We start from the raw sequence: 112289 nt of genomic DNA on the forward strand, positions 1-112289 counted from the left end.
CTCACAGATATCACTGTCCAACAGTTTTATTCAGCATGGAATCAGGGAGGAACAGGAGACTGGGAGAGAGTGAGAGTACGTGACAGGGAGGAAGAGGAGAGAGGGAGAGAGTGAGAGTGCATGACAGGGAGGAAGAAGAGAGAGTGAGAGAGTGTATGACAGGGAGGAAGAGGAGAGAGTGAGAGTGTATGACAGGGAGGAAGAGGAGAGAGTGAGAGTGTATGACAGGGAGGAAGAGGAGAGAGTGAGAGTGTATGACAGGGAGGAAGAGGAGAGAGGGGGGGTGCATGACAGGGAGGAAGAGGAGAGTGGGAGAGAGTGAGAGTATGTGACAGGGAGGAAGAGGACAGAGTGAGAGTGCATGACAGGGAGGAAGAGGAGAGTAGGAGAGAGTGAGAGTGTGACAAGGAGGAAGAGGACAATGGGAGAGAGTGAGAGTATGTGACAGGGAGGAAGAGGAGCGAGTGAGACAGTGAGAGTGCATGACAGGGAGGAAGAGGAGAGAGTGAGAGAGTGAGAGTACATGACAGGGAGGAAGAGGAGAGAGGGAGAGAGTGAGAGTACATGACAGGGAGGAAGAGGAAACAGTGAGAGTGCATGACATGGAGGGAAAGAAAGAGCAGAGCAGTGCTCAAATGCCTTGCCATCTGATTGGCTGGCTGTGAGATTATTGTTCATCTCCTTATACCAGTAAGACAGGGGCTGTGAGAGGCAGTTGGTTTCTAAATAGAATTGATTCTGCCAGCCAGCGAGGGAAGCAGGCATCTGAGTCCCACCCCTGCACTAGCAGTCTTCACCCCTCCAATCAAACCCCTGAGCCAAAGTTAATCTGTACGCTAATGGGCATGAGCTCTTTCTCACTTAGGCAGAGAAAAACATCGCTGCTCTGTCCTCTGGCTGAAGATCTGGAACAACATGGCGTTTGAAGAGAGGGAGTCTGACACAACAATCAGTATCTTTGTAAATTTTTGTGCTGCTGTTCCGGCTTGTTTACAGTTGACTTAAGGACAGAGCAACTTTGGTTCTGAGTTTTAGTTAAACAAGCTCTCCCGAGAATGCATAACAATGGATAATCTAGACACAGTTCATCTACAGAGCAAGAAATTCACAAGAGTACACAATGCAATGCAGGGGAATAACATTAAAGATTTTTATTCATAACTTCAAATCATGGCAAGCGCTGCAACAGAGAGAGAGAAAAAGGTTTTTTTTTACTAAGTATCAATCATTCCGAAAGATAAAAAAAGAAGATTGATAAAAGAAAGAGAGCGAGTTTTTACAGGAAAGTAAACCACTGCGGGAAGGAGCCTAAGGAGAGGTCAGCGATCACCGCTTCCAGTGAGCCTGGCGAGGGAGGGAGGGAGGGAGGGAGTTCCGCTAGCCTGCTGCACACTGCAGACCTCAGGAGCTGCAGTGATTCCACAGAGCTGATCATGCTGGTGCTTGAAAGTGCCTTTGGTTTTTGGTTTTCAGACACCTTAAAATAATCTTCCAATTTTAAGCCACAATCTCATGGTCAGATTTGACAAAATAAGGACATCCATTAACTAAGGCAGCTGGATGGGAATGAAAACTAGTCCCAAGACTAACTTTAAGGACCACATTTGCTTGAGAATGGAAATCATTGCTGGCTTTAAGGGCCCCTCCTTCAAGTGACAGCTCCATCCCCCGACCCCCACCCCCCTCCCCCTCACTCTCACCCACTTCCCTTACATGCACATTCAACTGTCAACCAAAAGCAAGCAGCCAAGGTCACCATGCACATTTCAGGATGCATTGCTCATTCAAGCAGGCTAGCATTTCAGTATTGTCCTGAAAACCCATTTTCTCAACTGAAATCGATCAACAAAGGGGCTCTTCTTCACTCTGAAAAACAATATATATACAGTTGACCTCTTGCTGAGACTGCCTCCCTCTGTGACTCTGTACACACCTGGACACCCCCCTCTTGGGCCAGGACAATGGGAAAGAAGAAGGATTCTGGACAGTTTGTTGTGGATGAAACCCACAGAAAAAGACTACAGAACAATTCAGACCACTGTTTTTCCTTCCCTGAGCGGAAAGAGTATCTGTGAAGAGGAAAGCAAGATTGGATTCTCTGTACTCGATTGGCTTTCTGCTCACAAACAACTGATGCAGGGTCAGCATGGACACCACTAATCATAACCCCAGTGATTTGTGTGAAAGGTGGGTACTGATCCAGGATCAGTGCCTGGGACTGTAGCCCATATGTAAGTGTGTTTGTGACTGACAGTTTAATGAGGGAGAAAGTATGCACATTCGACCTGCCTTGGGCAGAGAGGGAATAAGACCCTCGACCATGTGACTTGTTATCTGGCCAACCAAGCATCTGAAAACTGCTTTCAAAGTAAGCCGGGACAACAGGAATGGCAAACATTGAGGCACCAATGAAAATGAGAGAGAATAGAATCTACTATTCCCTACTCACAGTTACACAGACAAAAAAGGCATTTTTAAACAAAACAAAACAAAAAAAAAAATACAGGGCAATTACTATAAAATGGTATGCTATGTTTTGTGTGATGAGGCCTGTGGGTGTTGGGTCCCTGAGCCTCCGGGAGTCTGGCACCTCTTTTAGAGTGAGAGGGTTTGGTACTCAAACTGTGTGAGGGGCAAGTGGGGACCTGCTGGAGAGCACCTCCCTGTGTGGCTCTCAGAGGAGGACGGGGCATTTTAATTAAAGACTCCAGCACTGACAAAGGCTAATGCAAGTTAAACACGACACTCGCTTTTCTCTCATATCTGTGGATATAATGCACATATTCCTAGGCACATATGCCTATATAAACGCACTCACTCAGTGTCAGGCCAATTTTTCTAGGCCATGTAACAATAATAATGCAGAAGGAGACAGCAGGAGGCTGGTAACAGCACATGCCACTGCTTTGCAAAAAAATAGGGTAGAGTGTATGGCTGCTCTCTCCCACCCTCAGCCTGCTCAGGGCTCTTAGATGTGCAAAGTCTTTTATCAGAAACACAAGTCCCCCCACACACACAGGCAAGAAATCTGGAGCAGCTTGCAGCATCTCTGCCACGCAGAAGTGCCCAATGTCACTGAATATGGGGGGGGGGTGTGGCACAGAGCCTCCAAAAAACCTCAGCGTAGAGCCATGAAACTAATAAGCATTTGCCTTTACATTTTATCAAGAGCGAATGAGCGAGACAGAGAGGAGAGAGAGCGAGAGAAGGAGAGAGAGGGAGAGAGGAGAGAGAGAGCAAGAGAGAGAGAGAGAGACAAAGAAGGAGAGAGAAAGCAAGAGAGAGAGAGAAATGGGGAGGGGAAGAGAAAACAAAGACAGCTTGAGACAGAGCTCTCTTTAGCCGTGTGATTCATGGGTTCCTGTCGTCGGTGGATCTCATAATCACAGCTAATTGCCTGTCAGCAGAGGTGCCGCTCAGCCGTCCGTCTGTTATGTAATAGCTCAGAGGCTCCCTGTTCCCCGGGCTCTGGAGAGCAAAGTCGGAGCAGCGCTTGTGTGTGACAGGATTTGAGCCGGTGTATCCGACTCCTCAGGTCCTGCAGCAAGGTAATTTACATGGACAGGACACAGACAGATACAATTCATAAGCAAACGCTGATATAGGCACCGACAGTCCCCTAAACTGCCCTGAAACACTGTCAACAACATTCTCCTTCAGGCCTGACTGGCAATAAACACTGCCACCCGCACAACTCTGCTACCCAAAACATTTACCACAAACAGCACCACCCTCAACTCCAGCAGGACTGAAAGGATATAGTTAGTTACCTGGAACAGCATTCAAAACTAAAGCAAATGAAGGAAACCGCTGGAGCTGAAAATCTATGGAGATGTTTTCTAAGAATGAGACCGCAATTTTCTCGAAAAACAAATGAAACAATTGAGACCTGGCTAACGTGGCATGAACAATTAGAAGTGTGGGACACGAGAAAGGGGAAAGACAGGGATGAAGGCACAGCGATTGAGGTGCACCTGAGTTAGACTGACTCTCTTGGCAAGGCCCGCCCAAGGCCAGTGACCACACTTTCCACTTCTCCTGCCTAAAAAAATATTTCTTTTATATGCGTTACAAAATCTATGTACCTAAACTCGACATCACGTGGAGATCTGCTGTCATGTGACCAACTGGCCAGGGTCTGGGCCACACAGGAGAGTCAGAGAGCAATCTGCACATGACAGCAGTGCCCTGATAATGCCCAGCAGAATGTGATATGCAGATTATGCTGACTGTTTGTTTTCAACATGAATGCAGCGCTTGTATCTGAAAGAAAAGGTCAGCCAGGTTGGTCAATGTGCTTGTTATAGTGTTGTTTATCAGTGTAATGATCCATGCTATATTTGCATTTGGCATATCCAAGGCAGAATATTGAAATAAAATCAACAGAGAATCCAAAATTGCTTTCCTGGTCATGATTGTAGTCTTTACCATCTCCCCCTCTCAAGGAGAAATGAGTCCTACAGCCCTTTTGAGGCATCCTCAGGTCTCTGTCCACCCTCTCTGTCTTATGCACAACATGGTATGCTCTGATGTTCCAGGGTCCTGATTGGCTCGTAGCATGTCACCAAAGAACATGTGACCTGCAGCTGTGCACTATGCTAATTCACCATAACCACACAACAGACAGCATTATTTTTAAAGGGAACACAGATATTGTATTGTTATTCAGACTTTGTGGTCTGAGGGCTGTACAATGTTTGGAAACTGTTAAAATTGATATTCAAAGAAAGATAGGATCAGATTAGTTCATCAGAGGTTACTTTTGTTCATTTGAGTCTACAGTTTCCTTACAAAGCAATTGTCCCGTATAGTCATTAGTGCTCCTTACAGACATAATCATTACGGGCAAGGAGTAAGGATTTAAATCAAGGCCAAGACTTCCTAGAATTTGTGTAGGTGGAACTTCCTGAGTTTCATGGTTTTACAGTCAAAGAAAGTGACTTTTAAACTCCTCAGGCCATCCTCATAATTTAACCAAAGCAACAATTTATCCAAAAGGACACAGTGGATAAAATCTGACTCATTGTGTGTTTTCCTGTTTTAATAACAAATTTGCTATGCTATATGTTCAAGGACCACTGATGTTGCAATTTGGCTTCCTCTAAAACATAAATGTCAATCTTCTGTTCCCACTGTAATGAATGAGACTGAGGTCTGCAAGGAAAACCAGTGAGAGAGAGGGAGACAGAGCTCTCAGCAAAGAACTGAGAGAAAGAGAAAAAAAGTAGGCAAAAAGGATCAAGAAACTGTGATACGGCAGCAGAGGGTTACGAAAGCGTAACTCAGTAACATTTCGTAAGGAAAAAAACAACAGAAAGTAATTCAGAAAGGAATAGAAATCCTTGCAGAAAAGGACATGGCAGTGAAAATAACAAACAATATCACAGTATTCTCTTTTAAAAAATTCAGATTTTTTTTTCCATTGTTTTTTTTTTTTCCATTAGACCATATCACACAGTGATAACAAAGAGATGAGAAACCTACGGCCACATTAGCTTCGTGCAAACCACGGACACAGCCACGCCGCACAGTCAAGGAGATCAAAGCATGACGACGCATACAAAAATATAGAAAATCTGAGACACAATTCACCTCCTCTCCGCTGCATCACTGAAATCTAGTATTTCTGTTTTTTTGTCTATTTTCCAAGTTTTTTTAACCAAACCTTACACTTCTAGCACTGAAGGGTTACTTCAAGAACATTTTGCTCGTTTAAGACAGCCATGAGAGTTCTTCTTCAGAGAAATTCAGGACAAAAAAAAAAAAAACATCTTCCCACAACCCCCCAGGTACATGTTCTCATGATCAGAATCATAATAATTATCATAGTAACATCATGTTGAATGATAGAAAACTAGTACAAGAAAAGCACACCCTTATTTCATTAGTCTGTGAGAAATATTTTTTAAAAGACATAATCTTGTCAGTTTAAGAACATTCCAGCATATGCTTTATAATTTGTAGTGACAGGTTAATAGATTGGCATACTCAGCAAGCCATGCCGTTTGAGGAGCTGTAGTCTTTCACGCAAGGAGGGATTTAGGATGCCATGTTTGGATTTTCATTGAGGACAATTTGGTCAGTGGGGGGAGGATGGATGGATGGATAGGGGGGGTGTTAATGGGGGAGGGTGGGAGTTTCATAACAGTGGGAATAACAAACTGTGCTCAAGACCACATCAGCCCGCATGTTCATTTCAGCACTTGCAATACATGCAAAAGACATTTTCAGCTTTTTAAAATCATTTTTGTTCATCAGTTTTTGTCCCTGTGTACTCTTTAAGCCTTTGACCAAACCCACAGGCAACCGGTTTGTGCCAAACACAGAGGCTGCAGTCCATCCCTCCCACTTCTGACAACGATTGTTTGGACGCCGCGACACAAAAATATATATCGATACATTTCAAACCAAGCAGGGAGGAGGGAGGGGCAGAGCAAGGGGTGGGAGAGTAAGGGAAGCAAACACAGAGTTAGAGGAAATAGAATGGCCAGAGAGCAAAGGAACATGCCAAAGAAGTTTCAATAGGGAACAGAGACCATTGGCAGAGAGGTGGGTGGGTTTGGGGGGGGATGAGGGGGTGATGCAGGGCACACTAAAAATCAAATGAAAATAAACCCCCGGGGGAGGAGAAGTCATTGCCCCCGCTCCCTCCGTCCCTCGTCCTCCTCCTCCTCGACTTCATCCTCCTCCTCTTCTTCATCATCCAGGGACACCACCCCGGAGGAGGCCACGTCGGAGACCTTCCTGCGGGCGGCGTACGCGGGCGGGACGTCCCGGCAGACGCTCTCGTAGTCCTTGCAGGGCAGGTCGTCGTCCTCGGCCGGGGACAGGAAGGACTCGGAGCAGGAGATGGAGAAGGAGGAGTCGTCACCGGGCCGGCCCCGCCCCAGGCTGCGGAAGGCGCAGTCCCCGCCCCCGGCCCTCTGCAGCCGGGCCAGGAGCTCCTCCCCGCCCTGCAGCGCGCCCAGGATCTTGGCGGCCAGGTCGGCGGGCGTGGCGGGCGGGCAGCCCAGGTCGCGCAGCAGCGGGTGGTCCTCCAGGCTGCACAGGCTGGAGCACAGGGTGTCGGGCGAGCCGCCCGCGGGCGAGGGCTCGGCGCTGCTGTCCCCCTCGCAGGGCGCCCGCGTCACCAGCCGCTGGCACACGTGGCTGTGCAGGAGGTCCCGCAGGTAGTGGGGGTACACCATCGTGTCTGAGGGAGGAACAGCACAGGTGGGACTGTGAGGGCTCCATCGGTGGAAGAGGATACAGGACACACCATTCAGCGTCATGGGCCACACGACCCCGATAGTCACGCTCACAACCCAATGAAATAAACAAGCAGCCATGTGCCACTGAGAACGGCCAAGAACCATGACTGCGCTTCTGAGGGCGCTCAGCAGTACTGACTGCGTATGTTTTATCATCATTTGTTATCACCGGACAGCAGCGCGGTCCAGTCAGGTAAGCTGACAGGCTGTTTCCAGGTAGCCGGAGAGGCGGTCCGCACCCTCTCTTCTGCCGCACAGGAATCAAATTAAACTTTCAGGAGGGATGAATGGCGGAATATCGAATTGCGCTGGGGAACAAAAAATGTTTTCAGAGGAGGAAAGTAGGGCAGTGGGACAATGGACGCTCCGTGCCATCCAACCGCTTTGGGGGGGGGGGGGGGGTAGTTTGGACAATGAGGAGCTCTGTGCCAAACGATGCAGTGATGGGGAGGGAGGGCGTGAGCAGAGCGTGCCACTGTTTAATGCCACCATACACCAGCTCCTCCGTAACTCTTTACTGTGTGGAAAATTGGCACAGCTCTTGTCCTAAACTGACCAACTAAGAGCGAGTGAGAAACAAAGAGAGATAGAGAGAGAGAGAATGAGAAAGAAAGAAAGGGGGAGAGTTTGAGTTTGAATGCAGGAGACAGATAATAAATAAATGAATACAATCCAATTAGCAGGTTGTGGGGGCCAGTCCTAATTTATAAAACTAATGATTAATATAGGATTCCAATCACACACACACACACACACACACACACACACCAGAACAGAGTCAAATAATTTTAAATGCATTAACCCTTCAGGCAACAGCAAAAGTCTGTCAGGAGTTAGATTTCTATTTTGAAAGAACCTTCATCCATTTTCACCAGGAAATGACATCATTGATCAGTGCTTGTGTGATGAACATGTGTAGTTGGGTTGTATACAGTATGTTTGTATTGTGTTTGCGTGGGCCCATGTCTACATGTGTTGAGGTGTGTGTGTGTGTGCATTGCAGGTGCTCACCTGTGCTTTGGGTGGTGTGGGGGGGCTCGTTCGCCGGGGGGAAGTCTTCATCGTAGGAGTCATCATTTGAGTCGTCTCCATCCACAGATGACCACGCTCGGAGCTTGGCCTCCGCGATGGCAAACTGCTCGGCCACACCTGAAGAACACACATCATTAAAGCACGGCATAGAGAGAGATCTCACATACACAAGCACAAGCATACGCACACCACACACACGCACAAACATACACACTCAAACACACACACATGCACACACACGCACACACAAAAACGAGCTAACTCACACACACACACACACACACAGATGCTTGCATTCACATCACCCACAGAATGGTTTGCTAGTCTAATCCCTGAGGCCAGGAGTCAACAGGCATTAGAGCTCACACAGTCCCCACAGTTAGAATAGGCCTGAGCCCTGAGGCCCTGCCTGTAGCAGTGTTTAACAGAGCGTCTGCTGGCATTCACTCTGGAGCGCTGTGTGCAGGGCAACCCCGCGCTGAGAGGCCCTGCTGTGTGCAGGGCAGCCCCGCTCTGAGAGGCCCTGCTGTGTGCAGGGCAGCCCCGCGCTGAGAGGCCCTGCTGTGTGCAGGGCAGCCCCAGGCTGAGAGGCCCTGCTGTGTGCAGGGCAGCCCCGCGCTGAGAGGCCCTGCTGTGTGCAGGGCAGCCCCGCGCTGAGAGGCCCTGCTGTGTGCAGGGCAACCCCGCTCTGAGAGGCCCTGCTGTGTGCAGGGCAGCCCCGCGCTGAGAGGCCCTGCTGTGTGCAGGGCAACCCCGCTCTGAGAGGCCCTGCTGTGTGCAGGGCAGGCCCGCTCTGAGAGGCCCTGCTGTGTGCAAGGCAGCCCCACGCTGAGAGGCCCTGCTGTGTGCAGGGCAGCCCCGCGCTGAGAGGCCCTGTTGACCGCCACGCTGCACTCCCCTGGCCTCTTGGTTCATGGACGCGGGAGGACCTTGGAACAGCCGCACCAGCCTCCGACTCCGTCCCGTTCCGCCGCACCCTCAGGAGCCGGAGGTGACTCAGCGCTCACCCCACGCTCGGTGACCGTGGCGGATGTGACGACGCAGGACAGACGGCTGCTAATGCACCCAGGGCGTCACCTCCACTCACCTTCATCTCTCTCTCTCTCTCTCTCTCTCTGTCTGTCTCTCTCTCTCGCTCATGCTCCAGTTCATCAATGCCTACGTCAATTTTTACTCATGCATTAATTTATTGATTCATGTAGCAATCTGCTCATTCTCTCCATTCATCCTTACTCATCCGTCATCTCCAGCTGAGCCCTGGGATCCTTTCCTTTACAAGTAACCAAACGTGTGTACGTCAGCATTTAATCTGAGGCCAGGGCTGTGCGGTCCTCCAGAACAGGGCACCTACCCAGCCCTGCAGGCAAACTGCTATCAGCCAGACTTGCAGAGGGAAGAGGGAGCTCTTAAACCGACTCTGCATACCGTTCGGGGCCAAGAGTTCAAGAGGACACCAACGGCTGGGCTGTCAGGACGCCTGTTTCCGGCACATTCTCACTTGTGTAGCCCTGCAAGAGCCTGGAACAGGGGTCGCTGGGTCTGCCCTGGTTGCATGCCTAGTTACACTCATATCCCCCACAGCTGAGGCACTGACCCACCGCACAGCGGTAGGGTTCAGCAGTGTGTGTAACTGACTGTGTGGTGTACAGTGTGGACGAGGAAATCAGGGGCTCCTTTCACAAGAGGCGTGACGTACAAGCTGAGATCTGCGAGCGGCGACAGATTGCTCCCGCTCATTTGGAGTGCTTCACACAGAAGCTGCGATTGCGATTGCCACAAATTCAGGTCGCAAGGCGCATTCATGGAGACAATCGGCAAATCAGCAATTGTTCTCGTCCGCCTGCCTCGTTTTAGTCGTGCATTGTACTCCTGCTTTTGTGCACGGCATTGTAGCGCTCCTCATCTCTACATGGGCTGGACACGGGGGCCAGAAGACAAGGGGTCACAGGGGTATCTGAGGGGTGCACTTAAAGTTTCCAGAAGTAAACTTAGACAATGGTTTTAAAATGCTTGAAGCACAGCTACAACATTAGGATCCAAAGATTACAGGTAGCTTGTAAATGGTATCACTTGAAGTGAGACTTGTAGAGCCAGGCTCCTGTTAGTGTTTGACCCAAGATCTCTATCACGAAAGTTGGATAAACGTAACACTTAATGCTGTGGAGATCTATATCTTTTGAGCAGCTCCGTAGTTATCTAAATTGCAGTCACGATCATGGAAGGTTTTTTTTTGGAGCGTGCCTCCATCCCCGCATAATCAAAGGAAATGCCATCCTTGCAAGTAAATAAATGGATTTGCAGGAGGCCTGTAGTCGTGGAACTTTCATTTGGGGTTTGCGAGCGATACATTTTCCTGAAACGCGTTTTTGACAAGATGATGCGATCTGCAAGTGAAAATCCTCACAAATCGCTGGGCCCGGCTTTGTAATTAGACGGTTGCAGACTCAAATCTGAAATGGACATTGCTTTTGCCCCCTTGAGCAAAGAAAATAATTATCCAGACCAGCATGAGGTAAGTAGATAAAATATGACTCAACACAATAACGGACTCTATCACTCCTGAACAGACCCAAACGGACCTGACTGTAATGGACACAAAGACTTCCAGACCTGGACTCAAAACAGACTGGAACTGTTCGATAGTTGAGTGCACAGATAAATAGTGTAACCTGGAAAATGTTTTCACTTTAAACTTTCATCTTTTTAAGCTAATTATTTGGCTTCACATTGTACACATGTATGATCATCTTGATCTAAAAATATGATCAAATGAATACAATGTGTGGCAGCCTTTAATGGTTAGGGAAAGGGGCTTGTAACCAAAAGGTTGCAGGTTTGATTCCCAGGTAAGGCACTGCTGTTGTACCCTTGCTTCAGTATAATATATCCGGCTGTATATAAATGGATACGAGAAGTTACTCAGCAAAATCTGTGTAAGTCGCTGTGGATAAGAGCATCTGCTGAATGCACATAATGTGATGTAATGCAATATAATACGATTGGTTCTCCCAAGCATAAAACAAGGAAAGGTTGGCCCCGACCGTGTCCACAACGGCAGCTTCAAATGCTGGACCCAAACCCCCTTGGCTCTCAGGTATTTGGGTTCCGCTAGACCAGTAAAGGACTCTTTATTCCAGGACTGTGTATTTTCTGGATTTTACTGCTTTTGTATTTTGGAAGGCACACAGGTGTAAATGTACACAGATTAGACAACTAATTTGACTAATTAAGCCAGGAGCATTTGCTGTCACCAAAGCTGTGTGCACACATTTGAGGGTGTGAGTCTGACGCCCCTGTTTTGTGCAGCAGCACTGTCCCGTGTAGGGCATCTCTGATGTGCATTGGGGGGCCCATTTCCTCAAGGCCCATGTCCAGCATGTCGTGAGCAAGCGGAGGGATGGCGAAGCGTGCGGGAGGGGGGCCAGTGTGGAAGAATAACACTGTCAGCAAGATGTGCAGTGAAACTGAACAAACTGACCTCGTGTAACCCTCGGGAGGAAGAACGAAAGTGTGCAGAAACAGCACCGTCATGCCACTGAGGGGGAAAGCCCACGCCGCTAATTAACCTTGGGAGCCTGCAATGCAGGGTCCAGAGAGAGAGAGCTCGAAATGACAGCCAGTTCACTGAGTCAGAGAAAGGCATAGGAGAGCGGGCGCCTGGGGCAAAATCAGCCTGCCTAGAACACTCTGCCTCCCACAGCGAGGACGAGATGGCGGGCTAGCTCCACCGCCACCGGTTTACGCAGCGAAGCTAAAGGCCTGATCCACACATTCGGCCAGTCAGAGGAGGGAGGGGGCGGGGCCTGAATCACACATGCAGGGCTGAGAGTGATAAGCTTTAGCCTTGCAACAGATGCAAGGAGGAGGGGTTACTAGCCTGTTTAATCTGAAAGGAGGCGGGGCAAGGAGTGTGAGTGACAGGGGCAAAACTGTGTAAGAAAGCAGTAGCGCTATTAACATTGGGGGGGGGGGCACAGGAAATACTGTGGATGATTCAGGGGCATGGGAGGGGCTGGGTGAGGGTGGGTGGAAGGAGGAGGGGACAGGGGAGAGTTGGGGGGGGGGGGGGGTGGTGACACACCTGCTGCGAAGCGAGCCTCCTGCTCCCCCTCGCTGAGGTCAGAGTACGAGTTGAAGTCGGACTCGAGGGCAGCGGGCGAGTCGGTGGGCTTGCACCACCCCTTCCACTCGATCAGGTGCGCCACTCGCCCCTGCGCCATGGCTGTCGGCTTGGTCACATGGTCCTTCACAACCTGGGAGATACCTGTGGGGTGACAGGCATGTACATTACAACAAATAAAGCCACAGTGTGAGCATGAGTGCAAGTGTGTGTGTGTGTGTGTGTGAGAGAGAGAGAGAGAGAGAGAGAGAGAGAGGTGGGGGGGAGACAGTGAGAGTGAAAGAGAGGAGAGAAGAGAAGAGTGAGGTAGGGTGAGACAGGGAGAGGGAGGGGGGAAAGACTGAGAGAGAGAGTGTATCTGTATATTTACCATGTAATGATGACCTTGCCAGTGCTGCAATCTCTTGAATGGTGAGCGCTCTTCTTGATTTTGGCAGCATCTCGACAGTGTCTTCAACATTTACCTGTAAAGGACGCACAGGCAGTCAGGCCCTCTGGCTAGGCTAAGAACAACGTTAGCATGCCACTGTTACCCTATGGCAGGAAGGAAAAGAGGGGAATGCAAGTAATGTCCAGACAGTTTTACAGGCCTGTACGGAAAGTAGAAAAAATTAACAGAGGAACCAAAAACCCTAATGATATTTTGTTATTGTTCAATACACAGAAAGGCATCAGAATTGCACAATTACTGCTGTAAAGACATACACACACTCAACAGGCTTTATCCACAGGTCCTGGGGTCTCTAGTGCACCCTGTGGCAGAAAAGGCCTTAGCAAAAGTGTGAGTAGTAGGTACTGTAATCTCAATAAAGAGCTTCACTGCACCCTGGAGACTCACACAGGGATTGTCTAACCTTCACAGCACCACCCTGACCCTGCACTATACCTCAGGCTAAAGCAGACAGCGTCTGCCTATGCATGATGCTACATAAATCCCCACAATACTACGGCGAGACTATATGACTTATGATATAAATAAAACTGCCCCTGGTACTGATCTAACCGCACGGATGGAGTCAGCAGAATGGAAGGGAGGCAGGCACTCTCAGTCTCTCTCGCCTCCTCCTTTCTTATGTTTTGCTGTTTTTCATGTTTTTTTTATTTTCTTTTTCTGGTTTTTAGAATGTAAATGAATATGCCGTACATTTCATAAAAACGAGGGGATGTGCTACAAACACAGAGCCCAACACACGTGCTTGCCAAAAAAAAAAAAAAAAAACCGAAAAGCCTTGATTCTAGTTTGGGTATGGTACAGTCATTTGCCAATGAGCAGTGGACTAAAGAAAGACCACCATCTCTGTTCTGAAAACTCACACCGGTGTGACCTACAGCTATTGTATCAAGTCGATGTAAGCTTTTGTTCGGGATTTCTTTTAATAGACTTCAACCACGTGGTGTATGGATCTTGTTTATAATTATTGCCACTGATTAGACACTAAGCCAGGATGTTTATCGTTTATTCATGAGAGTGAAGCATTGAGCAGGCACCGTGACACAGTTTGAGGTATGCGCTAAATACCAAAAGTATAAATAACCAAGGCCCCGAGAGTGCTGATATTTCTGCGTGATTATGTCTGTCATCGATCACAAGGGAATTCTCGGAATATAAAATGCCCACGAGTCAAATGAAACACTCACTATAGCTACCATCCGTTCCTCTACTGCCCCACTGAACAGAAGGCGCATGGAATGGTGAACGGTTTACTATGCGCGCTAACAGTGTCACATTCAATGCCAAGTTGTTCTGTGTTTGACCTTAGAGTGCATAGACGAAGTGGAAAAAAAATCTCCCGAGATAGGGTAATTCACACGGTCTAGTGAATCTCTTGAATACAGAAGGTATTCACGTTACCACTGTTCGGTTCGTACACCAAGCTCGTCTGCGGCGTTTACTACCGGTTATTCGCTGCCTCTACGCCAAACATACTCTGTCCCACCCTCCCAGGTAAAAAAAAGAAACTCAATAAATATCTCAAATGAAAAAATAAAACCACCAACACCAGTCCTTCACAAAAATAGCAACACGTGACTCATAATGCAGAATATGAATTTACTTCACTATGAAGGCACAGGATAATAAATCAATCCAAACTCGATATTCTGTAAACGTGACAAAACTATCGAAAAATCCCGCGGTTCAAAGGTAATTCTATAAAGAATTGATATATGTTTTTCGCTTGGTCTACCGTGGCTACAAAACAATAACGGAGCGGCGCGCGGATGCAGCAAACAGACCGCGCGAAGCTGGAAGAAAACATACCCTACAGGTTTCAGGTCCTGGACAGCTCCCGTATTTCCGTCAACATAATCCGCAATCAAAAGTGAATACAGCCGCCACAAACTAGTTTGCGAACAATAATGGAATTACGACGCACATCATCACAGCGTAAGAATAAAATGATAATAAGCAAATACATCTGATATTACAGAAACGTGATACCACAATGCCTTCTTCCGTGACAACGCCCCTCGCTCTATCAAAGAAGAGCAGCCTTTCCACATCAGGAAAGGGACATAGCGAATTCCACTTCACAAACATGCCACGTCGATGCTCGCGCTTTTGTAGATCCTTTCCTTGGCTGTGCGGCGAAACGGATCTCGGTGTCCCAACTTTCCACTAAAGGTGCATTTCTATAGCAACCGGTCACCATGGAACGATTTCTCTCAGGATACGCTGCGTGATTTGCGGATGACGTCACATGCACCACTTTCGATACTTACAGCTGCTTGCTGCATCCTTCTTTTGCCTCTTCCTGCCTCCCACTTCTTCGCCGAACATTGAACTTCGGTAGATCCTATGAGCTTTGAGCGGTGAGGACGCATAGGCAGTATTACATTGCAATGCTTGTTGACCAGGCGAAGGCGGTAAGTCGACACGCGTACTCTTGTGATTCTATGGAAAGTATTATGAAAGCTAGTCAATCAACGTGCACGCGTCGGCTGCAATTCTTAAAAGAGACCCCTTATGGTAATCATAATCAAACATATGGCCCAGGTTGGTAGACAAGCTCCAGATATAGGATTGCTGCACAAGATTCTCATTGGGGTAGTGCGTATAGCCTCGGTGCCACGAGGAAATCCCGCGGTAAACAATTAGAGCTGCTTATTTTATTTTATTTTTTCCCCAATTTAAAAATTACGTTTCTGCCAGTAGATAAAAAAAAATCATCATTCAGCAATTTAAAATGCACGTGAAAACCCACATGTAAACAAATATATGTTAAATAGATTGACGATACTGAGCCTAAATGAGCAACAGTGTTATCGTGTTGTGTTATTAGCCGTAGAGTCACTTGGTAATCAAGACCGGTGAATTATCCTTCGTCTAGTAATCATACAGACCAAACATCTTTTTCATCAAATAACAACGTTGGTGTTTTCACTACCATTAGGTTCTATTGTGTATGCACGTATGCTATTAAACTGCTCTCAAAGCATCCCCATATGTGAAATGCACGATTGGAACGTCATTGCGTTCGAAACATATACAATGTTTTGGATGCAGTTCTAAACGGAGAATTGAAATCCTGTACGCGATCTGCACGGTAATGCAACCTTCAAGACACACAACTTCGCAAAAGCGAGGTGCCCTAGCGATGCGAGGGCGCGCACGCAATACAGAAATAAAATTCATAATAGCACGAAGCCGTTCGAATCTACCATCTATACTGGAGCGATTTAATTCCATTTAGTTGAAGGCAAGAAGCATTACATTCAATGGCATCGAGATTCCGTTCGAAATCCGCATTAAAAATTAATTGCTAATTACTTTGAATGACTTGCGAATAATTAGAAAACTAACTGGTGAACATTTAATAAAAGCAGAATGAATAACCCAATGCGAAATTACTCCTTAACGACTCGTATAGCTTGGTTAATTAGGTAATTATTAAACCAGGAAAGGTTGAGAAAATAATTTTCTGCTTCACATACTGAATTACAGAGTTTCAGGAGAACTCTATTGAGAGATTCTGTCAGCTTTGATTATTTGGTAACTCTTACCATACATCATATCGCGTTTAACACAGGACACGCTCGAGACAGGCCGGGAACACTCTGTTCATTTCCAACAAATGTACACACATACACATATATATATCATGTATACATGGTTTTTGGGTGGATAATCTAATCTATAGTCTATATACTCTATTCTCCTTCTAATTCTGGGTGACAGGAAGGTGTATAATTAGGCAGGGAGTCAAATGGAAATACAGAAAAATAATAAATACACACCTGCATTAAGAAATACATCTGTTAATATTTGCCATAGTGTTCATGATTTGGTTGAAAAATCGTTATGCCATGACAAACAGATAACAAGGTGAACTGCAAGCTGGACCTTAACTCTGTGCCCAGGGGAATGAATTATGGAAACTTGGAAAAGTGGGTCAGACTGAAAGATCAGCACCTCACATAGGTTCCAGCTTTCTAGCACAGCACGGTGTAAAAGTCTCCGTGCCAAGCAGGTCCGAGTGTTCCCCAAGAGCGTGAGATCTGAAAAGGAACTCTCTGCGCTCCAGTCCACGCGCAACGCACGGTCGACAGGCACTGTGATAGGGAAAGACAGAAACGGCATCTCGCTTTCCTCCTCACAATTCATCAAACCACCAAGGACACACAAATACTTTTTAATATGTTTAAGAGCGCTCAGCAAGCCTTTCATGGTAGCCCAACTCCACTATTATCTTTCAGGACTCAACGATACAGCCTCAACAACTTACAATTCATTTGTTTCACATCATAGAATTGCGAGCGTCAGTTTTTTACGTCTCATTTACTCCATCAAATCAAAGTGATCAATTTTCCTCTTCAAGATACACCATGCTCCGTTAGATATTGTTGAATGGTTGCATTTTGGAAGGAGGCTGGGTCCACATGAAGGGGTACCATGGTAGGGTGTTTCATTCGTGCGGGTGCAGGTGGCCTGTGCAGTCATGCTGTGCCATGCGGACAAAGTGCAGTGACCATTTTACGGTTGGTCAAGCTTTGAGCTGGTGCGCGAAAGGCGCGGGCGTTAGATGGTTAGATGCACATCTTGCGGATACTGAGTTAGCGAGGCTCGCGCCTTCCACATGCTACCTTGGTCAACGCTCAGCAGCTCTCCACAAGAATTCAAAGTGGCTAATTTTATAAAAGTGCGTGCCAATAAGAACACACCTGAAGAAATAAAATGTATATACTGACGAATAAATGCCATTCAGCGCTTTTGGCAGTCCCCACGCTCAAATGTGAGAACTCCAGAGACTGGGCTAGTATGAAGCTTCACCGACCACAACGAATGACATCACCTCCAAGCTCGCATTCGAACCTATTTCGATATGATAACAGAATTGTGCGAGCTGTTCCTCTGCCGTAAGTTTTGCCGCGTGGCAGGCAAGTGTTACAGATGCGAGTACGGATGGGCCGAATTATCTGTCAACCCGAATTTCCTATCCTTCGTTTCGTGTGCCACCATCGGAGTCTAAGCCCAACATAAAAATGACAGCCTTTTCTACCAGCACATGTCAAAATAGCTTAAAAGTTATCTTCAGTCAGCAATGTAGTTTCGCCTCACACAGTAGTTTGGTGTGATAGAATGTAACAACCCCCTTAGTAACTGGGTGATGAAAAGTGTCAATTAGAGGATCATTCAGGCAGAAGGGTCATAATCGTGTATCTTTCTCAGCTGAGGTGGCTTTGGATCCTGAGAACATTTTCACAGATTCGAGTAGAATAAGTTGAATACAGTGGATGCTGTCGTAAAATTATATGGCGCAACACTGAACAGCATGCGTTACGTGTTTCGCACGTTCCACAAGCAAGAGCTTAAACCAACGAACGTGAGACATTATTCTGTACATAGACGTAGTGTAAGCGACATAAGTACACGCTCCGTCCTCTGTAGCCTTAATACGTATAGAGACTTGAAGCCGCGTTGTTAAAATGAATTAGAAATATATCAGATGTAGAAATAAAAAATATGAATCCATTTAAGAAATTGTTTCAAAATTCCATTTATATAATACAGAACTGCATAAGCTTATCTGAACTTGGCCACACAGTAGGCTACACGAGTTCGCTGCAAGAGGGTCGTAAGACTTCAGAATAACAAAAAATAAAACCGCAACGAAACGCTTTTATTATATCTTCCCATTCTACTCTATTCCAAATGATGCTGTCATTTAACTTGTTTCAGTTACACTGAAGTTTACTTCCATTGGTACACATGGTTAATTCATCTCATGTCATTTTAGAAGAGTGTACAATTAATTAAATACAAATACAAGTTGGCTTTGCACCATTTGGCCTACAGCGCCTATGACCTGTTTTTGAATCTGATCCTTACTATTCTACTGGGTCTAAAATAGTAGCCTCTTGTTTTACCCTTATCACTCGCCAGCATAAAGACTCCATTAACGGCCGAGTTCAAATTGCGCACTCTCTGATAAGTCTTTATATGCGGTCTAAGGGGACATTTAGGATCAAATGCCCTTTTATTTCCTTTGAAAAGTTTGTATTGCTTAGTGTCCTGATGGGTCCTGGCTCCTAGTGGTGATCAGAAGACCTGTGCTTTACGGATGGGCATTTCAACCAGAGATAAAGTCTGTCAGTGTACACCTTATCAAATTGGATGGGCATTTCCCATCACTTGTACCTATGTTGATATGATACGGTTCAACAAATAAAAATAAAGAAAGGTTTAAATGACCGAATTTTGTCGTGCAGACGATCTCGTGCCACAACTCATCCGCTGAAATCCCCTTCACATAATTACCTGTCGCTATGACAGCACATCGACATGTTGCTGCAATTGTCGGATTTTAAATGAGCAAATCAATAAACGCACAAATAAAATAAAATAAAAAACACTATTCTGTGCCACGAGGGAGTACATTCAACATTCTATACGTGAATATATTTGTTCTGTCAATTAATCTGTTTAGCACTATTCTGATGAGCTAATGGAGGTGCCGTAGGCTAACTAATGTTTGTCACAAGACGTTAAATAACGCTTTGCCGCATTCACGTTAATCTTATTGGACGCAGACAAATGACTGCGCGCAACAATGGGTATAGTCGAATTACTAAACGTAGCATTACCTCGATTGACGGGCCAGAAAGATTTACTTTCGCTTATGAAATATTTTCATATGTTGCAAGATCAACAAGTTTACACCGAAGGACACTTGTTACTTGTACTAGCAGTCAGGATCTAGACTAGTATTTTTTGAGTAGGCCTCTCTCTCTCACACACACACACGCACGCACGCACACACACACGCACACACACCATTATAAAGCGGATTCAGATTTTTCAGATAGTAGGAAAAGGGTAAATTGTAACACCAATAGTTTGACCAACCAATGCTCAACTGAGGTATCGAACACCGAATATCGTATATTCTGTAAAACCAACTCCCTCTCTTGACCTTAAACAAAGCGCAACAAAGCGTTTGACACTTTACCTTAAGGTTCGAATCGAATCGTTAATACTTCATTCAAGCAATAGCCTATAGCTAACCACATCATGCTTCTTATTATATGTCAACATTAAATTGCAGTGATTTACGAGATGTCTTCATTTTGTGTATCCTTACAGTACGTGCGCGTCTGTCTCTATTTGTTTGTTTGCATAAACGGCATTTGACTTTTGCTTGGGTGCACTGCTCCGCAGGTCTGTCCTCTAGTTGTCATAGTAACAGCATCGAAACGTTACAGCGCATCCCCATTTCCCCCTGACCGTCTGAGAAGACTAATGAAGAATAACGGTAATTGGGTCAAGACAGCACACAGTGATGTCATGGTGACGGGAAGGTAGAAAGGGGAAGGAGAGTGTGTTGTTTTCGCCAATGACCATAATGAGCTCCTGGGATGAAAAGCGAAAAATAAAGGAAATGGCATCTTTCGTCACCAGTTGAATACCATTATTCTTTGGGGAGATGCTGCGAATATGTTGAGAGTAGGTGGCGCTTGATTTTAAGTAATTGCTTCTAATTAGGCACAATCAATCCGTACTGTCGCTGGATAATTGTACCTGTTGCAATACTAGGCCATTCTTAATCGCAAAGAATGTAGAGGACAGGACCAGCAAATGGAAAAAAACAAAAACAAAACATGTTTCAACTGTTTGTTTTTCTGTTTGAGCCAAATGTCCTTCAGTTGAGGGCAATGCACCCATCAGCTAAGGTAAAAGGAGTGTGTTAAACGCTCACACATTTCTCCACCCTAGATTTAAGCAATGGGATATATTTTAATGGTCGTTGACAAATAAAATCAAGATATGCTATTATTTACTTCCTTCTAATCAGCACTAAAAATATTAATGCCTACCATAAAAAAGCAGGGACATAACTCGATATACGTAACAACAGTAGCAACATCTGGTGTAGCATAATGTTTCAACTTTAAGATCACCTTCCATACGTCGTATTTTGGGAACGTGTTTATTTCTAAAGGGCGAGCAAAACAGTGCTATGGAACCTTCATTCAAGGCTGTCATTCGTTGCTTGTGTTCTGAACAGTCTTGATGACAAATACATCATAAATAATTAGGGAGCGGCAGAAAAAGGTTAGCGATAAAGGTGATAAAAAATAAATCTGATGTATTTGTCGAGGCTACAGAAAAGCGAGATGGTCGTATTTCATGTTTGCTCATGGGTACAAGTTTGCGATCTCGAGAGCGCGATGAATGTGGCGGAGCGTGTGATTTGTCGCTCATTCAAGGCCCCCCGTCAAATTAATCACCCCTAAGAGGGAGGGAAAAGATGTGTCAAGAGGAAATACGGCGAGTAAATAAAAAGGTCATCATAGCTATATTAATGGACAGATCATTGGCAGAAAAATAATATGAACAACAATCGTAAGATTAAAAAATTGGTGTTTCAACAAAAGAAGCCTACTCGTTTGCCTTAAACGTCAGAGCTCTCGTTTTGTCTTTTCATTCAGAAATATGTAACGGTTAAAAACATATATTTATTAGAATTTTCTTTCTTCATTTTAGAAATGGACGAATTAAACAACAGGCTATATTTTCAGAGGAGTATACTGTATACATTGCATACTCGAGATACAGTAATTCTGTCTTACCTTACAGCTAAAATTGGTCATTGCAGTCAAAATCATTGCGCCTGAAAACCGACTGGTCACAAATATGATCCCGACCGTGCCAAACACCGCAGCCTGATAACTGAGACCGCAATTCACCTTTGCCTCGCTAGGCACCACGAAGATCAAGAATTAACACTCTCGTACTGACAGTCCAAACAGTCCAAACACGCCGATGCTCCAGCGGTTGTTTCCCGCTGACTGCGTCAACAACACTAAAGGTTTGTTTAAATTCTACCCTGCTTAAGCCACCGCAAACATTGGCGCACGGCGCGAGCCTCCAGATTCATAAGCTCCATCAGAAGGGTAAATTGCCCACACTCTGAAGGAAAGCAGCTCTCAGTAATACATCAAAGAGCCAAGCCAGATTAATAAAACGCAAATTGCCTTAAACGGTACCCGTGCTTTGAGGTTTGAGCGGTACCCGTGCTTTGAGAATGTAACTCAGCAAAATCAGTCTTACCAAGCTGGGTTTTCGAGCCGATACAGCCCATTATCGTGATGTAATTGTTGTCTTTTAGTTGGAAAAATAACCTGTTTCCCTTCTGGAAATGTATCTCTGCGTACCTCATCGACTTGTAGTCCCTTTCTCTCTTCCTCTTTCGCTAAAGGATTCCCGGTGAGTCCTGCAAGGAGATCGACGTGCTTGCTCTGAGGGCGGAGAAAAGTCCAGCCACTTGGTTCTTGTGCTTTGCCTGAATTTATTAATCTATTTTTCTATATTGTAATAACTTACACTTTTAGTGGTTTTATTTCCATCCCAGTAGTGATTTGTGCCTCTCTAGTCTGTTAAACTGAGCACCCCCACGCTTAAGACTACGTCACCCGAGGAAAAATCGATGCGTCTGTTTCAGCACTACTGCCAGTGGACAGCGATTGCCAAGACGGGATCAGCAGCAGCATTGGCCTCGCACGGGGAGGTTTCCTTCAGCAGCCGCCAGTGAAGTTCACACACACCAGCACGGGATCTAATCTCTGACAGCCCCGCGTTCTGCGTGTGCTCTACTATCGCTGGTCCTTGAGAGGCAGACGAGCCAGGAGCATCGGTCCAAAAACCATGTGAAAACTGGCTATATAAATCAGGTTTAGTTTTTTTTTTTCAATATTGGGAGCGGAATCGATCCTGATTGGATAAAATCACCCAATCGACCGGCCTTCTACAGCAGCGAAAGAGGAGAGAAGAGGAGAGAAAGAGGCGGGTTGTGTGGGAAAAATACATTCGCTGCAGCTAATGTCAATTTAAATAAGAGCCTCCGTTCTCAGGCGACACAGGTTTTTTCCCCCTATTGATTTAAAAACATAACAAGAATTACAGGTCTCCCGCGATTTATGCGCAGTTTCAGTGACTTATATATATATACACACACACACACACACACACACACACAATGTTATATGTAATAATTTAATTTTTAATTATTACATACATATACACATTATTATTATTATTATTATTGCTAATAATCATAATAATAATAATTTTCAATTATTACAATATCGTAGCCTTATACCAACCTACTTAGCTTTATACTAGACTGTGCTGGTGAAACCAATGGTGGAAAAAAGTTGTGCAACAGTGATATTATAAATTCGTTTAGAATAATGTAATAGGCCAATAATCACTGTATTTTCTGAAATAGGCCTATTCATGCACCGTCCTGTCCCTCTAATACCTGAATGCCCCATACAGACCTGAGATTGCTTTAAGTAGCCTAGCAATGAAAAACGAGGTCTTCCAGAAGGTCTTATTGAAAAGACCTATTTATAACCTATTTATTGGGCGCTTGTGTATAAACTAGCGTCGCCAACTTCAGGCCTAGCCTATATCGAATGGACATAAAGATGCTAATAACTCATTATTGCCGAAAATGTCAGATTTATCCTAACTGCAAGTTTGTTAGCCCGCTTTCAGCCTAGTTTATGAAGATAATAAAACATTAGCACATTAGCCATATCTCCAGAGATAACATGAGCACCCATTATACCAAACTGAACAATAGCAGGTTATATCTATATATTAACTTCGCATAAATAAAAAGCGTAAAACAGAGTACACTTGAGCCCTCCTGGGTTATCAGTTTACAGTTAAGCTTACTTAATACTGATATATTGCTATGTAGCCTACGTCCGCAGATGAAACAGAGATTTAAGTTACATTAGAAAGAGAGATGGTCTTTAATGTAAAAATAAAGAAGGGGGTTAGATGAAAACAGAAATTTATTATGTTGAAGCACGGCTACTGAGGAAGCTCTGCTGAAAAAGTTAAATAGATTTATTGTTCAAGGCAGCGTCGGAAGGCTCTGCATTACGGAAAGTGTAGTTTCGTGTAATGTGCGTATCAGATGGAGTCCTACATGCACAGTACCATGGGCAGGCAGAGGACGTTAAAGACATCTAACTGACCCCGTTACGTTAATTAAAATGACGGACGAGTGCCTTGTCTAATCGGCGCGCTTAGGTATTGCCCTTCAAGTTACTGAGACAAAAAAAAAACAAACAAACAAAAAAAAAATCTCAGGGTTCTGACTGACCTTTAGCACGATACCAATTGCACATCACGATGCGTAGAGTTGGAAAGTGCTACAGGAAAGACTGAAAGACAGGTCCCTCCGACCTTCCATCATTGTGGATGGAAAAGAAGAGCCCAGTGCAATAGTTAGAAGGGAAGAACGACACTCGATTTAGCTCACCGTCTCAGTTTCATAAGTTCAGTCACTGACGATAGACTAGGCCTACTGAAGATCCTTTACATCCAGTCTTGCCTACACATAACGTGCTTGAACAGAATATCGTTGTGTTGTCGCGACACCTATTGGTCAGATACCCGACTGCAATTTTTCCAAATTGTGAGACATTCCGTTTCGCTGAATAAGAGAAACATTTTTAAATCCTTTATTACTAAGCTTCATAAGCCACACCGGCGGTATATAATACGATATAATAATAGAATCAATTCCTAAAACAACTCAGAAACAACTCGAATGGCCTTAATTTCAAACAGACTCTGAAAGAGAGGATACGAATAATCAATGTTTAAACAGTGTGGTAGCGTTAACGTAATCATAGCATTAGGCTGCGTGTAAAAACTCAAATCGTAAAAAGGCGGCCGCCTCCTATTGTCAATTACGATGCGGACTGTGAGAATGGGAGATCAAACAGAGTAGCGGTTAGCATGCGAGCATGGAGTACATAAATAAATAAATAAAACTTTTTCTACCAGCAGGCTCTACAGGAATAGACATTACGTGCGAGCTCGAGATAGAAGCCTTGGTCCATCTTGGGGTTTGAGGCGGAAGAAAGGACAATACATTAAAGCTTACGCGTGCCATTGGGTTTTCGATAGGCTACCGTGTAATGCTGGATTGAATCCCGTGATTCCCATTCGTACTTTCTGTCCTTCCTCTGCAAACATGGTGTCACACCCCGCGCTGTTTCCTCTTCCACGAGGAGATGTGCGGAGCTGCAATGAGTATGAATGGCCAACAAACACAAAGAACAAAGGTGGTCAGACCGGGTCCAATGTTGTGTTTCTGTTTGCCCATTACTTTCCCCTTGGAGCACAGCAGGCTCCACGATGGTGAAGGGACCCAAGGTGGCAATAATGAGGAGACAAAGTGTGATATATAATGTCTCAGGTCTGCAGAAGTTGGCTGTGATTTCTCCAGCCTGTATCCTTGTGCTGATGGTGTGATGAAACTATGCTCTTACCTTGTATGCTCTGTAAACTGAAGTCTCTGGAGGTATCTGATATGAGCCTGGTTGATGAATGCCATGGCTTGCTGCACTAATATAACCTCATGAATAGAATGGCTTGGGACAGCATCCAGGGGTAAAGGCAGCTAAGAGGGGTGCAATCATTAGAATCTCTTCAGCCAGAAGATCTCTCCTTCTCAGGAAACAACACCATGTGCAGTGCGTACCTCCGCCAAAGGGTGAGCCGCACACACATACGTCACAGAGAGCGAGCACACAGGGCACCCAGCCCCTTCCTCAAACACAGACACACCTGCTGTAACACTGTCACTACAGAAAAGGTGCAAGGAAATTCACTTAGTCCAGTCAACAGAGAGATCTCCTGGGTTTATTAAAAAAACATGTTTCAACAAAATGATTTATAAAACTTATTATAATGTTTATTACTAAATTTCCTATTTAACAGCTTTTAATCTGAAATTTTTAAAACAGAAGTGTTCAGAGTTCAGTGCCTTGCGAGATCCACGGGTGCCAGTGGAAGAACGTGTCCCACTCCGTGCTCCGCTGTGTCTCAGTGCAGCGAGGCAGCCAGCAGGGCACTCAGGAGAACAGCAGCCAGGTGAGCGGAGGGCGTGGCGGGGGCGGAGCTCTTTGGGGTGGTCGCGGTGGGCGTGGGCTGGGAGGGCTGCTGGAACAGGCAGTGGCTCTGGTCCTGCCCGATGCAGGCCGCGTAGGCCAGCGCGTAGGGGATGTAGCTCTGCTCCTGAATCCCGTGGAACAGGTGAGACATGGGGCCTCGCGCCATGACGGCCACGTCCTCCCCTCCGTGCGTCTCCTTCGCCAGCGGGGTGGCCGCCTGCTGCACGTAGTCCTTAGAGCCTGAGAGAGAGAGGCGGGGGGGGGGGGGAGAGGGAGAGTGAGAGAGAGAGAGAGAGAGAGAGAGAGAGGGGGGGAGAGAGAGAGAGGGGGGGAGAGCAGAGGGAGGGAGAGAGAGGGGGGGAGAGCAGAGGGAGAGAGAGAGGGGGGAGAGAAAGAGGGAGAGAGAGAGGGGGGGGAGAGGGAGAGTGAGAGAGAGAGAGAGAGAGAGAGAGAGGGGGGGAGACAGAGAGAGAGGGGGGAGAGAAAGAGGGAGAGAGATGGGAGAGTAGAGGGAGAGAGAGAGAGGGGGGGAGAGCAGAGGGAGAGAGAGAGGGGGGAGAGAAAGAGGGAGAGAGAGAGGGGGGAGAGAGAGCGAGAGGGGAGAGTAGAGGGAGAGAGAGAGGGGGAGAGCAGAGGGAGGAGGCAAGAAGGAGAGGAAGAGGGGAAGGGGGTGGGTACAGGAAGAGACAGCAGAGGGAAGGAGATGAACAGGAGAATAATAGAGAAGAGAGAGATCAACAGAAGTGAAAGAGGAAAAGAAGGAGAGATGAGGCAGGGGTCACAGATGGGAGTTATACAATTCATGCCTGTTTCCTATTCATTTAATTGAAAGAAGAGAAATAGATTTGGAGGGTGAGGCCTGTGTGGTTCAACAGCCGGGAATTATGGGTATGTGTGACCCATGAAAGAGGGTCAGTATTTATGTTAAACATGGGTGTGGTCCACGTGCACATGCAGTATATTCCAATTGGGAGGAGTCCCAGGGTCATATGGGGTGGGGAGGGTGGGGTTATCAATACAGAAGAGGCCTTTCAGTTTCACCTGTGTTAACCTTGCTGATGTTGGGTCGCGTGTTGTTGACAATTTTGTGTCCTGGTCCATTTCCATACATCAGTGTTGTGTAGGGCATGTTGTCGGTCCCAAACAGCGGAGATTTTCCTGTGGAAGAAAAAGACAGTTTCTCAGGAAAGGCAGCGCTCACCATTTTTTAAAATCAGACTTTTGTCCTTGCATAAACACTAACACAGGCACATGCACATGCGCATCATGGTCTGCATTTAATTTTATTTGTAAAATTTTATTTCTGTATTTCTGTATTTTTGTCTTTTCAATTCTTTGTAATTGCTTTGATGCTGAATGTAAAGCACTTTGAACTACATTTTATGTATGAAAGGTGCTATATAAATAAAGCTTATTATTATTATTATTATTATCATATCAACAAAATGATGTTCATGTGCAAACACGCGCACACACACACACACACACACACATGTGCACACGCACTCACACACACTATCCGGTATCCTCAGGCACAGATTTAGACACACATTGGTGAATAAACTCCCAGGCATGCCTTCATCATGTGTAAGGCCACCGCACAAGTGAGCAGAACAGCCGAGCAGCGACAGTGCATCAGTGCAGCGCGTGAGCGTGAGGTGAGTGTTTGTGCCCCCCTGAGGAGGGCAGTGCTCCCCGTAAGGGGACTGAATAAATCCTGGCACTCGTGCCCAGCGAGGAGCCAGCGGGGGGCGCCGGAGAAGAGCCCTCTGAGCTGTTTGTTTTTAAAACGACGGCGGGGGCAGCGGAAATGTCAAGCTGCTGTTGACATATCACAAACAGAGCTCCAGGACCCAGGCGAGCACTCACGCCCTGATTAGGTCTCAGCTGTCACAGAGCGGAGTGCGGCCGTGGGAGGGATGGGGGGGGGGTGGATGGGGGGGGGGGGGGGGGGGGGGGGGGGGGGGTCGGGAGAGGGGGGTGGGAGGCACATGCAGGAGAACCAGGACATGTGCCAGGAGCTCTGAGAGTGTGCAGGTGGACAGGGTTCGGTGTTCTTATTGCGGATGTGAATGGGGGCCGTGATAGAGAATGATGATGATGATGATTACGGAGAGAGAAATCAGTTTTCCCACGCACGGCCGAAGGTCGCTGCCTACCCAGGATGCTGTTCCCTCGGAAGGGGTAGCCGTTGAAGGAGAGGGAGTGGGAGTGGTCGGCGGTGACCAGAGTGAGCGTGTCGTCCTCGCGCGTCAGTTCCAGCGCGCGCGCCACGGCGGTGTCCAGCGCTACCGCCTCCTGCAGCGCCATGGACGCCCGGCTGGCGTGGTGCCCCTGATCGATTCGCCCGCCTGGGCCGCGGCGGGGGGAGAGGAGACACTCGTGTCAGCCGACCGCACAGTTCCTGGCAAGCAACAGTCCCCGGATACACCGTTCCCATGGTGCACAGCCTAGCACAGTCAGTGAGCATGCCGACTGCACAGGCTGCAGCTGATCATGATCTGTGGACATGCTTATCATCATGGTTTGCAGCCAATTACAGTCCATTGAAACTTTGACAGACCATCGTTTCCATCCAAATGCAATCCATCTCTGTTAATTAAAGCGCTGAAACGAGCTTCCTGCTGCACTAAGGACTGCATAAATTAGGCATTAGGTTGAAATTAGATCTGCAGGGATGCTGCACTTCAGGAGCTGGGCATTGTGTCACCATATGTTGTGGGCTATTTAAAGTCTATGTATTTTATTAAGCCATTGTGAAGTTTCAACAGTGAAGCCCCAGTGCACATGTTACAGATTGAGGCCACAGGCCTGACAGTGACGTAGGATCTCCTCATACAACTGACCTGCACCCAGTCGTTTATTATGCCATACAGAAAAAGGAACATTCTGTACTGTTTCTCAATTATTTGTCTGACTGGGGGGGGGGATCTGTGAGCACGGGGTGTGGTTGTGGATTTGACCGATTGGCTGAGTGTTTGATCGACACAGTGGCTGGCTGTGCCCATGGTTACCTTCCACCAGCAGGAAGAATCCCTTGGGGTTTTTCTGCAGAATTTGGATGGCTTTTTCTGTGGTCTCGGTGATGGAGGGGTCCATTGCAGGGTCCCTCTCCACCTCAAAGCGCATGTCGCCAGGTTCGAACAAGGCTGCGTGCACGGGTAGCAACAATCAGGACAACATAAATGCATAAACGTGTGCATGCATGACTGTGTGTGTGCATGTGTGTGTGCATGTGTGTGTGTATGCATATACACATGCATGTATATGTGTGTGCATTTATGTATCTGTGAGATGAGTATTTACGCAACGTCTTTGTAAGGTCAAGAAAGTCACACAGATGGAGGAAAGAAAGTGATTTTATCACTTGGAGGCAGAGGGAATATGAATGGTTGTCATTAGGGAATATGAACGGGCTGAAAACCATTCCGGATTGTATGCGGTGGTGGGAATGCCACTCACCCATGAGGTAATCTGTGGTTGCAGGGTCAACAGCGTCGAAGTCAGTGCGGTTCCAAACGTACCGCGCAACCTGAACAGAAAAGGCCAGGGTGAGCATTCAGACATCAGGCTGGGCTGGCCTGAGAGGGAGCGGGTCCGTCTCTCTTTACCTTCCCCTCTTTCATCTTCAGCCACTCCGAGACCAGGTTCCGCCCGTCGGTCCTTTGGCCCACCGCGGTAAGGTCCTTTGGGTATTCAGGGTCCCTCGTGCCCTTGGGCGTCATGTACTTCCTCCCCCCTCCAATGATCACCTACAGAAACACATGTGGGCACATCAGAGCTTTTCAACAGACCACACTTTCCAGATAATTTACATACGAATACACAAAAACATACATATCGCACAAACGGACACACACACGGGCACAAACAGACTTACTCACAAACACACGCACACACACACACACACACACAGACAGACACACACGCATACAAACACACACACATAACATAATAATATAATATATAAATATAAGTTAAAAACTTAATTGCAGAGAATAACAGGATTAGCATCATTATGACAGAATATTGTGATGGGCTGATGACGGGTTTTACAGGTATATGAGATGGAAGTTTTAAAGGTATCTGGGAGGTTTTAAAGTTATCTAAGAGGGTTTAAAGTTATCGGAGATGGCGGTTTAAAGGTATCTGAGAGGTTTTGAAGGCATCTGAGAGGTTTTGAAGGTATCAGAGGCGATGATTCGAGCGGAGGCGCTCACGTCGATGTCCGTGTTGTTGAGCAGCTGAGAGGCGATGTCGGTGCAGCCCTCCCGCTTGGCGGCCGCGGGCATGTCCGCGTCAGAGTACCACTTCCGGCTGGCGCTGTGGGCGTAGGACGCCGCCGGAGTGGCGTGCTGCACCCGGGTCGTCGTGACGATGCCCACCGACTTCCCTGTTGGACGTGCACACCAGAGGGCAGATTACGAGGCTACAGAAAAGAAATCACAAACCCCATCTTCCTGGCCAGGGCTAATAACGCTCATTTTTACAATTAGCGTATGTAGTGATATTATAGACCGTAGATATGGTGCGAGACCTTTGCAGCCCAGCAGGCTCGGCAGCTCAGAGCCAGCGATGTGAATTAGGCTAAATAAAGACAATGATTATCTGCTCGGAGCGATTTAGAACAGGTGCACAAAGGCACAGCATGTCTCAAGCTGCATGTTCCATTACCCGTCTGCACAGCGAGGCTTGTGAGAACAGAGATGGTGAGGTCTCCCCTCTCCCCACCCCCCCGTCCCCACCCCCCGTTAATGCGCTCTCCCACATCCACGCGTCCCACACTGCTCCCCCCCACCTTTCCCAGAGCCGGCGAGCGCCCCCAGCATGCCCGCTCCTTCGAGCCCCGTCCCCCGGTACGTAAGCGAGTTTGCGTTTCGCAGGACTGTAGTTTCCTCCGGTGGGAACAGCAGCAGGTGAGCGTGGCTGATGTGTAACTCCGCACCATCATGTCCGGGGTGCAAGGCCACAGGAGACGCCTGGTTAGAGCAGCTGATAACATGGGGAGGCGATAGCCTCGAGCTAATGTTTGCCTGATCTCCACGGAATAACAGGATGGCAGGGCGCAGCACCAGCGAGCCAGCTGTGGGTGTGTCAGGCGGCGCCAGTGACTTCCTGTTTGGTTGCTATTTGCATCCAGTAACCGGACGCCCCTTTCCCACGCCCTGCTCTCCAAACTGCACCCTCCTCCTCTTCTCACCTGCATCTTTGGCCCACTTGAGGATGGAGGTGACCTCGTTGCCCTTCTGCGTACGACACACCCCGTTGCGCGCGGCCGCGTTCACCCCAACTGTGTTCAGGTTGGACTTGACGCCACACAGGTACGCTGTGGCTGTGGCTGCGCTGTCTGGAATCTGGAAGTCTACACAGTACACCTGCAGGAGGGAGCATGGCAGATTACAGGGGTCTACAGGAGAAATGCAGCCATAGCCACTAACTATGCCTGTTAGTCCTGAGCTACAGATTAAACAGTGCAGCTACAGCTGGTCTAATGAAAAAGGCTGTTTTGTTTACTGCTGTGGGTAAACAGACACACACACACACACACACACACACACTTATCATCTTCTCTGCCTGAAACTCAGCCCTTTTTAAAGTCTTCAAGCCTGTGACTCACTCGCAAGAACATGGAAAAACAGGGAGAGAGGGAACTAATGGGGGGAACAAAGAAAGATAAAGGGGGACGGGATATAGTTGTTGCTCTTTTCTTCCATCCTCATTCTTTCATCTGTGCTTAGCAGACCCCCCTGGGGGGAGGATAAACACACTTAGAGATACCCCTCTAAAGCAGTAGTGCGTAGCAAGGCTGAAGTACATCTCTGTCTTAGTGTGATGGATACATTACCAGCCATTTCAAGCCATCACAGTTGAGTCTACGCTAAAGCTTGTTTGCATGTATGTGCTCCATTCACAATACCCACATGAGGTCAGTGAAAATGAAGGGTAGGTGTGTGTGGGATTGTCTATGTGCATGTGCATGTATATTTATGTGCATGTGTGTATGCGTGTGCATGTATGTGTGTGCGTGTGTGTGTGCGCTTGCGCCTATGTGTGTGTGTGTGTGCATGTGTGCATGTCTGTGTGTGTGTGTGCATGTGTGCATGTCTGTGTGTGTGTGTGTGCATGTGTGTGTGCGTGTGTGTGTGTGCATGTTTGTGCGTGCGTGTGTGTGTGCGCATGTTCATGTGTGTGTGTGTTACCTTGACCAGGCCCACATGGGGGAATGTATCCATGGTCATGACCGTCTCCTCTCCTGTCCGGTTTTGCAGTTGACCCTTGAGGATGCGGGCTGCATGCTGTTGTGTAACGTGTTTTAAGCCGGTCGCCACGGCAGCCCAGCGTGTTGCTCTGGAGACGCCTCTTTCACGCGGCACCACTCTCTCAGACCAGGCTGAGCTGGGTTGGATCAGGCTGTGTCACAGACCGTTCTCGTGGGGACCGCACGCGCTCACGCTCACTCCACAGGTTCCGCAGTGGCTTTGTGCTCAGAGCACATAAAAGCTCAAGCTGATCAGCAAGCCATTAGGACAGTATCTACAGTAAATGACATTTCCATGTGTCCCACTGTCTCTCACCAACCTTTTCATTTTCATCAAATACACATAAAACACACACACACACACACTCCAAATCAAGGTGAAAAAATATGCATGTGCTGCAAAATGTCTCATTAATAAGTATGTCTTTGAGGCCCCAGAGGTATATCATTGGACATGACGCGTGGTTATAAAACATCATGAAAGAGGCCAAATGTCTCTGGGAAGAGTACTTACTGACAGCCGTGTGAATCCCACAGAAAAACATGAACGCTGAAAAGGCTAACGCAGCAGGATGCAAATGCGCTGTTACATAAACACTGGGGTCGTAACATGTTCTCTATTCACTGAAAGAGAAGGACACATGCACACAGGCACTATGCAGGAGCACACGGTTATCGATGCCTCTCTAAATGATCCATGAGAGTTCATTAGGCAGATATAAGAGACATGTGGAACACCACGTGCCGAGGCTTTCAAAGGTTTCTTGGGTTCCCAGAATCATCTTTTATCAGAACTCAAGTTTCACTTTTCGACGGAACTGTCCTCTAGCTTTTAGTCTGTCAAGTTTGAAAAATGAAAAATGTTCTTGTGCAATTTATTTTAGTCTATAAGACAGTGCTTTAGCTGTAAAGTAATGTCCGCGGTGGGAAAATGCGATGAACCACTCTGGCAGACACTGGAATCCTGCGAAAGACCCCAGAGGGATTCGGTTTGGGCTGGTCGCGATTTCAGGAGCCTCCGTTTAGCAGAAAGGGGATCAGACTGCAGGAAGGTGCAGCTTGTGCATGGGCGGACACGGCTTTGCTTCTTCCAGATATTATGAAATACTGCTGCAAACAATGCGAAACTGTCACTGTTGAGTATTGTTCTAGGCATCATTTTAACTTCTGCAGCAAGGACACGGACTGTCAAAACTGAACTTCAGTTTCAGGGTGCGTGCTGATCTCAAGAGTCAAGTGAGTTTACAGCTTGGGAATAATTCAAGGGAATGGCAGTGACATGCTCAAAGCATGGCTTTTATTATTGTCATTATTATGATGATCCTCTTTGCCCATAAAATGTTCTAAAGCAAAGAAGCCGCCATTTTTACAGTAGTAGCTGGGTTTTTAAAATGGCAAAACCAACCCATTAATGCAGCTGGGGCTAGGTTCCCCAATACGGCTAACACAAACATGAACCAATTCCTGATTTAGCAACAATGTCCTTCATAGAAAAGAGATGATGCTCTGCTTTAGCCCAGCCTTCACTTTACCTTAAAATGGCATGTTCATAGTAAGCAAGTCAAACTTATGCGCTCCCATAACAAACAAAGCAGTAAATGTGCGCTTTTGTTACTGATCCAGTGGCACTGTGTGTGTGCATGTGTGTGCAGAGACATATTTAACAATAAGAGGTGTGAATAATAGAAAAGGTCAGAAAGCAGGTCACAAAGCAGAAAGCTTCAAGTAGTGAAGCGGAAGTAAAAGTTTCCTGCTGTCAGGATAAGTCCAAAGTTGACAGAGCAGAGTGAAGGGTGTCTGTTGGTGAGCCCAGTGACTGCAGACCAGCTCAGGTGTACAGGGCCCCTCAACATCGGAATGGGTTACCATGGTGACTGACGGCTCTCTTACCTGGGGCTGCAGCATGACACACGCCAACCAGCAGGCATAACCACACGGCAGATAGACGCAGAGTGTCCATGGCGATGCTTGAAAGCTGGGATAGGGACAGAGGAATATAACCCTCCAGTCAGGTCACCACACCGCACCACCTGCCAATCAGCTACTTGTGGAGGCATCGTAAAAAGAAACCGATAACGACGTCGGCCATATCTCATCATGTGGGAGACAACTGCTTATGCTATAGACTTCACACACATTATTTATTATGTGCAATCATTATTTACCTGCCCGTTTCCCTTATCCAAGCCAACAAATTATTGATAGCTATGTTTATCATTTCAGGGCCTTGTGAAAGGCCACATTTGCAAACCGCTAAGGAAATGAACTGGCTACCTTCTATTTACAAACCTAGTCCCAGCCAAGCCCTCTCCATCACAATACACATTTAACAACAGGTTACACATAGCAGGCTGCAGATGACCTGTGTGCTGGGGAGCACAGTGTTATGTATGGAGGTGTATGGTGTTGTGAGCAAAGTTGTACAGTTTTGTGTGTGAAGGTGTACAGTATTTTTGTTTATTATAGCAGGGGGTGGGCAGGGTAAAATACAAATTTAAAAAGGGAAGAAATAAGGAATATCCTTTAAAAATGCAGAAATAAAAACACAAGGGAAAACAATTGGCCTCATTCACAAAATATGTGTACGATGACATTTGATCATAAACTGTGTAAGAACGTTTCCAAGAACATTTTGGAATTCATAATCTTTTTCTTATCTGTATTTGTTCATGGCTGTTTCCTTATGCTAATCACATGAACAAATTTTTAAGAACAAAAGTAAGAATAATTTAAGAAAAGTTTTGTGGATGAGGCCCAATAACACCACCATACTTCTCCTGCTCCCACAATCCCACCATCCTAAAACACCCCAAGGGAGCCTGTATTCACCAAGAATACGCCATAACTCAATGGTGACATCTGGACAAAAAACACAAAAGCATGGCTACCAGTAATCTTCACGATACATTTTTTAAGAGGGGTCATATATACCCTACAAACAAAATTCTACTGAATCATCTGGTGGCACTGCTTCCTGGAAGCAAGGATTATATTAGACCAGACAGCGTCAGAATCAACAACAAAGTTTGACCTTGGAATATCCCTTCCGCAGCGTGTGGCCAAGGCCAAATACATCTACGCCTACTGCCTTAAGCAAGTCCTATTTCCTGGTTTGGTTATAATGCTTAACCCTCCTGTTATGTTGCGGGTCAAATTGACCCTTTTTAAAGTTTGAAAATCTAGGAAAAATACTTAAAATTATTTTTTCAGTATGAAACTTCTTCTACTGGCCTTAATTAGTGTAATCAACATTTTAAATGAAAATGGTTCATTTCATGTATTTGCAAACCCCCCCCTGTATGGGGATTGACCCGGGAACATTTTTGCTGTACCTAAAAAATGAACAGAACAGGAGGGTTAAGGCAGTAGACGTGGATTGTTGAGTTGCATTGTGTCACAGGTTTGTGGGTGGTGTGCCTAGTGTGTGCCAAGTTGTGTCGTACTGTATGTTAAAATGCAAACTGTGTTGATTTGTCTTATCTGCTGAAGTCTTTTTCCACTCCAAAGTGTGCCAAGCATTTATAACTCTTGTGAAGAAATGCTACATAGTATGAGAGTCAGGTTTCCTTTTGACTTATGTCCACCTCTCCACAAAAACTTTTTATAACTTGTGTTCACCTTCATAATCCCTTCAGCAAGGTTTAGGCTTCAGACAAATCTACTTTATTCTCATTTCTGAAACTAAAGAGATTAGGAAGTCTTCATATTAGATCAGGAGCTGCTGCCTTTCTCATTTCATGATAAAACCTTTTTTAATATTGTGGTGACCAGACATAACTGGACACAGAATTTCAAATATTCTCTGGCTTTATGTGATTTTTAAAAACCTTCAAAGAAACTAATAGTTTTTTCTTCAATTCCAGCATCCAATTTCTCTCGTTTATGTTATTCCATATGGTAACAAAATCTGATCACACAAAATCATAAGCTCTTGCCTGTTTTACACACCAGAGTGGAACAGATCCAGTACACTGTTCCTTCAGTGGCTTTCACAGGGGGAGTAAAGGTGTCACTAGCCCGCTGGGTCAGAACCTACGGTAAACAAAAAAGGGGGAGGCGGTCCTCTGCGGATAAGTAAACAATTTACCTAGCAAAATTAAGTGGGTGCGAATTAAAAAAAAAAATCAGTACAAGATAAAAAGCTGGAGGCATTCCATGGAAAAAACGCTTCTGGCTTCTTTTAAATTTTCTCTTTGTGCTTTATTCAGTAAAAAAGAGAGCAGTGCAATAGGCTCTAGCCGAAACGCCTGGTGTTTTATTGTACTGCTCGGTTTACGAGGAATAAAGCATAAAGAGAAAATTTAAAAGAAGAGAAAAGTATTTCTTTCCTTGGAGTGCCTCCACCAGAACCTACAGTACCAAAGCCCAGTTCCACAGTGACCTGGCCTGTCCTGAGTAATAAGAACAGCTCTCACTTCTCCTTAGTGCAGCCCGGTTCCCGGGGGGACAGAAGGATATGGTGGGAGAGAGAGCATGAAAGAGAGATGAAGGGAGGAAGAGAAGGCAGTGGTCTTGGAAGGGAAAACACATACACATTGCAGCTATACATAAACAAACCAAAGCACTGTAAACAACAACAAACATTACAATGACATCAGTATAAATATGAAGAAAAAGGCTGGTCTTTAGTGATTTAAGTTGTACACTTAAGCAGAATAGCTTCTCCAATGAGAGTCAGCAGATAGGAAAATTCAGGGATCTAAATCGAACCAATGGATGACTAATAAATTAGTAAAGTAATAAAGTTTAAAGAGCAGCTCAAGGGTGCTGGCTGTGTACAGCGTGTACTCATCACATTGCTATCAACACTGCAAAGGGCTCTAATCTGCTATTGTGTAACACACACTCGCTCCCACCCCCACAGAAGCACATGCATACTCAAACTCCCACACGCTCCCTCACACACACTTAGACACTCATAAGCGTGCACTCACCCTTTCGCACCGGCACACATAAGTAGTAGGCGACAGACGTGTGATATGCCGAAGCACAGGCAGAAAACACGCTCCACGCAAAACACACGCATGCTAATAATTTCACCGCAAATTCTCCCACGTCACTCCTCCACTGGGGTCACTCCACTGGCTACCGGTCACTGCCAGGATCAGGTTCAAAGTCCTGACCCTCGCCTACACTGCAGCCAACAGTATGGCCCCGGTGTACTTACAGGACATGACTCAATTCTACATGCCAGCTCGACCACTATGCTCTGCAGAAGCAGGGCGCCTTGCACCCACTGCCATCCGGGTAAAGGGTTCTCGCTTGTCCCTACTGAAATCCTTTACAATACTGGTACACTGGTACACATTCACCAATGCTTAAACTAATGCACAAATGATGATGAACGAAGACACAGACTAATGCTTAACACATAAAGAACTAATGAAGTGCCTACCTGAGAAACCAACTGAGTCATACATGAACAATTCAAAATGTTTTGACTACCAGCTAACATACGGTGTTAATTACTACTATTAATTAATGATTAAATAATAGCCTCTTGTAGTCCTAATCAAATGAAGTTTGTGGTGTAAACTAAAAAGTTTAAACCAAAATCTTTCTAACTGGTGACAGAGGTAAACATTTGGCATTACCTTATGTTAATTGCATTGTCCCATATCATGAAAAAGTAAGTAGACGTTAATACAGTATTTCCAAATAACAGGATGGCTGAGTTCAGTAATCGTAATGAGGACGCAGAGGGTGAATGGGGATGGACATTTTGGCCTTTATGCACCTTTAATGAGAGGGCTCAACTGTATGGTGTGTTACCCTCTACATGACACTGCAACGTACAGTTGGTAGCTGGGTGAGTGCCCTCCAATATGCTAAATGGGTTTGCTGGGGGCACCTAGCCCCACTCATGCTGTTCATAGGTGCCATCATACTAGGGCTGCACGTAGTAGTGGCAGTACCCATTCTTTACCCTGTTGCAGGGGGGGCCACTATCAACTGAAACCCGTGCCCTTATGCAGAGTTGGGTCATTTAATCAGATGGAGATCAGTCCAGGGTGTCAATTTGGTAGCTTTTGGCAACTGCCATACTTGAGCAAACAGCTCAAAAAAAAAAACGAGCGATCAGCCTTCCACCCCCAGTTTGTGAATACTACGAAACCCCCCTCCCCCCAAGCCTTGATCCATATCCGCAATTTGCCCATTTGATTATGTCTACAGAAGACTGTTAATTAAAGCATTAATTCATAGTTGTAATCAACACCACATGTTAACAGGGAATCAATACGTAACAAACCATTTTAAACATTAGTGTATTTTTTCATTCATCATGATTTATGCATTAATTCATCATGATTTACACATAAATTCAAGTGTTAGTAAATGCTTGTGCTGATTTGTGTCCAGTACTTCCTTACTTCCAGCGTTACTTCGAAAGAGATACGTGAACTGTGCACATTACATCTGAAAAGGAAACCCAGCTGATATTTCAAAATGGCCACCCTGTCAATACATTTTAGAACCACCCCTGCTTCATGCAATCGTGTGTTAGTAAATATGAATCTCATTATGGGAGGATGTGTATATCTGCGTGTAAGGGTCTACATGCACTGTACATGTGTGCACATCCGTGTGTGCATGCATCTGCATGTTTGTGTTTGTATGCGTGTTTGTGCATTTTCATGTGTGTCTGTGCATTTGAGTGTGTGCGCGCATGTGTGTGATGGCTTGTGGTGGTACTGCAGAGGGAGCATTCCCCCTCAGTGAAGTGTAGGGCACACCATCCATATCGCTCAGTGCAGGGTGTAGCCTGGGGGTTTGAGTGGGTGCAGAGAGAGAGGGAGGAATCATTTCAGAGTTTCATTTCAGTAATAGGAAAGATGAGGAAATGAAGAATGAAAATGGGACAGGAATGGGAGTGGAGGAGATGAAGTAAAGAGGAAAAAAAGAGTATGGGGCAAGTGTGCATTGTCTGTGTGTGCATGCTTGTGTGTGTGTGTGTATGTGTGTGTGTGTGGGCACATGCTGGGTATCTACCAATATTGCACAATGAAAATTATTATATGGGAGTCTATGGGGGATTGTTAAATTGCTCGATAGTCATTTGGTGTGTGGTGATCAAGGGCACAATGTAAAACTGTAATCTACTGCTCTTGCAATTACCCATAGCACATTATTGCTACTAATTTGCTGCATTGCTTACTGCACAGTAAACTTTTCACTGGCCATTGGTAGAGAAATGCTTTGCTGTAACACTTGCAGTAATGTTATTTTTGATGAGCATATGGTGCAAGTGCTCCCCCTAGTGGAGAAGAGGAGCAACCATTAAGATTAAAGAGAGAGCGAGAGACAGAGAGCTCTTGAATGGTGAGCGCTCTTCTTGATTTTGGCAGCATCTCGACAGTGTCTTCAACATTTACCTGTAAAGGACGCACAGGCAGTCAGGCCCTCTGGCTAGGCTAAGAACAACGTTAGCATGCCACAGTTACCCTATGGCAGGAAGGATTAGAGAGGAATGCAGGTAGTGTCTAGATAGTTTGAGAGAGAGAGCAGAGGGAGAGAGAGAGAGGAAAGAGAGAGAGGGGAGAGCAGAGGAAAAGGCAAGAAGGAGAGTAAGTGGGGAAGGGGGTGGGTACAAGAAGAGACAGCAGAGAGAACAAAAGAGATGAACAGGAGAATAATAGAGGAAGAGAGAGGATGAGAGCGATCAACAGAAGTGAAAGAGGGAAAGAAGGAGAGAGAGAGGGAGAGAGAGAGAGATTATCAAATTTAAAATTGTGCTTTCATACTGAACCATGATCAAGACCAAAGTGAGATGCATTAAGTGCTGAAATGCATTTGAATCAGCAAGCAACTTCTCAGGCTTCAGTAGAAGACCTGAGATTGTTAACATATTAAATGCTAACAGCATTTTTCCACCAGGGGGCAAAAAGTTCCAGCACTAACCATGTTACCTGCTGAGGGGTACATATTACAAAAAGTTATCCCAAATCCATTTCTATTTATTATTGTTTTCATATTTATTAATTTTTTGTTTTTATTACAATTGTTAGGTTGAGTCCAGAACTAAAATATCGAGTCCAAAACAAAACACACGTCAATTTAATGCTAATGAAAGTGCCAAATATGTCAAGACCAAAATGCAATAACTGGCAATAACTGTAGTCATGGTGAAAGAACAATTCATAATTACTTAGATAATCTGATTTTATATCTGCAATTCTTTAAAGCTTCCAATAAAACAGAAATCACCCACGGGCCAGCTCCCAGAAGACTCCATGATTAGTGGCATTTCATCATATTTAATGCACAGCTGAAAAGGATTTATAGGACTAAGATAAAGTGTAATTATAGCTAGCTGTGATGTGTAATTACATCAGAGATTAACGGGGTATTTTACAGGCTGGATCAGCAGGCCCACAGCCTCCTGTGTTGCGATGAAGCGACAGCGATGTGAGCGATAAGATGAGCTAACGCGTGGAGAGAGAGAGAGTTACGGCGTAAGATGACACTGAAGTTATAAAAACGGGACTTCCAGCAGTATTGTTGTGCCTCGTGTACAGATTTACGATGGCAGGAGTCAGCAGAAGGGATGAAAGCGCGTTCATTTTACTGTGACAGCAGAAAACAGGACCCGCTTTCGTTAGCGTGCTCCGCAGAGGGGTGCGGCAGGGCGGGACGTCTGGCGGGCTGGGGCGCCTCTGTGATGGGGATGCTGTGCACCAGCGGGGGGGTGATGTTCCTGCACCCATGGGCCCTGCCCCTCAGGGCTGACGATGCCGTCCGTGTGCCAGGAACCGTGTGCACTGCGGGCCAAGCCTGCTGCCGCCGTGGCATGCTGGTCCCGAGCGGATGTTACAAAGCCAACAGGCTTCCCTGGAAGGGAGGGCGGGCCGGGAAGAGGGGAGAGAGAAGGCAGCGGATAGCGGATTCACAGATGCCAGATCTTAGGCATGCAAGTATCACTAAATTTTGAGCTGCACAACCCCGTTGCCACACACACAAATACACTCGCAATCCACCCTTTTTGGGAGCGTTGCCATGCTGACCCTCAGGGTAAAGGGGACCGGTATAGGAAATGGATGACCTGTTCGGCACATCAACTACAACATAGCCAATCAAGAGTAAAATGCTGATGTAGGACCGAATGCTCCGATTCAAGGCTCCATTTCAGCACTCCGCAAATGAGGCCAGAATCATGTTTATCCCGCAAATGAAAAGCCCCCGAAACTCAGCTAGCAGGTGGGAGACTTGCATGGCTGCCTTCTCCGCTCTCTCAACCAAACCCCATCGTTTCATGATGAGTCACATGAAAACCTCCCCTTGCCTGTATGACAGGCCATGCCCAGCTGCACAGGGAACCTCAAGCAGGGCGGAATGCCGAAAGCCACACCTGGCCCCACCCCACTCAGGAAGATGGGCGTGTCTGCAGATTTCCATGCCCAACTCAGCTTCACCAGCCTCCAGTTCTTGGGAGAACAGTCTGCCATTACATTTCCTGAGAAATAAGCATGTGACTGAACCAGTGTTACAACTTATATGAATTTCCTTCAGATGGATCTAGTAGTACTGATCTATGTGAACATAAAATCCAGGGTAAGTGCTTGGTTGTATCAACACTCTGACATGTAGCTTGGAAGACCCATTAACCTGGGTGTGTGCCTGGTACATGTGACTAAAGTAAAAAAATTCCCCTGGATTCCATTGCAAAACTGCAGTAAAATAATCATAAAAAAATACTGAAGGAAAATATCTGACCTAAAAAAACTCTTAATCTTATTTTGAGCAAAGTCTGCAGCCTTCATCAGAACTGAGGCATAATCAGGCCACTGAAGTTTATTCAGAAAGCTGCTCTCATCCGTGTCTCAGCGCTAATTAAACTGATTCAGAACTCTGGTGCTTGCGCACCATGCACCGAGTCACCGTTTCCCCACAGCCTGCAGCACACAGCTCCCATCACACCTCTTCTTTTCCTCCCACAGGTCCAGCACTCATCTGAAGCAGTCTCACTGAAGCGCCAGGCACGTCAAAAGTCTGGCAGGATTCTGAAGAGACCTTTTTTGAATGGCTGGAAGATGTCATTTGCAAGGGTATTCTTGTTTTTCAATGACCCGACTCAACTTCAAAGAACTTAAAACGGCCACTGATAATGCATACAACAGGCCATTTTCCCCAGGAAAAAAAAAAATGAAGCAATGCAATAGAGATCATGAGTGACTTTTTAAGCCTGCAAATCTCATTTACAGGCTTAACTTACAGTAATATTGTCAGTGTTCTATTGTATATCCAGAACAAAGGCAATGCTACTGTCCAAAAACCTGTTTCATGTCTGAGGTAACATGTTTCAATACCTCAGACATTCAGGCTAAATTTATTTGTGTGAAGTACACTCTGTGCCATTGTTAATGCCAAGTCATGGTAGTACACCACTAATGCCAAAACAAGTAACATCAGCCACCAGTGTATAAAGCAACCACATTGGCACACTAATAAAATTTGCTGGAACGCAATCAAATGCACTCAGCAGGCCAGCCATTACAAAAAGCTTTAATGCTTGTATTAGTCAATGTTAAGACCAAATTATTTCAGTATTCCGTTTAGAATTCAGGTCAGCTCCAAGGCAGTATCAATTACAGCGTTTTACTGCAGCTACAGAACAGCAACCATCAAGGAAATGCAAACATCATTGAGAAAGGCTAGATCATATTGAGGATGGTTTAATTCCAGTGGAAGTTAAACTTCAAACAAGGAGGTTCCACAAACAAGAGCAACTTTTTGAAAATTACAGGGTCTTCTGGCTTCCTTAGACATAACACAGGACCATAGGGGAAGGGCTTTAAAAACACAGGGGCAGTTGCAACATCCAACTTGAATCATGAATTACATTATGGAGATGCTTGCTTGATTAGGTCAGAATTGCATTTAAGGACATATTTGAGCTTGACACAGTCAGTTAGACATCCCAGCTGCGCACCAATCAGAAGGAATAATTTTTCGCGTGCAAGTAAAGCAGCAGGTGTCATTTAAAAACATTACGGGTGATTATGGGTTCAAGTGCCATAGTCACCGACTAAAAAGCAAACTGACTTTAGGTAATATTCAGCGTAAATGCCCTGTTAATGTTCTTAATATCAACACAGCTTCAGCAGCATCTGGACTATTAACAGCAGCCAGCATAGCCAGCTGTGCACAATTCTTTGAACTCTCATCCCCATCACACATTTTCATTCATCAAATTTTAAAAAGACTGAATGGAAGCTTAAAAAAAAAAAAAAAAATCTGGCTGAGGTTTGTCTATTTATGTATGTTTATCGGAGTGTTACAAGATGGCAGGCCATAAGCAGCGAAACACCAGCGAAAAGGAATCTCCCTCTTCTGGAGGAATTTCTCAGCCCGAGGGGTCAGGACGGTATGAGGAGCAGAGTAAGCCACTGCAGCGTCACGGAGCGCCCGTTCACCTCAGACCACACGGTTACTCACTCACAGGAAGGAGCACCGTCACCCTTCACACCGTCAGTGCTCTGAAACGCCAGCGAGTAACACCCCGAACGCGACAGGGTCGAACCCTCCCTCCCAGAGGAAATGAGGCTCCCCTACAGCACACAGCAAGCAACTTCTCTTTATTTGCAATGTTCTTTATTTTATCTTTTCCAGTTCCGATGTGAAAAGAGGCATTAATTTTTTAATTAAATACTTAATAAAGAAAGCAAAAAAGTATTTACAAATTTCAATTAAATTGTAATCAATGAATTCAGGTGATAATTACAAGCACCTTCTTTCTAGCCAAGGAGGAAAAAAATATAAATACAGGAAAACTCAGCCACTTTTTTGTTGGAAAGAAAAAAAAAAAATTACATGGCATTACATTAGCATTTTTATTTTTGAAAAATAAGAAAAAAAAAAAAAAACCTTAATATATATTTACAGAACTCTCCTGAAATGTTTTTTCTGCTTACGGAAGCAGAAAAGCCTTTAGGATCTGTACTGTTTGTTTTTTTTTTGTTTATTTTTTTTTTTTGCCTTTTTACTTTTAAAGTTGAATTTTCTATATACTTTCAAGTTTTAATAATGATTTTATCTTTTAAAATCCACTACAGGCTTGCCGGAGGGCCTTGCCAGGCCCCCCACAGATTAAGTGTAGGAGAAAAGTCAAACGGACACGCAGGACAGGGGTGGGCGTGGCCTAGAGGGAGCAGCGTGACCCCAGCAGCAAGGTCAATGTCCATTCTGCCCTCGGCCACACCCCCTTGTTCCTGCAGACAACAGGAAGTCCCCCCCTACCCCAAAAAGCTTGTAGTCCATTTGTCTCCGTTCTGAAATGTCCCGAAAAGACAACTCCAGCTTGTCCACTTTGTATTTTTCCTTTATATTAAAAAAACACTCCAATCGTCCTACACCTAAGAAAAAGAAAATACTACCCACCTACGTAAGAGCGGCATGTATATCATACACATATGACACATGATACGCATCATGTTTCATAAACGCAATATGATATATTCAAATATAAGAGCAGCCTTAGTTTATCTGTTCTGGATTTTATTTGACGTCGAATTGTGTAGTGACGCTTTAAAACTAGATAAAACCAAAATGCTGAAGGAACTGCACTCCCACAGTTTATATCTTTATCATTCTTTTTTTTCAATTATTTTAATTTTATTTCATTTTGTTAAAGACATTTGCCAGAAGAAAAAAAATAAAAAATAAAAAAATAAACGATGGCATGTCCGATCTGTAGAATCGCTCCAACCAAGAGATTTGCGGAAGGACTGCGCCAATTCTGACGCACCCCCAGCCTGACAAACAGTCCAACCCTCCTCTCTCCAGGCGCACGCCTGCCCTCCCTTGCTCCAGAGGGCGCTGGCGAGCCTAACTGTTATCGGACTCGTCCTCCGCCTCGCGGAGCCAGGTGAAGAAGGCGGTGACGGACTTGAGGGCCACGCCCTTGCCCTGCTGCTCGGCGGGGTCCTTGCTGGACTCCCACTTGTAGAAGGCCTCCTCCTTGATCACGTCCTCGTCGTAGAGCGTGTCGAAGAACATCCGCAGGAGATCTGTCAGAGAGCACATTAGCCCGTTAGCGCCGCTGCACACGCAACCAAACTGCAGCTGAGAAAGAGCTCGGACCGCCTCCCCCCCCCCCCCCCCCTCCCCAGCGCCCCTGTCCCTCCGCACTTACTGGCCGGCTGCTCCATCTTAACCATGAGGGCCTGGAGGGCGTACAGGGCCTGCAGCTCCTTCTGCTCGTCCGTCAGGTACTTCTGCAGCAGCTTGGCTCTCAGCGTGATCTGCTCTGCATCCACTTTGCATGGGTTCTCATCTGCACGAGGGACAGGAGGATTATACCTTACAGCTACCGCAGACAAAGACATTGCTCATATGCAGGCAAGAACTCACCTAAACCAACTAATCAGTGCCTCCGTAATTACTTTAGTTATATATCGTTCCACTCTAGAAGATTCATGCAGCATTAGGATGCTGGAGTTCAGTTAAGCAAATTTAACTTCAAAGCTTTCATACTGAGAGGTAAAGGGAGTTCTCTGATTGGCTGTTTGGTGTGTACTGAATCCCTCAGTGTCACTCTATTGGGCATTGGAGGCAGCATACTCACAGATAATGGCGGAGACACACACGGAGGTCATCACTGCCCGTACGAACATGTTGGAAGAAGTCTGCTGCTCGTCCAGGTTTGCCTACAAGTGGGAAAAGGGCACAGGTCAAAGGTCAGCAGCCGAAACGCTAACGCTGCAGATTACTGGAGCAGTCATAGGAATAGCCAAAGGTCAAGTTGCGCAAGTGTCAGTATGGAGCAGAGAAAAAGGACAGAGGGAGGGGAAGTGTGTCGGGGGGGGGGGGGGGGGGGTCAGTGACTGAAGAGGCGGCTTTGGAGGAAGGGGAAGTGAAAGTCAGAGGGGGCATGGGGAAGAAGGTTGAGTGGCAGCCAGTAGGAGACGCTCTCCTACCTCCACCCAATCGTAGATCCTCTGGTTGTCGGCCTTTTCCTGGATCAGCTTGTCCATGTGTCTGCACAGTTCCTCAGAAGACAGCTCCTGCTTGCTGGTCTTCTCAGAATCATCTCCCAGTGTGAACTCCACTTTCTGCATGGCATACACCTCCAGTCAGTTCTCCACACGCTTCAAACCCAGTAAACCCATTCCCCACACCACTGCCTCACCTCAAGCTAGTCTGAAACCATTTTAGCAAGCATTTCCCATCTAGTGCCACTTTCATATCTTACAATGTACACAGCCTTTTCAACCACAATACATAGAGTACTTCAGTCAAGCTTTTCCCCAATCCACTCCCTCTCCCACAGCTCATTTCTCCAGTCCCCCGTGCACGTGCTCACATTCTCAGTCACAAACTTGTTAACGTCCTCGTCCTCGGGCAGGAAGTCCTTCCAGCTGAGGCCGGCCTCTCTCCACAGCACCCCGGCCTTCTTATGGCTCTGTGGGACGGGAGTGTGGGGTTAGTCTCCGCGGCGACCCTGGGCGCTTGTGACCGCGCTGCGGGGGCCTGAGGGGCACCGTGGGGGGCCGGGTGGCCGTACTCACCATTCCCTTGCACAGTAAGGTCAGGATTTCCGCCAGCAGGACGCCGGCCTTGCCCAGCGGGACCAGTGGTTTGGACACCTCCCTAAAGAAGAGGGGGGGGGTTAGGGTTATCAGTCTCATCCTCCGCCAGTCGCCCTCAAACGGCTGGGTCTCACGTGTGCGGAGCTGGGCGGTACACTCACTTGAAGAGCTCTCCCATGGGGATGCCTCCTTCGTGGAGCATGGGACTGATGATCTCAGCCAGGTACAGCCAGATGTGGGGGATGTCTATCGCCATGTCCTCCGCCACCTCCAGGATCTCCTGCAGCCTGTGAGCACATGAAAATATTCACAAAAGCAGCCAAAGACGACCACACAACAGAGCACGCGTTCGGTGTGCACAGTGCTTCCAGGTTTGAAAATGGTGAACCCACCCAAAGCCATTTTCCCCTGCACAGTAACATTTTAAAAAGTAGCCCAATAGTGCGGGAATCCGCCCAATCTGGCAACACTGCGCACCAGACACCAAAAACAGACGGCCCGTTTAGTCAGCCGCGGAGCCGCTCTGGCGGCTTTTCGGAGGGGATCTACGGGCAGAGCACGCGGGCACTCACCCCTTGTAGTACTGCTCGGTGGGCAGGGTGCCCGCCTTCACCAGCTGGTGCAGGAGGATGCCCATGTGCTCGCGGGCGATGGTGCTGCGCTCCAGCGTCGACTCGATGCCGTTCCGCACGAACACGAAGAGCAGCTGCGCCGAGTTCATCTCCTGCACGCACTGCAGCGCCTCCTGTGGGTGGGAGGAACAGCCGCGTTAGCAGCCTGCAGCCAGGGCGACGCCCAGGCGGAACTTGGGGACGTTCGTCCGAAACCGTGGCGCTAATGAACACCCGCTAACTTGTTGCTAGTAGCATAAGTGACCGTGGTCCATCTGACCAAAGGGCATTCTGAAAAAGCCCGGCTGTGCTGACCTTCATGTCGTTGATGTGCAGGTACTCCTCGATGATGGCGGTGGACTTCTTGTCCAGCTCTTCCTCGCTCATGGCGGGCTTGGCCTGGGTGGGTGGGGGAGTGGGCGTGGCCTCGCGCTTCACTAAGGGAGAAAACAGGCAGGTTGTCATGGAGATATTTACAGACAGCATTGCTTAAACAGCGTGGAGCTCTAACATATGGAATCCCACAACACCTATTGCTCATGGCCTACACAATGCAGCATGACAAGCAGCCATTTTATGGTCTCCCTGCCCAGTCCCAACAGTGTCTCCAATCCCCACGCTCCCCTCCTCCTGGCGCCCTGGCTGAAACGCTCACCGCTCTCCTTGCTCCGGGCGCGGTCGCGCTCGCGCTCGCGGCTGCCGCGGTCGCGCTCGTCGGTCATGCTGGACACGCGGCGCACGGGGTCGGCCGAGCCGCGGCGGTCCCTCTCGCGGCTGCGCTCCTCCGTCTCCCGGCTGTAGCTCCGCTTGGTGACGGGGGGCCGGTTGCGGTCGCCCCGCTCCATCGCGCGCTCGTCCCGCCGCTCGAAGCGGTCGCTGCCCCGGTCCAGGCGCTCGGGGCGCTCGAAGCGGTCGCTGCGCTCGCGGCTGGAGCTGCTCCTGTGGGGCGAGGGGGGGGGGGGGGGGTCAGACCGTGCGAAAGGCAGGGACACGCAGCTCTGCTACAGGTACACAGTGACAGGGACGGAGGGGCCCGTCAGACTGACCTCTGCGGGACCCTCCGGTCGCTGTCGGCAGAGGGGGGGGCGGAAGCAGAGGACGCTGACTGCTGCAGGGCGGAGAAGCGGTTCAGGGTGCTGGTGGCAGGACGTCCCGACTCAGGGGCTGAGAATGGAAAAGACACTGGGCTTAATTTAGCAGATCTTACTGAAGCGTACAGTAGCAGCCTGGTAAGCACGGCAACCAACATGAGAAACTCCACAGTGCCACCCAGTGGAAGAGAGACAAATAACACAGAACTGCAGTTCAGTGTGTAATATAGGAGTGAAGAGCAAACAGACGCTGAAGGAAACCTACCTGGTTCTCCACTGGGCTTGGAGCCCGAACCTCCGCTGCTGCCTTTGCCCCAGCTGCCCCACGTGCCCTTGCCCCCGGGGGCAAGGAGCTGATTGTTGAAGTCCAGCGCACCAGGCTAGAGAGGGGGAGAGAGGTGAAAACAGCGGTAAGAGACCACGCACAAGCAGACACATCCACCATTTTTCCTGACTGGCATCTGCAACACTGCAAAGCAGTCGTCCTGTAAATCTCAGCTCCGCCTCCCGCACCCCACGCCGCTCACCTTGGTGATCTTGCTCAGCCGGCTGGTGTCGATGGGGCGGTTTTTCGTGGAGATGGGGACGGTGTTCCAGCCCTCGTCCTGGGGGACGCTGATGCGGCTCCCGGCGGGGTGGGGGGGCCCGCCGCTGCGGCCCCCGGCCCCGCTGCTGCCGCTGCCGCCGCTGCCCCGCGTGTCCTTCTTGGACAGGAGCTGCTGCTGCACCTTGATCTGCTCCCGGTGCTCCTCCAGCTCCGCCTCTTTGTGGATCTGGTCGATTGTCTTGGGCCCCTGGTCTCCCCTCCTGGGGACCCAGGTGTTCTGAAAGGGGAAGAGGGCCATTAGACACGTCTGCAGGGCTCTTTGGGAAGACAGGTATGGTTCTATCCGGCTATACAGGACCGATCCGTTTCAGGATTTTTATGCCAACTTCTGAACTGAATTATTTCATTAGCTCAATCATATCTTGATCTGCAATTTGTATAAGCACCAGCTACAGCAGTAGACAGCAATTGTATCCTAAGAAAAGATTTTACTATGCTCAAGTACAGGAATTATAGAGTGGTCAGAAAACAGAAACTAAGATAACTGGTTGGAACAAAAACAAGGACTGGAGCTGCACCACTTGATTAACCAGTCAATCCCCTTGTTTTATTAAATAAACAAAGAAAAAAACCCCAGTACGCCACTGTGACAGTTCTGACCCCTCCCACAGCCTTGCTGGAGAAACGAAACTGAAACGGCAGGAGTTTCCAGTAACTCCTGGGTGTCTGTTGGAGCCGGGGGAGGACGGGGGGGGGAGGGAAACGCAGGCAGCGCTCCGCCTCCGAGACTCCGCCTCGAAACAGCGCCCCGGAGCAGAAGCTGTTCATGGGTCTGAAAAGCCTCATCTTAACCGCCTACGGTTTGCTTTTCCAGCTGAGCTGCCCCTCTGATCTGCAGATCGCAGCCCGAACACTGACACTAGACTTTCTCAGATGAGTTTGGTTTGAAAATGGGTCGAATAAACCGATCCAGGATTGACTGTCACAGACACAAATATCCAGGGACTGAAAACATCCTGAAGATGTTTCCATGCCAACATCTACTGAACACCTGCTAACAAAACCAGCTTCCAAACAAAGAGTGTACACCTGGACTGTAACTTGGTAACAAAGGTCACCTTTACTCTCCAGTACTAAATGGAGACCTATGAAAGTTTTACAGAAAACGCACAATGAATAAAATAACACACACACATATTGCACTGAGAGGGAGAGGCAAGCTTTAGCATGTCCTTAAAGTTAGCAGGTTACCTCAGAGTTAAGGGTCACTCCTCTAGTCATCTTTGTGTGGCGAGTCATTGTGCTGTGCGTGCTGGCAGGGACATTGGACTATCGAAGGGGCTCCCAAGTGTTTGCTTACCCTTTTCTATTCAGGTGAGCCCACAAGGCTACAGCACTGTCAAGGCCGGGCTGTTGATAAAGCAGGCCAAAGTAGTCCACTCTCAAGGACAAGATAGAGCGAGCGCGTTTGAAGTACTTAATCCAACTTTTTCTGTTAAAGCTTAACTGGAAAATACATAACATTTGAAATGACCCAAATACCTCCCCCACGGACATTTCAGGGCTCCCACTCACTGCAGAAGTCTGAGAGTGATGATTTAAGGGTAATTGTATAGCCTCGTTACCAAGCATTTTTTGGTGCGATAGGGGAACTTTTGGGAGGTAGACGTACATTGGGGCACACAGCCACACTACTTAAAGACATACATGATTAACCAGTGAGATTCATAAGCCGGAGTCAAACTTCAGAAAAATGGGATATTTGATCACTTGCTATGTTTCAACGTAGCGCGTCGTTGCAGGTGAAATATGAAGTTCGACCAGTTCAGAACCAGGAAATGAAAACGTTGCAACGTCACAGCTTCAGGGGTGACAGCGTAGGTCAGCAGGGAGGGCCCTTACCCGTCGGAGGTCCAGCACGTCCTGGAGCATGAAACGGATTCGAGACGAGGTCTTCCTCTCCTTGATTATCTTCTCCATCTGGTGGAAGTACTGGTCCATGCGAGGCTGTGAGAGGTGGGAAGAGTTTGAGTTGCGTTTGTGAACGCGACGCGCTCGTGCGCGAGTCTGTGCACGTGAGCGGGCGTGCGCACGCGAGGAAGAGCGCGAGCGTGGCGGCGACGGCGCGATGCGGCCGCTGCAGTACCTTGGCTTTCTCAAAGTCCAAGTCCTTCCCGATGGTGGACAGCAGGCGGCAGAGGCACTCCAGCGACTCCTCGTCGTGGTTCTTCAGCAGTTTGACGATGCAGTCGTGCATGATGGCCTCCGTCAGCATCTTCAGCTTGAAGAGCTCGCCGATGAACTTGATGTTGCCCAGAGACCGCCGCCGGGCCTTGTCCTTGGAATCGTCCAGCTCCTCCTTGAGGCGCTGCTTCTCCTCCTCCTGGAGCCCAGGCCAGAGGACACGTTAGTTGGGCTCAAGGCAGCTCTTAAAACCAATCATGACTAATAAATGGGGAGAATCATGAAATGTACCTGCTAGCACCGTTCAATCCTATATCACTCACACACTATTCATCACTGCTCGAATAATTCTAGGCCACCCATGGGAAAAATAAAAGGAATCCTTGAAGTTTTTATGATCATTTATAAAGCAAAGCTATAATGAAATTCAACACACAAAATTGTGGACACTGTGGTGACAGTCCACTTCATTCTTGGCGTGCCCATCCAAACACACCCAGATTCCTGTGTTGAGTCATGATAATCTAATATTCCTAAGCAAATTTCCTCCCCAAACCACTACAGCCTAACTGCTCGCAACAGCAAGCGTTCAAAGACGACTTTGTGTTTAAGCGGATGGTTACCACAGCAGCAGCGTCCAGCTCCTTCTGCTTCTTCTCGAAGATCTCGTCGTCGTCCTTGTCCTTCTCAAACTCCTTCTGGCAGCGGTTCAGCAGCAGCTTGCGGAAATTCACAGTGACTCCCGGCTTGTCGGTGGTGGGGACTTTGAGCTGAGGGGGGGGAGTTAAAGATGTAAGGTGCGATGGTCGAAAACAGTTTGGATCCCCCACTGACTACCAAAGAAACCTCTTCACTTAACTACACATCAGGCCAGACAACGTGTCTGGACCAAAACTGTTAAGCCTCTGGTGACTGAGAAATTGAAAGCAGAGGAAAATCCCTCAGAATAGGTGTGTCTCCCTGAAATTACGCGTTTGTTTCACATACAGGCTAGTTAGCCCCGTGGCATTCATACACGCTAAGCACTGATTTTCCTGCTGTAGGCTACTAAAAGCAGTTTGGCTACACTGTTTAAAGAGCGTCTGGAAGAGCCAAAATGGCCAATCACCACCATTAGTCACTCAACTTCATTCCCATCACTGTGGATCAGTGGCCCAGACACGTGGCACAAACAGGAGGTCATCACCGGAGCGCGATCGCGGACAGGGGCGGGCGGGCGGACGGACGGACGGGGACACTCACCCCCATAAGGCAGCGGCACATGTTGGCGTAGGCGACGGAGAAGTTGGGCTCGGAGATGGCCTTCTCGAAGATCAGGTCGATGACGCCCTTGAGCCGCTCCTCCGTGTCGATGGTCAGCTCCGTCACCTGCTTCATGAGCTGCTGGAACATCTGGGGCGTGAGCTTGTTGAGGATGCTCCGCACGCGGCGGAACAGGTCCTGGGTCTTGACGATCTCGGGGTCCTCCTCGGTCTTCTCTTTGGCCACCGGCTTCTTGGCCGACGGCTTCCAGGCCTTCTCGGCCTTGTTGAGCTTCACGTCCTCGGTGAGCGAGACGCTGGCGATGATCTTGCGCGGCTCCTTGCGCTGGCCCTGCTGGGAGCGGCGGGGGCCGCCCATTCCAGAGGGCTGGAGAGGAAGAGGAGGAGGAAGATGGTGGTAAGATCCCCTATTCAACACACTCACCATTACATCATCATATCCACATTAAGCACGATACACTCAACTTATTATCCCTTAACTTTAAGACCAACTATATGCCACAAGGTATATTTTGTAATACTGCAGTAACTATATGCATGACTAGAATTTCTTCCTGTACCATGGCACACCATCTCCAATTCGTCCTAAATGCCAACAGCCACACACAGGCAGCTCTGCCTGATGAAGACTGCCTGAGTCTTCAGAGTGCTTTGATAAAATACCAAGGTGGAACAGTGCTGGGGTACACACTGCGCCTCACATGCCACCCAGGTTAATGGGATCATTAACAGTGCCTCACCGGTCCTCGGCCACCCATGGGCTGTCTCCCCAAATTGGCGAAAGAGGGAGTGAAGTCTGGCCCGCAGTTCATGCCTGTAAGGCGGCTGGGGTCCAGGGGGCGCAGCGGGGTCTTGTTCGCCTTCAGAGGAGGGGGGAAAAAAGAGAAGAGTCAGCAACGAGCTCAGCCACTGAAATAACCATGGATTTGGTAGGTCCTCCAGTCCACCAGGAGGCAGGCAACTCTACCTTATCCAGCACCACTTCGGTGATGTGCGGCAGTCCCTCGGGTTTATGCATGCTGGCACTGATGAACTGGAAGCCCAGCAGGAACTCGCGGTCGTATTTCTTCTTCTCTTCGGGGTTGATGGGCTTCCATTGCTCTGTAATAGAGACAAAAGCAGCGTAGAGAGGTAAGGCTGTGGTACAAACAAAACTACAAAACAAAGAAAAAACAGTTGTGCCAACAACAATTTCAATGGAGAAACAGAGCAGGAGAGGAGCTAAGGGCGGAGTCTATGATGGCGGCAGGCTAAGGGTGGGGTGAGGGAAACGCACGTGTGCGGAGGGCAGGTAGAGAGGCACTGCAATAACCTAAGGGTGGGGGCCAGAGGAGCTCATCAAAGCAGTAAAAGCAGGGACAGGCGAAATGAAAGCACCTTCTTTGTACTGATACTTCTGGTCTCCGGGTTTGACGGCCTCTGGTTCGATGTTCTCGGCGTCGAGCTTGTCCTCCTTCTCCTCCCAGGTCTCGTCCACCTCCTCCGCGGCAGCGGGGGCGGGGAGGGCGGGGGCGGACTGGGCCTGCTCCGGCTCCGGGGGGCTCTCCACCACCTGCTCCTGCGGAAAGCACCGACACCGAGAGTGCAGAGCGGCGTTAAACCTGCGGGAGAAGGGCTCAACTTTCCCCATGAATTCCACAGGCATTTACATCAGCTAGAAACGGTGGGGGAGGTCTCATTTTCCAATACGGTTTAATCTGAACGTGGTACTACACAGATTTCAGAAATATAAAAGAATATTTATGAATATTATGGTTGGAATTTTATTCTATGAGAATAATCTTAACTAAAGGGCCATCCAATGTAAGCAGCCATTTGCACTGAACTGCTTTAAGCAATGATAAAAAAATCCTCGTAATTAATTCATTATGAACTTCTTTCCTGTAGGACCCATCAAAATCAGAGAAACAGGAGCACAAACCTAGCAAGATCATTCATTTGAATGCTAATTTTTTTACCAACAGTGGAAAAGTGTCATTAATGTGCAACAAAGCTGGTTAATTAGGGTGCTCTGTGATTGATATTGGCAGGATAATGAGCAGCTGCTGACACTAGCGAGGCAGCTTTAGCGCTGATCTGGGAAATGCCTTCGGCTGCTCAAACTGACACGTCTGCCTGACAGCAGTCATACACACAACACTGCCACTGCGATCCAGCAAGGAGAAAGCCACCTACAGACATCAACAGGACAGAATGCAGGCAATGAGCTGCAGTTCACACAGACACACACGCACAAACCTCTTTAAAGGCATCCAAGATGTCTCCCACAGCCTCCTTTTTGTTCAGTTCCTTCATTTTTCTCTTCTTCTTTGGCACAGAGACAGCAGCTGGAGGGCAGGCGAGAGAGCAGCTCATTTAGAACAGTGCACAGCGAGGGGCAGGCTGACCCTCCGCTTGCTGCTCCTCAGTCCCTCATTCCCATCACTGTGGATCAGTGGCCCAGACACGTGGCACAAACAGGAGCTCATCACCGGAGCGGAGAGAGGGGACGAGGGGACGGGCGCGGCGCTCACCTTGCATAGAGATCTCCTCTGCGGCGGCGGCGGCCTGCGGAGGGGGCGTGTCCTCCCTCTCCTCAGCGGGAGGGGGCGGGGTCGTGGCGGCGGGGGCGGGGGCCGCGGGCGTCGCGGCGAGCGCGGGCGGGGCTTCCGCCAGCGGGGCGACCTCGGGCTCGGCGATGGGGCTGATGTCGCACTCGGGCGGCTCCTCGGACGCCTCGTCGGGGTCCGGGGCCCCTGGGGCCGCCAGGCCGTTGGAGAGCAGCAGCTCCTCGGGCTGGGTGATGGGGGTGATTGGGGTGACGGGGCTGACGGGCGGCTCCTCGGGGGCCTCGGGTTCAGGGGGCGGGCTCTCGGCCCGCTCTTCAGTCAGAGGCTCGGCGCCCAGTCCGTTAGCGGCGGCGGGCGGAGCGCTGGGCGGAGCGCTGGGCGGAGCGCTGGGCGTGGCAGCAGTGTCAGGTGCAGGGGCAGCAGTGTCAGGGGCAGGGGTAGGGGTAGGGGACGGGGCAGAGGGGGGGACGGGGGAGGAAGGCATGGGGACAGGCTCGGGTTCGACGGCCTGCTCCTTCTCCTCCTCCGCTTCCTCTTTCTTCTCTTCCTCCTCCCTCACTTCCTCTTCCTCCTCCTCTTCTTTCTTCTCAGGCTCGGGGGACGGGGGCTGCTCCGCCGTCGTCGGGGGGACGGGGGCGGCGTCCTGGGGCGCCGTGACGGTCGGGGCAGCGGCCGGGGGTCCCGTGGGGGAGTCCACGATGTCGCTGATGGGGACGTCCGGCGGGGGTGTGGGCGAGGCGTTAGTGTTGACGGGAGACTCCCCGGGGGGAATGGGCACCTCCATCAGGGGGGCCACCCTAGTGTCCGTGTCAGGCTTGCTTTCGCCTGCAGGGGCCTCTTTAGGGTTCACCTCCAAAGGCTTGCAAGGGGGGGGAGTGGGGGCAGGGGCCGGGGGCTTCGCTCTGTCATCTGCAAACGAGACGGAGTGTGAGGACACACAGCCCCACTCTAACACCAGCAACCGATCATCTGTTAACGGACATTATGATGGTGTGGTCCCGCATCCACCCACAGCTTCACACAGACGGGAAGCCTTAGGAGGAGCAGCCCTGGCCTCAGTGTGCCAACATGGCATGACTCAAGTGCTCTTACTTCCTCACTTTCACTTCTGTCAGAGGGCGGGGCTAACGCGGAAAGTTAAAGGGAGAAACAGGAGAGTCCAGGTGGCCTGACTCACCTTGTCCGACGGGCAACGCGGCAGGTGTCACGTTCTCACCGTTGGCCTGGGCGAGGCCGCCTCCGTCCACGCCCTGCATGGCAGACTGGGGGGGAGACGGGAGTCACTCTCCACACTCTGAGAGGCCCTCGTGCGGCAGGGCACAGGAACGCAGAGCACAGAGACGTGTGGGGTCCACCGCGCCCGACCCTCACGGGGGGGTGTGGGGAAATGGCTCACCTGTGGAGGTGTCGGGGTGGAGGCAGTCCTGCCCCCTGACATGATCTCCTCTGTGATGTCGCGGCCTCCCTGGTTGGGGTCTCGTATTCTGATCTGAAAGAGCGAAAGCAGCTCGTTGGGTTAGCTGCTCAGGGAACACCCTGAGGATGGGGCAGCAGCCCCGGGCAGGGGGGGCAGCTGCAGGGGAGCCGCTACAATGGCACGGCACCCTGGGGGGGGGACAAAGACAGCAGCGCCTGCCCAAAGCAGGGAGAGGTACCCTCTCCTCACCGGCCTTCCCAAAATAGAGAAGGGGAGACAGACTGACAGGAGAGCCGTTACAAACAGAGCGGCTTCCTGTGACGCAAGCGCTCTACAGTTCGCTCGATTCAAAATGAACTAAACCCGTCAGGAAGCGCTGGCCTGCTGTCGGTGACTCAGACGGCGAGTAATGGAACCGCCACGCTCGCCAGCGACAGGATTCCTTCACTCAGTCACACAAACACCGAGACTGCAAGACCGAGAGCAGCCGCGTAGCAGCGCCACCGCCAACTCCGCTTCAGCCTGGAGAGACGCAGCTGCCGTCACCGCGGGGAGAAAGAGCCAGCCTGCCGCCTGGAGCGAGCCGCCGGCGGGCTTGTCGCCTGGAGCGAGCCGCCGGCGGGCCTGCCCAGCGAGCCGCCCATAAGCAGAGCTAGCGGGCCCGAGCGGACACCGGTCCTGATCGGCACACTCTGTTCCCGGCGGGCTGATAACGCCGTGCTTACCGAGCGTTCCAGGAGCGGCCCGAGAGACGGGCACGTGCTCCCCCCACACGACCTCGCGCAGCTCCGCCCCCCCTCCCCCCGTTACCTGCCTCAGCGATGGCGCGCCGCCCCGGGCGGGAGGCCCCGCGGGCTAGCAGGCCCCTCTCATCCTGGGGCCGGGGGGCCGGCTGCAAGCCGACGGGCCTCTGCTGGAGCGGCGGACGCTCTGTGAAGCGCTGCCGGGGCTGAGCGCGGCCGGGCTGGGCCTCTCGCCCCGCGCACAGAGAGAGAGAGAGAGAGGGGGGAGCGCGGCTGGCCTCGCCGAGCGGCAGCACAGGAATGCACGTCCCCGCCCACACCGCTCCACACAGCTCCACACAGAGGGCCGAGCGAGGGGGAGAGAAGGGCTGGAGTTATTCCACTTCTCTCTCTCTCTCTCCCTGCGAGCTCTCTCCACCCCCCTCCCTACGGCTGGGCCTCAGAGGGAAGGGGGGAGGCTGCCACAGCGGCAGTTGAATGGAGGCTGCCGGGCTTCCGGGATCCACCGGGGGAGGAGCCGGGCTGGATCTCAGAGCCACGTGGAGCAGCGCTGTGTGCTGACATGTCCTTCAATCCCCCCCCCCCCCTCCCCTTCAATCCCACCCCCCCCTCCCCCTCCCCCGACACCCGGCAGACTGCCAGAGCCGCACAGCCAGAGAGACGAGCCGTGTGAATACAGGAGACACACAAAACGCTATGAAAGAGAAGCTGCGTTTTCCCATCACAAAGCAGAGACCGTAACTCACGGGACAGCTCGCTGCGTCGCGGTCTGCGCTAGGCGCTCGCGTTTACGCGGCACTGAACGTTTCCGCCTCCCGCGGCAGACGCCCTCCCCACCCCCCGCACATCCTGCCCTCCCCCCGGGGAAGAGGAGCAGGCGTCTCTGCACTCACTCTCTCACTCCTGGGTCCTTTGCTCTGGGGTGCCCGGGGCCCTAACTCTCATCCTCGTGGCCAGCTCTCCAGCGAGCCGTGGAGCCGCAGTCTCTGAGCGCAGGACCTTGAGCACACGGCAGAAATGCTCCCCTGTCCAAAGTCCGCCCAGCTAGACACAGCCAGCTCTGCACTCCCACACTGATAAAAGCAGCCAAGTCAACCACAGTGCTCGGCGAAGCTAGGCCAGTCTTATCGACCATAGAGTGCAGCACAGCTAGACCAGTCCAATCAACCACTGATTGCAACAGAGCTAGACCAGTCAAATCAACCATAGAGTGCAGCACGGCTACACCGCTGGAGTTCACCACAGAATGTAGTGCAGCTTGATCAGTCAAGGCAGCCACACACAGATCCACTGGGCGCTAACTGCAGGGGTTCACTTCACAGTGCAAAGCCCCCATAACAGCATCGGCCTCAGAAAATGTCCTCCTTTCTACAGGCAAGTGCGACAATACCACCGGTACAGAAACACGAAAGAACGAGTCAAAATGAAGCATGACCCCGAGACCCCTGGGAGCACGGTCTCAAAGTGGGATAAACAATCAGAGAAGGAGAGTCCAACACTGGAGAGCTGCAGTTCCAGGAATACAAAGGACCTCCATCTCCAAGCTGCTTCAGATGTTCACTTTTTACTCAACGCCTGAACGCCGGAATCACGCGGTTCAGACTACAATCCCATATGCTCGCAAGATGTCCTATAGTGCGATTCTGACCATCTTTTAACAATCACTGGTTAAAACTTAATAAAAATGGAAAAAATGCTTTCAAACAGCATTTTGCACTTCTACATACATTCCAATGAAAAGTGCCGGCAGGCTGTGTAGGCTTAGCCAACATTACCGACTTGAGTGGAGGACCTGATTCTAAGCTTAAAGGACAAAAGCAGTTAGCATCAATAAACAATGTACATATGAGCATCTGTTTAAAAACTCAACATGTATAACAGTATTTCAGCACAAACAGAAAACATGCATTTCTCATCAGTGAGCAAACTTCTAACTGAATCAAAAAAGAAACATGCTCAGGTTAATGCAACAGCTAAGTTCATCAGTTACTCTCCTACTGTACTAAACAGCAATTTACTAAAGGAAAGACATTTTCATAACATTAAAATGACAAAGTAAATAACTATAGCCTCTAAGGCTGAATAGTAAGCTTCCATCATTAAACAGACACATGAGATCATGGGAGTTAAAATGATTCTGTCTATATCATGACAGGCCATGCAAAATGAAGCTAAAGCCAATCTGAGTCAAACAAATGGAGAATTAAACACTCTTAAATCTTAAACGGTCACAGGTTTATTTTTTTAAATTCTTCAAAAAGATATGTAAATACCAAGCACAAACCTTGGAGGAACCTGGGGGCAGTACCTGTTTTCGCTCCCGTTTGGGTGGGATCTGCTGCTGCTGAGGGGGGGGCTGCTGCTGCTGCTGGGGGTTCATCATGACGGACGGGGCCGGCACCGAGGGGGGGTACTGCGGCTGGGCCGGATAGTACGCTCCTGCTGTGGGCGGGGGACAGGCAGAGTGAGTGAACACAGTCTCACAAAGCCAGTGTTCAGCTACGGCGTTCTGGCGGACTGCAGAATAAAGACGTGCGTTACAGCTCATCGTCATTTAGGACAAGCCTGCTGCCCCAACACTGAAACAGGCAAGAGTTTAAACTTGCATTCCCAGTCAATATGTGGCACTTCAGTTCCGTATGCAGCCAACTACCAGTTTATTATTGGCAAGTGTATTGCATAACCATTTAAAATGAACAATGTTCTCAAAACTGTACTTCGGCAGATTCAAAATGGTTCAAAATGGGAAAGTCAATGGGAGAAGTCACAGTCAGTTTGTCCTTGTTTTTCCCTACAGTCTGTGGACTGAGCCAAGCAAAGTGGTAAAGGCTGCAATATTCATGGCCGAGTTATGGGTGGAGAGGCCAAGCCAGACTTCAGACATTAAAATACAACTCCATTGCGAAATTATAACTGTAGGCCCTGATCCTCACCCCTAGTAAAAATGCCATCCGAAGACTGCTTGTTTAATATCAAGCAAAGCTGCGTATTTCAAGTGAAATCCTCAGAACTATTAAAAGTCCCCATTAAAAAAAGAACTGTCCCTGGCAGCAAACTGAATACCCTTTGTGGGATCATGCAGAAATTCTGACATTTAAGACGTCGGAAATCAAGCTCACCTCTAATTCAGTGGAAAGGAAAATTTTTTAAATGTCAGATTTATTCATTTGTATACAGAACTACACATTCTTAGGTGAGAAAATTTGAAACTTTCATGGTACCGACAAAATAGCTTTGACAGCATCAAGAAAGTCGTGCCATTTGGTACTAAGCTGATACCAATTTTATTTTTAATTAGTTCATCTTGGCCTCAGAGAGCCAATAAGCATGCTCGTTCCACTAAGCTGGCGATTGGCTGTCTAACTTTTTGCTCACATGGCACATCGGGTATGCATTATTTAAAAGCAATATGACAAAAAAAAAAACAACCAAGTAGTGGCATTCAGGAAATGGTATTACATTTTTGAACAATATCCAGCCCTAAGGAGGCACTGACAGATAAGGAACAGTACCGAGATGCCAGGAACCCCTCTCAACTCTGACCCTATAGACCCCGCGTAAAGCAGGTGTTGAAACCCAAAGCACTGCAGGTGGATTTCCTAGGGGGACACCGGAGGTGTACCCTTGAGAAAGGTTACCGATCTCCCATTTCACTGTGAGAAACTCCTTTAGGGTCAGGCAATGCCTGCCTGCAACTTCCAGCTCAGTTCAGTTGATGAGGCTGAGGATGACATCACTCATCTGCTTTATGGAAACGCGCAACTTGAGGGAAGCACAATACAAGTTCACTATTACATGAATTATTCAAGTAGTCAAAATATAAAACCAATTTGATTGTACTATTGATCATAACTCACAAGAGAAAAGAACAATCAAACTGAGCTTAATCAATTGAAAGATGAATTTAGCCAAGAAGCAGACCACAATGAAACCTTTACAGCAGATAAGCCATGTGATAAAGATTAATATTCAAATAAAAAGCATCATAAATGAGCTCGGCTAGACTAAAAACCCACAGAAGCTTTAGGTCCTCTGTCCTGGGTTTGATATACTCTTCTGGAAGCAGCCAGAGAATCCAAACACTTCCAAGCACAGAATCCAGATGGTAAGTTGACTTGAACATCCATTTGTGAGACAGTGGAGACAGTGTTCTGCAGTAAAAGCCGTCTGGCAGACGGTGCGCTTGCCAAGCTAACGCCTGGCGGAGCCCCCTGTGATGGCCACCCCTGCACACGCTCCAGCTCCGCTGACATTAAAGTCCTCCACATTGGTGGCAAGGTAGCGCACAGACTAAATATAGTCATGATCAACGCAGAGTGAGGGGGGGTGGGGGAAGAGAGAGAGAGAGAGAGAGAGGGGAGAGCAACAACATGAACACGGAGAACTGTAAAGTTCCTGGAAACCTTCGCACCGTCCAGACAAATAAAAAGCTTAAGATCCGGCTCGCATGGCGACTGGAGAGCAAGCGAGAGGGGAAGCGAGAGAGGGGAAGAGCGCGGCGCGGCGAGGCGGACGAGCGAGCGGAACGTACCGGGAGGTTCTCTGAGAGAGCCGCGGTTTCCCATCTGTGAGGAGAGCCGCGCGGCGGGCGTGGCGGTCCCGAGCGGAGCTCCTCCCAGAGGGAGGGAGGGAGGGAGGGGAGAAGGCGCGCTCTGCCCTGCCACGGCTCCGCGGGTGGCCCAGAGACCCGAGGAGGACGGGACGCGTGCAGCCGGGTGCGGGGAAGGGCTGAAAGCTTCTGCGGGCGATTCCGCACCTGACCCGAGCGACGGGGGTGGGGGGCAACACGACCGCGTGACAGAGGTGCGGGGGCAGGAGGGGGGTTCGTAAATCAGTCAGCCCAAAGTTAAAAATAATCACCCCCTACCCTTCACCCCAGTTAGCAGAACGGGGTGAGGGGGGGTGGCAGGAGGGATGTTACCATCCATCCCTATGTGCATGTGTGGAAGGGCGTCACTGGACAGACCCGGGCTTCACTCTTTACAGCTAGCGCCATCTAGAGGTCTGGCGCAATACAGCAGCTGGCTTTTGCTAAACTCAGCTACATTCAAAAACTCCCTTGAAGGAAAAGGCTGCGGCTGAAGTAGAAATGATGAAAGGAACAACCTCCCACTGTTCCTAATCCCTCAGCGCCATGGCAACACTCAGAAATGTTTCAACCGAGGACGACTGAAAGTGGAGCTCAAGATGGTTACTCCACTGAACAGAAACCCCCCCAGCTCAGCCCCGTTTGGCCTGATTGCAAGGCCAGACAGTTACTGTGGCGGCCTGGTCTCGCGGTGGTGCGGGGGGAGGGGAGAGACTTGCCTCATCGTCACATGGTCGGGGAAGGGGTGCAGTCTGTCAGTCAGCTGACCCGATGACTGGCCTTGTGATTCCCGGAATAGCCAGGGACACGCACCACGTACACCATTATAACACCCTGTACAGTTTCAGCGGGGCCTGACACCGGCGGGCCAGAGGCGGCGCTAACACCGAGGGGGGGGACTGCCCCGAACACAGCTGCAGCACGTCTCGGGTGCACAGGGCTGGATTCAAATGTGACACGAGGTGAAGCCCGGCTGAGGGGGCGGAACTATAACGCACTGACCAATTGGGAGGGAGCCACGGCGGACCCACATTCCACTGCAAATTCACTCGGAACTCCGTCTTCCCAGAAAGTCAAAAACAAACTCCGCTGTGAATGTGTGTGCGCAGACACTGTTCCCCCTGCCCCCTCCCCCACCAGGCTAATTCTACATCACGCGCACGTGGGGAGGGACACAAACCATCCCAAAAATGTGCCGACGTTTTCAAACAACGGACCTGCAGCTCGCTAGCCCAGGATGCACACGAATCTCCTTCGATTTAGCAAATAACATCATTTCTTTACCCTGACAGCCATTTTCACTCCTGGGAATCGCAGAAATCGCACGACTTCCCTCGGTAACCTTTTCTACCGCCCCCTCCGGGGTTCTGGTCGTTCCGTACGGCTGGCTGATGACATTCAGCCCGAAAAACAGGGAACACCAAAACAGCGGGATTAAAGGAATCCTTCAGCTGCAAGTCAGTGCAGAAATGGAACACAAAACCAACTGTCTGTCCGTAAAACGCAGTTTTATCAGACTGGAAACGCTGAAGAGAGTTCCATTTACGCTGACTAACTGGATAAACCACTAATCGTCTTTCCCAGTCCTTACCGCACACAGTCGCGCAGGGACGGACACAGACCACAGTCAGTCCCAGAAGAGAACGCAGCAAAGGGGGGTTTCAGGTGAAAGGAGTGCTGAAGAAAAGCAGGACTGGCAGGAAAGGGGTGAAAAAAGGAAACTCAAACAAAACGGAGAAACGCACCCAACGCTCCACTCACCAGGGACGCTCTACCCGCTGAAAGCAATGCCATGGAGACAGTGGCAGAAATTCCTGCCCCCCCCACCCACCACCACCACCACCCAGAGAGATAAAAAAGGCTCTGCACATTCAGTGATGCATACAGAGGATATGAGGGAGGGAGGAAAGGAAGGAGGAGAGAAAGTGAAGCAGAAAGGGAGAGGGATTGAGGGGACAAAGCATAAGCTTACAGGACCACATCAAGACTTCCCCTCGACTCCAATCCCCTCGCTATTCGCACTGTAACAGGTCCATGACCTGCTTTAGTTTGGTTTTAATGTGCCTACAGACCATGTGACCTGCACACGCATGCATATAACCATGTCTGCTCACACAACTGCGCAATTAAATAATTAAATTCTTTTTTTTTTTAATTTTCAAAAAAATATGCATTACTCATTGTTGGCAACTTCTCAAAATTGAGAAACCAACAACTCCTCACTCTTTCAGAGATCCCCATACTCCCCTGAGTGCATGTTACCGAATAGCACCAGTGATTATGCTAGTTCTAAACAACCAACCTCCGATCAATACGCACTGGAAATCCACCCCATCTGCTTCTTTACTCAGGCAAAATGAACGATGCGTTTGTCTTGTGCTCGCCAAGTGAAACTCATCAGCTTACAGTAAACATCCTGTAGGACACACACTATAATAAAAAATATTTGTATACTGGAATACCCAGGGGAGCTGTAGCCATGTAGTTCTGACACATTGCAGCACAACCCAGAAATACTGCACATGGCACTTCCTTTCATTTTTATACCAAAATAAAATGTGCGGCTCTACAGTGCTCCTATTTTAGAAGCATCTGCTCCTGAAAATTGACACGTGCTAACAGGAAAAAATAATTTAGGGTAATTGGGTTGCAGCAGGGGGGCTCCTAAATTATTCCAACTTAGGAACACATGTGCTCCTCAGAAAAGACTTCCGTTAGTGTTGAGCCTGGAAATTAATGTAAAATTTAACGAGAACTTCGATATTACAACATGCATTTCTCAGACAGATGCCTACAGCTCACCAACAGACAAAGGCTCTGGGGTCATTGCCCAAGACACAGACCACAAGCAGCACACATTTGCAATCCTCCCCAGGGGAGCGTGTAGTTGGATTACTGCTCCCGGGGTGGGGCATGAACCAAAACCTGCTGACAGCCACTTTCAGCGCTCACATTACTGACGTTTTCACAATAAACGCAGATTTGAAAACAGCAATTAAATCTTCATGCGGCTTTCCAACTGCTGTTGCTAGGTAAGAACCAAAAAAAAGGTGACATTACCTTGGCCAATGAGCTAAGAGATGACAGACAGCGAATCTACAGTCGCTGCCTCTGCTACAGTGCAGGCACGGAAAAGCCACTGGAAGCCATGTGGTCTGAGAATGTCTTATTTGGCCCATTGATCAGTAATGTTGATAAACCAATAATCACAGTAAAATGTGCTCGTTTTTATTGTGAAAAATTGTTTTTTTCCATTTAAAATAAGAACCACCCGCTTGACTGCAAGGAATTTTTTATGCTTTCAATATTGTCATTAACTCCACCCAGACTCAATAAAGTCAAACAGTACTCGGATAAAACTACGGTTCTCTAAAAGCCAAATGTATCTGAGAATTAATCCAATTATCACACCATGAAATCTCAAAATGGTGCATCCCCCAAATGACTGCCCAAGAAACACAATGTGAATGCGAGTGTGTCACCATCTTACCAGAAGAACAGGAACACATGACAAATACAGTCCTTAAAGCGTAGGATTTTCACTTTAATTCTCCGTCCCGCTATGGGGCTGTGAAGTAATCATGAACAGGCACCTGTGTGTCCCTTTATCTGCATTTGGGAGCAGAGCTAACTGCAGTCACAGACTAGACATGCATTCTTACTTTAATGCTTCATAGCAAAACAGAGCCTGGATATAAACTTAGGCAAATGAAGACTGAAGCCAGAACCACAGGACTCAGAATGAAAGACTGCTCCAAAGACCAGTCCCTGCTGCACCTGTGGGTCAGAGGTCAATTTCAGCAGCTGGGTTTAGGACTACATGATGTGATCCACATGCATTTTCAAATACAGAAAAACCAACAGAGTGAAAAGAATGAGATTTTGTGATTAGTTTGCACCTAAAGGAGCACTGAAGATTTATTTTTCACTCAGTTGGATGCAGCACAGTAGCGAGACCAGGTCAATTTGGGGGCCGGCAGCTCTTGTGTTTGGAGACGAAATGCAAAAGATATAAAGAGGAGAATTTTTGGAGAGATTATATGGTACAAACTGATCAGTGTGCACATGTGTATGTCGATGGAAAGTACTGCATTTATCAATATGAACTTGAATGTAACAAAGATATTTCTGACTGGAGAACTTTAGACCACACACCACTGCATAGAGATAGCATCAGAGCACAGCAGTGTGAGCTAGTTAGCTCTACCTTTGGTGAGACTAGCCTGCCATAAAAACGTGTTGCTTGCTAGCAAATGATTTATCCAGCAAAGGGAGAAAAAAATTTAGATTACCAGCTGATTTGCAAGGTCAGCCCTTTCGATAGGTAAGCTGAAAATATCAAGATGACTAACAATGACTGAGCAAGTTATGGGAAAATAAAATGACAGTTCATACTTTAAAGATTTTCCACCTCAGTCCCCACGCACTTTCAGCACAGCCTGACGGGTTAATATAAAGGCAGGTGCCTAAAACACAAACCCTGGCAGTGATATTTCTGATGCTCCCACTGGCCATATGAAATAAAACTGCATCTGTGAGCTTGATTAATAATGTATTAACCTCTGACTGGAGTCAGATTAGATTGTCAGTCTAAACAAATTGAAAAAAGAATACGTGTTCGCACTGCGGATGCATTTTCATCGCGGGGAACGTTGTCATTTTTAAGACTAGCTCCCGGCTTTCACAGGAGACGCGAGACAGCTGACAGCACACAGTCTGCAGTGCGAGCGCTGAGCCCAGGCCCAGTTCTGAGTCCCGTGGTTCTGGTTCTGGTGTTCAGGTGAGGCCCCAAACAGAGCCTCTTACCATATGTACCATATTCTGCAGGGCTGGGTCCGGGGTAGAATCCAGGGGTGCCCGTGGGGACGGGGTACTGCTGGGGCGCCGCGGTCACGTAGGTGGACCGGTACTGCAGAGACACAGACGCACAGACAGGGTCAGCTGCAGAACAGATGCAGTGAAACACACACACACCACCAAGAACAGACAGGGCTCTACAGTCTGCTGAGGAAGACTGCCAAAGTGAGAAGAGTCCATAATGCTGAAGACTAGATATTTCAAATGTTCCACTAAATATTCTTAAGCCTTATTTCGGTTTGTGCCAAATCTGAATATGATACAACCACAAGGCCGATGTAACAACGCCATATTGGTGGAGACGGCTCCAACTCTTACCACTCCAGTAATACCGGGCAATAAAAAAAAGGGAAGAAAAAGATCTCAGCGCAGAACCGGTCACATGCACACACTTCCAGTAAAACCACCCACGCAGCATGCAGCCCAGGGATGACTACTGACACACACAGATCTAAAGCCCCACACACACAATAAAACCACGCAGACACGCATCACAGCTGTAGTAATACTGCACAGCTGCACAAAGCCAAAAACTGCTCTCGTCCTTAGATCAGTTCAACATTAGCAACTCAAAAAAAAAATATATACAATAATCTGACACATCCCCTTGCACCAATGCCTCACACACACCACACACCAGCCCAGGAGCTCAGGGCCTCTGCGGTGCGCCACACTCAGGAGCGCGGGTGAGGAAACACTTACAGGCGACCGAGAGGAAAGGCCGTTTATGCGGTGTGTGTCGGGGAGCCGGGCCGGTGGACAGGTGAACAGACGCACGACTCTGGAGAAACTCGAGCTCCCTTTACCCCCCTCTCTGCCTGGGCGGGGCCTCCGAGCGGCGCACAATGCGGAAGGCCCTGGAGCGGTCAGCCGGTCCGCGCCGGCCTTTGTCCCAGCGCGGGACCATTGAGCCGAGGCCAGACTCAGCAGAAACGCTGTGGGCCAGAGGACCGGCCCTGTGCGCGCGCGTGTGTGTGCGTGTGTGTGTGTGCGCGCGCAGGCATGGTCGTGCGTGCGTGTGTGTGTGTGCGCGCGCACAGGTGTGGCCGTGCGTGTGAGAGCGTGCGCGTCAGCGCGAATCAGATGATATCAGCTCGCCGACCGAGGGTGGAGTTGGGATAGCTTGTTCCTCAAGTTTTTCCACTCTCACCCATACCTCAAAACCTGTATCCCACCCATTCATTATAAGAGACACCATGTTCTCACCAGAATTGCTACCACAGTATCTGAGCGGAAGGGTGAGAAGTGAGTACGTGCAGCTCGTTCACTGCTGCACATCAGTCTGAACAGCGACGACTCCCATGTTTCACGGCCAGTAAATAAATGTAGCTAAACTCAGGCGGGCGTGGCTGCCTGCTCAGACTGAGCCAAACTGGCAGTGCCCAGGCAACTAGCAGGGGGCAATTTGTTGGGGGGGGGTGTGTGTGAGTCATGGATAGTAAAAATATATTTTAGGATTAACAGTAACCCATATCTGAGTGCCATAAATTTCCCCCAAAGATAGCAGCAAATCAAGACCACAGTACATGTGTGTCTCTTCAAAACTTTAATACCAAGTACACTTATCAGAGATCTCTAACTTTAGGAAACCTAGACAGCAGATGAACCTATAATTCACACAAGGCGTATCGTGAAGGGTACGCGAGAGGGGCGGAGCTACCTGTCCAGGGGGGATGAAGTAGGCGGGCGCCTGGGAGCTCCCGAACGTCAGCTGCTGCTGAGGGATCATCATCATCTGGGACCCAGACTGGTAGACGTGCGTTGGCGCCACGGGCCGCGGCGTGTTGCTGGGCGGGACTCGCGGGGCGTTGGCGGGCAGATTGGGCCTGTTCTGGTAGTACGGCTACACAAGGGATCGGGGGCGGGGCAGGGGAGGGGAGACATGGTCACGGGCGTGTCCAAGAGAAACCCCTATAGCCATCACCATACACCAGCACCGCTACCGTAACACAGCAAAAATGAGTAGTCCATATAGGAAAATTGTCGGTTTATGAATGAGGCATCGGTTGACTTATGGACCTTTATAGACTGTTATCCAAAGTAATTGGACGTAATTCCATGAAAGTAAACTTTTTTTTTTTAAAGTAAAAAAGATCTCTTTACAATGGAATAAATGGGAAATGGTTTGAGATTTGGCAATTCTATGCAAATACCCAAATGATGCAATAATCCGTTATGCAATTAAGTGGATTCTACTGCATTATCATTAACATGCATGGTTTTTGCCTATATGCGCAGATTAAATAAATGGAGAAATAATTCATAGTGTACATCAATGCACTGCGATGGTCTCTTGAAGTCAATATAGGGAGACAACGCATGGAGGTGACAGTGGCACGAAAGCTGGACTGACGGCAGTCCCTGTCACGCAGGCATTCTGAGCCAGGCAAACCCCTGTGCAGTAATGACACTGCATGCATAACAAGCATCTGCAAGCAATATTTTCCATAGGTGAAAGCAGGCAGCATGAACTGCTGGAATCCCCCAGTGCCATAAATCACTACCAGATCCAGGCTGGGACTCTGAAGGTCTGACTACATCCTACATAGCGTTCACACTGTGCAAATGTGTGGCAGTTATTGTGCTCCATAACAGTTATAAAGCTGCATTAATGACAACGTAGACCTATCTGTCAGGCAAAAAGGCAGGCCAGAGCTGCTCAATGTTCTTAACTGAGGGAACAATTCAGATTTCAAGCATCAACACAAAGTAAATGCCAACCACAAAATGGGCTTCAAATAATGTGCCTTATATTTAAGTTGGTTGAGAAGTGAAATGGTAGAGAATCCCTGCTGTGCGCAAAATGGCACTCTTCTAATCTCTGACGCAGAATCATGGCAGCCAGGACGGTAGTTTAGTAATCACCATCACAACAGAAATGTTTTGAACGGGGCTGGAAGAATTTTCAGGCACTCTGAACAGGAGGGCAGCGAGATATGCACAGCAAATGTACATGTGCCAAACCTTCATGAAATGTCAGCCTATTTTTTAATTTATTTTTTTAATGAACTCAGTGGGGAATGAAAGCACCTATAAAATAAATGTACCTACTGAGTACCATAGATGTAGCCATGTCCTACTACAGCTCCTTGTCACTGAATTAGAGGACATAATGAAAACTACGATCCAGCCACTGTTGGAAGGTGGAAAATGAGCCCCCCTGTCTCCCCACCCCAAGCTGGGGCTGTCTAGATTTATTTGCCAGATCCAGCATCAGACACAGACCTATGACTCAGCTCTACATCCATCCCTACAATACAAAACAGATGTGGCTACCCCACTGACCAAGAACTACCAATCAGGCTGATCTTTCCAGGACAAGAGATGGCCATCTACAATACTGGTAACTTAGATTTTAGCTGAACACTGTATTGGTGGACAGCACAATTTACATTAGAGGGCAGTTTACAGTTTAAATGCTGTCAACAAGCAGAAATGGGAACCCCATATGAATTTAAATGTGAACGCATCAGAATTCCATAAAAAACACTCCAATTAATAGTTTAAATACTGCCAATCATATTAAAATTCAAGTTAGCCAAATCTTTAATTTTATATTTAAGAATAAAAATGTTGGATTAGGCAAATGTACTCTAAGGATTATCATCCAATGCAAAATAGTTCACTTAATTCCATAGCCAATTATGTGAACATGCCTGGGATTATAGAGATCTTGAGAACCTTTACTCATGTGCACTGCATTATAACAATTTGGCAAGGTTAAGAACAATTTAGGAACAATCTGTGCACAGGCAGACAGCAATCTGGAGGGCAAAGTGACAGTGATAAGATAAAATAAGCATCATGAAAAAAGATCTCGCTGTCGGAAACCAGCATGTGTACACGGATTCTTCTGATACTGAAAGTCAAAATGAGTGCTTCAACCAAAGCTAGTCAAATCATAGCAAAGATAACACTTCCCTTTACAGGTTGTGTGTGCGTAACAAAGAGTTTCAAGCCAACCCCTTCCTTACTGATATTTGTAAGCACATAAACATGTCAAATGACGATCAGTAGTCTGCAAATAAAACCCAGGAAACTACCGTTGGAAATGAGTAACATCAGTAAGTAGTTCAGATATCAAAAATAAAAAAAGAACCTGCTAACAAACTCGCTAAAAAAAAAACTAAACTATAGAATGTTTATCGGCATTTTTATTCATGTATAAGTGCGATGTTGAAAAAAATAACATGCAAAAAAAGTTCCTGTGCAGAGCATAGTCTGACCCCACAATTGTCACAATGTCACACCTATCCATTGTCACAATTTTTTATTTTTTTTATTTTCTAACAATTTCAGTTTTAATTTACTCTTAGCTAGCTAGAGCATGACATCTCGTTTTTGACTTATCAAATTAAGACAATTGTCTCATTTTGTTGTAGTTCAGGTCTGGGTCAAGGCCCATCGTAATCTTGAAAATAAAATAATCATAATAATATAAACAAAAAAATAAAAATAATTTTTAAGAATACCTCGGAATATCTGCGTTTATAAAACGCAGTGTTTTTCCCACTGCGCTTCGGCATAAAAAGCTAGAATCCAGTGTTTGACCACTGCTTTTTATACATCTAGGACTGCACTAGAGTCTAGGTCCCATATTTCACACTGTCCCAATTTGACAATCCAGAAACCTGATCATTCCTGACCGCTGCACGGGAAATCTGTTGATCCGCTGTCCATACACTATTTTGCACAGAGTAACTGTCTTGGCCTTGCCAACGATACACTTGTGCACCTGTGTTTATAGACCACTTACCACACCTCCATATTCTAAATTGACACTATGCCACCAACAACATTTTATAGGAAGAACAAGTTTGGAGGGGGGGGAAAAAATTCATACACCCTTATCAATGCTCATATCTGACGTCTGATAAAACAGCGCACTGACTAATAATTTTGAATACATAATTTAGTGCCTTTCGATTTAACATGCATCGCCAATTCCACCTAACTGCTGTTGCACCGAGATGTACTCGGGAGCTGGGGGGAGGGCTGGATGCTGGAATTGAATCAGATACACTGATCAGTCGGGAAGCCACAGATGCTGTGGTCAGAACGGCCACATGCTTTTTGGTTTGTGCATTTCACAGGGAAAACTGACTCACCTGGAATAAAAGCTTCCGCTGCATCTGGGGCTGGCCAACATGACCAGGCCAGAGCACTATGCTTTAGATATGCCCATTTTACCTCCGGCACATTTGACCTCACAAACACAGTCTGGTGGAAATACCTTGGCCTCATCTTGGGTATAGCTAGCCCACAGCGCAGGTAGTTCAGTGGAATTGCGATTTATGGAGTATAATCTGCATCATATAAAACCAGACTGATAAGCCATCCAGACGTTTTGAATTCCGATATTTTGATTTCCACTCGTACTACAGTTTAAACTAAACGGTAAAAAGTGCGGGACACCAGTCTAACTGTAAGGAGGAGCAAGATGAAGCGTTACCTGCAGTGACCTGAATCCTCCCTTCAGCAGCACAACACACACAAGACAGGAAGCGTTAGGAGAAGAGAGGAAGAGAGGGAAGAGGGAGGAGAGACCAACAGGGTGAGTGTGAGAGGAGGGGAAGAGAGAAAGCAGGAAAGTCCATTACCCATATGCAAACACAGCAACGTTTACAGCTACCACCTCAGAGCATTGCATTAACAATGAACATGCAGGAAAACTGAGTGTTTCAATATTCTAGAGCCCCCTGGGCATCAAGGGAGAAAAATTAGATAAATCCGTCCCTTTAATTAATAGTGTGATCCCTCAGTTAGTCATTCATGCCCCCAAATTACTTCATTAGTTCCCTCAATTTACTGATTTGTGCTCAAATTACTTGATTTCCCTCATCACCGTCCAGACATCTTATGTTACCAACACTTTGCGAGCAAACATTACACATTTCTTACAAGCTCTGCACGCACTGAACACTGCACCATGCGCTGCCACCGTAAGCAGATGGAAATGGAAGGTATTCTTCGAGAACGTCAAAGTTATAAATGAGGGAACTAAACATTAATTTGAGGCCGCAAATTAGTCATTCAAGCACACCAATTATTGATGATGGCATGGATTATAAACCAGGGAACTGATTAAATCATTTGAGGGTATGGATTACCAATTTGAGGGCATAAATTAGCAATGGGAGGGCACAGATTAGCAATTTGAGGAAACAATTTACTGATTCCAGGGGACAATTTATCATACATTTCTCCTCTGACCCCTGGGGGCTTTGCAATATTCACATCCTTAGTGCATAAAAATAAGTAATAATAAACTGGCTTTAAATTTATTTTTTTCCCCCCCAAAGAAAGCCCTGATAATGGTACGGCTACTCAACTTTCAGACAGTGATAACATTAACGCAGAAGACAAATCAGATGGGCAGAGTTCTGGGACTCCGAAACCAAGGAAAGGGCAGAATGGGAATTGCAATATTGCTGAATCAGTCACTAGGGAGAGTAGAATTAATCATTGCCAGTTTACAAATAACTGGTGCACAGCACGAGCAGCATACTCCTATACTAGTACTCCCCACGGATAAAACACTGGCTAATGCAGGTGAAGAAGTCTTGGCAACACAGTGTGAGAATTGGCATGTCGTGTGTTGTGTATTCACAGTGAAAGGTTAACACGTATGCTTAAAGTCCACACATGAATGGGAACGGGGAGAGGAAGAGCTCAGAGGTGCCAGGGCCTGGTCTTAGAAAGGGATAAAGAACCTCCAGTCCTCCAGGTCTGGGCAAGTTCTGATTTCCAGTCAGCAACCCATTTACCACAGCACAGGAGACATACATTGGGCTGCTTAATTCAACCCTTGTGGCCTACATAGCAACCTACAAAGCCATTGGTCAAGCAACAAAGATAACTCCTCCCCTAAGGCTTAAGCCAATTTAAGAGCCTAAGCCAATTTTAGGAGTTAGTTACTACGCTACACTCCCTTTCTGGTTTGGGCCTGGGTCTTTGAGCTCCGCCTCCACCACTCCCCATTCCGCCATCTTCACAGGGGTGTTAGTACCTGTTGGTGTAAAGCACGAGGCCCTGCAGCAAACTAGAAGAGGAGCAAGATAGAGTCAAAGGTCAGAGATGAAAGCCACACATGGAAATGAGCAGTCACAGTAGAAAAAAAAGCATGCATGCACGTAGGCACGGACGCACACAAGCGCGCACACACATGCACGCAGTAACGCAGGGAGTTGCAGCAGGAGATTCTCTGAAGTGCGACATACCCTTCTTTTCAGCTCCGGAAACATGGAGGCAAGAAACTATTGGGTAATGTTATGGAGATCTGCAATTTTACAGGAGGAACCCTTCCATGCTGTGCAGCACTCAGTCTGAAGTGACGTGCTAAAAGTGCAGGCAGACTGCACGGTAAAAGGGGAGGCTCAGCTGAACCCTGGAGATCAGACACTCTTCCTATCCCTGCCTCCCTTTCCGCTGTGCCACTTCGGCAGCTACGCAAAGAGAACAACGTAATCTCCCATTTTAATACATCTCTCTACCACTACCAAAAGAGTGACGATCAACTGAATATACCTAAATGCATATGCCAGTTGAGTTATAAAAAAAAGGAAATTCCCTAGAAGCCCTCAGATGTGTGGGCTCCTACTACCTTCACAAAATACCGCAGCACCTCCCAACAAAACAGAAGAGGGCCGCAGTGTTCGCCCAATGGCACTGAGAATGTGCTGAGTGCATTTCAGGTCATTCCACAAATTAACATGCAAATCAGGCTATGTATTTTTGATGTTTCAATGACAAAAGGAGAAATGTATGATTAAGGGTTTATTTTGGGTGCAGTAGTCTGGGCCACTGAACTTAAGTTCTACTTTAAGAAAGTAGACATATTCTGAAGAACATTACAGTACAAAAAAGTACATACTTCCCTCCGGTCTCTAAAGACCAGCCAGACTTGACAGGAAATGACATCAAGCTTGTTAGCTGGCAAGAATGATGGCTGTGTTTCAGTCAGCAGATTTCTTTATTACGAGAAGTTTCTCCTGACTAAGAACAGTGGAAAACTGCAGCACATCCAATGACTGTCTGCACTGGAGCAGCATGTGTCTTAAATGGGTTGTTTGTAGAGTAGTGGTGTTTTTGTGGATGCTTCCGATTGTGGCTGTGGTTGATTACCACTGCGGCACTTCAAATCAACCAATATCAATTCAAACTCAAGCACAATTGGCCATAACTGCACCACCATAATTACAAACTACTCAGTGGTCACTGCATCAATACCAATTATTCAACAACTTCAAAACATGTAGCTTGTTTAGTAGTGTTTCTGAAAGTAATGTGCTAAATAAAACCCATGTTCCCAATAAGGGTTTACTTAAATTAAACTAATAAAAGATGTATAAATAAAAATTATTTTTACTGAACCTTATGAATTTGGTAAAAAGGGTTATTGACCTTGTGCAAAGCACGGTCTAGGTCGGACTCCATCTTCTACTTTCATAACTCAGCTTAAAACAAGCCTGTAGCCCCTGAACTAATGTTATATGTATGTACAGACAGTCACATGCAAAAGTACTCTTGGCTGATATAACTGATATGGCAATTCAAACACAGTACTAACCACAAAAAACTACACTAAGAGAAAAGCCTCAAAAAACAGGAAATTAAGAGGGAGCACAGAGTTTAGAAAACTGCTGTACGCGTCTACAGTTCTGCAAACGAACATGTTCCCATCACTGGGCAGATTGCTTACGACTCGCACCTCTCAGAGCGGCATTGGAATTAGCTCGCTAATTGCTGAGCAAAGCAAGATCAATATAAAAAATTGAATACACAAAACAAATTTTGAAAGGAAATAGAAGTTCATTGTTAGTGCTAGCAATATCAAATTAGTCGGTTATCTAGTTCACCAGACCTGAGTTTGCCACAAAGACCCAACTAAAAAGAATGTGTTAGTCAGCCCATATATATTTAGCTAACAGCTAGCAAAGACAATATGACAGCTAGCAGAAACGGCTAGCTATGTGACTAAGGACATCAGTTGTAACATTAAAACTGACAATTTCAAGGGAAGGAATCTACTACGAGGACATGAAAGCAGTAACTCGACCCCTGTGTAGTTGCTAGCCCATAGTTTCCAGTTATTGGTGTCATAAGTAACGGCATTTCCTGACTGATTCTGTATAAAAGTCAATGTGTGGAGCAGAATCATTCGATTAGTGGAAAATAGACAAGTAACCCAACTAGCTATATTTAAAAAGTTCCAGCAGTGGCAAGAGATGTAGTCAAACATATTTGTTGATTAATCTAAAGACAAGCAGACAGTATTAACGGTATTAGCTATTGTTGACTAGCTAGCTAACATTACCATCAGTCCTCTTGCTAGCCGCTCAGCTAGCAAAATGAGTCAGCAGTTTTGTTTTTATGCACTGCAGGTTGGGAAACTAGAAACCCTGAGACTTAATGGTAGCTAGCCAACGTAGCTACATTTGCTAAGATAGTGTGAACACCCTTCATATGCATTTACTCAATATGCATTGAGACTGGTTTTGAAATGGCGAAAATAAAAGATAAAAAAAAATAAAAAAAACTTTGGCAGGCTGACCAACGCAAACAAATAAATCCAGCCTATCAAAAATCGTATTGTTCTACACAATGTTCATAAATTTTCAAATTATTTATGAGTATACCAGCTACATGGTTTCTAAAAAGCAAAAAGGACATTCTAATTTGTGATTCACAACCCCTTTCCTCAAGGAAAGGGGTGGTGAATCACAAACAAGATAAGTAAATCTGAACATTGCAGTCAGCCGGATGAGCAGCAACACAGTAGCGAATGCATTGCATTCAAGTGTCAGTGGGTGTTACCCCAAAGTTACCTCGGGGTAGCACGGTTACTAGTGACGCCATCGGGTATTTTAATGTAACGAGGGTCTAATGGTCAACCGTATAATTCTTATCACACTTCTGATGAGGTACGTTCAAAAGGGTGTGTCGTTATGGAAATGGACAGAAACTTTGAAAGGCACCAGAACAGGTGACGGTGTGAGACACTGGAGTTAGAGGGAGAGTGCAAGAGGCTCCGCCTCCACATGTGAACTTGTGTACTGCAGCTCCCACTACTGAAGGGCAGCAGAGTTGAGCAACCACGGCTAAGCCTGCGGTTGGCCCGACTCGATCTAAACGAGAAGTGGGTGCAAATACCTGGCGGGGTTGCGGTGTCGGGTTCATTTGTGGGGGTGGAGTGGCAAAGACAACAGAGGGCTGACCAGGAGGAAAAGTGGGCTGAAAGACATAAAAAAAAAGGTAGAAGAACATTTTAAAAGTGCAGTCATTGCATACATTCCACCAAAACATATTTGCCTTGGGTCTATTGCTTTCCCACCATACGTAAAGAGCTTACCTGAGAGAGTCCAGGGGAGGGGGCGGGGTGGGGGGCAGAGGGGGGTCCTGCTATAGGCTGTGGTGCTTTATTCATTTCATGGGGTTCTGCATGGAGAGCCACGGACCAGTGTAGAAATCTGAGGGAGAAAGAAGGCGCGGTCAATCGAATTCCTCCAGGCGCGTATCTGACAAAAGCGCGGCGGCAGAGGACACTTACAATTCAAAATGCCGCAACTCTCAGCTGAGAGGGTGTTTCTCTGCAGCAGGCCAACGTGGAAGTCACTGCCCTGATCGCCCTGAGGGGGGCAGAGAGGAGGGGTCACAAATAATAAAAAAGACAGAAAACAGACATCAGCAGCACGGCATCAGCAGATCGGCACAGCAACCAAGCGGAATTAATGATGGGCCAGATCACAGGCACGCAAAGAGAAGCTGGAAGCAGGTATTTGGCAAGCTGGTATATACTGCAGCCCCACGGCCACTCACTCAATTGCAAAGTGCTGAGGAATAGGCAGCACACTGCTGTGGCTCCCAGTGACTTGCATTTATTACATCTCAAATGAGAATTCTAGGTAGCGTACAAGTGTACAATAGTGTTAGGCCTGAAGACAGGATGCACGGTGGTCACATGACCCAAGTGTGATGTTAGGCCAGTAGTATTGAGCATAGTGTTTGACTACATTTAAATACATTACCTACTTCCCAGCTCCAGTAGGGTGAACCAAACAAAGTTAGCCAAAAAAATTAGCCCAGGGGGTTCAAGGGAGGAGAGCAATCAAGCTTCCAATAGAAAGACACTGCAATGAAGGGACATGCCATTCATTGGGAAGAGTAAACAAACATGGCTCAAATAGGAGGGATTTGTACAGTACGAATAATAATGCCAGAGACAAATAATGAACTTGTATTGAACCTCAGCCCTCCCTCACTCTGCTTGAAGAGTCGGAACCGTGTCAAACTTCAATGGCATTTCCCCTCTCTCACACTGTGAATGAACGCCAGAGGGGGGGAGGGGAGCCGTGGCCCCTTTAAGAGGCGGGTAACTGAAGGACAGGCTGAGGGGGGTGAGCAGAGGTAGGGTGACTGTGCGTTTGTGCTGAGTGGGCAATGCGGGGGGGCCGGGGGGCCGTCCTAGGCAGGCTCACGCACTGTCCACTCAGCTATGGAAGACCAATAGGCTGAGAGGGACGGCAAGGGAGAGAGATGGGGGAGGGGCAGGTGGGTGTACATTAAAACGGGGGGAGCAGGCCTGCTTGTATGCGTTACCCTTCAGGTCCTACAGCCAAGTCAGATCAGCTCTCACAGGCCAGTGTTTATACCCCAGAACACACACACACACACACACACACAGGACAGGAAAAACATTCACACGCTCACGTCTGGGCGTGCAGTGCCCGACAAGCCACTGCGGGCGAGCCAGAAATTCACCCCAACTGTGCCTGAGGGTCTACACGGAACGACAGACCGTCAGACTGCTCTGCCCCTTCTTTCATTTAACTGTCTTTCAATGGACATGTGCAAAGTCATTCAATTCTCTTACAACCACGCACAGGGACGAAAACACACACATGCATGCATTCAGGCGCGCGCGCGCATGCACACACACACACACACACCTACCATAACTGCAAGACAGACATTAACATTAAGAGTGCCAAAACCCTCAGAACAGACATGTACATGCGTGCACACAGGCGGTTCCTTAGCCACCGCATGAGATAAGACGCAATTAATGGACGCTCGCCATTTTCTACGCCATCGAAGCAGCATTTCATTTAAACCTCGGTGCAGATTCGTATCACAAAGCTGCCGCTGTCGCTGCATGCGCACAAAGGCTGATCGACACAAAGGCGGAACCCGTCCTCTCCCACGAGCGCACACAGGCTGAGACTGCACCTCCGGTCCAACCCTGTCTGCGATTTATGAATGAAGAAACGGAGCCGCCCGCCGTCGCGCGCTAGCTCGGATCCCGCCCGTCCGCGAGCCTCCGACCGGCCCGGAGATACAGGCGAGCGGCGGGCGAACGAAGCAGCCTTACCCCCCCGGAGCCTAGCTGGGACCGCCGGTCAGTGCAGGAGGGGTGGCACGCGTTTCGGGGCGGGCCTGCTCCCAGGACGGGGCCTCTGTGATCGGCATGCCGGGACGCCCGCAGGGGAGCCCCCCGCCCTTCTGCCAGGGGCGTGCAGCCCAAACATGGCCGGGGCGTCCTAGAGCGGATTCAGACGGCGGTGGTCTGGCCCGCCTGTCCTCTCCTCCCGTCTGCTCTCTCTCTCTCACTCTCACTCGCTCGCTCGCTCGCTGGCTGGCTGGCTCGCACGGCGGAGCCCGAGGCACGTGGAGGCCAGGCGGATGTGCGATCACACGCGCGCGCACGGTGCTGCACTGCAGACTCTGACAGGCTCCGCCAGGCGGGGGAGAGGGTGCGGAGGGACCGAGGGAACAGGTTGGGGAGGGGGGAGGGGGGCTGGGGGGTTCAGAAACACGAGATCAGAGCGCAGACCACGCCTGCCGGCGCAAGGCACTGGAGCGACACACACACACACACACACACACGCGCGCGCACACGCGCGCGCGCGCACACACACACACACACACACACACACACACTCTTCAGCTGTCAGAAACGGGTGCATAACCTGTCCGCGCTTGTGTTTGACGGAGGGGAAACAGGTGTGTGTGCGCGCATTTGGTCTGTCTGTATGTCTGTCTGTCCGTCTGTGCGGTGTGGGTGCGGCAGGTGAATCCAGTATTCCACAGACACGCACCTGTCCAAAAGCAACATGACCCTTGAGCGCTGGTCAAACTGCGGACTCAAAAATACAGCACGTCAAACTCTCCAGTCCAAATAAATGGAGTTGGTGACAACACGCCATGTACAAAAAGCTCTCTGCATGATGGAAATGTGTCGGAGTACAGTAACACCCCATCAGCTCACAAACGGGCAGGATGTCATACACCAGACCAGTTCACTCGTATCATCTGACCAACAACCACTCGATTATATAATTAATCAATAACATCTGGCATTTAATTGCCCCCATCTTTCTGAATTGTGCCTTGTGATACAATCCTTTAATTTTTGTCGCAATATGCCTCAGTTGTTCAGACCTGCTGATTACTTGGCCATGCAGAGATGGCTGAAGTTGCGGCAAACCTGAGCATATGCAAATTAGTCCAACCCTAAACCAACTGCAGTTCAGCCAATCAGTGCAGTCCCACAAATCTAAGGGCTTCTGAAAAAGCAATGTCGTTTGGTTCTTTCTTCTGCTCCCTGTACTGTGAGATTGCAACAATTTATATTTAAGTTAAAGATTGTGACAATTAAGGGCCTGAATTTAAGACCTTTAACATGTGCAAAACCTTTTATGACACACAACTAACAACAGATCCAATTATTGGTGCAAAACAAATAAAGACCAATCACAGGTCATGTTAATGGTTTTGCGTGTGCTAAAGGCCTTAATAAATCAGGCCGTAAATTAATTTTAGCAAGTTGCTCTAGGATGATAAACAAAAAAAAAAAAAAACAAATTAGCAGAAACAGAATATACCTTCCAATAGTTATAGAACAGATTGTTCCAACAAAGATCTAAAAATATGACAGAGGTTGGGACAGAGATGGAATAAACTGAACTCACAGACCGTAATTATAGCACATGTAATGAAGCCATATTACAATCCTGCTGAAAAATAAGCTTGAACAAATGCTAGCCAATGAATCAAAACCGAGTAATGCCCGTAATGACCATTCTGGTCAAATATGAACTAATTTCTGGACTCACTAGCTGTCAATACCACGAGGAACACTTGAAATTTGACCGTCGACTTGCTATCACAGCCAATGGTGCTGCGCAGAGAATACAGCTCCCTAACACACTGGATGTGCGATTCTCAGCACTATCAAGATTCCCACGACTGCCCTGTTAAAACAAACCCGTTTCCAAAAACTTCCTACGAATGTATACGCAATTGTCACGTCACGCTGCGCTCGATGTTAGGCGTGCCAGAAGTTTTAGATTAGAAGGGCGGGTCCAGATAAGCTTTTTAAAAAGGAAAGATGGGCTCTTGCGTCATAACTGAGGATAGCCCAGAGGAAGCAAGCCCAAAGCATGCCTACGAATGAGGATTAAGCATTGTGAAACTATATGAACAAGAGCTCACTGCTTTCTGTAATAGACACCAAATTCCAAGAAAGGAAGAACTTGTTGGGAAAAAAAACAAGGCTTTCTAGACAAAAGCATTGTGAAAGACTGCAGCAAAAAAGAACAACATTCAACTACAGCTAGGGTAACAGTATAAGGGTATCATGATTTCAGCTGAGCCATTCTCCGGTCATGGCAAGCAGCCACTGGAATGGTCCTGAAGACCAGTGGTTCCCAACCACAACCCAGAAGCCTATCAATTCACCTCAGCCTTGAATTAATTTGATTGGTTAAATAATTGTTACTGCTTTTAATTAAACTGCGTGCAATACAGCATCAGCACGATGTGAACATGGGACGTTTATTCTACATGGCATGCATAGCTATCTCTGACAATTTGGCCTAAGAGGGTAAATCTCTCTAAACATGAAAAGCGCCCAATTAAGAACAATGAACAGCATGTTACATTTCCTAAGGCCAGGGATTTTGGCGCAAGTGACAGACTACATAAATGGAGCTGCCATTCTTTAACCCATGAGAGACCTGCACTGTCAGGGCGACCAGAGCTTTAGGGCATTAATAACATATGGTGCTCTTACATAGTCTTCCGGAGCTCTTCAAAGCACACTGGAGCCCAGACTATGGATCACACCAACCTGGAACCCTTCGAAAGTTTGAGCATGGAAGTCTCCACAGGCCAGCTGGAAGTTTGTGTGAGCCTTGTATGCTTCTTGTGATAGCAGCGAGAAAGCAAACAAGTCTTTTGGACTTATTTCATGTTCTTGACTGCTGCATGAGCAAAAGGCAAAGAAGAATTTCCAACAAGGGAAATGAATTGAAAATGAGGACAACAGGTTACTCTTGGTGCTAATCAGTTAGCCAACACTTGTTTATTCAGGCTCAGTGCAGCATATCTGGTGATCTGCTGTATACTGCCATTTTAAAGGAATAACAAGAAAACAACAACAGCCCATTATGAGGTGATCTACCCAGAGTTTGAGGGCAAGTCATTAACACTGAACTAAAATTGTAGGATAAACACAAGATTAGCCAGAAAGGGTAGCATGCAAACTGGGAGCCGGGTAGACACTGTTAGGGGAAGAAGGGGGAGGGGGGGACACAAAAACAAAACAGCAGGTCTTCCAAAATGGAAACAATCTCCAAATGCAGCAGTTAAAATCATCCACACAAGCCATTTATTGAGTTGTATGCATCGGATTACTAGCTACAACAAATCCCCAATTTGTTCAAACGACACTTCCTGCCCTTGAGCCACCACGTGTGTGAATGCTAGACACTTTCACCTTCAACACCATTAATGGACAAGAACTTCAGAGAATCAACAACTAAATATGCCACTGCAACTTAAGTCCGTTCTAAAGAGCTACAGCAGAAACCTTCAATCCCAATTTGATTTCCATTAATCTTAAATTCCTTAAGGATTTAAACAGACTTCCTCCACAACTGACCAGTTTAGTTTTAATAATATTACCTGACCTTAGGGAGCACAAGTAAACTCTAAATGGAACCATTCATTAACTACAAGGATTTACGTATGAGAACAATTTAGCTGTAAATGCGGTTGAAATTTTAAAATACCATTCATTTGTACTTGGCATGCTTATGGTCGCCTAGAATAAGGTCACAGACAATCGAGTACGGCAACAGAGCACGTCATTTGTTCAGGAATGCAAAGAAAAGCAATTACATTGGTATAGCAAATATTCACTTATTCATACAATCGCAATGAAAACGGATGACCACACAGACTTTTCTGACGGGACAGGGAAGACACTCCCAAATTCATGTGACGGTCACAAAATCGTGCCTTAGCATTTGCCCCAGGTTGGATGACGTGAATGTGGCATCCATTTTGAGAAGCTTTAATCGAATCTCATGTTTTATTTTATATCTTCGATTAGCCAATTATTCACATTATTTCCTAGTAAGAACGATTGCTTGATTCCGAAAACGGACTGCAAGTATTTGTGCGCCCACTGCTTTAAAACCGGCAGTAAATAGAGCAATCGTATTCTACAGCACAACGCAGTGTCAGTTTAGCTCACTAGCAAAATTAAAATTAGAGCTTGCACTACAATCGGGTGTGACAACAAGAATGAGCACATTCACAGATTATTACCCAAGCAAAAACAATGGTGTACATGAACACTGTGAGCAGATATAAACTACCCGTTCGTGCTCACAAGACTCGACTGCGTGACACGAGAAGGCGTGCTGGGCAACGCTGAGCGGCGCCATGCAGCTCACGTCTTTCCCCTTGGGTACTGAACGCACCACGTGGTTCCAGCTCTGAGCGCGCGCACCACACCGGCTTCTGTTCCCGGCAGGCTGAGTCGTTCTCACGCTTTTTTGTGTCATTCAAAACTGCTGAGGCTTCACATATATCTATAAAAACTAAAAATGTGACAATCTAAAAAGGACAAATGAAGCTCTACAATTATCGGAAAGTCGTACCATACTATTCTCCCTTAGACGCAACTCCGCTAAAATTAACTGGCATGTAACGCTGAGCCAAGTACGCTGAGCTACAGCTAACCAAGCCAGGGCCTCCCAGCTGAATTCACCCATAATTTAGCTAGAACCTTTTTTTAAGCTTGTTTGAAAATCCTTGAACGTTATTAAAGTCAGTATCATTAAGAATTTATGCAACTAGCCACTTGCCATGGTTCAGTAGATATACATAGGTATGTAAATCGATTGAGTAACACTGCTCCCAATTCTTTAATTCCCAATATTCCTGTTACTAACGTTAGCTAAATTGTTTATTCCGATAACGTTACGTTTTTTCAATTGACAATACATCTGAAATTGAACTAGGTAACTTCCCGAGTCGAAAGAAAATTCATATCGCACAGGGCCGCACGGCGACTTGTATTCTCGACGTGTCATTCACAGATAACAGGCCAGCCATGATGGAAAAGTCGGCTTTACAGAAGAGTTGGATTAATGTAGTCCCATTCTAAAAAATACCAACACAGTTATTCTGCTTCGTTTCAGTTGGTTTAAACACTTCAACTTCACACAGACAGTAATCGTATTGTCACGTAAGCCAAAGACAGTAATGATAATATAAAGCAGCCACGATCAGAAAGGTCGATTCGTGTAACTTACTTTAATTTAATTACAGAACATAATACTTACCTATTCAGCAATTTAAACACTTCCTGCCTAAACCAGCCGTTTCTGGGAGGCCTTGCGTAGTACGTTAACGTTAGCTACCTAGCTAGCTACCGGTGCCAATGTGTACAGCGTTAAACCAAGCTAGCTCGTTCGCTAACAGATTAGCTCGTCAAACAAACTACAAGTCGAAATATGGTATTAATTTAGTCCGATAATACGCTTTTCGATTGACTGACACGTATTTTTGCGAATAATCCAAGTCATAATGCACTGACAAGTAAAGTCGGCATGGACACGTGTCATGTCGTCTAAGCTAACATTAGCTAACAAATAAAGGTATACGATTAGCTGGCTAGGTTCCTAAAGTTTTCGTATTTAATAAGCAAAAGGTGGCTAGTGATAACTTCTAAATATATTTCAGGATTAAATGTCAACATATAATGACAAAGCAATCCTTCCACAGAAAATTTTCATTGTGTCAAGCCAATCGCAAGGTGGAGGGCGCCGCCGGCTACTCGAGCCATGCTGCATTAAGCATATGGTCGAAAGCGGGCTGAACCAATTCTAGTCTTAGCTAGCTGGCTAGTTTTGGCTTTCAACCTTAGATAGCAAGATAGATAACCAACGCTATCAAAATGACATTCAGGCAAAATAACTTACCTGTTAAAATGAGGCCGATTTACACGTGCAGACTTTCTAAAAAAATATTATGGGGAAAAAATAGCTGAATAGGTAGACTGGGCCTGTAACATTCGACGTGGGCCCCAAAACCGCTCCTGTGACCGTTTCTTTTAAATTAAAGAAACTCGCGCTGGCTTGACAAATGTAGTTCTACGACAAGATCAGCTTTTAAACTTTATACATTTAGTTCTGTCGCTGACAACGTCTGAGGCTTCTTTTAGTCCAGTTGTTCATAAATCCTGGCTTATTCGCCAGGATACCGCTTCATGTAACGCACGGGCCTTGCAAGCCAAACACTAAGTTACGTACGGCTAGCAACTAGCTTTAGACTATGCTTTCATTTGCTTGCTACCAAGCCAGCGAAATCAACTCTGCCGGTTAACTAGCTAGCTATACCGGCATGTTGCTTATATTAAGCAGCAAAGTAACCGATTCGCTAGCAATAACTCTAGATTCATTTAATGATGCGGCTTTGAGACGACTTTGTCAGCCCAAACATTGAATACCTCACCATGCCTCAAGTAAAAGGTTTAGCTGACTGTATCAAGTTAGGCAGCTAGCTACTTAGCTAGCAAGAGTATACAGCTATAACGTCAGCGATCTGGTTACACTGTGCAATTTATACAAGAAACGGATAGGAAGGACAGGGCAAAACAGGTCGCTCCCAGTCGCGATCTAACCAAAACACCAGATGACTCGTTTCAACCTCGAACCAAACATAATCAACAGTGTCACGTCAGAAAATATACAATATGGGCTACAATCATAATCTCAAATCCCAGCTATCAGAAATAGCAGGCAAACATTAACTTGGCCAACTGGCGAAGTTACCACACGGGTTAATGCCATGTCAAAATAACATCAGCTCCAAATACTTCCCAGTGCCAGCAAGGTTACATTAGTTAGCTTCGTACTGAATATTTCTTTAAATTACCAAACGAGCCAGCTACATAATGAGGCAACTGCCGCTAACATAAACGCCAGCTACATATAACCCGAAGACTGCTTACCAGAAATGAAGTTTTGAAGAAAATGGATAAGAAAAGGGCTTAGAACAAAATGTACGTTTCTTTTTAAGTGTTAGCTCCCTTTTTCGTCCGTTTCTTTAATTCACTTCTTTTGAAAGCTATATATGTCCTCAAGTTCCAAGGGGAGAGGGGTTTCCTATCCCTTTGAGTGAGTTGACCAGGACGAGAAGTGTGTTTTAAATCCCTAGAAACATACAAAAACAAAAAAAGAGAAAATCACAAAGAGCAATATAGCGCTGGTGATGGATTATTGACATAGTATGTGCTCCCAAATCGAAGCACAGGGTTGGAGGTCCATGTTTGAGTTGCGGATGGAGGCGGATTGACAGAGATATCTTCTTACAGTTCTGATTTAGCAAACAGTAAAGACGGGAGCCATGGCGTTACCTTTCTCTCCTTGAGTCCGCAGAGCCGGACGGAGTCCTCACGGAAGCCGCTCGGTACTTCCGGCTTAATCACAATGGGAATTCCTCACACCCTTATCACGTGACGAGGGAAATCGTGATTTGACTTGTCATTAATTTAGCTAAAGTAATTACTTGAGAATCCCTTCTTACCTCAATGTAAATTGATACGCAGCAGTAAACAAATGCATTTACGAAGAGAACAACAAAGTTAAGTTTGGAAAAACAAGTTTTCTACTTGCTAATTGGTGTGCTTGTGCACTTGGGCAGCTTGTATTCATACTGTATTCATACACGCGTAGCCTAGTCATGACTGATACGGATAACACCAAATTCCTCCTGATTTTGGTTTTGCAAAACAGCATTTACTTATACTTATACAAATAATTCCTTATATATTATTTTCTATAGCCATATATATGGCTTGCAATATATACATGACCAACAATCATTTTAAATCACTACAAAATTTTGGTAACTGAGAAAGATAATTCACTTCCTTTCATGAAGTTCTGAATATACATTCAGCATACAGTTACTAGTTTTAGGCTATTTTGTGCCCTAAATGCCATGAATACATATATTCCAATATTTATAATTAGTGATAAATTCAGCTATTTATATTGCTCTTTTCTTAAGTTTTCTATCAACAGACTGAACTAAAATTCAATATACAAGAATAATTTAGGATACAAGCCACAAGACTTCAGGCCTAACAATTCTATTACTGCATTAAAACAATGTACAAAAACGGAATGAACAGTAAACCCACAGCTAGACACACTGAGAAGCATTTCCACTGTGTAGATTAGAAATGATTTTATTTCAACATATTACAGTGCTGTAACAAAACCAATGACAACAAAAAATAACCTGGATATAGCAGACATTTTACATGCTCTTATTACAAAAAGAGGAAGGTTCAGAACAAACAACAAAAAAAAAAAGAATGAGGAAAAACCATCTCAAAGTATCTGGTGACTGATGTTTTTATATCGGTCTCTATCTCTAGGCATTTATATTCATGTTACAGAACTGAACCTTGTCTTAACTTGGGAGAAAGCCTGACAATAGAAAAGAGGTTGTAGATTGTGTCCCCAAAGCACTTAACCCTGGATCAGTTTTATATTTTTGAACTAAAAATGTATGGGTTAATCATACGGTTGCTTCAGGGCTACTATCTACCTTGAGCAATAGCGGCCCCCATTTTCCCCTGAGGCTTAAACCGATTCCCACACAAGAAGTGAACTGGAGAAGCTATGTTCATCCACAGAAGAAACTGAGGTCCGCAGAGCAAAGGTGGGCCACCCTGGCACTCATTCCTCCAAACTAATGCAAGGTTGTTGACAGATGGTGACCCCAAGCAAAGTGACTAGAGATCACCTACGCACAGAGCACTTTTTGGATTAGGGGTTAAATTAGGGTTTGGTCTGGGTTAGAATATCCTGGGCCAATAATTGGTTGGGGATACCATATCCTCTACCTAAAACCCACCAAATTGCCTGATCACCAGCTAATATCTTTAGAAGTGTCTGCAATCACATGAAACCAGGGGACAAGGAGGAAGGTCAGCCAGGCTCGCACACCCCAGCTGCCAGCTCAGTCTTGGAAGTGGAGACTGAGGGGCGGGCGGGCCGTGGGTATGGTGGGCTTAAGCGTCATAGTTGGGATTCTTGCGCAGGATGACAAAGCCTTCCAGGATAGGGGTGACGGGGAGGTACTCCTCTGTTGCAAGCTCTGCTCTCTCGCCATGGGCCAACAATACAGGTGTAGTGTGCGTCTGGAACCCCGTGATGGCTTTGGGCTTCCCGGCTTGGCCCACCACATCTACCGCCTGCAGATGACAAACACGCACACACAAACACAAGGACAGCAGTGGAAGAGCCGTTATATTCTTGCCTGCCCATCTATAACTCCACAGTAAAAAATTAGTGGCCTGGAGATGTTTACCCACAAATCTGTGGGGGACTCACCTGTCCGACTCTGACAGACACAGGAAGTGGCCGCAGCTCCTCATCGAAGGTGACTAGCATTCGGGGCTGCATGGCAGCCACTAGGCCATACAGCACATAGTGGGACTTCCCCAAGATGACTGCAACACACAGACACACCACAGGGGGAACCGTTAGGCAAGGAAGTGTGAGCAACACATGCTTACTCCCATCACTCAAGCCAAGGAGTGAACCTTTTAACAAGACCACAGAGGACAAGAATAAAAGAAGAATGGGGAAAAACAGAAAGAAGGAAGAATGGGCAATGCAGAATAAAAAAAAGGAATGAAAAGAAAAATGTGCAATACAGAAAGTAAGATACTTCAAGAAAAGAGAATACACAGAGGAAAATTTCTTTGGTGGTCGTGGAAGAATCATTAACAACAAAACTGAGGGGACACTCACTGTTCTTGACGTCAAGGAAGGAAACAAGGACAGTGAGCAATCCGGCCACTGCCACCTGGCTCATGAGCTGCCTGTCGCTGTGGTATGGGCACAAGGTGAGTGTGCCTTTACCCAGGTGAGTCAGGCCCTGCAGGTGCAGCACACAGCACAGTTGAGCACAAGAAATGGAAACCATCCCTGCTTTTAGCACATGTCATGACAACACAACATAACATAAAGTCTTACCTGTGCCAGCCTGACCATGAAGAGGTTGTTGGGATCCTTGGCATGATATTGTGCCAGCTGCCTCAGCATGGCAGCCAAACGGGCATTGTTTGTTCCTATGAGAACACAAAGCATCCAATCAGAATCTACATGGCAGGGAGGAGTGGGGATGATGCCCTTAACTGGTGACCAGTGGGAATTAAGTCCCAGCAAGAGGGAGATAAGAACACTAATTCTGACCAATGATAAGAACCCAGATACATATTTTATGAAAGACTGCGCTAAATCTTCAGACAAACATTAGTTAGAGAAAACCACTATCTCAGACAGGGAGAATGTCTGAACACAACCCATGCCAGTGGGAACTCACCACTGCCCACCATGCCCATGGCAAAGATGGAGTTGTAGGAGACCTCGGGGTCGGCATCATGGGAGAACTTGCTCAGCGTGTCCAGGATGTTGAGGCGCGGGTTTGAGACGGAGATGAGGGCAAGAGCCAGGGGCACTGCCCGCCGAAGCGTGGGCTCACCATACCGCAGCTGCCGGACGAGAGGAACAAGATAAGAACTCCGCGACAGGTGGCAAGAGTGAGAAGAAGAATAGGCCAGGAGAGGGAGACAAAAAAGGAGAGTATACATGACAAAACCAGAGACATACAGGAAAAATGTGCTATTAGCTACCACATCTAATAGCCAACATCACGTTCAGAGATGATGATTACTTGAGCATATCAATGGTATGAACAAGCTGCCATGTCACATGCTGACAGTGCCATAAGTAAGAAAACTGACCAGATGTCCGAACGTCCGCAGAGCCATCTCTGACCCAATCTCTTCACCCATGGCAATGAGGGCAATACCCAGAACAGCCACACCCTGCAGAGGGCAGCAAAAAGCAATGTATTCTGTAAAACATTTTTTTAAATAGCCATCTGGCTGTGTCAAAAGCAAAACAGCATAAAACAAAATACAAAGAGTTAGCACATTGTGTGAGAAGCCATTTCAGATCTACATAGGTTCAAAAATGAAAACTACAGACCAGCTTGTCCAGGGGTTAGGGTCCTCTGGGGATGTTCCCTTACCTGGTGGGAGCCCATGTCTGCAGAGCTCTCCTTCTTTTCTTTCTCTTTCTTGTCTTTCTTATCTTTCTCCTCCTCTTTGTCCTTGGTGTCATAGTGCTCACTGCAGATGTGTAGCAGCTGCTGAACTTTCAGCACATTGCCTGAACCTGAGAGGGAGATAGATAGTCTCAGGGACAGAGGGAACAATGTCTGACAGAAACGCAGAAGGGGGTGGAGGTCATGGAGTGAATGGGAGGGTGAAAGAGATTACAGGAGGCCAGGAGGAAGTAAGGATGTCAGTCTGGTTTTTGGGACTTCAGAGGAGTGGACAACTAACCTGCGTAAGCACATACATCCACCAGCGTGTTGGCAAAACTGCGGAAGGGCTCAGGAACCACCTGCAGGGCAGCTAGTGTGGTCTCAATGGCCTCACCTTTACCTGGGGTTGGAGAAGGAACAGGTGAGAGGTCAAAGGTCAGGTTACCTCTGCAAGTCCAGTGTTTGAACTGCACCTTCAGAGCAGATCACTCAGTACACCAATCATATTTTTCATACATTATGGAGATCATTCTTGAATTCTTGTACAAAGGCTATTATAGGCCCCTTGGTTCAATCTCAAAGACTGGCACTCTCTTAACTTACCAAGGTGGTTCAGGCCCAAGCCCAAAGGTAGCCAGCGGGCATAGGTGTCCTTCAGATCCTGCTCAGACTTCTCCATGATGGTATGCACAATGGTGGAGGTGACATCTCCATTGCAGGAGCCCACAGCAATCATGCCACAAGCCAGTGCAGTCACACCCGCTACCTATATTTCCATGACACCACACAGAAAACAATGAGCTATACTGAATGCCCATCAATGACTTAATGAAGCTCATCATGGGATGCAGTCAGGACAGAACTTTAGCTGATCTTAACAATTTTCAAGACATTATTTTCCAGGACATTTTAGGTGAGCAACACCTGTAATATGGAGAGTGGGGTGGGCTTTGTGGACAGGTTTATTGTACACCATTGAGGGGGGGTTGGGGTAGATTGCATTGCAGACTGAAGCATCTATGATTTGGGCCTATAATGTTAAATTAAAATGTACTTCTGGACAAATTTAGACATTTTTCATGACTTTTCCATCACTGGAAAACTGCATCAAAAAAGTCCATGTATTACAGGAACCAAATGATGCTAAACCAGGAAGAAGTCCATATGAATCCATCCCCACACCTACAGTATACTCCTCTGCCACCCTACTTACCTCCATGCTTGATTTAGAATCCCCCATGACAGGTAGCAGCAGTGACAGGACGTCTTCTCGGTTGGACCCAGCATAAGCCAGGCCAAGTCTGGGATAAGGTGAACAGAATTAGCGGTGTAAGCAGCACAAACCACAGGCTAAACTCTAGTTAGTTCTTGACCGTTTCCATGACTCATGACCAGTTTTCACTCTTTCTGCCCCCACCATTAACCAAGTCATACTACCTACAGTAGACTGCTAGCGGTGCTCACTACCCCTGTCCATTCGCCAGGCTCAGAAACAGAATCAAGAACCGGGCTCACAAAGTTAGCTATGTTTGTCACAAACACTGCAATGACAACCACAGCAGTTTCTCCCACTCACCCAAAAATGGCCCCTATCCTCATGATGTTGCTGTTGTGCAGGACATAATCTGATAGCAGGGCAAGGGCAGGGTCACACTCATTCCTCACACCCGAGTTCACGATGCCACAAGCCAGCAAGGCACCCGACTGTACAGAGGGAAAGCCAAAGATAGCGCAAGAATAAAATCTGAGAGCATGTTACGTTAACAATTTCTGGCAGCTGAAAGTTGTGTGGGCCTATATAAATCAGTTCAGAGGGGTTAGTTTATTCAGTAGGCCTACCTTAATGTAGTCTTCAGAGGAGTACAGGTATTTATCAATCTGAGTCAGCCCTCCGTCCACATCCCACAGCAGAATCACCCCCAGGGAGGCAGCAGCGCTCAGCATTCCTGAACACGGAGTCGCACAGTCACACACACGGCTGTGTGGAGTTAAGTATGAGCAGAGAAACAGACGGATTGCTCCTTCTCACTCACCGTGATCCTTGTTCTTATACAGCCACTTGTTGCCGTCGTCAGTCAGCAGCTTGTCCTGCCCAAAGGCTGCATTGACAAACCCGTTCACAAAGGAGGAGGCCAGGTTCATTCTAGCAGAGTCCACCTGAGATCCACTGCCTCCAAAGCCTGACGAAAGAGAAGGAATAATGATACATTTAGGCAGGAGTTAGGAGGAAGGAGGTATGGAAGTCAGGAGGTGAAGTTGAAGAAGGGAAGAAAATGTGAAGGGGGAAGGATGAAGGAAGAGGGATGAAAAGATGAGGTAGGATAAGAAGGGAAGGAGAAAGGAGTGGAGAGAGATGACCATCAACACAAGAGTAAGGAATGGTAGAGGGAAGGAGACAGTGTTCTTAGGAAGACCACCTTTCAAAATAAAAGAATGAGACAGTCGTTATATCAACTTACGGTTATTTTCTAAATGAGTTTTGTAGATGTCATCTGGGACTTTGGGTTCCATAATATCCAGCTTTAAAAATATGAATATGAAAAAAATAAAAGACATTAAACATCTGACAGAAATAGTGGAAAACAGACAATCCACAGTGCAGTTTGTTCAAATCTGATTGTAAATGGTCCAGCTGATCACAGGATAAAATTTCCAATTTAATTCCCACCCCAACAGCTTTTCTTACCTCCACCCAACTCAAACCCCTCTTTCTGTCTTAGTTACTCTCCCTACTTTGCAAAGATGCCCATACACTGCTGCTTTTGTCCTCAACCTGCCAACACCCCAAGCCTCCTCCCTCCCCATGCCCACATGCAGACCTCTCTGGCCAGTGCCAGGAAGTTGCTGTTGAGCTGCACGTTGGACATGATCTCAGTCAGGTCCTCGTAGTCCTCCACGTCCTCATTCAGCTCCAGAAACATGCCGTGTCTCCCCAGCATGAAGGCCATCTCCTTCTGGATGACACTGCCATAGATGGAAATAACACACTGTTACAACACTGTGGGTACATTTACTGAGCTGCAAATAAACCTCAAAGGACTGGCAAGTTTCTCAATTTGCAGAGATGCCGAAAATCAACATGAATTCTAGATGTAGATGAAATCCAGCATGAGAGTTTACAGTTGACTTGCTATTGAGTGTACTGAATAAGCGCATGGGATAAAAGAATAGAAACAAATAATATGCGGTGATTAGAAAACTGCTCACATATCCTTGCAGGAGGTGAAGATGTTCTCCACCAGCTCCATGTCGTTAAGCATCAGGGCCAGACGCAGCGCCTCTGGGTAACGGTTGAATTTGCGGAATATTTTTAGGGCGCACTTGAGCAGAGCAGAATTCTCCGGCTCTGGCACGTAGCTCACGCAGCTGGGGAGAGGAAGGGCCAGCCGTCACTCATTTATTAATTCACTCATTCATTCATATAATCACTGTTCATGCTTGTCCATCATTGAGGCACGCTGCAGTGTGGGTGCGATCTGGATTTCAGCTCACCTGGTCAGGTAGAGGCAGACCTTGGCGTAGGCGTTCTCATCGATGTAGTCCTCCAGCATGTCGAGGTGCTCAATCTCCATGAGCAGGTCGCAGGCCTCGTGCTCTGCGTTGTGGGCCATGTTGTAAGGGACGATCTCCTTCACCAGCTTCAGCAGTGTCTCCTGCTGGCTCCGGTCGCTCTCCTCCACCTCCTGCCACTCCTTGGCCACCTCTCCTGCCAGGTGCCTGGGACACAGGGTCGTGTGGGTGAGGTTTCACGAAGAGTCATCCAAAGCTCCGCCAAATAGAAGCAATTAAACCTAGTTGCCTTCCTGTCATTACACCTAAAACTCTATATGGAATGAAATTACTTCTAATACTGTCATTATCATGAGCCTCATCCCCTTTGCAACAATATTATGTACAACTACAACATTATCCAAGAGACAAGACTATGAGCTGACTATGAGCTTGTGTCCAAAAGAGTGGCAAATAAGGGAAACACTGCTGACATCACAGCAGCAACATAATGTCATCAAAGGGCTGCACAGGGCATCACTGAACTCACCACTGTCATTAGTTCATCAAAAATAAAACAGGACTGTCAAAGCCAATCAATAAAGTTTGTTATGACATCAATTTTAAAGTCTATTTATAACTAGCAGAGACTTGCGACTCTCAAATACGTTAAACTGGCCTACAGTAAAACCAGGGTTGTTTAAAAACCACACCTAAATTTAGCAAAACTTTGGCTGTTTTGTCACCAGCAGTAGTTATTGCTGAAAACACACAGAGCACCAAGAAAACACAGCACTGTAGTTGTAATACTTCAGAAACATGCCTCAGAAATAAATGTTACCAGTAGAATGAACCCTTTAAGCCATACTTCATTCTAATGACAAAGCTGATTGTTCAGGTGAAAATCAAAGCACGCTTTCGGGGATGAGGATTTCTTTATCCATGCAATGTACCCGACCGAGGAAGACGCAAATCCGATCTTAATACCACTATTCTAACAGGACACCTGTTATTTAAACGGTTCATGCAATTAAATAAAAAAAGTTACTCGCTTTACTATATTTTACTATGATATTTACTATTACAACTATTGGAAAATAACCATTGTTTTACAGGCAATACAAAATCTAGTTATTCGTTACACTGGGATTCATGTCACTTAGGCTATTTGTCACCTGTTTCAAAAGCCTATAGCCTAAGCATTCAGTTCATGGCAAAAAAATAATATATAGTAGTTATATATAAAGTTTTATTTCTATCATATAGCTATACATAATGCTAATTTATTTTTAGTTTATTATTTATTATTGTAAAAAGAAATTGTTTATTGTTTGCAGTGTCATCAAAATAAACGTTTTATTTAACCATTTCAGTTCTCAGAGAATATTTCCGGCAGGTATTCTACTAACATTTTTATACATTATAAAGCAATGGTATGAGTGCAATGAACATGGCTCTATGATGTGGTCACTCCATGCAACCTGTTCTTGTAATGTAAGATGATATATCTGAACTGTCACTTTTTTAGGTTTTGGAGATACACTCAAGTGAACACATTTTTGTAGTAAGCAAAAATGATCTTTTTCTCAAACAATAGGGCCTACCAACGAATCCATATCATATCCAGGCTTAAGCTTGACATTTCCTGATTGGGACCAGTCTTGTGTACAAAATGAGGGGTTGTCTATCACATAAACCTGTATAATTTGTTTTAAAAAATTGAGGGCAGAGAAAAACATCAAAATCACCTCAGGGCTCAAAGCTACAGAACATATTTAGCTTGTTACACATATTCCATATTATAAAACTGTATCAGAAATATAACAATTCTATTTTTGTTTGTGAAAAAGGCACAAGAGGCCAAAAAATGTATATCACTTGCAATTAACAAGACAGAAAACAGAATGTACGAAACATGTACAGCGGCAGGTGCCCTGTGGGTGATGTAAGTGTACCTAACATATTCATGGCCCCAGGATGCCAGCTCCTCCTGTGACCCCAGCAGGCGGTACTTCAGACACTCTCGTTCGCCACTCATCGTCATGGCGAGGACCGACACAACGTCTGCGCAGAATCGCTGCAAAATGAGCAAGAGAAGTATCCACATCAGACCAAAATATGGGCACAAGCGGAAATGTTGCAGTTCCCCTTCAAACAGAAACACACAAATTTTTCTTGTCGACACAACAGGTAAAAAAAGAAAATGGGTTCCAGTAAGATAAACAACCAGAGTAATGCAAGTCACTTATGTTTGCATCAGAATTAATTTTCACCTGTGTCAATAGCCTTACTTAGGTGATTTCAAACTCCAACAAACTTTGATCTGCAACTTCCCCTGTATAAGTGTCTAGCCACTCAATGTACACATAATGCTTTCAATGTAAATGGCATAGCATTTCAGACATCTTGTATCCTTCCCTGCCCCATTAATGTTACAGGGTGCTGCACCGCACGGTGGCCTGACCTTGTTGTCCCCAGCAGCCATGCCCTCGTAGATTTCCTTCAGCTTGCCGTAGTGCGGCCGCAGGAACTTGAGGGGCTTGGGCACAGAGGTCATGGAGGTGGTGGAGGAGCGGATCTGCCGGCGGAGCTCCTCCAGGGCCGGGCGGTAAAGAGATGTGTCCTTTTCCTGGGACACGGACACAGACAGGATCAGAACAAAAGAGATAATTGGGAAAACTCTCCAGCAGGATCATTCTGCTATATTATTTTTTCTCTTTGCAATGACACCTGTACAAATACAGTATTGTTCAATAACACCAGTGCAGTTATTTAAAAACTCCAATATTTTCCTTTAGAGCTTCACAGAAGTGAACACTACCTGAACTGTAGTTCTTCACAGCTAATCCAGAAAGGTTCTGCAACAGGAGTACTTACACCCAGTCTCTCCACCATCATCTCTAACTCTTCTTGAAGCTGCTTGTCTTCTTCAGACTAAAACAGTAGGAGAAATACATACAATTACAAGACAGGCCCAAGTTAAACAGTTATTAGTTAATGTAACATCGTAATGCTAAGTATACGTTACTGGGGCTATTTTCCTCGTGAAACTCGAGATTGGGGAGGGCCCAAACGGGATTTTAATTTGTAAATTCCATCATCTTTTAGACAGGCTTGTAAGCATTGTGTTTCCACAACAACACTCAAATATATGCATAAAAGAGAGACTATTTAGAGTAATAATCATTATTACCCAGGCAATTTAAGTACTGTCCCAAACGCAGACACCATGTGTCATTTGGGCACTAAATAACAGGGAAAAGAGCCATGACAAAATGATTTAGATGGTTTTGCTTGTGTTTAAAACAAAAGTAGCAAACTAAATTGAACAGGACTGTCCCTAACAAAGACGGGTGGAGAATACCATACTTTGCTGTAATAAGTCTCAATGTATTGTATCAATCTAAGTATTTTTACTACAGGACTGGTCTGCTTGCCAAAGACACTGGAGCTTGTAGTGTGTATTGATATTAGCACAACCCGGGAAAATAGAGAAGCTAACTTCTAGTTACGGACCACAAGCTAAAGACAATTACGTGTAAAGCATAATAAATTACTTAGCATCGCCTAGTTCCACAAATTGCATCTCAAATACCGGGTTTAAATTTGCAGTTGGGACTTGGTCTAATTTAATTCAAGCCATCCAATGACCTTATTCAAAAACGACAAATCAGTATCATTGCTAGGGCTCTCCCTTCTGATCATTAGAACGCTGTGTCACCAAATGCTGGCATTTCAATTTCTACTTAACTTGTTAAAGCACAATAAGAATATATTTCCCACCATAAATAACAAGAATCTTCTCTTTTCGTTCATTTCATCCGATAATTATACAGTCGGTACGAATAGTTCATGCTTTTGTTTGAAGTCGAAGCATACCTAGCGGACTAGCTACAGCCTATTGAAGCTACTGGTTGCTAACGCTTTCCAGCTAACGTTAGCTTAGCTTGCGTTATTTACTAACACTTTGTATTTAATTTTCATAGTGAAAAGAATATAATAATTTCTACATAACGTACTTAGCGCAATTTGGAATGAGCGTGCAACGTAAATCGGAAAATTACTTGCGAATTCGGTCATTTTAAAGATACTTGATTTTGCTAATTGAATGACAGCGCTCACGGCCTGCTCGACCATGTTGTCACTCGGGCAGTGACTCAGGCAAATTCGCAGCTACCTTTTGATTCTTATTTTTGAACACTGAGAAAATAAGCTGCCGTCGCTTACCAGCTCTTGCTCCTCTTTCTTTTCTTTGTCCTTTCCGGGGGGCTGCTGCCCCTTTTCCTCCGTCTTTTCGGGTAGTTTTTTCTCCTTGTTTTTTGCTTCCTCCATGATTGTAATACAACTGCCTCTCTGCGAATACGAAATTGAACCACCGGCTGACTCCCACAGTGAGCACGACAATTGTACGGCAAGCATGAGAAGCCAAAAAACATTGCTAATACATTTCGTGTGAGGTTCGCTCTTCCGTATTTTGCTAGGAAAAACAACCAAACCCACGTTATTGAAATATTAAGTTCATATTAATTTTTTAATATTTATTTAGCAGTACAATATGTTATGATAGCATAACATATTGATGCAGTATTAACTATTAGCATTTTCAGTCATGCCTTTATGTGTCCTGTCATGTTTTATTACATTTTTATAGCGCGACGTCTCTAAATACGGTGTAGAACGTGCAGAACAACTCAACGTCTGTCGGCATGCGTATCACAATGATAAAACATAAGCTAGAAACATTTTCATTGACTGTGACACATTTGCATGGTTTGAATTTCACTAATCACTAATGGGGCTTTTGTTATCGGGTAAATTACAATGAGACTGACCAAGCTAGCAAGTTATTGGCAAAATACTGCCCAGGTCATTTCACGCCTATTTTGTTTTCCCCTCAAATCGACGTCACAGCCTCATGATGAACTGAAGCTAGCCATGGAAGCTGGAAGACCAATTCAAGTTTGATACGTGCGCTAATATGAAGAGTTATTTAATTCTGATACAGCAGAGGCATTAACCACAAGTATTAATTAGTACAAACTTCAAGATTTGTGCTATGAACCAATAATTTGAACGAGAGAACCAATACTTATGTTAACTCGAATTCCCAGCTAACATGACATAGACAGGACTATTTATCATGTAATGTCACATTGTCCCTCGCTCGTGCTCGACTGGCCCGGACTACTACTTCGAATTCTCCGAGTGTACTGCGCGTGTGCATGTGTGCTCCTAGAGGGTACACGTGTCTCAAGGATCTATCGTGTCACTTCCTCATGTTACAGTGACAGTTCATCAAACTGCCGATAGTGTACAGAGCGTGGAAATGGAAATGGAAATGCAAGATGAAGCCTATTCGGACTCTCTTCTGAAGAATCTTCAAGACCAGGATGCTGTCGCCATTGTTGGGATTATTGTCGCAGTAGTTGTAGTCATCTTAACGATACGTAAGTGAACCTCACCTCACAGACGCAGGCCTCGGTGCATCCTCGGCATCACAGTGACGAGTCATTCCGGGTTGGATGGCTTATTGCAAAGCTACCCGATTAGCTATCCTGCTAAAACAGCTAGATGCTAATGCATTCGACATTCTAGTGTTTGTATTGCGCAACATTTTCATTCATTTTTGAGGTCGGAGAGTTGTAATTTGTTGCTAAATGTAATTTGATTTTTTTCAGTATTTCTGAAGATTTTCTGGGGGAGCAAATCGACTAAGAGTGCTGTCTTGTTGGTTGGACTATGTGATTCTGGGAAGACCCTTATCTTCAATAGAGTACGTGCAATTTCATTAAAGCGTTCAACTATCAAGCTACTTCATGACGTTGATTATCGTTTTTTCACAGGCAATAGTGTTATATAGTTAGTATTTTCCAAAAGGTAAAATTACTATTATCAGATGATTGTAAGTGATAAGATAGTGATAAGATCACTGCCTTATTGTTGCGATCACAACCAGGGGAGTTGTACCCTCAAAAGATTTAAACTAAAATGTTTCTCTGAAAATATCAGATTGGTAACATGTTAATGTTACAATCTCCAAAAGATTTACTGGCTAAGTAAGAAACCTATAACTTTAAAACATGTTTATTCAGTTGCTGGGTATTTTGGAGTGTCATAAATGTTTACTTCCAGGGGGAATTGAAAATGTTTTGTCCGTTTCCAGCTGTTGACGGGGAAATTCAAAAGGACTCAGACATCCATGACAGACAACAGTGCATTTTACAGACCACATAATGACACGGTGAGAAAAGCACAGGTTTGATCATCTGGCATTTTATTTTGTTTTGTTGTGTAATATTAAATATATTTTTGTAGTCTTTCTCCAAAGACATTGACAGAGAAAGGTGAGTATTCTCAATTCCTGTCACCACAAAACAATTCAGATGAAAACTTTACAATGCTTGTATGGACTTTTGCTTGGCACAATGATATTTTTCACATTAATACACGTTATTTGAATCTGAACAAAGGAGGAGTGGTCGTACAGGGACACTGGAGACCCACTTTGTGTGAATTGTAGACTTGTGCTGTAAGCAAATTTGTCTTTGGTTTCCCTCCAAAAGAAAAGGTCGTTCTCTGGAATACAATGGTGTGTTATTTAGGAATTGTATCTTTCCTGCAAACATTCACAGTACTGTATTTTCAGACACTGTGTGGGTATCTTTGTCTACAGGGCAGTGGTTGGACACTGATTGACCTCCCGGGACATGAGAGCCTACGTCCACAGTACATAGAGAAGTTCAAGTCAGCTGCTAGGTGGGCCTAATTTCACACTGGAAATGTCTTTAGGAATGTGAAAACAAGAGCAACGAGTGGGCTGTTGCTACTAATGTAAATAATATATTCATGAAGATATGATTTTGTATTGATTCTTTAAATATGATTAAATGCATCAATGTAATGTGATGCGATATTGTAGTCACATAGCCTTTGATATTCTTGACTACCTCATTTGCACAGGGCTGGCCATATTCTAGACCATGTTCCAGCCCAAATGTGAGAAAACACAGGCCAAACTGGATAAGATATTAGTTGGTCTGGAACCCTGGACAAATACTGGACATTATTGTGCACTTTTTGTCTTGAGGTCTGACAACTTTTCAGGATTCAGTCAGACTCCCACTCCTTTCTGTAGGTTTTATTGTACTGCAATTAGTTTTTATCTTTTTTTGTGGGTGAAACAGCTTTGCTCAGCAACAGGTATTTAGGTAGCTACTTTGACATTTGTGGCTGCCGTTGTCCTAATGGTGACAGACTGATTTTGCATCAGCCACGCCCCATCCACATGAAATTATTGTTGATAATTAGGGAACTTGATGGTATAAATTAGGGGTGTACACAAAAACCTGTTCACTGTGTGTGTTCATTTCAGCAGGAAAAGTAACCCAAAAATGTTACTCTTTCGCATACATGGAAAATGAACCCACAGACAGATTTTAGGCTTTGACTGCTGGTGCTGCCCTGGTGGTTGGGGCTGCTGTCTTGTCTAATGAGGAGGGTGTGTCTCCACAGGGCAATTGTGTTTGTGGTGGATAGCGCCAGCTTCCAGAAAGAGGTGCGAGACGTGGCAGAATTGCTTTACTCTCTGCTGACGGACAGTGTTATTGCCAGGAATGCTCCAACCCTACTGGTGACCTGCAACAAACAAGGTAGACCCCAGCTGTGCGACTGCCAGAGTCTGTGCTAAAGTTAAGAGAATATGGACTGTGGGGGTGTAGAGCAGGAAGAGGAAGTGGACAATGACAATTCAGGAATGAAAGGGGAAACAGATGATATAGACGTAGGGTTAGAGCCGGTGGATGCTGTAAAGGAGTGCTTGAACGTAACTTTAGATGAGAGAGGGCAGTGGATAGCACTGTATCGATAGGTACTAAATGGAACTGTAAAGGAAAGTGATATTTTCACCGGTGAAGAATTGTGTGGTGACCTTGTACTGCCTCCTTGTCCTATAGATATCACCATGGCAAAGTCAGCCAAGTTGATTCAACAGCAGCTGGAGAAGGAGCTGTGAGTATTTCACTGCACATTGTGCCTTTCGAAAATAACTTAAACTGCATGAATAAACACCACGAGACAACTGTCGATTCTGTATCCACAGGAACACATTACGAGTGACACGCTCTGCAGCCCTGAGCTCCCAGGATGGGTCAACAGGGGACGCCAGTGTGTACCTGGGTAAGAAGGGCAAGGACTTTGACTTCTCCCAGGTGTCCATGCGTGTGGAGTTCCTGGAGTGCAGCAGCCGTAGCAGCAAGGGCGATGAAGGGGAGGCTGACATCGAGAACCTGGAGAAGTGCCTGGCAAAACTGTCGTAATGAGTCCTAATTTGCTGTCATGCTTGGATCAAGCAATCATCTCTCAGAGCCTCATAATTTGACAGCATATGTCTGTCAGTGAACCACAGTTTTGAAGTTACTCTCCTCATATTTGCTTTCCATGAACCTTGTCTTTGATTTTTAAAGAAAGGAGGTACAGCTAGCCTCAGCAGTTCAGTGAAATGTTCTTTGCATTGTCCTTCATTCTCTGGGGCCCGTATTTCAGTATTCAAACGGCGTGTGAGACTGTAAAAACAGTGTCCCCATCTCTGCCAGTGTGCCACATTATGGTGTACTACAGCCTCAGTCTTTGATGTTGATCAGAGTCCACGCGCAGTAAGATTGAGCCATATTAGGGTTGAGCGGTTTGTGTGATACTCTCTTATAGGAAGAATTAGTTAGATTTTATATTGTGATGTACAATTCCTTGCTGCTATTGGCATGGGAATTTTTTTTTTTTTGAGCGTTTTGTCTTTTTTGAAGTCAGGGTCATGAAGCTAAGAAGTCCTAGTATTGTGCCTTTTTTTGTTTAAGGAACACATTTATTAAGCATCAAACGCACACTGAACAAGCTTGGGTATCTGTGCAAGGTTTGTTGTCATTTGCAGTGTTTAGATGTTTGATTGCAGAATTATGGACTTGTTAGATTGGATGTGTGACCTTAAACAGGAATGTTGTTACATTGTTCTGCCCTTCTATAAAAGCAAAGATTATTCACAAAGTTGTCCACTGAGTCTCAGTCACTGGCTGTGGGGGAAGGGGAGGTGAGGGGAGGGTGGGGGTGGAGTTATGTCATTCAGCCCCAGGCCAACATTCTAGAGAGATTCTAGTCAAAATTGAGAGATTCCAGTAAGAATTTGTTGTAGTTGTTGAGTTAACCAGCAGTATATACGAGTATAAATTCCAAATTGCAGACAAAACTGAATTAATTGTAAATAGTTCTGTATTCAAAAAGATGGCAGAGATTCATCCAAATCATTCTTGTACATCTAGATTGATATCGTGATCCAAGTAAAATATATTGTGGTGAAATTAGTCTACGCCGTTGTTTTCACTTGCAGTTGACTTGCAGGCGCCCAATCAACCAACTTCATTCACTGGTGCACAGTGAGATGCTTACTGTCTGAATCCCTCCAATCCCTGAGCTACGCTAGAGCCGATTGTGCGCCAGCCTGGGGGGCATTAGCACCATGCCTAAACCGCGAGGCGGTACTGCACTTTAATAGGAGATCCTTTTGATGATTCTACACACAGAACACAAGGACAATTTTGAAACTTAAATATATTTTGCTACGGTATAGTTTCAAATGGAAGTTCAGCAGTGGCTGATCAAATCTGTTTCAAGTAGGATGCAGAGTTGAAGGGAAATTCAAGTTTTTCAGTATATGTTTTCACCACGGAGGTCGTCCCACAGATCTCTCATATGCCCTCTGGTGGTAGGTGTGGGAAGTGCAGGCTTACTCCAGCTCTCAGAAGTGTGGAAATGGTCAGTTAAGACTGGAGTTTTATGCGTAGAATGCATAAATTTGATTGACCTGCTCTCCAGAGCTATCAGTACAATTTATATGCCTCTGCATTATTTTACAATTTTTGTATTTATGTATTGCACATGGAAATCACAGTAACATCAGTATAATGTGCAATGTTCAGCATGAATCAGATGCACTGTTAAGTGTTTGTTACGAAACTATACCAAGGTCTATAAAAATTAAGAAAAAGAAAAAAACAGACAAAATACACAATATGACAGCCCTGGTAAAACATTAAAAACTTATGCCATTTTTAACAATGCAGTGAGAATCCACAATTACTGTAAGCGTACATGGATCCTGGCTAGAGGATCTACGGACGTGTAGGTGACTGTCCTCTTTTCCAGCTTTTCTGGTTATTACAGTAGTTCCATTGATGAGTTGTTGGAATGCGGGTGCATCAGTGTGCATACATGCGGGTACATCAGTGTGCATACACACATTTATATATGTGTATGCGCATATATCCATGCGTTTGTAAGCTTCGGCGCAAGCGACGCAAGCACGTTTGCAAGTGAGCGCGTGTGTGAGGGCTTTCACATGGCTGCACACCTCCGTTGACAGAGCAGATGACAGAGCAGTACTCTGCTCCTTGGAAGAGGAATGAGTCTGTAGCTCTGGGCTGCAGAGCCAAGCCACCGGCAGAGTCTTTGAACAACAGATTTTAAGGACAAATAGGCCTCAGACGAGTTATGGAGACTTCCATAGCTCTAGTATGTGTTCTCTGGTTCTCTCTCTCACTGTGGGACACAGGATTTGTACTGTGACTGCACGCTGCCAAGGGGTGGATTGCAGGTGTGAGGTTGTTACAGTCATTTAAAGGTGTACCTTGGCCTTCCGGAGGTTGTTCCAGCTGAGCGTCCGTGCGGCTGACGACAGCGTGGGCGGGCACCCCGGCCAGGTGGCAGGCGGCCAAGCTGCTCGCGTCCCCCCTGCTGCCATTGTTGCACAGCAGCTGGTAGCCAGCGCTCTCTGCGGCCGTGTACGGGAAAGCCAGCAGAGCCTCCGCCTGTGGCGGTTCACAGCCCGGGGTGTGTCAGCGGAGCGGAGCAATACCCACCTGGAGCAGTGGTGCGCTTCACAAAGGCCCCCTCGCCTGCTCCTCCTGTCCAGCATCTGAGTGTAGAGAGAGAGGAGAAAGCCAAATTTTCCCTTTCTGTTCATGGCCCTATTACACAAAGTTTATGAATCTGTCAGTCTCTTTATCCATTTGTCTCTCTCTCTCTCTCTCTGTCAGACTGTTTGTTTGACTGTCTCTGTCAAAGGACAGCGGTGACATGCATGGATGGATGGGTTAATACAGGGGGTGGTGACAAGATTACCGGTAGAGCTGAAGAGGGACGAGCAGGCTGGGTCCTTCAGTTCCGTGGTTCTCACCGAAAGACTCCATTGTTGTTGTGGAAGAGCTCGTTCTGTGTGCGGGAGCAGTTGCCCTGGCACAGCTGGCACAGTCCAGAGGCCTGCGTCGCTCCGGATGCACAGCTGGCACAGTCCAGAGGCCTGCGTCGCTCCGGATGCACAGCTGGCAGAGAAGTCAGACACAGCTGTGAAAAGAACATTAAGCACACTAAATCCTGCCACACACAGATGCATACGCAGGGAAAACTCCCAACAGGGCGTGGCCTTACCGTATTTTGGTGAATATAATTTACAGTGCAGCATTTCCTCATTTGAAGTTGTCTGCAAGTCATTCACTCAGAGATGATGATTAACAGGAAGCGCAGAAGAGATGTGACTTCATTACCCTTCTGCATTAGCATCAAAACCGCACTACTGCATTAGCTTTACATTGTGGAAACCCAATGCTAATGTTTCAGAGATGGCTTATGCAACACAGAGTGCGAGTGTCTCGATACAGTCGAATAAAAGTGCAAGCATAAGCAACGTGCATGCTGTTCCTTTAAAAACATCAAGGCCCAGTAATGAGAGGCCCACACCTAAGCCAGTGTGGCCGACCCTCATATCTCACACCTCAATCCCACCCCCCACAGCACAAAGGGCTGTGTTACTGAGGACGCTGCGGCTGCATGGAGCTGATTATTAGCACAACAAAAGGTATTACATACACCTTCAAGTGGGTCAGGTGCTTTCACACATATGGACCTCAGGACACAATAGAGCACTGGTAACAAGTCTTTACAGTATGATACCATTTCCTCCACTGAGTTTTAAGCATATGGTCCCAGACAGTGAGACACACTCATCTGTGGGGTACTTCAATGACTTTTGCAGACAACAGGCAGAAATCATGGAATTTAAGGTAGCTTTAGCTTTCCATCCCCCCAACCAAAAGTACTCCAACCAAGGCAACTCAGAAATCTCAGGGTGCTTAGGGTTAAGCACTTATGCAGCAAGGAACTTCTGCTCCATGCAGTCAACAGAGAACAGAGCTTCACTGAATGCTATGAAAACAAAACAATATCCTGGAGAGGCCTATTATCTTTAGCGTTGAAAATAATCCAGGTTTGTGTCAGCCTCTTGGTACAGTGTTTATATAGTAGACATGTTTTCTTTATTACGCTGGAGGCCCGTACAGCTGCAATGACAATCACATATTGTTCCTTTCGCAGAAAAACATTTCCAGAAAACCAGCAAAAAAAAAAAAAAAAAAAAAGTACATGTGGCGAAGAGGGTTTTCAAAGGAAGAGTAATTTGATAGGACACAGACCCCGTTGTGTTTGTGAGCAGAAATCACGAAGAACAAGGGTTTGGCAAGTTTGGACTCGCCGGACCGTGCCAGGACGTCAAGGCAGACAGATGGGCAGCAGAACGTCAGCCCAAGACACAGCCTGTACCGTTCAGCCACCTTTACCTGGAAAAATCTTACCCCCATATGCAAGACAAGAGCACACCACGTGCCCCGTATGCCAACCATGCAAACCTAGAATGAACAGGCAGGGTCTGGCATGTGTGCATGTGACTGTGTGTGTCGGCTCAAACACAAGCATGAAGACGCACAAATCCACACCTCTAACTCACACTATACCCTTCCCAACGATACACACAAATTCACCCGCACATGTAAACCGAGGCATACCCCACACAGTTCCACACAGTGACACCTTTATTCGGTATTGGCAGAAGATATTTAATTCACTGCAAAGCAGACTGAAATCCAAGAATGGCGGTACACAAATGCAACCCACTGAACATATTCTGCAGGCAAAGCAGACAATGGAAAATTCAGTGCAGTTTCTAATCTTGAGACATGGAGAGATGCTTTTCTCCCAGAGAAAAAGCTGCTGGGGTTGCTCTAGTCACTCTGATGCAGAGACAATCTTACTGGTAACAGATGACCCATCTGCAGCCCTCGTTCTCTCATACCAGCCTTCTGGCAACCAATAGCGCAAATTACAATTTGAGAGAAATAGGAATCGCGTATCACGCAAACCTAAAATACAATCAGGTACCACTGTGACCTTGGGTACCGTAAGGACTCAGTAACACCACCCCTCCCCAACTCTCTTCTACCCGACACCACACCTCCCTAACACTTGCACTCGACATCACCCCTACCCAACACTCTCCTGCTTAATTCTGCCCTGTAGGGTGCTCAGATGATTGGTTTTTGAGAAGGACCCCGGGGGTGAGCACACGGGTGACTGCAGCGCTCCTGAGGGGTCCTACAGTGCACTGAGGGAGTACACGGAGAGTGCGCTGCTCTGGTCCGCCACCAGGAGGCAGGGCTCGCCCTTGAGCAGGGCGGGACACAGCCAGTTCACCTTAGCCCCGTGGCTGATGCTGAGTCTCGGGCCTGCAGGAGGAGGCGTCTCTGGGCCTGGCTCATCGCTGGTGCCCTGCTCCTCATCCTGGTCCTCCTGCTGTGCCTGGGCCTGAGCTTGGGGCTGGGGCTGGGGCTGAGCTTGGGGCTGAGGCTGGGGCTGGGCCTGGGCCTGGGGCTGGGGCTGGGGCTGGGGCTGGGCCTGGGCCTGGGCCTGGGCCTGTGCTTTGGGTTTTGCCCTGCCTCTGCCCCCCCTGCGGCGAGACGGCCCGCGGGGTTTGCCCTTGCCCTCTGTGGCGGCGGCGGCGGCGAGCTCACTGACATCCCACAGGGCCACGCGCCCGTCGTTGCCCCCGGTGGCCAGCCAGTGAGGGTGGGACAGGAAGCTGAGGAAGTGCGCCTGGGAGGCGCCCTGGCTGTGGGCCTGCAGGGCCGTCCGCCGCTCTGGCCCCGAGCCGCCGCCCACGCGCACCACGTGCACCCGCCCGTCCTCGGCCGCGCACGCCAGCACGTTCCCGCAGGCTGCCGCCGAGACGCAGTGCACCAGCGGCGGGTTGAAGAGCTGGCCCGGGTTCTGCCGGCACCCCTCCTCTTCCTCGGCCACCTCCTGCAGGTTGAGCACCCACAGGGGCCGGGCTCTCTGCAGGCTCCACAACATGAGCTGTAGGAGCAGAGAATCAGGGCTGCAGCAGCTCAGACAATCAGCACTGGGCAAATATATGGAAAAGAGCACCCAAGGATAAGATCAATTTCTGTTACCCCAGTGAAAAATATTGTTTGAAAACATTTTCATTAAAGTATAAAATCTTGCCTTTGTGTGGTGCATGGGTGTAGGCATTATCATCATCATCAACAACACTGAGACTGATCATTAAATTTCAATCATCAAGAACAGCAAAACCCATTTCATCTGAATCACTCTCTCCCCAGGCAACACAGCAGCCCACTATGCACCACCTTGCAGAGCAGCTGTTCACCAATGGCCCAGGAGAGGTCAGAACTGGAGAAAAACCTTCACTGCTCCAGGCTAGCCCATTGCCTGTTTGTCTGGCCTGCTCATAAATGGCACAGGTGAAAAACCTTCACCGCTCCAGGCCTGTTTGTCTGGCCTGCGTGTGCGTGCCTTACCTGCATGTCGAGGCCGGCAGAGACCAGGCTGTGTGGCCTCTGGGGCCGGAAGGCCACCGAGGAGCAGATGTTGGTGTGGCGGCGCAGGGTCCGGCTGACCTTGCCGCTGTGCAGCTCCACCACGCGCACGGCCCCGGAGTCGTCGGCGGCGGCCAGCAGCGTGCCCGTCTCGTTCAGGGACAGCCCGTTGATCTCGTCCTCGCCCACGCGGAGCTCCCGGACCGGGCCCTTCAGGTTCCGGGGGTCCAGCTCGCTCACCGTCTCGCCGTGGGAAGCGTAGAGCGAGCCGGGGGCCGCCGACGAGAACACGGCGCTCGTCACGTCCTCCCCCGCCCGCAGCCTGAGCTGGGCCAGCGGCGCCCCCTCCTGGCTCCACACCGTCACCTCGCCGCCCTCCGCTCCCGAGGCCAGCAGACCCTCGGGGCCCATCGCGGGGCCCGCCGCGGCCCCCACGCAGAGCACGGGGGCAGAGTGGCCACCGGTCCACCTGCGGGCCATTCTGTAAGGGCTCACCTAAAATAGCGGCGTACAGGACCGGGTCAACACATCTGTACAGGCAGGTACCAATGAGCTGCATCCATCTATCCATTATCTATAGACTATACCCAGTTATCCTGAGCAGGGTTGCAGGGGTTGCTGGAGCCTATCCCAGCATGCATTTGGCGAGTCTCCAATACAGTCACCTTCATGTCTCTGGACTGTGAGAGGAAACTTAAATACCCGAAGGAAACCCAGCAAGAGAACATGCAAACTCAGAGAGGCCCAGGCCAGATACAAACCAAGGACCTTCTTGCTGTGAGGCGACAGTGCTACCCACTGCACCACCATGCCACCCCGATGAGCTACAGAATCAGAAAAATCAGACAATCTTCATGAGCCAGTGTTTTCTACAAACGCCATACACCCTGTTCATTGCCAAACAATATGTATAGCACAAGGAGGTTTTAAATCTAAATTTATTAGATTACAATGTTCCCTTCATTCCCAATGAAGCAGCTGTTGTGCAGACACCATCATTACATTGTACATTGCATAGGCAACTCACAACAGCAAATATACAATGCAGCAGCAAAATATATGTGCTATTTTGAGTTATTAATTGTGAAGCAGCAGCTGCACTCTGGGAACCTTCCTGTTGCAGATGGTAACTGAGTCAACATCTCCCAGCAGCAGCCACAAAAATGCACACAACATCAACACCAAGATCACAGCGTATGACTCTGACAGCCAAGATGCCTAAGAGACGTACAGGGAGAGTACATTTTGGAATGCGGGTTTTTGAGACGAAAGAGGGAACAATATGAGTGAAAAATATAAATGTTCAAATTAGTATTTTTGTATCTCACACAGGGAATTAATTTAACTGTGTGAATGAGATTTTAATTGCGTGTGACAGAGATTTGCATGATGACCGATGTTAATGGAATTGCAATCTATGTTGGCACACGTGGCTCCAGTAATTTTGAATAGTAACCACACACTCATTGGACAACCTCTGGGTTTACCTATACGAATCCCATCACCTGTGTTTTCGAAAATTTTAATAAATGCGTCTACGATGACTGTCGCAGATGACCGTCCCTACACTCAGTTCTAATAAATTCAGCTAGTTAACATAGCCTACAGTAACAACATAGCTAATTATTGTTAATGTTATTCTGCATACAGGCCACTCCACCCCAACATAAGAAAGTGTCCATTTCATTATATTAAGGAGCAAACGTCAAATAAATTGATATCGGTTTTCTTAAGTTAAGCGTTTTCATTTACCTACCTCGCTATAGTTGCCACGGTCGTAGCAGATTCTATTTTGTCAGCTGTCTGGCAAACGTTACACGACGAATCTCGTGCTTCCCCCTTGACTGACTTGCTAACTCTTATGCACATCCATAGTTAGCTAACCAGGAAAAGGAAAACATGCAAACTATGTTTATCATCCAGTATAGTTTACAGCTGAAAATAAATTAACAATATTTTGCCTTGATAAATAATAAAACTGGCAAAACCAACCCGTGAATTAAATCTTACCCTTCGGGGCTTTGCCAAGTCCTAACTAAACCTAACATACGTTAGCAGCACTGACTTGAAATTCAACTCATGCATGCTGGTGTGCGTCGCACATTAATGACATCAGACCGCCTTCATTTTCATGCAGATCTTCTTGTCCGTGTGCAGCGTACTGCGGCTAAGAAAACTAACATATTTGTACCGTCAGGAAAGGAAGGTGATGATGATGATCAGATAATAGAATCAATATATAAGAAATATTATTGTTTATGCGCTGCAAAAGCTGCAAACGTATGCTTGGGTTTAAGCAGGATGTCCGTGGGAACCGGTTTAGTGCAGCAGCTGCGCAGATGTACTGGTCGTCATATGGACAGACTGCTATTGTACACATCATTTCAATTAAAAAACCCATACTAGTGAAAATTGTGAAATAAGTGGGCTAGCCTGGAATGTGATATAACTTGAAAACCAAAAAGCACAAATATCTACATCTTACAAAGTCATATTGAAAACTTTTAGAGTATAAGAAAATTTTACTGTACACAGTAAAATGCCCAGTGTTAATTCAGCTCTAACAGAGTAGGATATGAGGTCAATAGAGACATTATGTATTCTATAAGAGTTGATTTATCACAAAATATTTTACTGTGTAGTTGCCATGGTACTGCTACAGGGCGGAAACTCACTGAATTTGACTCCCAAAAATATGAAGTGCCTACAATGTACCCTAGGTTATAGAACTAGCCATGTCTGTTTTCAAATATTGTTCATGACTGTTCACACAGTTTATTCAAAGAAATCAGTTAAGCCATTGTCCAATTCAAAATGCTTTATTAGCATGACATTTCAACATACATTGTCAAAGCTATACATAAATAAACATGAACTACAATACCATATTCCTTGAAATAATTAGCATAACCAAATAATAATGATTATAGGAAGAATAGTCACTAATTAAAACAATTATGAAAATTTTACATATCAACAAATGTTAGCTGTCTCCGCCAAGGTGTGGCATGTAGCTACATATTGTGTGGCCAGATTTTGACTGCACCTTTCCTCTCCTAGGAGGATTTGAATTTGTTGTGTTTCAGGAAGGTTTGGGAAGTTTGGGAACTGCAGAGAATGTGGGGAAGAAATATTCTCTAATTAATTTATAATTTCTTTGAGGGAGTGCAGCTCTCTCTCTCTCTCTCTCGCTCTCTCTCGCTCTCTCTCTCTCTCTCTCTCTCTCTCCCTCCCTCTTCTGGCTCTCTCATGTGGGCCATGGCATTTCTGATGAGTCTGGGCCATTTCTGGGTCACCGCACACTGCGACCTGACAAACTGAACGCGGAGCAGGATAGCTTGGACAGAAGTTCTGCAAGCTGTGCACTCACTCTCACATACTGTACACACACACACACACACACGCATCTACACTCACAACAACAAAAAAACCTCACTCTCAAACACATTCAGATATCACACAAACGTTCACAGTGTACATTGCGTTGGTGTTGCATAAAGAACTCACAACTGTAAGTATCTAACTATCTATCTGTCTGTCTGTCTGTCTGTCTGCCTATCATCTATCTATCATCTATCTATCTATTTGGCAATTTGTTTTACATTCCATAAGATACATCAGGTTTTAGAATTAGTCATATGAAAACATGTGGATTTGATATAGAATCACATTGGATATCAGAGTGTATATAGAAACAAAAATGTAAAGAACATTACCTTGAACAGTTGGAATATATTACACGAAAAAGGAACAATACTTGTTACTTTAATGTACATCATTTCTTGAATTTGTTAACTTTACATTATTGTAATATATTGTGTAGCAGACTGTGCATTTCAACATATACAGCACTACAGCTGTACTTTTAAAAGTTTTTTTTTAGTGACTGAAAAGAGGCTTTATTTTAGTGTTTTTGATATAGCGCAAACAGGGTTCATGGCTTTTGGAAAATTCTGTAGTTATTCTTGACACTTGAGCTACAGCTTGTGATATCGCTTGTGAGTCTTCAACCACAAGTTTGCACTTGTCTTATCCTCAAAAAGCTGTCACATTTAATTTCAGTTCTCAAATATTTTTGTGCATTGTCCTCCAAAATAAATGTCCCATGCACAGACAAAGTTCATCTTCTCTTTGTGAAACTATATGCATATTTTCAAGTAGCATTTAATAGTAAATCAATATTAAGCAAATTGCATCAAGATAAGCTC

At 46.7% G+C, this 112289-nt stretch overlaps 6 protein-coding genes, 2 long non-coding RNA genes and 2 other non-coding genes across 38 annotated transcripts; 1 reads left to right on the forward strand and 9 right to left on the reverse strand.

Moving 5' to 3' along the window:
* Window positions 1–1128: 1128 nt before the first annotated feature.
* On the reverse strand, window positions 1129–24935 carry zgc:165508 (uncharacterized protein LOC100101652 homolog). Of its 9 annotated transcripts, none has more exons than XM_035386383.1 (6): window positions 24735–24780; window positions 16814–16953; window positions 12773–12866; window positions 12364–12546; window positions 8262–8399; window positions 1129–7192 (listed from the first exon to the last, which is right to left on the reverse strand). In XM_035386383.1, exons 1-6 carry the CDS (start codon window positions 24763–24765, stop codon window positions 6633–6635), a joined length of 1146 nt encoding a protein of 381 aa, XP_035242274.1. In that variant the 5' UTR covers window positions 24766–24780; the 3' UTR covers window positions 1129–6632. The 9 variants fall into 9 exon arrangements, with proteins under 9 accessions (XP_035242274.1, XP_035242273.1, XP_035242282.1 ...); XM_035386382.1 differs by lacking the exon at window positions 24735–24780 and adding an exon at window positions 21953–22567; XM_035386391.1 differs by lacking the exons at window positions 16814–16953; window positions 24735–24780 and adding an exon at window positions 24838–24935.
* A 621-nt stretch (window positions 24936–25556) lies between these two features.
* Window positions 25557–32109, reverse strand: alp3 (alkaline phosphatase 3). The gene is made up of 9 exons (XM_035385750.1): window positions 32022–32109; window positions 31022–31196; window positions 30042–30214; window positions 29433–29573; window positions 29284–29353; window positions 28836–28970; window positions 27981–28172; window positions 26863–26979; window positions 25557–26061 (listed from the first exon to the last, which is right to left on the reverse strand). Exons 1-9 carry the CDS (start codon window positions 32058–32060, stop codon window positions 25754–25756), a joined length of 1350 nt encoding a protein of 449 aa, XP_035241641.1. The 5' UTR covers window positions 32061–32109; the 3' UTR covers window positions 25557–25753.
* A 1678-nt stretch (window positions 32110–33787) lies between these two features.
* Window positions 33788–37174, reverse strand: LOC118208871. Its single transcript, XR_004761645.1, has 3 exons — window positions 37015–37174; window positions 36029–36112; window positions 33788–34055 (listed from the first exon to the last, which is right to left on the reverse strand). It is a non-coding gene; the product is annotated as an uncharacterized LOC118208871 (long non-coding RNA).
* A 5560-nt stretch (window positions 37175–42734) lies between these two features.
* LOC118209397 (eukaryotic translation initiation factor 4 gamma 1-like) lies at window positions 42735–86229 on the reverse strand. 17 transcript variants are annotated; one of them, XM_035384650.1, is made up of 34 exons: window positions 86166–86229; window positions 85761–85962; window positions 77004–77082; window positions 76806–76923; window positions 76607–76687; window positions 73464–73496; window positions 71907–71927; window positions 68115–68297; window positions 66404–66506; window positions 59294–59451; window positions 56246–56338; window positions 56027–56111; window positions 54814–55758; window positions 54539–54627; window positions 53678–53858; window positions 53268–53401; window positions 53041–53160; window positions 52281–52667; window positions 51662–51808; window positions 51001–51237; window positions 50757–50861; window positions 48835–49131; window positions 48573–48687; window positions 48263–48380; window positions 47872–48155; window positions 47532–47653; window positions 47178–47350; window positions 46767–46892; window positions 46585–46666; window positions 46380–46478; window positions 45994–46128; window positions 45642–45723; window positions 45210–45350; window positions 42735–45084 (listed from the first exon to the last, which is right to left on the reverse strand). In XM_035384650.1, exons 4-34 carry the CDS (start codon window positions 76878–76880, stop codon window positions 44903–44905), a joined length of 5133 nt encoding a protein of 1710 aa, XP_035240541.1. In that variant the 5' UTR covers window positions 76881–76923; window positions 77004–77082; window positions 85761–85962; window positions 86166–86229; the 3' UTR covers window positions 42735–44902. The 17 variants fall into 17 exon arrangements, with proteins under 17 accessions (XP_035240541.1, XP_035240542.1, XP_035240549.1 ...); XM_035384651.1 differs by lacking the exon at window positions 85761–85962; XM_035384658.1 differs by having other exon boundaries at window positions 59294–59448; window positions 66413–66506; window positions 85761–86183.
* On the reverse strand, window positions 52159–52229 carry LOC118210474. The gene has a single exon (XR_004761870.1). It is a non-coding gene; the product is annotated as a small nucleolar RNA SNORD66 (small nucleolar RNA).
* On the reverse strand, window positions 54701–54776 carry LOC118210473. The gene has a single exon (XR_004761869.1). It is a non-coding gene; the product is annotated as a small nucleolar RNA SNORD66 (small nucleolar RNA).
* A 757-nt stretch (window positions 86230–86986) lies between the features above and the next one.
* psmd2 (proteasome 26S subunit, non-ATPase 2) lies at window positions 86987–97769 on the reverse strand. The gene is made up of 21 exons (XM_035385188.1): window positions 97598–97769; window positions 96248–96304; window positions 95835–95999; window positions 95326–95447; window positions 93374–93598; window positions 93089–93247; window positions 92701–92845; window positions 92341–92401; window positions 91915–92061; window positions 91721–91827; window positions 91458–91585; window positions 91095–91182; window positions 90485–90647; window positions 90180–90281; window positions 89864–90009; window positions 89574–89657; window positions 89153–89321; window positions 88804–88898; window positions 88579–88705; window positions 88156–88274; window positions 86987–88016 (listed from the first exon to the last, which is right to left on the reverse strand). Exons 1-21 carry the CDS (start codon window positions 97700–97702, stop codon window positions 87834–87836), a joined length of 2697 nt encoding a protein of 898 aa, XP_035241079.1. The 5' UTR covers window positions 97703–97769; the 3' UTR covers window positions 86987–87833.
* Window positions 97770–98555: 786 nt separating this feature from the next.
* srprb (SRP receptor subunit beta) lies at window positions 98556–102406 on the forward strand. The gene is made up of 7 exons (XM_035385189.1): window positions 98556–98817; window positions 99049–99143; window positions 99534–99611; window positions 100044–100126; window positions 100883–101019; window positions 101323–101377; window positions 101469–102406. Exons 1-7 carry the CDS (start codon window positions 98697–98699, stop codon window positions 101683–101685), a joined length of 786 nt encoding a protein of 261 aa, XP_035241080.1. The 5' UTR covers window positions 98556–98696; the 3' UTR covers window positions 101686–102406.
* On the reverse strand, window positions 102151–105235 carry LOC118209649. The gene is made up of 2 exons (XR_004761745.1): window positions 104537–105235; window positions 102151–104330 (listed from the first exon to the last, which is right to left on the reverse strand). It is a non-coding gene; the product is annotated as an uncharacterized LOC118209649 (long non-coding RNA).
* Window positions 105236–106257: 1022 nt separating this feature from the next.
* wdr53 (WD repeat domain 53) lies at window positions 106258–110375 on the reverse strand. 5 transcript variants are annotated; one of them, XM_035383973.1, is made up of 4 exons: window positions 110092–110373; window positions 109838–109960; window positions 108064–108576; window positions 106258–107596 (listed from the first exon to the last, which is right to left on the reverse strand). In XM_035383973.1, exons 3-4 carry the CDS (start codon window positions 108559–108561, stop codon window positions 106838–106840), a joined length of 1257 nt encoding a protein of 418 aa, XP_035239864.1. In that variant the 5' UTR covers window positions 108562–108576; window positions 109838–109960; window positions 110092–110373; the 3' UTR covers window positions 106258–106837. The 5 variants fall into 5 exon arrangements, with proteins under 5 accessions (XP_035239864.1, XP_035239862.1, XP_035239865.1 ...); XM_035383971.1 differs by lacking the exons at window positions 109838–109960; window positions 110092–110373 and adding exons at window positions 108669–108761; window positions 108843–109801; XM_035383974.1 differs by lacking the exon at window positions 109838–109960 and having other exon boundaries at window positions 110092–110375.
* Window positions 110376–112289: the final 1914 nt, after the last annotated feature.

This window comes from Anguilla anguilla, chromosome 12, assembly GCF_013347855.1.
Source record: "Anguilla anguilla isolate fAngAng1 chromosome 12, fAngAng1.pri, whole genome shotgun sequence".
NCBI classification, from domain to species: domain Eukaryota; kingdom Metazoa; phylum Chordata; class Actinopteri; order Anguilliformes; family Anguillidae; genus Anguilla; species Anguilla anguilla.

Excerpts from the sequence above, each read along its gene's own strand:
- zgc:165508 (XM_035386382.1), bottom strand. The coding sequence starts at position 22,061 with ATGAGGTACGCAGAGATACATTTCCAGAAGGGAAACAGGTTATTTTTC. Across the intron at positions 12,547-12,772 it reads GGCAAGGTCATCATTACATG|GTATCTCCCAGGTTGTGAAG; the intron begins GTAAATATACAG and ends GTCACCCCACAG. Across the intron at positions 7,193-8,261 it reads CCACACCACCCAAAGCACAG|ACACGATGGTGTACCCCCAC; the intron begins GTGAGCACCTGC and ends TTCCTCCCTCAG.
- alp3 (XM_035385750.1), bottom strand. The coding sequence starts at position 32,060 with ATGACCATGGATACATTCCCCCATGTGGGCCTGGTCAAG. Across the intron at positions 31,197-32,021 it reads CCCATGTGGGCCTGGTCAAG|GTGTACTGTGTAGACTTCCA; the intron begins GTAACACACACA and ends TCCCTCCTGCAG. Across the intron at positions 29,354-29,432 it reads TGAAGATGAAAGAGGGGAAG|GTTGCGCGGTACGTTTGGAA; the intron begins GTAAAGAGAGAC and ends TTTTCTGTTCAG.
- LOC118209397 (XM_035384651.1), bottom strand. The coding sequence starts at position 76,880 with ATGAATAAAGCACCACAGCCTATAGCAGGACCCCCCTCTGCCCCCCAC. Across the intron at positions 68,298-71,906 it reads GAGGATTCAGGTCACTGCAG|CCGTACTACCAGAACAGGCC; the intron begins GTAACGCTTCAT and ends TCCCTTGTGTAG. Across the intron at positions 53,161-53,267 it reads CCGAAGTGGTGCTGGATAAG|GCGAACAAGACCCCGCTGCG; the intron begins GTAGAGTTGCCT and ends CCTCCTCTGAAG.
- psmd2 (XM_035385188.1), bottom strand. The coding sequence starts at position 97,702 with ATGGAGGAAGCAAAAAACAAGGAGAAAAAACTACCCGAAAAGACGGAG. Across the intron at positions 91,586-91,720 it reads CCTCTGAAGACTACATTAAG|TCGGGTGCCTTGCTGGCTTG; the intron begins GTAGGCCTACTG and ends CCCTCTGTACAG. Across the intron at positions 91,183-91,457 it reads AGGATAGGGGCCATTTTTGG|ACTTGGCCTGGCTTATGCTG; the intron begins GTGAGTGGGAGA and ends ACCTTATCCCAG.
- srprb (XM_035385189.1), top strand. The coding sequence starts at position 98,697 with ATGGAAATGGAAATGCAAGATGAAGCCTATTCGGACTCTCTTCTGAAG. Across the intron at positions 99,144-99,533 it reads AGACCCTTATCTTCAATAGA|CTGTTGACGGGGAAATTCAA; the intron begins GTACGTGCAATT and ends GTCCGTTTCCAG. Across the intron at positions 101,020-101,322 it reads GGTGACCTGCAACAAACAAG|ATATCACCATGGCAAAGTCA; the intron begins GTAGACCCCAGC and ends CTTGTCCTATAG.
- wdr53 (XM_035383970.1), bottom strand. The coding sequence starts at position 108,809 with ATGTTCTCTTGCTGGGTTTCCTTCGGGTATTTAAGTTTCCTCTCACAG. Across the intron at positions 108,577-108,668 it reads ACCCTGCTCAGGATAACTGG|GTGAGCCCTTACAGAATGGC; the intron begins GTATAGTCTATA and ends CCGCTATTTTAG. Across the intron at positions 107,597-108,063 it reads CTGCCGGCCTCGACATGCAG|CTCATGTTGTGGAGCCTGCA; the intron begins GTAAGGCACGCA and ends CTGCTCCTACAG.